Raw genomic sequence first — 144,179 nt, forward strand, 5'->3', positions numbered from 1 at the left:
TTATGCCATGTAATTGAGCTCATAGAATTTCCTTTTAAGTATCGAATATATTATGCGACCAAAATCCAAAGTGATTCTTATGAACAAACAGCACATAGCTAAACTGGAAAATTATTCTGGGACCTCACACTGTTACAAAGTTTTCCCTTCCACAGAAGCAGAATCTTCTTCCCCAGAACATCCTTCTTTATTCCTTATGAGATCTCTTAGTGCAGCTCAAAGCATGCTTGGTCCTCTGAGAAATGTCTGAGTAAACACAGCAGTCATTTGTCTTGGGTAGTGGCTTTCTTCCTTGCTAAACCTAATCAGTTCTTTTAGCTCTTCTTTATGTGAGATGTGGATAATGCATACGTGCATATAAAAGATACATTTACAAAAATGTGTGCACCGTGTGGTTTAGCAGGGGATGCTCTCTGCATGGCTATGCGAGTACGTGATGCGTTGATAAATCATGCACACGAGTCCTTGTGGGGCGGGCCCTGGTCAGTGCAACGGGAACACACTGCGTAGCTGACCGGTGCAACACAAGCAGCCTGAACAGTACAAGCCTGAACCGCGTGGCTCCGCTTCTACACAGATTCTTCTCGATAAAACTTACCCTGACTGCACCTGCCTCTCCTGCCTCTTCTTCCACCTCCACCTCTTCCACAGTGAATATATTTTCTCTTCCTTATGATTTTCTTAGTAACATTTTTTTTTTAGAAATGAGTTATTGCTCTGTTGCCCAGGCTGGAGTGCAGTGGCACAGTCGTAGCTCACTGTAACCTCCGAACCCCTGTGCTCAAGCGATCCTCCCGCCTCAGTTTCCTGAGTAGCTGGGACCACAGGTGCACAACACTACACCAGGCTCTGATTTTCTTAATAATATTTTCTTTTCTCTAGCTTACTTTACTGTAAGAACACAGTACATAATGCATATAGCATACAAAATATGTGCTAATTGACTGTTTATGTCATTGGTTAGGCTTCCAGGCAACAGTAGGCTATTAGTAGTTAAATTCTGGGAGAGTCAAAAGTTATACGTGGACTTTCAACTGCATGGGGTCAGTACCCCCAACCTCCATGTTGTTCATGGGTCCACTGTACTGACACTGCCGGCCTCTCTTTTCCTTGGTGCACAGTCAGCATGCATGTCAATTGCAGTTTTAGTTTCTTTCTTTCTTTCTTTCTTTCTTTTCTTTTCTTTTTTTTTTTTTTTTTTGGAGACAGAGTCTCAGTCTATCACCCTGGGTAAACTGCAGTGGCATCATCACAGCTCACTGCAACCTCAAAATCCTGGGCTCAACGATCCTCCTCTCTGAGCCTCCCAAGTAGCTGGGGACTACAGGCATGTGCCACCATGCCTGGATAATTTTTTCTATTTTGGGTAAAGATGGGGTCTCGAACTCCTGACCTCAAGTGATCCTCCCATCTGGGTCTCCCAGAGTGCTAGGATTACAGGCATGAGCTACTACTCCTGGCCTGTAGTTTTACTTTCTCCTAAGCGTATTTCGTTGCTTCAGTGTTTTTGTCTTTGGATCAAATTTATTTATTGTTTTGGTCAGAATTTATGGACAATCTGCAAAGCAGTAGCCATAGGAGGGATTGCCATGCTCGCATTAGTCAGGGTCCCAGGGAAAGAGATGATGCACTCAAAGGGGTCGCCGAAAATACTTAAGTTGACAGACTATCTAGAAAAGCCAGGACAGGATTAAGGAGACCAACAACCTGTAGCAAAACCCCGGAGATAAGCGACAAGCAGAGGCCCTTATCACCTCTAAGCCTGTTGGGGACCGGGAGACGGGGACACTTACCAGAACTCAGGGCTCTGGCTGTGGAGAGGGGCTGCCGACAGAACCAGAGGCTCCAGAGGGGGAGCGAATGTCTCTGAGAGAGTGCACAGGCAGGAAAGCTCAGCCTCTCTCCACCCTGCTACGGACCAAGCCCAGCGAAAAGCAGAGATCTCAGAAGATGACAGGGGAAGAGGCTGGTTTTCTGGGCCACATAACAGGGTTGGTGGGCTCTGGAGGGACAAAGGAAAAATCCAGCTCTACACAAAAGGCAGGAAGAGAACGACAGGTTCCCAGAAGTCGGGGACTATGCACACGGCACCTTTCCATGACCATGTCCAGTGTCTCGTGCAGGGCTTGACACACACGTGCTCAACCAGGGTCTTAATGAACCCATGAATAGATTAGAAGTCAGATGCTCCTGAAATACAAGACGTTGCAACTAATAGGAGAGTACTCATGAATTCTGGCTTTTTTAGACAACCAACATGCCACATATTACTATTATTTAAAACGTCCTCTTCTAAAACAATATCTTTCTTTTATTAATCAACAAATATTAAAGGAGAATCTGATAAGTCTGGCTTTTCGGATCGTCCCTAACCTGTGCATGGAGGAATTGTCTTCAGAAGGGAGTTTCTGATGTCCTTAAGCACCTAAAATTTTTATAAGTAAATAAAAGAGCAAAGCTGTCCTGAAGAGAGAACCAAGGCTGCAAGGCGCAGCAGCAGGAGGCGGACTACGGTTCAAACCCTCACTCCACAGCCGGTGTTTCCAGGGGTGGGTCACCTGCTCTCCGAGTGCCTCAGTTTCTTCACCCATTCAATAGAGTATCGACTGGCTTAAAAAATATACAAAATAAAATAAAAATAGGAGTATTAACAGTACTACCTCTTAGACACTCCTTTCTAGCAACTGTCCTACCTTCATCAAATGCCATCATATTGCACAGTGCATGTTCCGATCAGTCAATAACTTCTATTGCTTCCGACAACTCAAAATCTCTTCCTTTAATCTGTCATTGTTTGTTCTCTCCAGCTGACCCCATGGCTTGGTTACTGGACTCTGCCTTACTGTCTAGCTCATACATTAATAAATGGGCACCTTAGCTCTGCTCTGCAGCTCTGGAGACCGTGCTTAGAGCAGGGCTGCCAGAGACGATGCAGACTTTCAAAATGTAAGTAAATACAGATGATGTTTAGATAAAATGCAAAGTAAAAAATTTGAATTTCAGACAGACAACCAATATTTTTTTAGTATAAGTATGTCACAAATATTGCACGACAACCCCAGATCGGAAGCCATCTTTCAAATCAACCTTGAGTTCTGAGGCGCTGAGAAGCACTGCTCAGCTCGTCCATTGCCACATTGTCCCTCTTTCCCTGGGGCCTGAGCACTGTCAGGGGCGACCCTATCTCGCTCTGGGGAGGAGCGTGCGGTGCGGCGGGATGAGCTCAGGGAGTGGACAGCTACCGGGCAGCCACGCGAGCCCAGGCAGCCCCAGCCAGTCCAGCAACCCAGCTCTTCTGGGAAGGAGGTTTAAACAAATACCCTCCACTGGGAAGAAAGAGATCACGGTGTCTGTGGGTTCTCAGTATTGGGTGTGTATGTAAAGCTGTATGAAATCGTGTGAAGAGATTAAAATTTTAATGACCACCCTTTGCACTCTAAGGATCTATCAAAATTCCGCCTTGAGCTTCCTGAGAGAGAAACTTCCTTTCCCGTCTCGTTGATAAACCGACACGGGTTCTGTTTGCTCTGTAAATGTATGAAAAAAGGGCTGGCCTTTCAGTTCCTGGTTTGGTAAGGACTGTTGAGAATCTGGAAGTCCTTGGACAGGCTAATGAAATGGAATTCTGAAGACACTACCCGGAATCTTATCAAATTCAAAGTGAACTATAAATTTTTATCACTTTTTGAAACCCAAGTGCAAGCCCAACTAACCTGGAGGTAGAATTGGGCCTGTCCACCTGGATCGGGAATGGAGGCAGAGGCTGCAACGTGTCCCACGAGTCCGGTGGGGCAGATCCTGGCTGACGTACGAAGACTCATTGTTTTCATCTTCATTATCCGTAGAAATACGCCCCAACTGACTGCAGAAAGGTAATCGAACTGATCAGCAAATTCATATTAAATAAGGCATCTGGAGAAGATATTTTTGACACTCAAAGTTGTGTTTAAAGTTTTGGGTTCTAATTCTTGTCATTTTATTTATTACTGTTAACTCTGCAGATAATAATTTTACCAGTTTTATTTCAAAATGTAGTCCATCTTTTTTCTTTTAGAGCAATCGCTCTCACTCCCTCTCAACCATATACTTTTCCTCTGTGCTTACTTTCTGAATGTTAATATGAGTGGACTGTCCAGGTCAACATTCTGGAGGCAGCGGTTATGAACTGTCCTTCTACAGCCAGACGTTGTCCTGACCTCTGTCACATATTCACGTGATTAGTCCAAAAGCCTGTCTCCCCCTTCTCCTCCCACCTGCTCCCCCCACTGTGACCAGGGCAAAATCCCTACATTCTCTAGGTAAGCTGAATGCGTGCCCTCTATTTTTGTAAGAATATAAGACAAGTTTCTACTCTACATGGACGATTGTTTCATTGCATACCTTCAAATCCCCTGGCTCTGCTATTTCTAGCCTTCGGTTGAACTTGGAAAAAGTAACTTAACCTCTTATGTTTTCTCACCTTTCAAATGTAGAAAATAAAAATTATCTCTGAAGTTGTCTTGAGGCTTAAAGAGAATCATTTTAAACACTGCTGAGCACGTGCTAGAGGCTGTGACAGAGTCATGGTCTTCACTACGGAGCTGTGAGCACGTGGAGCTCTCAGGTCTAAGACTCACTCAGTCAGGGGCGCCCTGTCTCCCTCTGGGGAGGAGCGTGCGGGGCGGCGGGACGAGCTCAGGGAGCGGACAGCTGCCGGGCAGCCACGCGAGCCGAGGCCACGCTCATCCAGGCAGCCCCAGCCAGTCACCGAGCAGGGCAGGGTACTCAGGCCTGGCTACTCCTGCCCACCGTAGGGCTGCCTTGAAGGGCAGCTGGCTCTGGAGCTTCCCCTTGGATTGATAGAGTGTCCCGTATGTGTCACCACCTGTGGTCACCCTATCCAGACTACTGTCTCCCCTTTATCTTCCCCACACGTTACTCCCACCACGAGCCTTCCATTCTCTTTACCCCATCTCGCTGTGTACTTCCTGGAGAACTGACACAGCGAGGACAAGTCCCCCATACACACCACGCTCAAATACAAGTTCACACAGTGATGGCGCCTGGTACACCTGGAAGGGAATAAAGATGGTAGGATTGGATCGGATTATAGTTGACCCGTGAACAACACAGGTCTGAACTGCAAGGAACCACTCACATGCAGATTTCCTTCCACCTCTGCCACCGCTGAGACAGCAAGATTCACCTTCCTCTTCTTCCTCCTCAGCCTGCTCAGTGTGAAGCCATGAGGATGCAGACCTTAGGATGATCCACTCCCACTGAATGAATACTAAACATATTTTCCCCTCCTTATGATTTTATTAATAACATTTTCTTTTCTCTAGCTTACTTAATTGTAAGAATACAGTATATAATACATATAACATGCAAAATAGTTAATCACCTATGTTATCAGTAAGGCTTCTAGTTAACAGTAGGCTATCAGTTGTTTTGGGGGCATCAAAAGTTACACATGAATTTCTGACTGTGTGTGGGGAGTGCTGGTGCCCCTACCCCTAGCATTGTTCAAGGGTCAACTGTACTGTTAACAAGCAAAGACCTATATGTATGTGGGGGGAGAGAGAGAGAGAGAGAGAGGGAAGGAGACAGAGAGAAAGAGAGAGAGAGACCCGAGAAGGAAGCAATGTGGAGAAAAGGAGGTACCCCTGCTCCAGAATTCACCCCTTGAGCTCCTTACTGAAGAGCTCAGAGTCTCAGCCGAAGCAGTAGAACTTCACCTGTTGACTGTATCCCATGCCCGGCTAGAACTCTAAAACTGTGTTGAGCTGAACTCCTGATCCCATACCTTAGCCAGCCCTGGGCCTCTGAATTCCCAGTATCTGGCGGGTTTTCAGAAGTCTGGTAACCATAGCAACTATTAGCATGAGAGATTTTCTTATCTAGAACTCCTGCCTGGTTCCTTACTTTGTCTTATTCTCACAGTTGTCCTTTAAGGAAGGATTTTTTTTTTTCATTGAGGAAACTATAGCCTAGAGAAGTTGAGTAACCTGTCCTAGTTCTACCGCAATTAAGTAGCAGAGCCATGAGTTTGAGATTTTTCTGTCTGACCTCTGACCACTCTTACACTGTGTCCCTTTAGGGAGACTGTACTAGCAAAGGTATTTAGACCCGAACTAAATCTCTGATGCACAAAAGAGCAGGAACAAGGTTTATCCTTTACAGTTAAACCCAAACCAGTCTGAAAGTGAGCAATTTCAATGCAAAACTGTTTTATAGTTTCAATCTTGTTGACAAAGTCACAGGCTGTAGGTGGCCTATCATTCGGTGACTCTGCACCTGCTCCCCCCTTTGTCAGCTCTGCCCATCGTCGGCTGCGTCCTGCGTGCCCCGTCTATGGATCACACGGGCAGAGAGTCTTCTGCTCTTGTAAACTTTTGGAGTCACAGATCTCCCAGCTCCCACATCCCTCTCGAAAGTATCTGCAGATGCAAGTCCAGCCAGAATCATCTCATGATTAACAGGCCAGTGGAGACTCTCTTTGTGTTGCTCATGTAGCCTGTTCAGCAGATTGTGCTAAAGGGTCACGAGCCACCTCCTGTGAGCTGCCCACTCTGCTGCCAGCCCCCAACCGTCACAAAATATTCTGCTTCTTACGGTCCATTTCTCCACGACCACAGGAAGCTCGAACTGAGCTGCGCCGCAGTTGCATAATTAGTTCAGCTCTTGGAAAACTGTGCTTCCTGAATGTTTTGCCAGCTCTATATGGAACTGAAACTGTGTTTTATTCTCAGCACAACCACAGCCTAATAGGTTACAAACCTTTAGGGATTGCAAATGTATGGGAGGGATTGCTCCCTCCGTCCCAGTAACTGCATTCTCCCCTGCTCAGGGCCTCTGTGAAGCAGGGTCCAGTGAAAGCTTAGCCTCGTGAGATGGAGCCTGACAAAATCCACCTGCCTAAAGTTCATCCTGTCTATCCAGAAACTAGCCTTGACTTCAATTTTCTTATACTACTGGAAATAAGGAAATGGGGTCTGATAAAATGTCCTATGTTTGTCAATTGTTTGTACAATATGATTGACACTTACCAGGGATAGACAGGCCATGGGGGACCTTGGCCCTGTGAGCCCTGGGGGCATTGGAGATGGGGAGGAGGGCTGGCAAGAGTTGCTTGTGACAAAGTCACTTCATGGAACATGGAAAGGAAGTCATTTCTCCTCCAGGGATCCTGGCAAAATGTGGAGTGAAGAGGAGAGGCCAGAAAGCTGTGTAAAGGTCTTCCAGGAACAACCTCCAAGACCCAAGTGCAGATGCTGGAGCCTCCCCTTGGCCTGATGGCATCTCCCGTGGCCACGGCCCACCTGCGCTAGGGCTCAGCGGGGTCCGGCTGTCTAGGGCCTCACCAACCCTGACTCTTCCCGGCTTCCCAAGACCTTGCACCAGACTTCAAGCCCGGGACATAGCCTTTTTGCTATAAAAGAAGGATCTTAATTTCCAAAGAAAGCACTTGAGGAACAGAAGAGCAGGTTTCTCCCCTATATAAGCAGAATAACTTTAAAACGGCACAAAAAGGAAGAATTTGAGAGAAATCATGGCAGACAGTCAGCAGGTTTTGCCTCTGGAATAAATACAAATGCCCTCATCTGTTTACACGAGTACCTGGGACCCGCCGGTGGTGGGTGGGGCTGACTGGCTGGCTACATCCTTCCGGAGGGTCTTCCCATACAGGAGAGTCTGGAAGACTAAAAACTGCATTGCCTGGAGTCCCCTGCAGCTAGCACTCTCTAAGTTCCTGGGATTTTAGAGGCAGTCGAAGCGGAAGCAGCTTTAAGACTGTGTGTTCCAGTGTTAATTCTCCCACTTTGAGGAGTTGAGAGGCAGTTTGGGAGGTGGCAGCAAACTCCTGATTTGGGGATTAAAGTTCTGGCTCCAATGGCTGCCTAAAAGTGAGTCCATTCTGCGAAGTGCTGAGAGACATTCCTGAAACCTTGGGCTGATACTCACCCCTCCAAACCTCCTAACGATTGTGTGAGCGTGTAACTCCCTGTATTCAATCCCTTTCCGAGTAACAGACATAAAGGTGGCTTCTGTTCCCTACTGATACAAATCCTTAGTCAGAGACCCATCTGGTCCAAGCTTCATCTTTCCTTACTTATTCTATTCTTACTTCTCAAATTGTTTTTGAGGTTCTCTTCTTATCCAGCTTCACATTTTATTTACCCCTGGAAAAAGCATACATTTGAGAGTTCAGTAGATCTTATTTTAGAATCTCACTCTCCCACTGATAATCCGCGTCACCGTGGGTAAAGTTTTTAGTCTCCAGCCTCTGTTTTCTGGTCTCTAAAACATGCCCAGGGGCACCTTTCCTGTCAGTCGGGGTGCAGCTCAGGAGAGAAGTCCTGGAGGCCCCTAGCAGGACAGAGGGTAGCAGTAAACCGGTCCTTCCCACAGTGAGCTCCACGGTCATCAGTTATCATTTCCAGTGTTGGAGACGGTCACTCCCCCACCAGGGATACGCAGCCCAAGCCCCTCTTCAGTAGTTGGGGTGAAAGAGAAGCTCGGTGTAGGGTCTTTCCTGTCCCCGTGTCCACGGGCTGGATGGCACACATCTCAGCACCCGCGTGATGTCCCCAGAGCTTCATGGTGACACAGCCTCTGCTCAGTGCCCTGCAAAGATGTGGACTCCTCACCCCTGGGGATCTGCTCTCTCAGGCCTCGTCTGAGTCTTGCTGGAGTCCACGTGTACGTTGTCCAGTTCGTTTCTTTTTCTTTTTCTCTCCTTATATGTCTCTCTCTCCTTCGCTCCCTCTTTCTCCATTTCTGCGTTTTCCCACTCCCCACGTCTGCTCATCGTTCTCTTTCTCCTACGGGGTGTCCGGCCCCTGCCCTGTTGCAGTGTCTGTCCCACTTCCTGTCATTCCTTCTTCCCAAGTTTGAATTGTCCGCTAACTCCGTGTGTTTCTGCCTCTCTCTTCCCTGTCTCTGTCCCCCTGCGCTTTCCCTGTCCCGGTCCCTCTTCCCCTGCTCTGCCGTCCCCTGAACTCGGCCTCCCTCAGCCTGCTGAGCTCCTTGCCTGCTCTGGGTCCCCCTCTGCTCCTGTCACTCCTTAACCCCCGCTCTCAGTCTGCAGCATCTCCCCGCGCGGGCGACTTCTGCTTCTGGCGGCCGCACCCTCCCCGTCCCCGCCCTTCCTCTCTGCTCGGCTCCCTCTTCTCCCTTTGCTTTTCTCCTGCTTCTGGCACCGGGTCTGTCCTTCACTCCATTGTTTCTCCAAGTGCACAGGCTCTGTCCCCTGCTGTGTGTCGCATTCTTCTCCCTCACAGGCGTTCTAGTTATCCCTCCCTTACTCTCTGTTTCTGTCCCCCACCCAGCCCAGCGCACATTCACGGGTGCGGATAAAAAAGATATTCGTTGCCTGGAAGAGCAGCTCAAGCACGCAAACACGCCTCAGCGAGCACAGCCGGTGGGATGTGATTTGTGCAGAAGAAACACAGAGGGTCGCCAGACAGGCGCAGGTCACTTCCGCCAGCACGAGAGCCGAGGGCCTGCCCGCGGTGGCGAGTGCCCTGGGGACAGCCAGGGGGCGAAGGGTTGGCCCCAGGGGTCACAGGAGGGGGAAGCGGAGAGAGGGGTGGGGTCTGCAGAATTCCAGGGTCAGGGAGGAGCCACACAAAACACTTGAACCCACCGACCTACCCACATGGTTGTGTGGGGTGAGGGGGAGGAAGGGCGTCACCGAAGGGCGTTAAGCAGGAAAGTGACAACACAGCGGATGTCTACCTGGACCTACTGCAGACAAGCAGGGGCGGGGCGTCGGGGGTGGCCCTGACTCATCGCGGAATGATTTTAACCCGGGATAAACGTGGATCTTAAGCAGAGCAAACAGGACTCAGAAAAACCCCACGTGACACCAGGGCCGAAGGGGTTTTAACACACGGGGCGGCTGCTGACCCCTGGTTGTGACTGACCGGGGTCCTGGGTGACCCGGAGATCACACACCTGATGGCTCAGCTCCGCCCTTGCTCTGCCGGGTGCCTGCCGCTCACCTCAGCCATGAACCTCTCCAGAGAAGGGGCGATAGGAAATCTGCAATCTTTGTCCCCAAGCTTCCCGTGGTATCTGGAATATAGTAAGGCTGCAACATGAAATAAAGCCATCTCCCCCAGCTCCTTTCCCTGTGGACAGACAGCCACTCGGAGCTTGTGGCCCCTGGGGACTCCGAGCCACACGCGCCTACAGGCTCACCGCTCCCTCCGCGTCTTGTCTCCAGGACTGTGGCCCGACAGGGCTTTTCCACATGCAGCTTCTCCATGTCCGGATCCTGCCCCGCAACACCCCCGGCATCTCCTCTCCACACCGTCGTCAGCGGGCGCTTTGAAGCAAAAAGCGCTTGAAATCATCAACTGACTTCCATCTTAGGAAATAACCAAAAATGTGGACAGAAATGACTACAGAACAGTGTTAGATCCAATATTCAATGTCAAATTTTGTGCTTTATGGTTCTGAGATATAAACCCCCAGCTCAAGAAAATTTCTAGTACCTAGCTAACTTGTGTGAATATTGTTGGGTGTAGGGACAGAAAAGGAAAGATTACATAAGAGTTAATATGCTTTGGCAGCAAGTAACAGAAAGTTTGTCTCAAAAGGGCTTAAGCGATAAAGGACTTTGTTGGCTCACGGAAGTGGAGATGCAGAAGTTTGGGCTTTGCGATTCTCGCACTCTGTCCTCCTCCTTTGGAGACCTTTATTCTTACAGATGCAGGGAGCTGCCAACTGAGACAATAGTCACGACAAGTGGGAGAGAAAGTCTCTTATCTAACTGTGAAATTAAACTCCCCTCTTCATTCTGATTGGAATCATTTAGTATATGCACTTGTCCCTGAACTAGGAACTGTCACCAGGGAAATGCCACACACTGATTGGCTTAAACCTGGGTTCCTAAAATAATTCCTAGCAGAAGAATGGAATTATCTGACTGGCTTAGGCTGGATCTGGAGTCAATTCCCAAAACCACATTGTTCCTGCTCTAAAGAGCAATGAGGAGACAGATGTTCACACACAAAGAGAACTGTGGAGACGCGTCTAGTCCCTCACTTGGATCAAAGTAGTGTGAAAGATTAAAAAATATTCACAAGACAAAAAGTTGAAACTGACATTTCAGTAGAAGTGAGAAGTCCAAGCCAGAAATCCTGAGGAGGTCCCTGAACTTCCCATAGGATGTAGGAAGAGAAGTTTGGAGTTGGTTTTATCAAAGTCACAAAGAGCAGGACAGAACGACCCAGCTTTATCTGGGTAACACACATAGAATAAGTAACAATGCCTAACAATAAGTAGGCGAGGGGGGGGACAGTGAGGAGGGGGTATAATTGCACAAAAGCAAATGCTGGGGTGAAAATGCTGAAATATAATAGTCTCTGCCATTGGATAAGGGAACTGTGATTATTTTTCTCCTTTCTAGTTTTCCCAATATTCTTCTAATGAGAATATATTAATTTTACGATTAGAAAGTATAAAAATAAATGGCTGTTAATGGTGGTTTCCAGATGTAACTTACTCTGAGACGTGCCATTCCCATGACCCATTCTTTACTCGCCATACACAAAACCCAAATGCACAGTAATAAATTTTCTGATACTTGTTATGCACTGAATTGTTAAGCTCTTGGGAGGCCTGGCAAGATAAAAGTCCCTAGTCAACAAGCACTCAAGGGCTGACACATCACGTGTTGAAACTGTGGCATATTTGTGGTTGAAGGCTATGCTTATGTTAAAAAGTTAATTGTTACTGAGTCAATAAGAGATAACTCTGGCTCCAGCAGAGAAACTGATTAAACTGGGAAGCCTCAGCAGAGCTCCCGCTGCAAGGAGAAGCACATTCTTGTCTCTAGGCGACTTTCCAGGAGCAGCAGGGTGAGTCCCTGGGAGACAAGAATTCTGTGCAGTGACCATCACATGCACACACAGCGGCATAATAAAATCTTTTCTTGATACAGATAAAAACCAACAAACTCTCGTGGCACAAACTCACTTTAATCAGCTTCATTATTTTCTCTGTTTTGTACTATTTAAATCATCTTCATTTCTCTTCTCTCCTTTCTTTTTTAATTTCTTTTCCACATTAACAGGGTTTGGATTAGCAAGGATTTCACTCACTGAACTGCCCGTGTGTCAGGAAGTGAGAGGTTTTGTATCCTCCTGGAAACCCTTTATTTGCGAGGGACTTGGCCTGCCACGCTCTTAGGCACCAGAGCTGCCTCTTCTTTCCTCGTCTCTGCGCGGACGCTGCTGACGGGCCGCTGGCCAGGAGGACATGGGCTCGCCCAGGTCGGGCCTCCAGACTCACGCCCAGCCCAGTGGTCTCAAGACATAACTTTCTTTATTGGAGTTTGGTGAGAACTATGAATTTCTTAACCTCGTATTGAATTTGGTTAAAATAAAAAATCCTAAGCCGGTAAAGGTCAACCAACAGTGAAGAGAATTTTGATTATCTTAAAATTATAGAGAAGAGACAGTAGAGATTTCTTGGTTTCAGCTCCCGGTGAGGTTGAAAAAATTCAAAGCCAGAGAAATTAAACTCATCCTCTAAATGTGCACAGCGGGTCCTGGCAAAGGCAGGGTGAGGATTCAGGGTTCCTGGGACCCTGGTGATGCCGGGCGGTCCTCTCGACTCTGCGCCATGCAGCCCCTCCTGGTGGCATTGCCAACACACGCTGCCCTAGAGCAACCACCCTTGCTGAAACCCCAGATGTGGGCATATCACAAATTGTATGCAAGAGAAAAGGAAATGTCTCAAAAGTATGGACAGACAGTGCATGTCAGAAGAACAATGGAAGTCAAAATCAGAGAGTGTCTTATGGGATCCTGGGGCACAACTGCCCAGGAAAATGCCTTTGGGGAGGGAGAGGGACAGAGTGGGGAAAGAAATCACATTCTGGGAACCCATTCTGGTGCTTTGGGAAGTGGCTCAGAGGAGCTGCGGTTCTGCTGGAACACCGCTGCTGAGGGCCACGCTGATAATCGTGATAAATTTAACACAAGGTTTTAAAAATGGCCTCCTGTACCCTGTGCTCTACATTGTTCCCATTGTCCAAATGCAGCCTGAATTCTGTTAATTTTGCTAGAAAAGCGAACAGGGGGAAACAACATAAGTCTGCCATCAAAGGGACATCCAGCCTCTAGCTCAGCCGGCTGCCTCTGTGCATGAGCAGGCACCATTCCCCTCAGTGTAAGCGCCCTCCCTCCCCAGCGCAGCAAGACCCAGCGGAGAGTCTAGGCGACATCTTGCCTCACCCTGTGCATAGTCAGACACTGGCAAAAATAGTGTAGGTTACTGCCACTACTGTACGTTTTACCACCAGCATCCCTGGCTGCTAAACCGGTTGTGTTCTCCACCTACACAATAGTGTACGTGCTCCACCTCTCTTTACCCAAAATAGACACGAGCAATGGACTGTGTCAGCCCTAACAGCCCCCACCTCCCGGTCTCACATTAATCTAGTCGGCAGGCCCCAAGCAAACCACCTCCCCGTGCTCATGCACCTGTGCAACGCCTTCCCCCACCCGCAAACATTGTCTCTGGGCTTGCTTTGCCCCACGGACATTACCAAGTGGGATGCAAACAGAGGCTTGGGAAGCCCTCGCACACCGGAGCTGTCTCTCTTGGCACACTCCCCGGTGAGGTCTGGCTAGTCTCCACGCTGCAAGGAAAGTCAGCCTAGACTGCTGAAGATGGGGGTGCACAGGCACGGAGCCCCAGACAGGGAGATCTAAAGGTGGAAGCCTACAAAGGGTCCCCCAGAGTCAGACTCCCCGCTGCACATCCCTCAACCACACACGTACACATGGGGCAAAAGAACTGCCTGGCAGAGCCTGGTCTACCCACAGGAGCACAAGAAGGAATAAATAGCTGCTGCTCGAAGCCACTACACGTTGGGGTGGCTTGTTATTCAGAAATAGGCAACTGAACCAGCACTAACCCCCTACTGGGGGTTGTAAGGGGCTCTTCTGTATCCTCTCCGTACAGGAGCAGAAAGGGAGAGGGGAAATTAAGGCTGAAAAAATATCCTCAAGGAGTAATGGTTCTGCCACCTCCTCAGGCAAAGTCCCTTAGCAAATTAGTCTCTTTGTTTCTCTCTCCACTATATAAGGATAATAGCAACCGATTCTATACATGCCCAGCATGTGTCGTGTGGGGTTAGAAGGGATGATGCATTCATTCATTCATTTATATCACAGCTTGGTTGAAAGAAGATTTAGGCAGGTTAGGGCAATGGATGAAATGTTTTTCATGCCCCATAAGCAAAGGTGGTTCATAAATTTCAGATAGTACAGTGTTTACCAAAATATTTTCTCCACCTATCAACTCGCTCTTTTCCCTAGTCTTCTCTACCAACATTTTCATAAGGAACATTTGTATTGTTTTACCTAAATAATTATTAGCCTAATTAATGATTGATCACCTTCAACTTTTTCCACTTTGAAATAGAAACACTTGGCTTTCAGCAGGACCTGATCAGTTTTGGGGGTGAAGGTCAGGCGATTTAGACAAGGGGCAAGGGTAAAGAAAGGGGGGCTGAATCGGAGATTTGGGCCAATTAACCATGTGGCCAGGCCGCAGTGGACTGTCTAACTTTGGGTAGGCACTTGGGCACACGGGCCCCACCATAAAAATTATTCAGGGTTGTCACAAAAGTAAGAACTACTCACATAATGACCCTGCTCTCATTCCCACCCCTTAGACTGAAATAAAGTGACAAAGAAGGTAGGTTTTTTATTTGTTCAAAGTTATGGGGTACATGAGAAATTTTGTGTCATGTACATAACATGTAATAGTCCAGTCAGGGTATTCAGGGTGTGTGTCATCCAAGGACAGTACACTTTTGTTGAGTACAGTCATCCTAATCTGCCATCAAACACTGAATTTATGCCTTCTATCTTACTTTACGTTAGTACCCTTTAACTCACTTCTCTTCATCCTTCCCCATCCCCCTCCAATGCTTGGAGTTTGTTATCTATTTTTCTACTCACTACCTCCAGGTATTCAAAATTTTTATCTCCCGCCTATAAGTGAGAACACATAATATTTGTCTTTTTGTGCCTGGCTTATTTCACTTAACATAATGACTTCCAGTTCCATCCATGTTGCTGCAAATGACATGATTTCCTTCTCTTTATGACTGAGTAGTATTGTGTTGTGTACACACACACCACATTTTCTCCATCCACTCATTCACTGATGGACACTGAGGTTGGTTCCATGTCCTTGCTGCTGTGAACAGCGCTGCAATAAGCGTGCGTGAGCAGGCGTCCCTATGACACATTGATTCCTTTTCCTGTGGGGAGGTACCCAGTAGTGACATTGCTGGATCAAATGATAATTCCATTTTTAGTTTTTTGAGAAATCTCCGTTGTGCTTTCCATAGTGGCTGTACTACTTTACATTCCCTCCACCAGTGTATACGGGTTTCCTTTACAAGGAGGTAAATTGTGTAGGTAAATTAAGCGCATTGAAAATCCACTTATCAGTGACTGTGTGTGGGTGTGTCTGGTTTTAGATCATTAATGTGCAATAATAACCCGTGTGCGGGCCTCCTGACTTTGTGCTCTGGCCTGACATTTCATTTCCGAATGACCATTGGGAGCCCAAGAGGATCCAAGAGAGGGGAGCGCACAGGAGAGGAGGATCAGAGTGGGAGGAAGAAGTTTGGAGACTCTGGATGACTTTGGGGGGAGGCGGTTCTGTTTGGTTTTTGGGGTTTTTTTTACCAATAACTTTTGATGAATAAATGAGTCAAGCCAATCTAACTATTGCAGTTGTTATTGCTGTGGTTGATGACATCACAGACATCACAGAGTTCTAAGCTCCTACCGAGCACCTCTCCAGACACGTGAGCAGATGCAAAATGGAGCCCTGGACTGGCCAGCTGGGTTTCGTATAGTCTAAGTCCATGACAAATTGGAGAGCAAATGACAGTCAGCCTTTCTGATCTTCATGGTAAGATGTCAGTTTTTCTATTTGCTCCTGAAGCACGTGACTCTTTTCCACCAGCTCCATAACAATTTGGTTCTTGTCTTGAAGCACAAACTATTATCCCGCATCTGTCAGAGAGATTGATGCACGGGATATCTCCAAACGTTTGTGTACTGAGGGATACACTAGAGTGTCCAGGTTCTATCTGTGCTTTAAGCTGGGACTGTAAGAACACACACCCTCAGGGGAAACTCTTCACAGTGACAACCAGCGCACGCCGAATGGCTGTTACACCTCCAGCTGACTGACAGGAAATGATTTTTTAAAAAAGCCATACGGAAAATGTTTCTCCATCTTGTGCAAAGGCAGGCATTTTTGGTACCCAAATTCAAGGCGAGAAAACAGAATCCCCCTGCAGAGATTCCAGAAAGCAACACAGCCCTGCTGACACTTTGATTTTAGTGCAGATTTCTCATCTCCAGAATATAAACCAATACATCTGCGGCTGGAGTCAGGCTCAGCAGTGGGATGGTGTGACCTCAAGGGCTCCAGGCTGCATGTCCCTTTCATGGGGGACATTCTTGTGCTTTGGACTCTCCAGAACCACAAGGTGAGGGTGTGGCCAGTGGGGGTCTGGGGAGGTGGGTGGTGCAAAGGGACAGTTCTGTGCATCATGTAGAATGTGCCCTAAGCCTGGGGAGTCCCCTTGGAAGAGTCCCCAGAATCAGGGAAAGGAGGCGGGGTGAGATGCTGCTCTTGTGAGAAGACAGAGGCTGCAGGGGGAGGGGCCAGGGTGAGCTGTGAGCAGAGAGTGGGATCCAGGGGTGACCTAGAGAGACGGGCTGCCATGCTGGGGCCAGGGAAGAGAATCACCTGTTGTTCAGCTCACATTCCCCTTCCTCCTCCTCCTCCCCCCTCCTAGGCCCAAACCCTCCCTGCCCATCCCCCTCTGGCTCCCCCTCCATCTCAGGATGCCACACGGGGGTGCTATGGTCAGAAGGCCCAGGTCCCCCCATTTCTTACGTTGAAATCCTAACCTGCAGTGTCATGGTAATATCAATAGAAGATGGGACCTTTAGGCAATGATTCGTTCCTAAGGGCAGAGCCCTCTTGAATGGGATGAGGGCCCACATAGAAGACCCCAGAGAGCTGCCTTCTAGCACGTGGGGACACAAAGAGAAAGGGCCATGGACGAATCAGGAAAGGGGTCCTCGTCAGACAGCGAGCCTGCTGGTGCCCCTTGGACCTGTCAGCCTCCGACCTGGGAGAGAACGAATTTCATTTGCTCATAAGCCCCCGGTTCATGGGTTTTGTCGCAGCAGCTGGAATAAGCTAGGACGGGGGTGACAGGGACTAGCACAATAGGCTCACGAGCACATTTTATTTTAAATAACTTTATTTGAGGTCAAAGAAAATATTTTAACATAAAATATTATGCTTTCTCTTTATGATAAATACAGGGTAAAATATGGGAAAGGGTACTGTACAGAAATAAATAGGGAAATTAAAATATTTATTCTGAATATTATCTATGTCAACTGTTATAGTTTTTTTTTTTTTTCAGGTAGAAATGGTACTTTTTCTGAAACACTTTTAGTTTTTTCATAGTTCCAGCAGTACTTGGTATCTGCAAAAAGAAAAAAAAATCCAGTGAGAGTCTGTGAGGTCCTGCTGGTGGCTGAGTCGGGAGGGGTGGCTGAGGCGGACGGACCCAGGGCCACACTGGGCTCCTGCAGGAGGCTGGGCTGAAGTGGACAGTGACAGCCACAGGGGAGAAGGAAACCTCCCTGAACTTAAGGTCACCCTGAGGGGCAGGATATAGGGACCCTGTCCCTGCCCAACCAGGACCTGGTTCTATCAGCCACTTTCTTCCCTTGTTTGCAGAAAAGTGATGGCTTTTCATGCCTCCTGGTGGGGGACATGCTCAGTGTCACCCACCAGACTCAGAGACAGACACTGCAGGGGGAGGGGCCCCTGGCAGAGTAACAGGCCCTCTTATACCCCCACGTCCCAGACTTCCAGGGAGGGGGGGGCGGCTGTGGGAAGAGCCCGGCTGTGAGAGCCAGCAGGGACCTCGGACTCCTCCACGTCCCGTCCCCCTTGGACTGACGAGGAGAGCGTGGTGCCGAAGGGCTGAGACTCCACTAAAGCCACGTGACCTGTTGCTGACAACCCTGGAACTAGAACCCCGGCCTGAGGCCCTTTCCACACTGTTTGGAAGGAGGAGAGAAAGGGTCCAATGGAGAAATGAACAAGCCACTGCAGGCTGTGGGTCACCCTGGCTGGGACAGGGATCAGGATTTAGAAACAGCAAAAGTATTTTCCTAGAGAGGGTCGGCAAAGAAAGGAAGGAGGAGAGATTCCAAATGGAATTGCACAGAGAGAGCAGGGACTCTTGCCTGGACTTGTGGAGGTAGAAACGGGAAGGAAATGGACAGAGAGCAGATGCTTAAGGACCCCATGGTCTATGAGGATTGATGTCCCGCCCTGTGCAACTACTTCTGCACTGACGTCACTTTAGGGTCCCTTCAGTGTCCTTCAGCTAATGTCGGCTCAAATGAGTCCACAGTGCCTGGACACTGAGTCCCTGCAAACGCCACCCTCGTCACACAGCCCTGCACCTCTGGGGCTGAACACAAAGCTGACAAGGCCACTGCAGGTCTCCTGCCTGGGACCAGGTTCTAAGTTACTTTTTGCCATGAGCAATAAATGTGCTCACTTTTAACTGTTCTCATTCAGAAGTTGGAGGGAGTCACAGCAGAGGCTGCTCCTAGGGAGCTACAGGTCGCCAAGGATGGAAAAGAAGGAAAACGCTTGAGTCCTGGCAGGCGCATTCCAGGGACCTGGCTGGCCTTGCAAAGTCAATGATCAACTTGACCATCGAGACCAGACGGAGGTTACAGCGGCTGTTGGAGGGAACACACGTGGCAGAGAAAGAGCAGCAGGAGAGGAGCTGTCCGCTTGCACAGAGAGCAGCAGGAGTGTGTGTGTGTGAGACCGCAGGTGGGGTTACCTCTGCACCCGCAGCTGCAGGCCTGAGAAACTGCACATGACTCTCCACTTGCTGAACAGCAACTTTCTCTCGCTCATCCTCGGTTTCAGGGCACTCGGGCCAGCGAGCAGGGGAGAGACCGTCTGGGCCAGTGCGGGGAGTCTTGGCTGGGCTCCTGGGAATCCAAGAACTAGAAGACAGACCAGAGGGAAGGGCAGAGGCTCAGATGATACAAGTTACCAGGACAGGGGTCTGGGATTCGCATCCTGTGAGCACTGGGCACTTCTCAGGAGCCCTCCCCATGGGGCCAGCCTGGGGCTCCTGACCTCTCGTGACTCTCGTCTCATCCTGGGTACCTGGGGCTTGTCACCTCTCAGATGACGGCATGGCCTGACAGAGGAGGCCCAGGCCACAGGCTCCAGGAGGAGATAGAGGGGACAGAGAGCAAGGAGGGGCAGGACAGGATGTGGGGCCTGGGAGGGCTGTGTTAAGACAGTCTGAGCAAAGTGGGTCCTTCTGAGAAGGAAACTGAGGACATGGCCCTGCCATGCCTGCAGGTGATGAACTAGAGGGGCAGTCACAGGGGAGACTGATTTGGACAGTTTCTAAAAAAAGGTTGTGCTTTGCTTCAAAAAGAAGATTAAAGAAACGGAATAAAACCTGGATATGTGAGGAAATTGACCTGTGGGCCCAGGATCAACACTGTTAAAAAAAATCCATGTGAAATCACTATGTAAGTGATAAATCACCGAAAGATATAAGGACTAGACATGACATGGTCACAGCTTTCATTGAACAATTGGGCCCCAAAGTCCTCTCCACCCCTGCACGGTGACAGCAACCCCAACATCAGAGCCTCCTGCTCCCCTGTCCTGCCCACCTGGGAGGAGCAGCCACTGGTGCCCAGAGTCAGCGCTGGCTGCGAGGATCCAGGGGTCGCAGGGGAGGCTCCATGTGGCAAAGCCACAGCCACGACCCCACTGCTGGTCCAGCTGGAGCTGCAGACAGTCAGTCACCAGGGCGCTTGGCTGCAGCTGTGTGTTTGCAGCTTGCACCTGTGACACGCAGGGGCTCAAGTCTCCACTTCAAGGCCCTTGGGGACAGGCCTCCTGCGTGGGAGTTGAAAGGAGAAGAGGCTTCAGTGGGAACAATCCTAGTGCTCTCTCTGCTACGTCCTCCCAGAACACCCATTTCTGATGTCCCTGTGGGTCAGTGAGACCACCCAGTGACTCTGGCAACACATTGAGTATATAAAGGAGATGTCACCAGTCAGGTGTGAGCCTGGGGAAGCAAAGATCCCAGGTGCCCAGGCTGGTGGAGACACGGCCAGGCACTGGGCAGATGGCAAAGCTCCCAGACCCACCTCCCCTCTGTTCAGAAAATTCTGCCCAAGCACCCGACAGGAACCAACGATGTCTCCAGGGTCAGCCTGCAGGGACATCACTCAGCCCAGGCAGAGGACTGAGCAGAGCGAGGCCACCTGGGACGCCAGTGAGACTGACCAGCTTTCTCATGGGAGGACTCACCCGCTCCATCCAGAACAGACTCGGCCTCAGGCTCGGCAGACAGGGAGGCGGCACTTCTGATCAGCTCTCGGCAGCCAGACAGGTCAGCACCACCAGGAGGGAAACCCTGCTCCGTCAGTGCCTGTGACAGCCCTGTGGTCCCTGCGTCCTCCTGCAGCTCACTGGGCACACTGGGGAGAGGAAGAACCAAAGATGAAGGCAGGAGGGGTGAGACCCCTGAGCACCCCGCGGGGCCTGATGGGAAGCACAAGGGGGGGTTCAATGGCGTGTGGCCTCCCTTCGCAAAGGAGGCAGGACACCCCCTCCTCGGCCTTGGGCACAGCTCGGCTGCCTTGGCCATGGGGGCGAGAAACAGAGACAGAGAGACAGAGAGAAAGAGAGAAAGAGACAGAGACCACATGGCAGTGCAAAGTGCACTGACAAGATGAGGAGCTAAGGAGGAAGAGACCCCAGATGCCCTGTCAGGTGCAGGCAGGACCCACAGCACACGGGGACCCATAACCTTGGGTCAACCCTGGGGACAGATGACGGTGAATTTCACATGCAGCAGTGCAGGGAACATGGGGCCTGAGGCCCTATAGACTCTCTGAGATCTTGTGTGTTCTAGGTCTGCTGTTCCAAACTTGTGCCATGGGGAGACTGTTTGCGAGGACATTCCTGTCAATGACCCAAGGCCACAGTGTGGACAGCAGACAGGCACACCCTGCTGGTCTCAGCCTCACGCAGTAGACCACGTGATCTATCCAAGGGCAAGACACTCTGAGACTGGTCAGTTCCCTTGGTCAGACTCACGCTACTAGGGCCACGAAGGAGACGGACCATGGGGGAGGTGACACCCTTGCTGCAAGGCTCTGCCACCTCCGGGGCAGTGAAGGCATCAGTACAACCAGTGGGCTGGGTTTGCCTCGAGTGTGAAATCTTGGTGACTTTGGCCTCACATTCTGTCCTTAGACACCACCCTGCCCTGGCATGTCGTACTCTTTCTTCTAGCCCCTGATAATTCATTGTCACCTGGAGGCCAGTGATTCTAGATCTTCTTCGTCTTCCTCCTCTTCATAGTTCTCTGCAAACAAATTGAGAAATGTCCAGACATTAAATAGTGCCATTCCCACCGTGACACACGCTGGGCCCATCTGTGCCTGGAGACAGATGACCCGTGTGACCTCGGACACCCTTAGAGAGCTGTGCCCATCTCGTCTGCAGACGTTGACGAAGTAGGGAGGGACCACGTATTGATCCATCTTGTAAAATGCCCCCAACATGGCGGATCATTGTCATGGTGAGCTCTGAACTTACTGGGAAAAGTTATATTTCGGTCTCAAGGTCACAGGACACTTGCACGGGTTTTTTCTGGATTTCTCCAGCTATGTGTCCCGTCTCTCTTGATATCAAGGACAACTCCACATGTGGCCATGACAGGTGTATTTCCTCTGGTATTCCGACACACCCTGGGCAAGGAGCAGTTGAATTAGAGTGGACAGAGAGATTGTGCCTGGAATCCAGGAACTACGGTACCATTTGCACAGACACAGGCAAGACACCAACCTACTGGGACAGTCACTGGTGCTTTTGTAACAATTATCAGACCCTGTAGGACAGGTCCCAAGTCCCAACATGAAAGAACGGGCTCGTGCAGACCCCTGCCGTGCATGGCCATCAGCGGTGGCTGAGAGTCGGTGACAGTTTCTGCAGTCTCCCCACTCTGCCTAGCTCTGTGGTGCCCACTGTGACCTTGTCGTTGTGTCCCCTGGGTAAGTGTTTGGCCTGGGATTTGGGAGTCACCTGGCTGCCTGACACCCCTGACGTCTGTGCCTAACGCTCAGGCGGCCACCCTCATCCACATCAGTGTGTTTCCAGAGTCTGCTGGCATCTCTCTACCTGGTGACAGGTGCAGGGCACAGAGAACGTGGAGGCTCCCTGGGAGGACACTGGGACTCATCTACTTTATACCAGACACACTCACCAGCTGGACCCGGGCAGGCGCAGTCGTCTCCTGCATCGGGCAGCAGGACAGCGGGAAGGGCAGCGGGACTCAGAGAGGTCCTGGCCACTGGAGAGGGTGACACGCTGCTCATGCAGTGAGGTCTGCTGGGTGGGATTCGCCTCCTCCTCCTCCCCGCTGAGCCTGGGGGTGCACAGGAGAGTAGGTTAAGCTGAGAGAGATCGGGCACCGCGGCATCCCCGGCTGGTCCTGATCAGGGGACACAGGCAGAGGTCCCAGAGGCGGCGAGGCCACCCCTGAAACAGGAAGACAGCCCTCCTCGGACTGCGGCTCAGGGCGGCTGCCGTGGGGTCTGAGGTAGTGGCAGGCGCTCAGTGCACCGGCCACAGGGCACAGTGATGAGGACAGACACCGCCCTCCCCTGCACGGGGCAATCAGGACACGCAGCGCAGCGACCCGCAGCACATGCCGCAGCTGCTGTGCGTTTGAGTCCCGCTCTCCCTGCCCAGCTGCAGGGAATAGACGCACCTGAGGCAGCGTGGCCTTTAGGAGATCTCGGGCCTTCTAGGCCTTGTTCTCTCAGTACTGGGAAATGATGTGACATTTTTCTTTTTCTTTCTTGTCTCCGTATACTACCTGCTGTGGAATCCCTGCCAACAACCTAAGGCCACCCTTGCAGAGAGAAGCTGCGCCTGTCCTCCTGGTCACCTCCCATGGGAGAGGGAGGTGGTCACCCTGAGTGCAGGGACACCTGAGACTGCTTAGCTCATCTGGGGTCACAGGACTCCAGCTTATTAAACTGGAGAAATTGGTGGGAAGTGGAAACCAGTGTAAGAACCACCAGGTCGGCAGACGCATCTTGCCAGGCAGGCCGGGTGAGGGGATCTAGGCTGCACCCTCTGCTGCTCCCTGGAGCGAGATCTCCAGGGGGTGCTGTGGCGCTCATAGCTCATGACTGTCACGCTCACCTGGTCTCCATGGGCTCTTGTCCTTCCTGTGTGTTGCTGTCACCTCGAGTTGCTGCAAATACAGTCAGACAGGACCAGTCACCACAGGTACTTGCCTCATGGTCAACACAAACCCAGGGGCCTGTGTAATGCATGGAGGAAAGTACTGCTGGTGGGAGATCAGTTTTCCCTGGAGAATATTCCAGAAGGCCTCAGGCTATGTCTTCTGAGAAGCGGCTAGGCTTCCTGTTCTGAGTCCCTGGGCAGACTGTCCCTGAATTGGTCCATTAGTGTCACACTGTCCTCTGTCCTGTGTCTGGGCAAACAATGAAACATATTTTCCCAGTGAACAGGAAGAGCCTGCCTAGTGGCTCTAGACATGTGGCTACAAGATGCCGTCTTTAGTCCATCAGCTGCTGTGGTTGCTATGGGTACAGATGGGATGATCCACTGAGATCAGATGGTGGGTGCAATCTCCATACCCTCAAATAGGAAAGATCTTTGCTGCTACTTAGAGAACAGGATACTTTTCATTCAAGGATACGGAGGGTGTCAAGGGCCCTGCCCTGTTTTCAGGGATAATTCCAGACTCATTCAAGAGGTGTTTGTATTCTGGTGGATAGACGGCCATTTATCAAGGACAGGTCAACATAGAGAAGAGAGAGACCATGGTCTAGAGTTGAGGAGTCAACACTATCTCCAAAGACATAGGCAAGAATATCCACCCAGTCAGACAGTCACTAATGCTCAGAGTACGCTGTTCGGATCAGCATTTAGAAAGGACATTGCAGGAGACAACAGACATCCCATCTGCAAAGAATGGACTCCTGCAGACACCTGTGTGCACATGCGTCAGTGGTGGCTGTGGTTTGTCACAATTTCTTCAGTCTCCCTACTCTGTGAGCCCTGTGTTCACCACCCTGAACCTGCCATGGAGCCCAGCAGGCACGGAGCCTACCCACAGGACAATGTGGAGTCGTTCCCTTATAACAGAGCACTCACTAGCTGCATCCAGTGCCCTGGAGACTCCCTGCTCATCAAACAGGATGGCACTGGTGCAGGGAGGCTGGTCGGTGTCACACAGGTCACGGTGACTGGCAGAAGTCAGGTGGCCTTCACCCAACTGGCTCTGCAGGACTCCATTCACCTTCTCCTCCTGCTCCACACTGCTCAACCTCGTGGGATAAAGAATAGGACCAAACCAAGAGGGACTGGACACCAGATCCAAGGCGGTGCTGATGACAGGCATGAAGGACTGGCCACAGAGTGCAAGGGGCTTTCATTTTGAAGAGAAAGAAAGCTATCCTGTTATGATAAAGGAAGAATGTGGGAGCCTCGAGGGCAGGAGTGAGAGAGGAGCAAGTGCTCTGTGCACTGGCCACGTAAGGAGATGGTGAGGAAGGGGACACTGTCCCCTTGGTACCGTGTTGGCAGGCAGCACACACAGAGAACCACGCAGTGGCTCAGCCTCCTGCGTGGACCGTGTTGACTGATCCCGCAGCAGCACAGTGGGCACAGGCTCCTGACAGTGTAGGTCAGGAGCTCTTGTGCCTTCTAGGACCCTGTCTAGCAATACGGTGACATGGTGCAAATATTTCAGTCTGCTCATATCCCCTGCTACGGAGTCACTTCCAACATTTGAAGGCCAACCACACAGAAAGCAGATGGGCATCTCATACTGAGTTCAGCCATGGGAGGGAGAACAGGTAGAATCTGTGATTGTAGAAATTCTTAAGACTGACTTTTTCTCCTAGTTAATGGGAAATGCTTTGAAGACAGTGAACAACCTTGTTAATGGAAGGAATTTTTCACTGGTTGTGAGAATGTCATCAAAGAACAAACAGTTTTCACGCACCTTTGCTGTGAAATTTGTGGCTACTTTGACACCTTGACCAGTGCAACTGGGCCCTCCCATATTTTACCCACCCTCCTCCAGGCCGTGCTTGCTCATTGCTACCTGGGGGCTGGTGGTTCTTCTTCCTTCTCCTCCTCCTGATCTTTGTGGTTTTCTGCATAGAAATTCAGAAATGTCCAGTCAGACATTGAGTAGCTCCACACTACCCCTACAAACACCAGCAGATATCTCTACATGTGGACCGTTTCTATGGTAAGAAAACCTAAGGCATAATTGACCAATTGCTGGAGTATGAGTCTGCAGAAATTTGAGAAATAAAACAATAGGCAGTTGCAGTCACAGAAGTGCCCAAACCCTCAGAAGTGTACTCCTACTGAGCATCACACTGGAAGGTCTAATTGTTTCAATAAGACAAAGAAAGGAAATAAAAGCTAATGTCTATATTAAAAAATCCCAAAGAATTAGCAATGAGGGCACCAACAAAATGCTTCTGGAATGAATAAGCCATTGGTAGCAAGGTTGCAGGATACAGAGCTAATATATGCAATCAATTGATGAGTTAAATATCAGCAATGAAGAGCTGGAATTTCAAATTAATACACAATGCGATTTAAGGTAGCTCAAAAAAGACATTCTTAATTATGAAGCTAATTACATATGTATAAGGTCCACTGAGGAGTGGGGAACCTTGGGGCCACATGTGTCTTTCCAGATCCTTGAGTGTGGCCTTTTGACTGAATGCAATTTTACAGAACAAATCCTTGGGATTGGTCACCTAGATTTGGGTCCTTGGACACAACACACAAAAGCAAAACCCATGAAAAAAGAATTGATAAGTTCAAGGCCACGGTGCATCAGGAGGAAGGACAGAGTGGGGACATTGGGACCTCCACCCTGAGTATTCTGTCCTCTGCTCCCGCTGGCCAGCCCTGATCCTGTCTTGGCCATAAATGTGACGTGCAAACCAGGACAGCTGGGTGAAGAGCCACATTGTGAGTGGAGTGTCTTGCGAGCTGGCACCTGGGAGCAGCTCAGAGTCCTGAGGGCCTGTGGCCACTCACCTGGGCTGAGCGTGTGGGCGAGGTGCTCTGCCAGCCTGCGCCCCTCTGCCAGGTGCTCACGGAGGTCCTGGCCCTGGCAGCTGTCAGGATTGTCCTGGAGGAGGATGGCCTGCAGGTGCTGCTTGAGGAGAAATGAGCCATCTCTCCCCTCTCACAACACCTGCCTCAATCGGGTCAGCTCTCGGGCCTGCTGGTCAATGAGCCTGTTGGCTTCCCTATGGTGGGAACAAAAGCAAATATGAAAAGGCACAGTTGACAATAGAGTATATGCACAGTAGCAGACAGTTCTGTGAAGGTGTCCCCAGGAAGCCTTCCAAGTGCAATTCTAGCACGTATTTGGTGACCTGCTTGTGGCAAAGAGAGAGAAGAATGTGCAGGGAAAGCCTCCCGTGCGTCACAGAGTGTCCCTGTGAGATCCTTGATGCTCCCTTCCTGTTTCCTTCTGTAGAGGAGCCAGGTGTCTTCCTGAATCGGCTTCACAACGGTGTCCCTCAGTCCCTCACTGTGGCCAAGGCCTTTTCCACGTGAAGACACACCCAGCACGTTCTGCTGAGACTGGACACGCAGCCACAGGAAGCAATGTGCCAGCTCCAGCTGGGGCCAGTTGAAAGCATGAAAGACAGAGGATAACCAGGCCAAGGGGACAATGTTCTTTGGGTAACAGTCTCAGAAGCCACATTCAGTCAGGGTGAGTGTGATTCAGAGTGAATGGGACGATGACTGCACAACACTGTAAAGTTTTAATTGTATGTCTGTGACGGGTCCAAGTGCAGTGTTGTTACAGGGATATATCGCACAGTGTGGAGTCAGGGCTTTTAGTGTTTCCATCACCTGAATGCGCAGTGTGACTACACTCAATGCTGCTGAGTTGTCACTGTCCTTTGGTTACCTTTATGTTACGTGACTTTCACCCTAACAACTTCTTGTTTGGAAGGAGAAAACCTGGCTCTGAGTCACAGTTGTGGGCCAGAATACATCCTTAGTTTTGTTTTCATCTTGTTTTATTAATATCTGTGAAAAACATGCCGGCCTCGTGCATTCCTGCCATTGCCCTGGCAAGGTGGGCTCTTAGATGTCCCAGCTGAGCTGCCCACATCAGAGACTCACACGTCCCCCTGTCTGCCCCACACACAGCAGCCTTACCTGAGCTCGTCCTCCAGGGTCGGCATCTCTGCCCACTCCTCCTCCCAGAAGTCCAGCCTCACCCCCAGCACGGACTCCAGGACATCCCTGAACTTGCCACACTCTGAGAAAGATACACACGCTGGCCTCAGTGGGAAGCTGTGGCCACTGCCCACAGGGGAGGTGGCAGGGTCCCTCCAAGGGACCAAAGTGTCCGCAGTCCCAGGTCTTATGTGGGGATTTCTACACCTTTAATTCTCACCCTCCCGTCTCCATGGCATTGAGAATTCCTATTGCAAGATGAGGAAGGAGAAGCTGAAAGGCACATAAAGGTACTTGGCAAAAATCGAATTGGGATTTAGGACAGTCAGAGTTCTCTCCCCCAAGGTCTGACTCTGATCACGGGCCTCGTGACCAAGCTGCAGCCTGTGACGGAAATCACTGAACTGGGCACGATGCAGTGACACCTGCACAGCTAGGAAGGCCCTGAGGACCCCACGATTTGTGGGTCCCTCGTGCTGGGAATGCAAAGAGTGCACCAGCCTCTCACAGGTGGAAATCGCATCCGGATGCGCCTGTGGGAGACATCAGGCGTTAGACCACGAGGACCCGAGAGAAAATTCCCACACACTAGTGAGGCTCGGGTCACACTGGAAGTGAGAGACCTGCGAGCTCACAGTGGCTCCTCTTGTCAGGCTCTGCTGTAAAAGCGACACAGGAATTAATGAATGTATCATTGCAACTCCAATTAATAGGTGATACAATAGCACCATGTAAACAGAGGAGGAAACTGAGGCACACCATAGACAAACAACTTGCATTGGTGCCCGGAGACATTCCCAGGGTCCCTGCTGTACACGTGGTCTTCAGCCTTCTTCCATGTTCTTCCTCTTCACAGTATTTCACATGCTTATGTTATGATTAGATGGAAAGGTGTTAATAAAACACAGTTTGTCCTTTCCCAGAACTCATCTCTTCACCTCCATAACAGGCTTCAATTTTTAATCTTCTCTTTAATTCCTTTTGATTAAAAATAATCCTCTCATTTATTGGAAAATAATTTGGAGGAAAAGGATGCAAGCTCAGCCTCAGAGTTGCGAGGTTCCTTCCAATCCTGCTGCTGTGCGCGTGCCCTGCTCCCAGGACCCCTCAGTCGCTCAGGCTTCTCTTTCTGGGCAGGACAAGGGCTGGCAGTGGCCAGGCGCACTGGGGTGGGGGTGGGGGCCCATCCCACACACTGCTTTGCTTGTCACAGGGGCTGCTGCTGTCCTCCTCATCCCTTGTTCACACGTGGGCCAACATCTGCTAGATCAGGCCATCATGGTCCACGTGCACCTGCTGGCTGTCCTGTGTCCCTGAAGGTTCCCCAGCTCAGGGGACACACAGAGGTGGGAAAGTGTCCCTGACATAACCAGAAGCACCATCTACCTTCCAGCTAAGTTTCAAATCACTTTCTTGGACTCAAAGTAGAACTGGTGTCCCAGGATGCAGAGCTTCTCTCCCACCAGGGTCAGCCCCCTGGACAGGGTCACTAAGGATTGTCACAACTGCCATTAGGAGCACGCTCCTCTGGAAGCTCCTCTGAAGCAGGGGCTGTGTCCATCCCAACCTTCCCCAGGGGGCAGCTCAGTGCTTTCCTGTTGGGCCTCACCACAATTGAACGGAAGCTCATCAGTCCCAGAAATTACAACCACAGTGACGTTATGTGACTGCAGGATTTTGTGCAGTACACAGGCTCCTAAGAAAAACAGGTGTAGCTTGTGCCCAAATCACAGGCACTTCCTTGGAAGCTGCAGAAATAAATAACTGACATTTTACCTCATGCCCCACCCTACTCCTCACCTGGAATCATGGCCAAACTCTGTGTGCCTCAGTTTCTCCATCCTCAGAAAAACAGGGTTAAAATACCCCCTTTTCCCTTCTTGGGAATATAGCAGGATGAAATTTATTTTGATAAAGGGAAGAGAAGCACCAAGTCTAGAAACTTTATTTCCTCAGAGAGAATACACACAACCATCTGTCACTGAACATGGTGAACCTACAGAACTTACTGTATTTCCGCAGCTGGTTGGCCAGGGAGAAAGCAGTTGATTCGGAAATGTCCAGTTTCTCCCTGAGGTCCAGAACCTGCTGTTTAGCCTCCACCAGCTGGGAGCGCAGTTCCCTGTTTTGTTCCCAGATGTCCATCTGTGCCCTCTGCCTGGACAGAGAGCAGAGGGACCCTGCCATGCTGGCCGCTGTGGCAGGAGAGGCACAGCCTGGGACTGGGGAGAAGAAACCCAAACACACGGTGGGTGAACAACAAATCAAATCCAATAGGTTTCATCAGGACTGAGGGAGGACCAACACTGGACTTCTTCACTTACTATTGGAAAAACGTGATCCACACCCCACAGCACTCAACAGTCCTTCACTTTGTAGTCAATCAGGCTCAGGACGCCGGAGCTCAGAGCTGAAGTCACTGACTATAGCTCAGAGCCCAAGAAAAGTGAGCCAGTGGAGCTCAGCGAGCCACGTAATGGTCTTCAGTCGCCATAACAGAATTCTGTGCGGGTGCACGGAATGTTAGGAGCCCTGCCCCCCAGGTGCCTGGGCCATGCCGATGCACAAGCCAGGTGGTCTGGCCTAAAGGGGACACCACTGATGGGGACACCCCCTGAGCAGCCATGCTCCAGAGTGGTGTAGACACGTGCTCATGCCACAGACCCCTTCATTTCTCAGTAAATCTCAGCACGTTTCCTCTTGTCCATTCCCATGTCTGTACGGAAATATCTAGGTAGGAACAGTTTCCCCCCCAGTTTTATTTCCTTCATGGTTGTGTAGTCACCCAACCATTTCTTTACCATGAAAACAGATCTTACGACTTTTCCTAAATTAAATAACGTCAAACTTTTGCGATGTAAAAATGTAAATCTCTCGTGACTTTCTTCTCTGCATCTTCTCCCATCCCTCCAAATCCATTAGAAAGTATAGAACAAAATTCTGTCCTGTCTGAGTGTCCCTGCTGCATTCCAGGGTTACGTTGGCTTCAGTCGTCTCACAGGGGGCTGTGTCTCTCCTTGTACCTGCGTCACGTGTGACCTCCCACCACCTATGTCCTCCCGTGTGTGGGGTGCTTTGGGTTGTTACTTCCTCTCACTGAACATTAAACTTCATATTTGCTGCTAATGGATTTCTTTCTACTTCCTTGTGTTCCCTTTCCCAGCCATCAGTGATTAAACTAGTTCATGTGCAGGTGCTTGAATACATGACGTGACCATCTCTATTGAAAAGACTTGTCAACCTCATGGCAGGTTTTACATTTTTGGTCATTTCATTCACATGCTGCACAGGACAAGGATCCAGAGCACCTTTATGAAACCTTGTTCTGTAGCTCTGTGTGTTGACCTGAAACGGTTGAGCTGTGGTTGTGTTCCACTAACTGAACATGGGAAGGTCAAGGTCATGACTCTGGCTGGGGTGATGAGCCTCCATGGTGCCCACATGCAATGTGGTTTAGGGACACAGCAGGTGAGGCTGAGCTGAGAGGGACAGGCAGGCAGGGGAGAGGGACCCCTGCGCCACCTCCTCACATTCTTGGCTTCCAGTCCCACCCAGGTCTGGTGAGCCTGACACCTGGGAGACGCCCTGTGGCCCAGGTCTCTGCAGTTCACCTGCTGGACCTGCCTGAGTTGAGGGAGGAACTCATGTCATCGTGGGCCCCGAGCGTTCATGTCAGAGTGAAGGAAGGAGGACTGCTCGGCCACGTTTGACAGTGTCTCCCTCCACCCTAAAACACCCCCACACTACACTGTGGATGATGTCAGTTATGAGATGTATGTTAAGCCCCAGTGGCCACTGGGTCCCCATTTCAACCAAACACAGTTTTTGAAAAGATAATATTTCTGTTTCTCTAAGCAGCTCACTCACAGCTCCACAGCAGGCAGCCAGTTCATGTGCTGTATTGTGGCCACTGTGCTAAGTTCCATCTGCTTCCTGCTGTGTCATCCCCAGGAGACCCATGTCATTCCTTGGCCGTAGAAGCAGAGCCATTTTCCCAGCTTATTTGCTGCATTAAAGACCTTCTGATCTGGTGTACAGGGCCACCATTTGGGGCAAGTGGAGAGTGTTTTTGCTCCTGAAGTCACCAGGTGCTGCGAGATGCAGTCAGGTGTCTCCCACCACAGGACACTGGACCCGGCTCATCCGTGTGTTCCGCAAAGCGTCACTTTCTGAGCAGGTTCTTGACCTTTGTAGAGACCCGTTGCCTGACCAGACATCGTGCAAGGATTTCCAGTCCGTCACTGCGCTGCTTCTCTTCTTGCTGCTACAATCTAGATATGATCTGTGACGTACACACATGGAGAGGAGCCATGCTGAGGATGTGTGACAGTCAACTGTGACAAAGGAAGCTTGGACCCTCCCTGCAGGACGTTCTCCACATGGTGTGGGCATGAGTCAGGAGGAGGTGCATAAAGCCCAGGGCCGTCACTGCTCCTCATCATCCTCTTCCTCATCAGCAGGGGAGCAAGGGGGTGAGCTGTTGATTCCCCACCTACACACACCTCTGGCTGAATTCAGAGCAGACAACTCTCAGCTCCTTTCAGTGGGGACCGGAGCTCCTGTCCTCTGCCCCCCAGTGTGATGAGCACAGGACACTACCCACAGGGATCAGGAACTGCCCTCGCTGAGCTCAACTGACTTAGCTCAGCGTCCCTAGGTGAGCACAGATGTCGGATTTTTCACACAGGGACAGGGTGGACAGACAGTGAAACAAGGGTGTGGGACATTTCTGTGTCTCTGAGCACAAGAGTCACGATGTTCCCCGAGCCTGTGAATGCAGAAAGCCAGTCCAGCCCCAGTCCCTGCGTGTTCCCTGCAAACACGGAAGCAGCTTTATTCCCTCCACACTCGTTCTTTACTGCGAGATCTGAGAGTAAATTATGAGCTACTGAAATTCTAAAAATAGAGTCATCGTTTAATTAATTTTGATGTGATGGGAGATTAGGAAGGTATGGAAACATGTAATTACCCACAAGAACAGGGACCAGCGTCACCTTCCTGGCAGACATGGACTTAAGGGTCCCACTGAACTGGCCTCATGGTGTCTCCAGGTGGCCATGACGGAGTCAGCAGTTCCCCCTGGAGACCTTGGCTCTGTTGACCTTGACACGACCTGGAGGCAGATGCTGGTGGTGTCCCGGGAGGTCAGGAGTGTTGTCACCCAGGGCCCACCAGCTGTTGGAAACAAACAGAAGGGGGACCAGGACAGCCACTGAGGTCACCCCCACACCCCATGGGACCCTCCCTCACCGTGACCACACTTGCCACAATGCATGGCCTACCGGTCTGAGAGCTCCGTGGATGCCGGGACACAGTTTCACCAACTCCGTGTTCACGGTTCCCACTCAGGCCCGGCACCAGGGGGCTCCCCGCAGTGGTCCTCAGTGACTGAATAAAAGTGGTTTCTGACTCCAGCACCCCGTCTACACTCCTTCCCTGAGTGTTCTGTGAGAGACACCCTCCTTCCTGCCAGGGAGCTGCACGTCTCCTTCTGTAGAGAGACCCCTGCCCTACAGTATCAGAACTCAGGGACAGTCCCCTGTGGGGGTCTGGTGACACCGGGACTGCTCTCAGGAATTCCCTTCCTGTTCACTGCGTCATGGGGATGACGTGTCTGTGACCTCTCCGCCCGTTCCCTGGGCTGCCACCAGACCTTTCTCAACTGAAAGGCACAGAGAATAGCCAAGTGTCACTACTTCATGTGCAAGGGTCCCCTGTCCCCGGGTCACTGGCCTAGAGCAGCATGTCCACCCTTCTCCTGCTCAGCCCACCCTGACCTGGAGGGCGTCCACTGCCAGGGCAGCCCCAAGGACGAGGCTGCTGGAGCTGGGCAGGGTCTCACGGTCACTTCTTCCTCCTCTTGGGGTTGGTGCTTCCCTCAGTGTGAACCAGCTCTGAGTCCAGCCTGTGGGTGTCCTTGGCCAGGTGCCTAGGACCCCAGTGCCCTGAGCTCCTCTCCCATCCCCACTGCTCTGTCCAGGCTGGCCCTGGAGGGTTTGGGTGATGACAGGCGTCTCTCAGTGACTCCTAATCTCTAAACCCAATTTGTCCTCATTCTCACCCTGTGTGTGTCCACCTGCACCACCGTTCCCGTGTCCTTGTTTCGGTCATTCTCATCCCCCAACCTGCCGGCTCCCCTTCCTCCATCTGCTCCCTCAGTTCTGAGTTCTCAGGGTGTGGCCTCAGCTCAGGGCCCTGCAGGAGATAGTCACAGTAGGGACCAAGGTCAGGTCTCCACTGCGGGTCGCAGGGCACCTTTACCACAGCTCTGCCCACAGAGACTCAGAGCAAACCCGGCAGGAAGGTCCCTGGGAGAGGTGCAGTTGGAACCTTCACTTCCTGATGGGGAAACTGAGGCCCAGAAGGACTAAGAGATTCTCCCCAGCTCCCTCACCCCTTGCTGGCAGCAGGGCCACCTCACAAGCCTGGGCCTCAGCTTCCCTGTCCAAAGCACCGAGCTCTACCACCAGGAACTCACATCTCTGTTTCTGGGATTTGGGATCCAACATGGCTATTTCCACTGTTAAAACATCTCAGATGTCTCCATCCTGGGACATATCTTTTATCACAGTTCTATAGTTCTTAGCCCTATATTTTGTTCTTTAAGAAGAGGGTCTTGCTGTGTCGTCCAGGCTGGCGTGCAGGGCCATGAACACAGCTCACAGCAGCCCCAGACTCCTGGGCTCAAGGGATCCTCCTGCATCAGCTTCCTGAGTAGCCATGACAACGGGTGCCCACCAGTACCCAGAGCTCATTTATTATTATTATTGTTAATATTATTTGTAGAAATGCTGTGGTATTATGTTGCCCAGGCTGGTCTTGAACTCTTGGCCTCAAGTGATCTGTCTCCTAGACCTCCCAAAGTGCTGAAATTACAGGCTGGATCCACTATGCCTGATCCAGTTCTATTATTTATACTCAGTTTTCAATCAATGACTGGTCTCAGGTGACAAAGAAACACAAAGGATAAATTATATGTAACAGAATCACAAAAGAAGTATATTAGGTGATTATCTATAATCTCTTCAGTAGGAAGATGATCTTCAGCAGACCAGGGACTCTGTCCGCCCTGGTGATGACAGGTCTCCAGTGTCCCCACAAGCACCTGCTACGGTAAACAGTCAGTACTAATCAAGTGAATCATTCCCCGTCACTAAGAGTCATTCACTTTTACCAAAGACCTCTCATCCCAACCACCGTCCCAGCCAAATTCCATCCTGGGTCAGTGCAGAAGCAACAGCAGCACAGCCTCGGCTCAGCAGATCTGAGATTCAAATGCACCTTCTCGCAGGCCAGGGATGCTTCAAAGGAGAATTTCTCTACCCTCTTTGAGGCTATAATCCTCATGTGGAAAATAGGGCAGCAGTCACCACTAGGGTTTGGGATGGTTAAATAGAATAACATGAATCTGAAAGGCATCCCGGACTTTACTAGACACAGAGCTAAAGAACATGCATGTGAGTCACTGGGACACTTGTTAAAACATCTCTGGAGATAAGGCCCAGGAATCTATTTCAGAGAAATATCCCTAGAGATTCTCACGTAAGAAAAAAGGCCACCATTAAATGCACATCCTGGGAAAAGGTCCCCAGAACTCTGATAGCCACAGGAACAACTCAGCTAGAGCAGACCACGTCCATGTCCATGGTGGCCTTCCTTTGGGAACTGTCCCCTTTTCCACATAAGGTGTCCCACCTGGTAGGGGACACAAGTGGGAACCCCACTTCCCCAGCCTGGCTTTTAGCTCCTCCATTCTCCTTTAGGTTTCTCCCTCTGATTTAATTGCTGGGGAACCTCAGCTCTCATGTGGGTCATTGTTTTAGAAACATCCCTCTGATTTTCTCCCCCTTGGAGATAGCCCAGGCAGAGATTGGTTCTGGTTCTCTGCAGTCCTGGACTTTCCCTTAAACCATCCAGGTGAGGTGAAAGCAGTCAGGACTGGCAGAAGTCAGCTCAGCACAGAGGACCCCGAGGAGCCTGAGACCACGAGGGCAGCCCCCACGGGAGACAGTGGGAACCATGCCATGGTCAGTGTGAGACCAATTTGGGTGGGAAGCATGTCCCAAGCCATTGAGGGAAGGTGCTGTCGTGAGGAGGAAGAGGAAGAAGCAATGAGTGTGAGAAGAAAGAGAAAAGTAATGATTCCAATGAAGATGAAATATGTGCAGAGCCAAGAGCCCAGAGGCAAAGCCCCACGTCACAGAGGATTCATCCAGGCTTTGACCTCAATCAAGCACTCACACAACTATTGATGCTGTTTAATTATAGCCATCCTAGTGGTGTGGACTGGGGTCTCATTGTTGGGTTCTTCCACGTTTCCCTTATATCTAATGCTGTTGACCATCTACCATGTGCTTCTTTGCAATTCATGTATCTTGTTTGGAGAAATGTCTATATAATTCCTTTGCCCATTTTAGTTGGATGTTTGTGTTTCTGTACTTGAATTATAAGAGTTCATTATATTTTCTGGGTATAAAATCCTTAATAGGTTTATCATTTGCCAGTATTTTCTGCTATCCCATGAGCTGTCTTTACAATCTCTTGTGAGTGTCTTTTGAGACAGGAAAGTTTTTAATTTTGTTGGCGCCCCATTTATCTGTTTTTTTCTTTCTTCTTTTACTGCTAAAGCTTTTGGTGACATGTTTACAAAACTGTCAAATCCAAGGTCATAAAGATTTCCCCCTACATTTTCTTCTAAGACCTTTAGTTTTAGTTCTTAAATTTAATTATTTTATCCATAGAGTTAATTTTTAATATTTTGTTTGGTTAAGATCCACCTTGACTCATTGATTGATAATTTTACATGTCTACATGTGTAAAGAGATCTTCCAGTCAGTGGGATAAACTTATATTTGTTTCTTCTACGAAGTTTTCATTATTTCCAAATGATTTAAAGCATAATAGCAAGTAAACATTTTTTAAAAAATTCTCTAAGACAGTAGAAGTCATTCTGAATGCTAACCTGTAAAAAAAGTATTGAAGTGGAACAATGGCATTGTCATAAGCAGTCCCACACTGCCCTCTGGTGGCTGCATGAGAAAATGGCAAGAAGCCGAGGGGCTCCCTGGTTCTGCTGGCAAAAGGGGAAGACACTCAAACTTAGATACCCCCAAGTGTTCTGTGTCACCTTCCTGAGAGCTCACACTGTGTCAGACTCTCATCATCACCGCCTGGATTCCCCAGTGTCCTCCCGACTGGGACCCTGATGCTGCCACCTCCACACTGTCAGTCCCTCACCGGGCTCAGCCCCCAGAGTCCTCTCACCACGTCCTGCTCTGCCTCCAAGACCTTCCTCTCCACGGCCCACGACACGACGCACGTCACCCCCCCCACCTTGTGGTCCTGCTCACTGTGGCCCAACATTCTCACCCAACATCACTTCCCCCCAAATTGTCCTTGTGCAGATCGTCCCCTGGGGTCAGGCTGTCCCCCCCAGCCCTGCACCAGGGACCTTCCAGCATCCAGGTCTTTGTGCACAGGCTCCTCCCTCGGCCTGGTGGCCCCCATAGTGACTGAAGGCACAGTTTGCCACCGCGAACCGTCACTCCAGTGGGACACTCACTAAGAGCTGGTGAGAGTTCCTGCTGGGCTCCTGGGGAAACATCTCCCCCCGACACGCCTGTCTGTGGAAGGAACTGTGAAGCCCAGGGACGAGCGTCGCACACTCGGCAGGACTGAAGGGCACTGAGGCAGGAATCTCCCCCAGGACCCAGCACGTCACCTGGTCCCTTCTCTACTGTCCCTGGAGGTGAACTCACTCCCTCCCCACCTGCCTTTCCCTCCCTGCATCGTGGTGGTCTGGAACCTTCCTGGGAATGTGGCCAACTCCTGACGCCCTGAAGGCTCCTTCACGTTTTTACTTATTTAGCCTCATGATTGTCACAAAGCTCATCTCCCCTCGGCTCCCTTAGGTCATTCAAATATTTGAGCTGGGCGTCACCACACTATGGTGTCGAATGTCAAGGGTGATCATTGTCAGGTTTCTCCTGTGTCCAGCCGTGTGGCCCTCACGGATTCCGGACCCTCCTCCATAGACTGTTAGACAGGTGTCCCTAACCCACCCTTGCCCCGGGGAGTCTTGTCCTCCCACGGGGACGTTCCATTTGCACCACTGCAGACGCAGACCGAGGGGCTGTCCACGCAGCCTGGTCTTGCTGGTGGCCCTGAGCTGCGTGGACCCTCTTCCCGCCCTCCCCTGAATGGCTGCAGAGCCAGGTCTCCCCAGCCTGGTCCCACAGCGGACGGTTACAGCACGGCTGGGCATGTGGCACGTTCCTGCTGCTGCCCAGAGCCTCCTCCCTCCGGGCGGAGCCTGCGCAACCCACGCTGCGGAGACGGAGATGCTGTCCCAGCACAGGGCGAGGGACAGCATCCATCACACTCCCGACTTCCGTGCCTGGTGTTGCATGGCTACGTGGAGAAAATCCTTGCTAAAACATCCACATGTCATTTAGGTGACATTCGTGCTGTGTCTGCCGGGGCTCTCCCTGCAGGGGGAGGGTGGGCGGGGCAGACCGCCTGTGCCACCGCTGCCGGGCCCGGCTGGGCACTGCACACACACACGGTTCACACTATCGCAGGGAGGCCACGCAGGAGGTGGCCTTCTGTGATTGTGACCCCACTGCAGAGGAGAACTGGCCTCTCCTGGCCCGTGATTAGTGATGCCTGGCAGGGCCGTCCCCTCCCACACTCAGCTCCCTTCTGAGACCTGTGTCTGAGCATCTCCCGTCCTCCTCACGGGAGCCCAGGCCTGGCGGGGTGGTTGTGCGACTGAGCCTGGAGCTTTCCAAGGGCCCCAGGACAGCCAAGGTGAGAGCAGAGACCCTGGGGACAGGGCGGGAGAGACAAGGACCTTGGAGCCCCTGGTTGATTGCCAATGGGTCTCATGGAGCTGCAGCTCCACCTGCAGAGTGGAGGCCCCGCCCAGGACATGCAGGGGACATGAGATGCCACTCACAGGGGAGACTCAGGCAGACCCTGCTGTGCACATGCTGCAGGGGCTGGGACCTGCCTGTGCATCTGCGGCCTGCACAGGGCAGTGGGGGCCAGGCTGGCAGAGACACGGCCAGGTGCTGGGAAGACGGCAAAGCTCTCAGACCCACCTCCCCTCTGTGCAGGAAACTCTGCCCAAGCACCTGACGGGAACCAACAGGGTCTCCTGAGTCAGCCTGCAGGGACATTGCTCAGCCCAGGCAGAGGACTGAGCACAGTGAGGCCACCTGGGATGCCAGTGAGACTGACCAGCTTCATCACGGGAGGACTCACCTGCTCCATCCAGAACAGACTGGACCTCAGGCTCGGCAGACAGGGAGGCGGCGCTTCTGATCGGCTCTCGGCAGCCAGACAGGTCAGCACCACCAGGAGGGAAACCCTGCTCCGTCAGTGCCTGTGACAGCCCTGCAGTCCCTGCATCCTCCTGCAGCTCACTGGGCCCACTGGGGAGAGGAAGAACCAAAGATGAAGGCAGGAGGGGTGAGACCCCTGAGCACCCCGTGGGGCCTGATGGGAAGCACAAGGGGGGGTCCAATGGCGTGTGGCCTCCCTTCGCAAAGGAGGCAGGACACCCCCTCCTCTGCTTTGGGCACAGCTCGGCTGCCTTGGCCATGGGGGTGACAGACAGAGAGAGACAAAGACAGAGAGAGAGACAGAGGTCACAGGGCAGTGCAAAGTGCACTGACAAGTGAGGAGCTAAGGAGGAAGAGATCCCCCCAGACGCCCTGTCAGGTGCAGGCAGGACACACAGCACACAGGGACCCATAACCCTGGGTCACCCCACGGCCCCAGGCAGCTCTTCAATGGATCCTGCAACATGTTTGCTGAATGTGCAGCAGCTTTTCTGAAATGTCTGCAAAGGTAGGTTTATATCTGGGGCATCGTGTGCCTAGTTGCTGTGCCTTCTTGACATGAACTTTCTTTTGTCTAGTTACGTTTCTTCCTGTGGAGACCCTGCCAGCAGGCTGGGCCGCAATGAAGACGGCAGGGACGCCTCCTCCCTGTTTTTTTTTTTTTTTTTTGAGGCAGAGTCTCGCTCTGTTGCCGGGCTAGAGTGCCGTGGCGTCAGCCTAGCTCACAGCGACCTCAAACTCCTGGGACTACAGGCATGCGCCATCATGCCCTGCTAATCTTTTTTTCTCTATATTTTTAGTTGTTCAGCTAATTTCTATTTTTTTTTTTTTTTTTAGTAGAGACGGGGTCTCGCTCTTCCTCAGGCCGGTCTCGAACTCCTGAGCTCAAATGATCCTCCCGCCTTGGCCTCCCAGAGTGCTGGGATTACAGGCATGAGCCACCACGCCCGGCCCCTGTTGAGCTTTAATCAGTCATTTTTTACTCGCATTACTCAAAAATGCCTTAACTGATATCCTGGCCCCTAGCCTTATCCTCCCTTCAATCTGTCCTCAACATAACCACCTGCTACATGACTGATGTCAAGTCACAACCTGACCACGTCACTCACCAGCTGACCCCACCCCGCCACTGAAGTGATTCTCAGTCTTGGCCGAGCATTAGAATCACAGGAGAGAACATGTAAAAAGCCTGATGCTTAAACCACACTTCAGCCCAGTGAAGTTGGCGTCCCTAGAGGTGGGGCCTGGGATTACAGTTTCCCATGCATCCCAGCGACTCTAGCACCCAGCCAGCACTGAGAATCCGTAACCTACAGGAAAAAGTTCCAGATCCTCGATTAGGGCCACTGGCTGGCTCCTGCCTTTCTTCAACCTTCTCTCCTGCCACTCCCTCCCCCTCACTCCCTTGCTGGCTCACTCTTACTTATACTTTGAAAGTTTGAGCTCAGCCATCACCTCCTCCTGGAGGCCCCCCGAGACACTGGGTGGGGCAGGCCCCGCTTCTCTGTTATGCCAGGGACCTGTGCATCTCTCAATCGCTGCATCAGCCTCACAGGATTATCATTATCTTTTGATTGTCTCCCTTGAAAGATGGTTTCTTGAGGGCAAGAATTGTGATTAATTTTTGTATCCTAGCACTTGGCAAAGAATAGGCACTCAGATATTTGAATGATTAAAAAGTGAATACCCAAATATGTTCGGTAATATTTAAATAAAAACTCTAGTAAGGGACAACTACATAGTATTTCATCAGTTGCCCACATTAGAGTTATTTCAAGTTATTTTTACCAAAGCAACAAATATAACAACGAGGCATGTTACAATCGAGGCATGCTCAGTTAGCTTCAGAAATAAAATGACTCCTGACTGCACAGCTCCATGATGCCCCATCTGCAACTGCCAACATTCCAGGATGCGCTCATCATGCCGTTACATGTGGCCCAGGCCCAACAGAACCGGCATGTTGCTGACAGAGAGTGGACAAAGGCCTGTTCCTCCTCCTTTAAGCGAAGGAGCCCAGGGAGACTGTGGCTCTAAGGGCAAACACTGGCTGAAACCTTGACTGCCCCCCCCAGTCGAGCTGGTCTCCCGTCCCTTTCATCGCTGTGGAAACCATCCTGGCCAGAGGGCAGCTTTCACCGCAGCCACGGGATGTGACCTGCAAACCCGTAAGTGGCGGTTTTAGGTTGGCAGGTGCAGAGAGAATATTCTTTGACCAAATTGCTCCTGAAAATATTAAAAGGTGATATTACTGAGCTAGAGAGTAAAAACACGCAGATGAAAAGTTTATTAATGGAAAGGCTTTTACCTTATTCAATTTTGTTAAGTATTTTTCTTGCACACTGTACAAAAGCCTCTTCCACATTCTCTCATCAGCGTACTTGTCTCCAAAAACATCAGCTCTGAAATTGATATCAAACAAAATACAACACCACATTTAGAAGATGAATCATAATTTTCACTTACTAGGAGCCCATTTAGCATTCTTAGAACAGCAGACAAAATATGACATAAAACTATGTAATTCTGTAAATACAAAATCAATATGTGTCAGTTATGTTTTTTAAAATGTTAGAAGCATTCTAACTTTTTCTGAAAAGCAGCTGCCATCTTGTGTTAGCACTTAATCCACTGGAGAGACGGAAGGAGCAACGAGGCTTCTGCAGCCGGCACGACTGCCCAGCGGGAGAAGGCACCGGCCGCACGGCTCTGCCAAAAGCAGCAATTTCCTTCTTCAAACAATCTGTATGTTACCACAAGTACAATCTACACGTCTTTGTACTTTCTAGGGGACTGTATCACAATTTGTCACTCTGCCCGTGGAAAGGCCTATAGGAATGAGCGCTCCTTTTACCTAGCAGAGGGACTGCCAGTCCTCAGACAGGCCTGTTTCGCTGCTGTCCAGGCAAACCACGACCTCTCCAGCCTCTTGTGTCCTCACTTGTAAAGATGTGGACATTTCAGTCACATGAAAATTCCTTTTGTGCTTTTAACATTCTTAGCTTCTGTATTTCTAAACAGATCTTTGAAAACTGTCATGATTCTGGCTTATGTGTTTCTCTCATGTTTATTTTCTTAGCAAGAAACTAGTCAGTTTCCAAGAATGTAATACAGTAGTCCTAGAATCCCATCAAACACCGATATTAGGATATTGTAGTTCTTGATTGGTTCTAAAACTTAAAGTTATTTAAAATGTCTGAATTTTGGCCAGGCACAGTGGCTCACACCTGTAATCCTAGCACTCTGGGAGGCCGAGGTGGGAGGATTGCTTGAGCTCAGGAGTTCAAAACCAGCCTGAGCAAGAGTGAGACCCCGTCTCTACTAAAAATAGAAAGAAATTAAGCTGAACAACTAAAAATAGAAACAAAAAACTAGCCAGGTGTGGTGGCGCATGCCTGTAGTCCCAGCTACTCAGGAGGCTGAGGCAGAAAGATTGCTTGAGCCCAGGAGTTTGAGGTTGTAGTGAGCTATGATTACGCCACTGCACTCCAGCCCGGGCAACAGAGAGAGACGTGTGTGTGTGTGTGTGTGTGTGTGTGTGTGTGTGTGTGTGTGTGTGTGTGTGTGTGTGTGTGTGTGTGTGTGTGTGTGTGTGTGTGTGTGTGTGTGTGTGTGTGTGTGTGTGTGTGTGTGTGTGTGTGTGTGTGTGTGTGTGTGTGTGTGTGTGTGTGTGTGTGTGTGTGTGTGTGTGTGTGTGTGTGTGTGTGTGTGTGTGTGTGTGTGTGTGTCCATTGCCCCCCCGCATATATATAAATAAATTTCACTTTAACCCAAGATCTCTAATATTCAAAGATCTAATACTAAAAAGTCATATGAATGTTAATAGATTTGCTTTTATCATCATAGTAACTTTTGTAGGCAGAATGCAATATACTGAAAATACACTAAATAAGTCTAAATTTATAGTAAAAACAATCTCAAATTCTACATTTCCTAAATATAACCTTGAAACTCCAATAGATGTTTTAAACTCAAAGAAATGTTGTTACCCCCCAAATTTGCCATTTGAAAAACAGTAAGAGATAAAAGGTCACTTGCCATTTTCTTGAGCAAATCTGGAGGCTTCTATGAACGTAACTTCGCGATCTGCATCCAGGTCCTTCTTGTTTCCACAGAGGATGATCACAATGTTCTGACTCGCTAGCGTTCTGGCATCTGTTAACCAATTAGTAAGCGCATTGTAGGTTTCTCGGCTGCGTAATATAAGATTGTGAAAATAATACATGCATTTTATAAAGCTAGCAACTCTTTCTAGTCATTCTCACTACTCACACTGCTTTTCAACGTTTTCAGGTAATGGCAACAACACCTTTAAGGTAACTCACATAACCTGAATGCACCAAGTACATGACACACTCCCAGGGTCTCTTTCATTTTGTTTCCAGAAAAATGAGACAATAAGCCAGAGAGTTTGTTGTTTTTTGTTTGCTCAAGCAAAAGGAAACAGAATTTCCTTCCTTTTTTTTATGAATATCTGTTGAGCTCTTAGTATGTGCCAGGCACAGTCCAGACATTGACTGGTGAGCAAGATGACAGCTGATGGCTGCCACCGAGTCAACCCTGCAACGTGCTGGCAGGGTTGTTTTGTAGGAATTTATCACACTGACGCTTTATAAGGACTCTGTGATGGACTGCTATTTCCCCCCCTTTTCCATGAGAAACCTGAGGCCCAGAGAGATTAATTAAGTTGCCTAAAGTCACACAGCAGCCAGTGGTAAAGCCAGGACCTTGCTGACTCCAGGACCCACTCTCAAACCTGCTGTTTCCAGCTCTCATGTGTCTAAGGACAAATTTCTGACCATGACACTTTGATACCCTGATTGATGACTTCACATCTGAGCCTCTCACCGGGCAAGCGCAGCGCGGGCTGGGCCGGGAGCTGCCTGCCTTCTCGCAGAGCACCCAGCTCTGAGGACACAGCCTGGAGCAGGGAAGCAGCCGGGTGATGTCTCCTCACTGAACTGGTTCCCTCCTGGAAGGAACCCCTGATGATACCGTTTAGACGACACCTTTCTAGGTCTGTGCTGGCAAACACTGAGGTCAGGGTTATCTGACGGGATTTCTTCAGGGCAGGAATGTTCTCTAACCTGCACTGTCCAACACAGAAGGCACCAGCCACACGTGGACCCTGAGCACTTGAAACGTGGCCAGTGCAACTGAGGAACTAAATTTTTTACTTTATTTAATTTCATTTAAATTGCCATAGGTAGCTAATAGCTACAATATAAATGTTTCACGTTAACTTAATTTAAACCTCCAATAACCTCACGAGGATGACATGATTATTATCACCTTCATCTACGGACCAGGGAACCAAGGTCCAGGCGGCTGAAGCACCTGTTACCAGCTGGTAACGGGACCAGGACTGGAACCCAGGCAATCTCCACCCAGAGTAACTCACTTCTAAGAACTCACCACACAGAAAGCTTCGTGAACCTTGAGGAAAGTGTCCAGGCATCATGTTAAGAAATGTAATGAAACATGAAAAATTGCTTTATCTACCTAAAACCTTGTAAACATGTTTCTCTACGTGGTAAAGTAGTGGTGGGGGCTCGTTCCAAGACCTCTCAGATCCAGATGGAAGTAAGGGGCTTCCTGGGTGACGGCCGCACCGCCTGCCCCGGGCACCTGGGTGACGGCTGCACCGCCTGCCCCGGGCACCTGGGTGACGGCCTCACCGCCTGCCCGACACCTGGGTGACAGCCTCACTGCCTGCCCGGGCACCCACAGCACACGGCACACACGGCACACAGGGCGCCTTGCCAGGGCCGGGCTGCAGACGCGGTGCTGGGCGGCCTCCTCTACCCTGGGAGCTGGCATCACCTGGTGATGTCGCAGACAAGGAGCACCCCGGCTGCGCCTCTGTAGTAATTTCTTGTCACGGACCTGGAAGAGTGACACTGGCTTTACTTCCAACCAGCTGAGACCCTCACTACTAAATACCATCTTCCCACAAAAACACCCACGTTTGCTTTGTGAACCACAACACAGGGCAGACGTTGTTCTAATATAGAAACGTTTGAAAGACACTGAACACACGTGTGGGGAGCTGTGCTGTCTGAAACCAGGTCACAGGAACGACAGGAGGTGGGGAGGCCGGCCTGGGACAGGAGGACGCTCTCTCAGGGCCAAAGCAGCCACGAGTGGACCTCGCCCTGAGACTCCTGAGGAGGGCGAGGCATCTGCAGGCAGAAGAGCCACCGCCAAGCCCAGGCGGGCTCCCCAGAGTCCCCTCCGCCTCTTCTAGGGAACAGGGATGTCCTCAGATGGGAACCGCCTCGTCTCCTGGCCAGGATCCACAGTCACCGCTGCCCATCACCAGACAGGAGACCGAGCCCCGGCCCCGTGCCCTGCGCACACTCGTGGAACTGTTCTCTCTCAGTAACACGCTTTCTCCCCGCATTACCCATCTCTCCCCCTTTGCTGTATCTTTTTCCTATCAGCAAAATAGAGGTGGCCCTGGCACCTACCATCCTAAAACACCAACCAAAAACATGCTGGCGGTCCTGTCGGCGACTCTCCCTCCGGCCGCCCGCAGTCCTCAGCCCTGCCTCCGCCGCCTTCTCTGCTGCGCCCGCCCTGGGTGGGTCTCTGACACTCTCCGCAGCAGCCTGCCGAGGTCCCCCAGCTCCGTGTGCCCAAAACTAGTGGGCACTCCTGTCCTCGTCCACCCCGCCTTTGCGGCTCGCCATCTCCGGGTCTCGCACCTGCCGGCCACCGCCACCCCAGCGCCGGACCCTCTCAATCTGCCCTGTGGGGACTGCAGCTCCACTGCGTGGGTCCTGGCCTCTCTTTCCTGGTGACATTCGACTCCAATTTTGTCTCCAGCTCAGACTGCTTCACTAAGACCCCACTGATGCCCCCACACGGCCATGAGACTGCCTGATAAACACGGCAGACTTCACATTTACAAGACAGAATTCCTTTTGGTCCCTCCCTCCAGGCCCATGCTGGCCTAGGAAGGGGCATCACTGCCCGCCCAGGCTCCACAGCAAATCACCCCCACGTTTATCCTCGACTCCTTTTTGTCCACCTCCACGTTCGATCTCCGGCCAAGTCCCATCCCTCACACCCCACACATCCTGCTCCAGGCACGCCTTCCCCTGTCACCTGCACCCTCCGCACCCAACCACCGCCAGGCCTCTGCCCCCACGCTGCGGTCGCCTGGCAGCTACCCCGCTGCCTCGCGGGCCTTAGTCCTTCTCCAGGGCAGCCCAAGTCCTCAAAGCCAGCCCTGTGCTCAGGCTGTCCCCCCGCCCACTGTGCCAGGCCACCGGAGACTTAACCTTCCTTGGTGAGTCACTTCACTTTTTCTGGTTAGCAAAGAACTTGCGTTCTGCTTAGCACAGTAACCGAAGTGTTTAGGAGAACACCAACTCCCTCTCCCTTTCACTCCACTGCCGAGCCCAGCCCTCACCCACGATCCTGACTCACCACCACCAAGCCCCACTGTGGCCCAGCTCGTTGTGTGGCCTGGAACATCCTGCTCCGTAGTCCTGGCTCCCTTGTTCGCTCCTCCTTTTCCAGATCAAACACTCCCTAACCTTGGCTACCTTCCCTCCCCACATTAAGCTCCAATAGTCTGTTTCTTTCCTGACATTTGGCCCAGCCCTGTCACTCTGGGACAGTGTCTGGCTCTGCTGCCCAGGCTAGAATGCAGTGGGTTCACTGCAACCTCAAATTCCTGGGTTCAAGTGATCCTTCTGCCTCAGCCTCCTAAGAAGCTGGGATTACAGGTGCATGCCATCACACCTGGCTAATATTTTTTTTATTTTTTGTAGGGGATGGGGGTGGGCTCTTGCTATGATGTTCAGGCTGTTCTTGAACTCCTGACCTCAAGCAATCCTCCTGCCTTGGCCTCCCAAAGTGCTGAGATTTCAGGCATAAGCCACTGAGCCCTGCCTGTTTCTTAAGAACTATATTCATCATCACTCAGAGGTGAACCCTATTCAACTTCTCATGATATTCAGATGGTTACAGGCAATTGAACTCAAAGAATAGTGCTGTTAGGATTATGTCAGCAGGATGAATGGATAAACAAAATGTGGTATATCCACACAACAGAGTATTATTCAGCCCTAAAAAGGAAAGAAATTCTGACACATGCTACAACATGGATGAACCCTGAAGACACTGTGCTAAGTGAAATAAGCCAGTCACAAAAGGACAAATACTTAAATGAGAGTCAAACTCACAGAGACACAAAGAAGAACTGTGGTTGCCAGGAGCAGGAGGAGGGAGAGTGGAAAACTGCTGCCTAATGGGGATGAGCAGCAGTTTGGAAGATGAAAAAGCTCTAGAGGTGGATGGTGGTGACATCTGTACAACAATGTGACTGTACTTAATGCCAATGAACTGTACACATAAAATGTATATTTTATGTTACCTATATTTTGCCATAATAAAAATAAACAAACAAATAAATAATGCATGCCAGGCTTAATCATTTACATTGAGTACTTTTACAACCCAAGAAATTGAAGGGAAAATGGTCAAGCTCGTCAGACTAACAAGAATATTGGAATTTCTTTTTTTTTTTTTTTTTGAGACAGAGTCTCGCTCTGTTGCCCAGCTAGAGTGAGTGCCGTGGTGTCAGCCTAGGTCACAGCAACCTCAAACTCCTGGGCTTAAGCGACCCTCCTGCCTCAGCCTCCTGAGTAGCTGGGACTACAGGCATGTGCCACCATGCCTGGCTAATTTTTTTCTATATATATATTTTTAGCTGTCCAGATAATTTCTTTCTATTTTTAGTATAGATGGGGTTCTAGCTCTTGCTCAGGCTGGTCTCGAACTCCTGACCTCAAGCGATCCTCCCGCCTCAGCCTCCCAGAGTGTTAGGATTACAGGCGTGAGGCACTGTGCCCAGCCCAAATATTGGAATTTCTGAGTTTTGTTCAAGACCCTCTTCTATTTAAGAAATAAAGCCCAATACATTGTATAAGTTGTAAAGAGAAGAAGAAAACCAGGTCAAGAAGCTGGCAACATGTAGGCAATAGCATGTCTTAAGAGAGAAAAAGAACAATGTATAACACAGTTTAAAGATTCAAATGTTTCTGTACATAGGTACACAGAAAAATGAATTTCACAAATCCGTGTAATCCTGGAACTTAAACTATTCATATAGCTAAGCATGGACTTTAAGAAATATTTGTTCCAGGCCAGGTGTGGTGGCTCATGCCTGTAATCCTAGCACTCTGGGAGGCTGAGGTGGGAGGATCACTTGAGCTCAAGAGTTGGAGACCAGCCTGAGCAAGAGTGAGACCCCATCTCTACTAAAAATAGAAAAAATAAGCCAAGTGTCCTGGTGTAAGCCTGTAGTCCCAGCTTCCTGGGAGGCTGAGGCAGGAGATTTCTTAAGCCCAGGAGTTTGAGGTTGCTGTGAGCTAGGCTGATGCTACAGCACTCTAGCCTGGGTGACAGAGCAAGACTCTGTCTCATAAAAAAAAAAATCATCATTTTCTGCTATGGTAATTTTGCTTAAATATACTCTATTATTATTACTATCCAGCTTGCATCATAGTCTCAACTAGCCAAAGGGTAATATATCTATTGAACTGTACCTTGCTGGACAAAAGATATATAATTACCATATTTACAAATATGTCATGGAGCTCAGGCGGTGATGCGGGCACTGGGCAGTGATGGTTGGCTGCTGCAAATACAGATGGAGCTTTGCTGGCTCTTCCTCCAGCCAATCACCTCCTGCTGTGTAGCCTGGTTAGTGACAGGCCACATTCCAGTACCAGTCCATGGCCCAGGGGATGGAGACTGCAGTTGTAGCTCAAATGTTACACATTATATGTTTGTATCAAAATATCACATGTATCCCATAAATATGTGCAACTGCTTATTATATATCCATAATAATTAAAAATAAAAACTAATAAGCAAACAAAAAGATAATTATTTAGAGTAAATATAAAATCTTTTGGTTTGAAAACCTTTTGGGATCAAATATTAATACATAAAAATGCTAGATAAAGTATATCATACTTTAAAAATGCATAGCTGAGCTTTTAGGAAATCTTCAGACGCTTAGAACAGAGAAGAAACTGAAAAAAGCAATGAGGGCCTTGGGTGGGGGGCTGCTAGACTGAGATTGGCTTTAGTGTCTGTTTGGGATGGGACAAGAGCTGGTGTCCACGTGACAGAGAGAGTACGGAACTGAATCTGAGTTTTCTTCAGGGTTAGGCCAGAAGTGAAAGGGTGAGATGAAAAACAAAAGCACACTCACTAGCTCAGGCAGGCAAGGAATCTTCCCTGACTCTGCCTGCTCTCTCAGCAGAATGGGATAAACATTCCCCTTTGAAAATTAATTATGGGCTGGTACCACAAGTAGGCTTGGGATTCAAATTTAAATAACCATGTGGACAATGAACCCCCAAGTTAGGAAATTAGCAAAAATAAAGGTGGCTCTAGAAAGGAGTATCACTGAGATGCCCAGAAGAAGCAAACGCAGATCACTCTGGAAGGACATATCCTCACCCAACACACACAATCCCCACTCGCACCGCTGCTTCAAAAATAAACGTAAGACCACAAAACACTCAAGGAAACAAGCCACCAGGAGTGAATCAGCCAGACTATACTTTAGTCCTTCAAGATTTCAATAAAAGAACAACTCGATAGGCTGGGTGTGCTGGTTCACACCTGTAATGCCAGCAATTTCAGAGGCTGAGGCAGGAGGGTCGCTTGAGGCCGGGAGTTTGAGACCAGCCTGGGCAACACAGCAAGACCTTGTTCTACAAAAAATAAAAAAAATTAGCTAGGCACAGTGGTGCACACTTGTAGACTCGCACCTGTAGACCCAGCTACTGGGGAGCCTGAGGCAGGAGGACTGCTCGAGACCAGAAGTTTGGGGATGCAGTGAGCTACGATAGTGGCACCACACTTCAGCTTGGGAGACAAAGACCTTGTCTCAAAACAAAGCAAAACACACAAAAAAGAACAACCTGATAAAGTATCTTCAATATGATCAATACCATAAAAAAGGAAGTGAATCCTAAAAAAAAAAGAATAGGATGTCTTGAAAGAATTAATAGATTTCTATTAATAGAATCTAGAATATCTACAAATAAAAATTACAGTAATTAAAATTACTCAATGGATATGTTAGAAAGCAAAGTGGGCAAGACTGAAGAGAGAAGTAGTGAATTAGAATAGAAACTGGAGGAAATTACCAGGCACCAGTATAGAGAGTTCAAGATAGAACATATGATAGAGAACTTAAGAGATGGGGAGGATTGAAGGAAAGGGTCTAAAAGGCATTTTGGAATTAAAAAAAGAAATAGGAGAATGGGGGTAGAGAGACAACATTAAAAGAATTAATGGGTGAAAATTTTATAGAATGAAAATTAAAGGATTGTTAGAATAAAAAATAACATTGAATCATGTGAATAAATAAGAATCCATACATAAATACGTAATTGTGAAACTGCAGACCAAAGACAAAGGCTGTAAAAGCAATTAAAAAAAAAAAAGGAAAAATTCCCCACAAAGAAACTCGGTGTCTAGACTCCAAAGGTCAGAAGCAATGGGGTCCTATATGCACAGGCTGGGGGATGGGGGGCATGAAAACAACCTAATGTACCATTTGATGTACAAAAACTACCCTTAAAGCCAAGGTGGACTTCTGCTTCCAGGACGATGGATAAGTAGTTTTCCCTGTTTCACTCATTAAGTACAACTAAAAACCCTAGATACTATATATGTGTGTGTGTTTATATATTATAGAGAGTTGAAGACAGAACATGTGAAAGAGAGCATAAGAGATGTGGCGGATTGCACATATACATAAAAAGATGACGCTGCATGGGAGAGAGAAAAAGGCAGACGGGCCAGGGACTTCACAGCCTGAGGGATGCTATGGTGGTGAGTTCCCTGGGTTTTCCTTTTGCCTCATATATCTCAGACTTGAAGGAGAACAAGCTGGTAACTGAGAAATGCCAATGGGTACAGATGAAAAAAGTCCCAACAAAAGCCTGCTCCCTCTAGAAGCTACAGGACCAGGAAAGGGGCAGCTGAACAAGAGAGAAAACTCTTACACAATAACCACTCTCCTCTACCCAAGCATCACAGCAAAAACTATGGCCCACACCAGTAAAGGCCAAATGGGGAGCCTAAACTTCCACCCTGGCAAGGCTAACAAGGCACACCAACACCCCCACAGAGGGGGTGTCAGAGAAGACCAAGTAGGGTGCTGGGGCTTTCTGCTGACTGGGTAGTGAGCTCTTCTGCCCCTGCTACTGTGTCAGGGGAGACCACGGGGAAGGGCACTAGAACATGTTCATCCCCACCCAGCAGTAACAAGAATCCCTCTCACCTGTCAGTGGAGGCCGAGTGAGGAATCTGGACTTCTACCCCCACCTGCTGGTGATGAGGTAGTACCCAAGAAAGGAAGCCAATTAAAAGAGCTAAAAAAGATCCAAGTCTTGTAATGTAATACAAAAATGTCCACGTTTCAGTTGAAAATCCCTTATTATACCAAGAACTAGGAAGATCTGAAAATGAAAGAAAAAAGATAATCAAGAGATTCCAACATCAAGTTGACAGAAATGTTAGAATTACCTGACAAAGATTTTTCCTCACAGTTGATCAAGAGAAAATAATTATAGCTACTTATGTGTAGTGTAGTAGCAGCTGCAGCAGCAGCAAGAGTAGGAGTAATTGTAATATTTCAATTTTAAATTTTTTACAAAAAATTATGTGGTTCCAACCTGGTCTCCAAAGTCCTCTGGGAATTTCCACAAAACCACAGGATCTGTAAATAATTGACACACATCCTTAAACAGAGGCAAAAGAACACATTTAAAGCAACAGTCCTGGTTAAATACTCTTAAAATTGTCAAAGCTACTTTAATTATAATTTTTAAATTTCTCTTGAGACATTTACAGTTGATGAGGTTCACTTCTTTTCCTTGATTGAGTTAAATATGTTGAACTTTTAAGGGTTTTAATGACCTTTGGAATACAACAAATGAAATTAGTAACTTAGGCCATCAAAAACCATTACTGTATTTCTTTTAGCAACTCACTTTTTTATTTACATGTCATAAAGATTCTGAACTTTGAATTTTCAATTTTAACTATGCTTACAAAAATATTGGTTTTAATTTGAAAAGAAAATTTTAAATGTGGTAAACATGTAATCACATACATTATAGCCCTCAGGGACTAGTCTAAAATATACAGCTTAAATTTCCATTTAAAATCCCCAATAAAAATTTACAAAAATTGTAATAATGTTTGCTTCATATTGGCTTTAAGAGTCCTAGACTTTGCAGTAATAGGTGAGTTGGCAGGCAGGTATAAGGCAGCTTATTTAAAATACAGTTGGTATTTGCAGGACAGTTCAGAGAAATTTTTCTAATATAGCTAGTAATTTGGTAATTTATATAAATCAATATTGCTTTATAAATATTCACATCAGCTTTTTGTTTTCTTTATTTCTCACAATACTTCTCTTCTGTTTAGCATAAGAAAGTGAAGTTTTAGTTGTAATAATCACTAATAAATATGTTGGTCATACACTTATTTTTTAATTTTGTCAAAAACTTCTGAATACTTTAAATGTCTCTTAAAAGGATAGTGTTTAATAATAGATTATTACTTCTGACAAAAACCTTTGAAAGCCCAAGATAAAATATGAACAACAAGTACAACCTATATGACAGGGTTCGAACTCCACTCCAAGGAAAAGGCCCTGGTGGACCAAAGATCCACACTCCAGGTACTCAACCAATGGAAATCTACAGTTTATTTCTACTACTCCATATTGCTTTTTAAGAAATATTATTTAAGGATGTATAATTTCAAAAGTTTTAATTCCAAACTTTAATAAATGTCTAGCAACATTTTTAGCATGAGCTACTTCCTCCTGTGTTTTTATTTAACAGAATATTTTTCAAATATTTTAACTTAAAAAAAAGCATGCTTTCTAGAATTAAACTTTTTACTTATTAAGGAGTAAAAAGTTCCCATATAAGTTAACATAAATAAATCATTTAAAACATCTTATATGAAAATAATGTATTACAAACTTATAAAGGTAATATTAAATGATTATGTCCTCATGTAAAACAAAATGTTTCCATTTCTAAAATAAATTTGAAATGCATTATTCATCACCATAAAATACTCAAACATTAATGTCCTGTGGATAACTATGTTCCCAGTTGGAAAAAATATACATATGTGGCAATTTTAGCAAAATGGTAGATGCTAAGATCTAAATCTCATAAGACAAAAGTATATGATGGAATCTCCATCAAATAGGAAACAAAAGTTACTACCTTGATAAATTACTACAATAACTAATAGCCACGTAAACAAATCATAATGCAGAAATGTTACATAATGTTCTCATAAACAATGGAATTAAGAGGTTTCACTGTGAATATTTCAAACAACCCTTCTAAACAACTCAACTTTGTAGTTCTCATTTGAGAAAATGTTTGTGACAAGTTTCTTACACGTTGCTGTGCAGCCCTTACCGTCTGCCTGTACTGTTTGCAGCATTTACCTAAGTGTGTTTTCCTGTCTCGCTTTTCCTCATCTCTTACTCCACCAGTTTTTTCTGTACATTCTGCTTTTCCACACAGGGAAAACAAGTAAATACATGAAAATAGCATCTACTGGTTTCATCACGAAGTGGAAAATATCCTTTTCTTCTCATTAAATGAATTTTATCCTTCAGCACTCAAAACTTTATTATAATCATGTGCATCCATATTTTGAGATGGATTAACTTGGTTCCTGCCTATGTGATTAGATTTAGAGCACATTTGATGCATCTTTGTGGCAACTTTTCAGAAGTACTGCAAAGGAAGAAACAAAAGAGCTCTGAAAAAAATAATCCGATTCTACAACTTTATGCACAAAGACCGAATTTTCTGTTCCCTGAGGATTACTTTCCAGATACTCAATCTGATCTGGCAATATTAGGTCAATTTTATGCTGATTTTATGAGTGAAAGGATGAGAACCGCTGGTGGGAATAATCGCTGCCAGTGATGACTGATACACACTGCGTTTCCTTCTTGCTAACGTCTACTAGTAATTCAAAAGAGACTCCATATCTTAATTTAAAAAAAAACTTTGCCGCCAACAATCTAGAAACCAAGTAACGATAAAAATATATAACTTCATTTTGACATAAATATTTCTTATTTTAATAAGAAATGTTACAGTGTAGTAAAAAAAATACAAATTTTTATTAAATTAGTAAATTTGGAAGGTGAATATTTAAAGTATGATTTGTGTGCCACCATCACAAAGATTCCAAATCCATTAAGGGTTTTTTAAAATGTAAAGTAAGATAAATTCAGCAGTATATTCTTTTCTTTCCCAATCAGATATTTCACATTTTCTGGCCCTTAATTAAAAACAAAAGTTAAAATTACTTAGAATACTAATGTGATTCTACTTCACTATAAAATTATGCAGGAAGAAGTTTGTAATTTTCATAAGTGAATAATATTTATTTAATTCTGTAGAATTCAATGATGAAATATACAATATCTTTAAAATCACACATTTGTAAAATTGCAAATCAGAGACTACTTTTGAAAAGGTAGAATGTATCCTATTAGTGTTTTGCATGATTATAGCTTTCTGTACTTGATTTACCTACATTGTAGAATCAGAACTTTAGTGTGAGGAAATTAAAGTCAAAACAATGAGGAGTTTGTCTTAGCCATACAGCTAGCTAATGTCAGAGCCTGGAGCTTTCTTAATTGAGATGTAAAGAATACTTACTTTAAATAATTTCCAATAATTCATACATTTTTGTGGCACATTTAACTTAAGTTCAATTTATTTCATTGAAAAAGCTATGCGGTACTAAAGAAACGGGAAAAGTCCCTGCCGGGCACTGACCTACGACACCCATGGAAGAAACCTAGTTGTTCAAAGCATTGTCTCAGGCACGGTTATCAGGTAGAAACTCTTCAACTCAACTTGAAAAGTCACTGGCTTAATAATGTCAAAAAACACGACTAATGAAGGAATGAGGTCTTCTAAACATAAATGAGCAGAAATCATTAAAGAAAATGTGTGATTTTTGTTCTTTCACCTGTAGGGATACAGTGGTGAACAAAGCAGAGTCCTTACCACTCATAGAAAAGAGAAGCATCAAAACATATAATACAGTAAAATTTTATGGTACTAGCTGCATAGGATGCTGCAGGAGCACATAATAAGGAAATCTAACCTAATTTAGAGAGCCACTACAGGACTTCAGAAGGAAAGGACAGGAAAATTGACACTCAGGTTAGATAAGAAAATGATGATTTGTGCCATACAGTGGGCAAGGGAAAATGCTACTGAGTGGAGAACCAATATGCGTGAAGTCTTGGAGGTTACAAGAAAACAGAACACATTTTAGAAACTGAAAAAAAATCTAATATATCTAGAATGTAGATTGGGAGGGAGACAACGTCAAGAGATGAAGCCGGATTGGCAAGGAAAGCCACTGAAGCAGACATGGCACAAACCAGGTGAGGAAGAACCACCAGAAAGGTATGGTGAATGCAGCTGGAGTGTGTGTTGTCACGAAGTCAAGGGAACAGAGTGCATCTAAAAGAAATCCTCAAAAATGCTGCAAACATTGAAAAGTGACAACTGAAGAACTGCAACTGTATTTAAAGACATACAGCCACAGTCAGATGGGCTTCAATTAAAAGGCAGGAAGAAGGATGCAGATTTAAGATTATGGAAAGAGTGTGAGGAAAGAGAGACTGTATGGAGGCAATTTATTTAAGAAAGGCTATAAAAGGCAGAAGAAAGTAAAGGTGGGTAGAAAGGTTAAGTGTGACAGATTTGTTGTGTTTTAATTTCAGACGGGCACAGACTTGCACATGTTTAAAGGCTGACAGGAAGTGATGAGCTAGCAGAGCACCAGAGAAAGAAAGAGCCTAAGATCCCTGAGAACACAGCCAGGGCTGGAATCCTGGTCAGGACGGTGAGACGAGCCTTAGACAGAAGCTGGAGGACGTGTGCCATTGTTACAGGAAAAACAGAAGAGAAAGCCATAAATCTAAGTAAATCTGTTGTGGTACAAAAATAAGAGTTTTGTGTAAAAGTTGCTCATTTTTTTTGTTTAGTAGGAAGCTCTCTGCCACCAAAACATGCAAATACATTTTAAAACAGCTATTTTCAGTTGAAGGTATACTACATATATATGAAGACTGTAGGATTGAGAAATAAGATGAAATAAATAAATGGAAGCATAAGTAGAATTATGAAATTAGGCAGCTTAACTTCTGGTCTTCTACCTATGAGTAACACAATGCTTTCCGTCTGTGATCAGACGCAGGTATTGAAAAATAGCGAATCAACTTCCTTCTCCACTTCTCTAAGTTGATTTTAAAAGAACAGTGTCTCATCTGCTTATCCAAGTATCCTATGTAACTATCATTTTCTACATGTGCTAGTATATGAAAAAGCCTGAAAAGCACGAAGTTTAATAACTACAGTTAAAATTATAATTTTTATTACATCTGCAAAGTAGTTTTCAAACCCACTAATCATTGTAATTTTATATTCAGCCTGATTGCAAAAAAGGATTTCAGGAAGTATCTCAATCATTTAGGGCCACAAATGACCTTGGCGAAACCAGAAAGCCAGAGAACCAACACCATGCCATTTTTCCTTGCATGTACCCCAGCAAAACACAGATTTACAGCATTGATGGAAAAATATCACTCATTCTGACAAAGCAGTAATAAAAAAAACACAATATTACAGACTGCACAACATTACAAACGTTAAGACTACAAGCAATAGTGAAAACAAAAACAAATTCATTGCTGAAAAATCTTAAATTCAGACTAAAAATAATCTTGATAAAACATAATCAGATGTGTGTACAAATTATTTTAAAGCTAACATGTAGATGAGAATATAGAATTTTAGTATCCTTTTAAAGGTCTAGTTCAGCAGTTCTCAAACTTTAGCGTGCAACAGAAATGTCTACACATCCACACTGTTGAGTCCTACTCACAGAACTTCTGAGGCTGGTCTGAGAAAACGCATTTCTAACATGTTCCCAGGTGATACTGACACTACTCGTCTAAGCACCAGACTTTGAGAGCTAATAGCACAGATCATGTATCTCTCACAACGATTACCATTATGTGTCACATGTTAAGGAATTTAATACTTCCTGATTGTAAATATTCTTTCTAATATGGCAATAAATAATTAAAAATTCTCTTTATTACATATTTTTTTATTTGACAATAGGTAGATCTTCACAGGGCCAAGAAGAAACATCACCCAGAGCAATTACAGCAGGAAATATTTTTAGAAAGAAAAACACTACCAAAATGTTTTTAAAACCCTTTCTGTGCTAGTAAGTCTACTAATAGGATAATTCTACTTCCATATCCCAAAGAAAAGAATTTTATTTCAAAATTGAGTGTTTTATGACACTGGACCTATATAATTGATGGAGAACTTTAGTTATGTGAACATAAAGATATACTGGCTATTCATTTCCTCTATGTACGCCACATACAGACACATTGACAGTCCATATCTAAACAAGACAGACATCTGTCTGTACCTTTCCATGTCAGATACGTGAGGAAATATTTTTTGCTGTGGTTTCTTAGAATGCTTTGCTTTGTAGAATTTAAGCAATTAAGTTCCAATTTGAACAACAGAAGGGTAAATGCACAGTAGGTGTATCTGTGAATGTAAAAAAATTTAAGGCTTTTGTTTATTTTGTATTTTCACAAAAAGTTTCATTATATATGGATAGAATCTTAGAATTTTCTGAATGAGAAAGGACCTTAAAGGTACTTTTTACCACTCGGACTTAGGAAAGTTATATTTCATCCTGCGGTTCTGGAGCTAGTAACTATCGAAGCCAAGACTGGAATCCAGGTATCCCGGCTTCTAGCAGGACATCCTCTCTGAAACACGCCGCTGCACGTACAGCACCACACAAGTAAACCCAGTTTGCTCTGGTTGGTTACCTTTGACTTTAATGGTCATTCACTGGACACTAGTTTAAAGTACATTCACACTTAATTATCTACAAGAAGATATTTTCAGCAAAACAAGTATTTAAATTTTTTTTTGTAAAACAATGGCCTAAATCTTACAGACTTCCTCTGAACAATACTTGGAAATCTGTATGTGAAGAAACCTTGTAAAGAATATTAATAGTATTCAAATTAATATCCTCTCAATCTGGAATTAAAATAATTCTTCATATAATCATGTTAAGTTTGACTTACATGCACAAAAACCTTATAGAAATGAAAACATTATTTCAAGATCTTTTACTTTATAACCAGTTGCAAAAATAGAGATCACACTTCTATTTGTTGCTTTATATGATGTACACATTTAAAAGCAAGCAAATTTGGAAATTTGTCCATTTGTTCACCATCCTAAAAATGTACATAAGCAGTGATAGAAATAAAATCTAATGTAATGATCCCATTGTGATTATCTTCATTCTAAAGAGTCATCTGGAAAATCAAACTGCTTCTACTACTGTAAAATAATTTTGGTGCTTCTGAAATGCAAACCATAGAAACAACTTAATGGATAATTCTAGTCGTTCTAAATATTTCTCCCCAGAATAACCTAAAATTAGCATCACAACTCAAAATAAGGAAGCTCTTTTTGCTCATAGATTAGCAAATTCTAACTAAGGTAATGAAAATGAAACTTCTAAGAATCTCATATAATCCATACCGTGTTAGATATATCATTTTACTACTTCCACTCCTTTTAAATAAGACCTATTATAATAAAATGAAAACTCTCATCAATCACCTGATAGAGTAATTCCAAACTTAACCAAACAGGGCTAATGGGTGAGAATTGAATTGAAAACACCTTGACAAAGAAAGCAATTTCTTTTCTTGGCACTCCTCTGAAGCTGTGGGTGATCATGGTAATCAAACCAACAGTAAGGGGCCATCTGTCCCAAGGGCACTTCATGAGAGTTAAAAAAAAAAATCAACAACAAAAAAGGGAAAGAAATGCTGTTCCACAGATGTTCAATTTTGATTAATCTATGACAAGGAACTTCCAACTGAGAATCAATGTTTTGACATTTTTCAGATATCAATCATAAAAAGCCAACACTAAGTTTTTATAAGAACACAGGGGAAAAAGAAGTTAATAGGTTGCCTGCAGAAAGACGATCTGTCATACAAAACCTGATACACCTTTTAGTCAGCTAAGATGTGCATCCTATCCTAAAGCAATAGCTTTTATTATGATTCCCTTAAAGAGGAAGGAAGACAAGAGGCCATGTTTTAATTTAGCATGAGACAGTGTTTTTTAATAATTCTTCCTACAAGTATGTGATTAAACAAAAAGACAACATGTATTTTTATTCACAATATCCCTTATATTTAACTCTTTGAACTAAAACATTTTAAAGAAACACAGCCTTAGCGTGAAACTTCAGAAATGTAAAATTAACTGACCCTCTCATAAAACAGTTTCATTTTATTCATAACATTTAATTTTCATATTACACCAAAAAATAATTCTGTGTAGAAATGCAAACTTAGTGAAGGCTTTTCCCATTTGACATAAAGATAGTTTGAAGTGCAACAGACTCCTGGCACTCCTAGATATAACACACAGTTTCAATAATTTGGAAATAAGCTAAAATTTATGAGTAGAATCATACCTACTATTAAAATGACTCAAAGTTTACTAAGATGAAAATATTTGTAAGCTACATTAAGAATTACTAAAAATATTTTAAAATGAAAATACAATAAAACAAAATATTAAAGAACCAAATTAAGCCATGTGTCACATTTCTTTCAGAATACATCCAAGTTAGGATCAAATTAAATGTAGAATATACTTAAGACTCAACAAATAAATTCACTAAGAAATTTACTGTAAATGCAATAACTACTTATCTTTTTATCTACAAAGCCTAGGAATTGATTTTGTAATCCCAGAGAGATCTCATATCAGGCACAGGACAGAGGCAAATATAAATATCCTTTGGAAGAAGAAATACTCAACTCAGGTCTTGCCAAACATAAATTTGCAATTCAAAATTACTATAGAAAATCTAAACACCTGTGATTATAACCCATCAGAAACAGAATTAAAATATTTTGTTTTGCTCCTGCCTCAAAGGCTTTTGATATTAAAGTTATCTGAAACAACATATATAATAAAAATATCTAAAACGTTTAAAAAAGAAAATAAGGATTCCAAGTATGAGCAAACAATAAGAGATTTTTAAAGACAGATTTTGAAAACTAGAACTTCAAAAATATAATTTTTGAAATTAAAAGCTCAATGGATAGAATAAATAGCAAATCTTATAAAATTGAGAAGAGAAATAGTGAAATAAATCAGACACAAAAGATAGTAAACAGAATGAGGCACAAGGATAAAAACAGTGAGAAACCTAAAGGAAGTTAAGAAAAATGGGGACCAAAATAACAACACAGATCTATTTAGAGTTCTAAAAAATCAGACCAAAGAGAATGGAGTGTGTGTAATGGGGGAGGGAAGAAAATAATATTAGAAGAAATAAAGACTGATTTTTCCAAAACTGGCAAACAACATAAGCTTCAGATTCAGAAAGCACAACAAGCCCAAGCTAGAGCTCAAGAAAGACATTTGAGGCCTGATAACGAAGTTGCAAAGCACAAAATGATGTCGATAACTTTAAAAGTATCCTACAGAGAAAAGAGATAACTAGAAAAATAGACACGTTATTACACTGATAGCAGACTTCTCAATAGCAGCAATGGAAGCCAGAAGACAGTGGAATAATATATTCAAAACCTTTAAGAAAGTATCCTTGTCATTTAAAACCGTGTAAACAGAAATGTAGGCAAAATAAAGATATTTTCAGAAAGACAAAAACTAAAACATGCACCAAGAACAGATTCTCACTAAAGGAGTGTCTAAAGATTGTAACAGCAGGAAAAAAGAATAATTCTCCCTAAGGAAAGTGTAAAATGCAAGAAATCATATATTTCATGTATGCAGACCAATATATACAACAATGTTTATTGAAGCACTGTTTGTAATTGACAAAGTTTTAGAAATAACTTTAAATGTCCATCAATATGAAAATGGTTATATTATTATTATTCTATGACATACTATACAGCCCTGAAAAAGATTACAGTCTTGAAAAAATTACATTTGCTCATATGAAAAAAAATGTACAAAATACAGTATTAAATGAAAAAAGGAGACTAGATGAAGCCAGAAAGATAAGAGGAAACAAGGAGAACATAAAGAACCTTAAGAGTCATAAAGAAGAACTTGCCTTGAACTCTGGGAAAGGAAGCCACAGAACAGTTTGAGCAGAGAGGTAACATGGTCTCACATATTTCAACAGGATCACTCTGGCTTCTGTGTTGAGCATAAACTGAAAAGTGACAAAATAATGAGCCCAGGTATGAGGCTACTGAATAATTCAAATAATATTTTAAATGAACATCCTGGGAAAAGAACTTTCACCTTATAGATACTAGGACTAGAATTCAGACATATATTGACAATCTGTGGTGAAATAGCAGGGAAGACAGCAAATAATATAAGATTTATAAGATGATCCACCCTCCTGAGACAGAATTCATCCCAAGAGCAATAGAGGCCTATGAGTCAGAGGGAAACTCTCCCAGTGGATTACAGCGGGTGTTTATGAACCTGATCTAACTCAGGGACCTTGTCAGCAAGCGGGCACTGTGGAAAGTGTTTCATAGAATGACTAATGAGCTTTAGGTCTGCAGAACTTCAACACAGACCATGAGAAGCTGCCTCCCTACTCCGCAGGGACTGGACTCACAGTGCGGGCTGTGAAGGATCAAGTGGCGCTGAAAGTACAAAGGACCGGCAACACCATCACGAATGGCAGCCCAGGTGACAAGAGCAGTAGCAGTGACACAGGGTGCACTTCAAACAGTGCTCGAAGGTGATGGCACGCGTCCCTGCCAGCACCAGCCAGCGTCACCAGCATCATCCTGGTGGAGCACCAAGCAAGGTCTGGAGAGACGACTGCGTCAGTCATACGGAGACGACTGCAGGGACAGGCATGAGGCACAGCAGCTGAGGGAGACAAGCGATTCCTCCACCTGTGAGACGCCCCTGGGGGACCACGGACATAGGAACCAAAGTGAACACCTCAAACTGGACTAAGACCCAGAAGGCGCTCAGATAAAGGTCGTCAAGCTGCAACAACTGAGTCTGAATTTCAATGTGTCATCTCCACCCTCAAGTTAGAGACGCCTACGGACTTGTGGGCAACACTTTTAAAATATCTATGATAAAATTAAGAAACTTGTTAATGACAAAGTACAATGATAAGCAAAACAAGCATAACCCAGGTATTATATTTCAGGTCTCTCTTGCTATACTATGAAAGAAGTAGAGATGTGAACAAATATTTCACTGTTACTAATTAAGCATTTTTTTAATTCTAAAATCTTCCCTGATAGCATCTTCCTTAACTAATAATGAGTTTATACCATTAACCTTTGAGGTCAATATTATGATTGGTAAATATAACACTGATATTGGCAAAAAGAATCATTTCCTTGTAGGGACAGAAAGCTGTTAGTCTGAACATGCTTACCAATTATTAACTCCTAGAGTAATTTTCACTCATTTTTCTTAAAACACATAATATCAAGTTATTAGGAATTATATTAGAAAGACCTTGCTAGGTATTGAGAATAGAAAACAGTGATCTGGTTTTGAGGCCAACTAGACTGAATTCTACTTCTATAATACACAGACTGCAAGAGCAAACACAATTTCACACGGATTATTTGTCACGTGAGTTTACCTATGAAAATAACCACGTACTGGAGATTACAGGCTAGAGGGGTCACAAGAGGCCTTGTTCCCTCTCCCTGCGTGTCCGGCTCCTTCACATTACACCAAACTGGGTGTATCCATTTACACTCCGCACACACACTACCACGAACCTCCCAAGTTTCCCTCCTGCAGTGTCCAATAAATCTAATGGTTCAAAGTTCTTCCCAGTAGGATGGTCTGAGTGCAGTGGTATTTACAACTAATTGATCACAACCAGTTACAGATTCCTTTGTCCCTTCTCCACTCCCATGGCCTCACTTGACCAGTCTTAAAAAGTTCTTCCCAGTAGAACAGACACTGGAGACTCGGAGGGGCAGGGGGGTGGAAGGTGGGAGGTGGGAGAGGGGTGGGAGATGAGAAATTACCTAATGGGTACTAAGTACACTCACTAGGTGAAGGTGACATAAAAAGCCCAGACTTCACCACTATGCAATATGTCCATGTAACAAATCTGCACACGTACCCCACAAATCAATAAAAATTTTTTAAAAATACATAAAAATTCTTCCCCATGTCCAACTAAATCTCTCACAAGAGAACTTAACTCTTTTCTCTCTTGTTGAAAAGCTGGAACATCACCACATGTAATTTAAAACAAACCCAAAAGCTGTTACTGAAACTCTATTTCCCGTATCTCACAAATTATTTCCTCTACATAAATGTGGTGGTTCTCAACCCTTTCTGTTCATTAAATTGCCTAAGGAACATCATTTAAAAAAGAAAAAGGTGGCCTCTTTACCCTATCCCATACCATACTAAATGTCCTCAATTAATTTTTGTTTAAAACTCCCCAGGTGATTCTAATGTGTAGCGTTGGCTGGGAACAACTACCTCAATCTTTCTGGAAAAAAAAAAAAAATTTCAGCCTTTTTTCAAGCTTCAGGTGTTTCAAACTAGACTCAAAACTACAACATAATACATAATTCCACATGTAAAACATTAGTGTTTTTTATAGATGTTCATAAGCATAAAGCAAAATTTCGTATCTTAAGCCAAATTTTTCCAATGACTTCATTACACCATTCCCTTAGTGTCTAAACTGATCATACCCTTCTCACTCTACTAATGAAACCCAGGCACCAAAGCTGAAAATCTCAGAATCAGCCTTAACACACCTTCTTCATCCTCTACATCTAATCGGCTGCTAATTATGTTAGTTCTTCCTTTGAAATGTAGTTCTCATCCATTCCTCTTCTGTCATATTCTAACCCTACTCTAAATTCTTACTAACTAGTCTGGCTGACACTTAGCTCTTCTCATCCCACTGCCACTAAATTAATTCCTTAAAATAGTGTTGTCCTTTGTCTTGCTTTTTAGAAACAGGGTCTCGCTCTGTTGCCCAGGCTGAAGTGCACTGGCACAATCATAGCTAACTAGAGCCTTGAACTCCTGGGCTCAAGCCATCCTCCTGCCTTGGCCTCCCAGGGTGCTGAGATTATAGGTATGAGCCACCCCACACCCAGCCTAAAATAATGTTATTATGCCCCTGTTCAAAGAAAAATATTCAGTGGCTTCTCACTGCTTACACTGAGAAAACCCAATTCCTCAATCTATGTTGGTATTTAATACCTCAAGTAGAATATTCAAATTTTAACACAATAAATAACTCTACATATTAAGACCAGTCAATGTAGCAAACTTGGCACTTCTGACCCAATTCCATCCTACCTAAAATTTATTTCCCTCTACATTCCAATATAAATTTTCTATTCAATCCAGGCATCCAGTCTTTCACGTACATAAAATGACAAATTCCAAGGATTTACTCATACTTCAATACATGCTGTACCCCCTTCCTCAAATACTATGTTCACTTTTATCTGTATCTCCAAATTCTTTGCACTATTCTGGACCATTGCTGTGAGGCCTTCCCAAAACACTGCAACCTCACGGACGGTCTCACTTCCAGGCAATACATATCATCTAAGCCAGTTATTTTGAAATATGTTATACTGCCTTACACTTCTACTTAACTATTTTATATTTCCTCACTTAAATAAAGATCCTGAAGGCAGAAATCATGTTTATTATTTTTTCTGTATACTTCATAAAAGCAGTCTTTCCAATTTTTTTCATGGAATTTATTTTTCATTCCTTCCAGCCAATGGAAATATATAATGCATATAAAATTCTTCCCTATCATATCACTTTTTTCAGAGTAAATCTCATGACATTAATATACTTATATCAACGTGCTTAGTTTAAGTAGCTAGCCTACTTTAATATAAGTCTGATCAATTCTGATTTAAAGGCAATATAATGAATCAAATACTTGTTGATATCAAAGAGAGTCAAGTGTTCCACCCTTATATGTTTTCACTAAAGATAGCAAGCAAATGAACAGGGTAAAGCCATCACTAATTAAGAAAGCACCACGCTTCAAGAAATAAATGGTCAATTAAACAGTAATTACATAGAATAAATAGTAATTATGCAGAATTGTCCTTGGACATTGGCTGCTGATGTGTTTTAGTTAGCCTCCATAACGTTGAACACAAGTTCTCAAACTTTTTGGTCTCAGGAATTATTTTTACTCTTAAATATCACTGAGGTCATCAAAGAACTACTGTTTAGGTGAGTTACTGCAAATGATGTTTACTGTCCCAAGTACACACTTCATCAGTCATTGGAGCAATAACTTCATCCCAAAGCCTATAGAAAAGTCCACCACCTACTTGTGAAAATGGGAGTAAAAAAGGCTAATAACATATCAGGATTATCATGAAAATAGTTCTGACCTCACAGAACCCCCGAAGGACTCCAGAGGATCCCCACAGCCCCCCAGACTCCATGTGGAGAAGCACAGGCATAACACAAAGAATTTAGAAAACAGCATAAAATCATGTCTAAATGTCGCATAAGCTTTTAAAAAATTAAGATCTTCTTTAAAACCTATGAAAAAGTCAAGGTATAATTATTTATTTGTTACATAAATATATTCCCTCTTTATAGGTAGAAGGGAGAAAAAGATTTCAAGGTGAAATGCCTTTAGAGCACACAGGTGTACCCACACATATAGATGCAGGTGGTGTAAATCAGTGCAGTGAGCCTGCAGGAAACAACACAAGGATGCAGTAAAAAAGAGACTCCAGACCCCTTCTCAAGAAGGCAGCATCATCCAGCTCCAGCCACGTGGAAAGTGGGCCCAGTGTTGACAGACACTGTGATTTTTCAAGAAAAGCTAGAATTTTTATGAAAAAAAAATCACCTAATTTTATATTGGGAAAAATAAATAAACATTTCATGAATACCATGTGAGCCTACATACACACATTGCCTAGAACAGTGCCTGACACTTCGGAAGCCTTACGTCATTAACTGTCATCATATTCAGTACTGTCAGGCAAAAGGGGGAAAATGCTAAGACACAGATGCAGACATTTGGCCATGGTGAATGGAGATAATGCATGAGGCAAAATGACTGGCTGTTATTTTTTCTTTATCTTCACATAAATCTACCTCATTCCACCCCCAGGACCTTCCTAAGTCTGGTCACTTGTTTTACACCATCCTTGCGTACTTCTGTCTTAAGGAATGATTCCTTATCAAATTTTCATCAACTATTTATTAGCTGAAAACTTAGAGCGCTGCACAGTAGCTCACCGCCCACTCCGACCTAACGTGTACATTTCACGTGTTTCACCTCTTGTCTCTTTCCTTCAGCTCACTGCCACCTTCTACTTTCTACCCTTTTTCTTCGCCCTTACCTCTTTATCACTGGATAGCCAGCACAATCTCTAGCCTCTGTTTCTCCCCCTCTTTCTCCTTTTCTGTTTTTCAGAGTAAAAGTGAAACGAGGCAACCACGGGAACAAGCGCCTCATACTACCAAAGGGAGTCAGAGCAAGAGGAGAGTCATCACAAGATGACACCACAGCATCCTGCACCTTAGAACAGCCGCAAACAATACAACACAAGCAGCTGCTCACCCACGTCTACACGTGGTTACTCTCAGGAATAAGTTACATACACTAACACAGCCAAGCAAAGAGCCCAAGTGCAGAAAACCTTAATTATTGTTCAAGACTGATATCTGATTGACAGAAGGAGAAGCAATTGGTCCAGATCGATAGGTCCAAGCCAGCAGGTGACACAGGGATTAGCACCTTAACTTCCATCAGTTCTAAATGGATTATAACTAAATTCTCAGTATTGATAACTAATATCAATATAAGATCAGACAGAAATCTCCAAATTCTTTTTACACTAGAACTACAACCATTTCCTACCTGGACTTGTATACTATTTCATAACAACACTGACCACCTGAAGACCTGTATGTACTAACAGAATAGGCACCAAAATGCCACAGACCAAATAGGAGTCTTAATATGTACCAGAGACGTGCTCTACCCAACTTTTCTATTTCTGCAGCGATACACAATCATATTAAATAAGGAAACTGGGGAAAAATGAATAAAAAGGATCCAGATTTTATTCTCGTATAATGAAATAAATATTCATACCTTGACAAAAGTCCGTAATGCAGCTTTTTAATTAGGGAAAAAGAGCAAAAGTCAAACATTACATATCTATTGTTTCCTGCATTTATAGTGTGGTCTGCAACATATACTTTCCAAATTAAGAAGTTTAAATATATGTTTAAGTACTGTAAGTCAAAAGACACAGTTGGAAATACATATGTACTATCAGAACTCAAGTATCCATCACTGACAGTCATCTGCTTGACCTGTTTTCATAAACACAACACACAGACCTCGATGAGTGTTTCTCCTCCTGCTCTTCTACCTTACCCAACACTTTTCCCCTCTTACTGGCTTATTTTGCGGTCAGAGGTTAAACTGTTAACCCTTCACCTTCCAGGAAAGTTTTTTTTCCTCTCTTTATAATTTTTCACAGTGTGCAGCAGTCGGATTAGCTCCTCTCTTGGAGAACAAAAGCTGTGTCTTTTGTCTTCCTTGTTTGTGCCTGGAGCCCTACATCAGAGGAAGCTGCTCCTACTCAACACGCACAATGATGAGATTGTGAGGAAACGAAAGCCTGGCCTCTCGGTGTCTAGACTCTCACCCAACCAGCTAGCCAGAGAAAATCCTGTCAAGCACTCAGCTGAAAATTAACTAAGGTATCCTGTTGAGAACCTGATGAAGATGTTATGTGACCACACGGTAAAACTTTCCATTGTTGCACATAAAGATAAGAGAAAAACCTTTAGAACTCAATGCTTTAACAATCTTGGTCACCAATTCACACATGGGTCAGTAAATGTATTTTACTAACATACAACCCCTTCCTCTATACGCTCTCTTAAAATAATGCACAGGCTTATTTATGACATTCTAATCTCCTGCACTTAAAAATCTAACTAAAGGATACATTCAAAAATATTACAATAGACCATTTTTTATTTGCAGTTTTTATATTAGATATTTCTCATTAGAAAGTTTACTATTGTGTTTATCGCTGAAGGAACTGGTCAAAATGCAGAAGTCAAAAGAAAACTGTCATATCTTTTCACATCCCTTAATATTTATATATTTTACAAGTTTTTAATATTGAACAAAAGACAAATAGTAAACCAAAAGCAGATATTCAATTAAAGCTTTAAAACAGAAGTAAAGTCATACATAAAACAAATCATACTTATAAAAACTATTTGTAAATTTTTTTAACCTGTAAAATGTTAAACACATTAAACAAATTTAAATTTGGTCATATGATGTCAGTAGAAAAACAATTCCCTTAAGTATGTTAAGTTATGGGTGAGTTCATGAATATTTACAATGATTGTGGGAAGGACTACAGTTTTTAAAATATAACCTTATAATTCACATCCATGGAAACAACTAATGCTGAAAATTATTAAGTGAAAACTTATTATATATGATTATAATCATATTAAATAAGCTCATAGTGAAATCTGAAACAAAATGCACAAAAATAGATATTTTTATGTTATTGGTATAAAAAGAATCTTTTTCCTTTTTTCAAAATTGTCCATAATATTTAACATGAATAATGTAAAAAATAAACTGTGCAGAATAATCAGAATAGTTCAAAAGGCTACAATGGATAGGAATTCATGAGAGGTAAGAGTGCAACCACTGACTATAGTATTCAGAATTCAAGAATAAATCATGGGTTACATAGTTCATACAGTAATATAAATTGATTCCCCAAATTTTAGGAGAAATATAAACATGCCCTTTTTTAACCTATAATGATGATTAGCCTGACAACTTCAATAGGTCATGACCAACAAACTTCACAAAAGAAATAAATTTATTCTTATGAGGAAAAAAAAATCAATGCTTATACATAGCAGATGTCTGATTTGGAGAAGTATGTGCTATTCTTTTAAGAGTCACATGAAAATTGGCCGGGCGCGGTGGCTCTCACCTGTAATCCTAGCCCTCTGGGAGGCCGAGGCAGGTGGATTGCTCGAGGTCAGGAGTTCGAGACCAGTCTGAGCAAGACCCCGTCTCTACTAGAAATAGAAATAAATTATCTGGACAACTAAAAAAAAAAGTATATATAGAAAAAATTAGCTGGGCATGTTGGCACACGCCTGTAGTCCCAGCTACTTGGGAGGCTGAGGCAGTAGGATTGCTTAAGCCCAGGAGTTTGAGGTTGCTGTGAGCTAGGCTGATGCCACGGCACTCACTCTAGCCCGGGCAACAAAGTGAGACTCTGTCTCAAAAAAAAAAAGTCACATGAAAATCTAAGCCTGGCAAAGAACACCATTTAAATTGAGGACTTTGGAACAAAATGCATAAGCAATGACTGGCAGGAAATGTTAAATATTTCATTCCTACTTCTGTAGAAAAAAAATGTATACAAAATTTAACAAAATTAAAAGGAACATTTGATAAAACAGAAAAATATAAGAAAATAAATTTAGTTAAATCTATATATGTATAATAGTTAACAGAATGGTACAAAACCTAAGATTAAATAGATCTATCATGCCTATCATTAAATATCTTTTCTGTCCATGAATTATGCCTAAGTAAAATGATGGAAAAGAGACAACCAATTAACCATGACTCTTAAAAATCAATATTGTATGTACGTTCAAGACATGAAGGAAACATTTACCAATGGTAATTTCTAGAATATGGGATTAGGCATGATTTATATTTTCTTGTATATGCATGTCTTTATTTTCCAAATTTCCATCAGTAAGTATGCATATATACTCATAAATATACTATATATTAATACATCCATCAGCATTAGACTACTATCATAGTTAATAGAAAAATTAATTATTTTATAGAGTAATTTAACTTTGGAAACAAGAATGCTTTATAACAAAACATTCTTATTTGAAAGTACTTCTGTATAGTCACTTCCTCCAACAAACCAAAAATCAAGAATTTCAATGCTTCCTTTAAAAATTTAAATTTGATCTGGCTTATGATAAAATATATTAACTTTCCAACTTCTAAAAATTTAAGAAAGCTTAATGTTAGAAATAAATCATTCTGAGAATAAATGAAGCACAAGGGAAGAAAAGGAAGAAGAAAATATGGGAGAAACATAACGGAAGGCTACAAAAGAGAATGCTATGGCATGATGGAGGCCAGTCAAGGTTTTTCCTGTAAGAACTAATTTTTAGCTAATATGTGACACTTTTATGAAGCTTGTTCACAGTTTTAAGTGCTTTTCTACTACAAATGTAACTGGCCATTTTTGGCCAGCTGAGCTAGAATTAGCATAAAGAGTAACTCCATTCCCACCATTCTTCCCTGCTGTCTCTTTTTAAATCCATTGATACGTACAGCAGCTTAAGTTTAGAAATTAGATAAGTAAGGGTTTGCATCAGAGGTGAAGGATGAAATACAAAAGGAAGAACAAAAAACAAGTTTGGGCCAATAACGTGTCCAAGCTGCTTGGACTGGGGTGAGCTCCTAAAATCATACAAGATGCCGATTCAGTACAGGCATGAGTGGCCAAATGATGGTTGATCTACTTAAATGTTTTTTCCCTTTTCCCTCAGCACTTGGTCATAAAGTTAAAGATGACATTTTCCAATCTCCCTTATACCTAAGTAGTATCACTGTGTGACTAAGTTCTTAGCAAGGAAAGTGACGTATCAAATTTTCCCCTACCTTGCCTAAGAAATTTCTTCCCTTAAGTATTTCTCTTGCCTGTCCTGTGGCTTAAACTTGGACACAGTTAGTGACCCAGCTTTGAATGCAGATGAAAATAACAGTCTAAGGGCTGGGTATAGTGGCTCACATCTAGCACTTTGGGAGGCCAAGACAGGAAGAGTGGTTGAGGCCAGGAGTTCGAGATGAGCCTGAGCATGCATGAGACCTCATCTCTACAAAAAACAGAAAAATTACCCGGGCGTGGTAGCACGCACCTGTAGTCCCAGCTACTCAGGAGGCTGAGGCACGAGGATCACTTGAGCCCAGGAGTTTGAGGTTGCAGTGAGCTATGATGATGCCACTGCACTTTAGCCTGGGCGACAGAGCAAGACCCTGTCTCAAAAAAAAATAAAAATAAAAATAAGTACTGACAGTTAAATAGGAATATTCCAATAACTTTTTAAATAATTTCTGCACTTTATCCATTTAAGATTTAGCGATAAAACAGAAAATTGAGAAAACATTACATAAACACTCAATTCAACATAAAATTTTACTTTTACTCTTACAGATAGCATTACTTTTAGGGCACAAAAAGTTGTAACTTGTTAGACACTAAAATATTAGTTATCATACTACTTAAGTCCTTCTTCAAAAGAAGAAAGGTTACTGGTTTTTGCATGGGTGAGTTTAGCTTTTAAAAAAAATCTTTAGAATTTTGTGCCAATTAGCCATATAGAATGTATTAATCGCAACCTAGAGAAACCAAAATTGCTTACTTTAATCATTTATTATATTTCAAATTTTACTAAGCTGGATAAACTTAAAATACACATGAAGATGTTTCTAAAAACTAGTGATTTAAACAGTAACAGCAGAAAGACAGTAATAAAAGCATGGCAGGAATAGAAGATACAAACTGGAATGACCAGTTCATGAACAGTAGGAACCGGTGAAGGGAGGAAGGAGGGAGTAAACCACTCACAAGTCTTTATGAAAAGGTAACAACCTCTTTTACTCGTGCATAGATTGAATGTTATATAAGGCAGACTGATCCATCTTTCAAGATCACTTTAGCATGAATTTAAAGTTATGGAAAATCCACATTTTCCAAATGAATTTAGCCTATTTTACCAACAACATCAGGTGAGCATTATTCCACACACCTTAGGTAATGCTATGATTATTTTCAAGATTAATTCATAACAAATACACTACAGAATAGATTTAAACTGGAACTGAAAAAATAATATATCCATTTGAGTACCCATTCTGCAAAGAGGACTTCATTGGGCCTGGAAAGAATGCAAATGGACAAACTTTACTCCATGTAGGACAACACAAAATAACTTCTTTAATCAGAGAATGTTCCCTGCAACTTAGGATCACTCTCTGCCCGTGGACATACCTGACAACAGCAGCAGTTCAAATAGGCCAGAGGTGCAGCAGGCAGGGCTGGTGGAGCCAGAAATGTGGTGACTTCCTACCTAAAATTAGCTGTGCCCATTTCACCACAGCTGGGTGGGGCTCCTCTATTTTAAGGTGTACAGCTCTAAACTGCTTAAGAGAAGATAATTGCTGGCTGGTTTCTGGAGATAAGAGTGTCAGTAAACTTTCCACCAAGGCTTTAGGATAGCCCACTAGTCTCCACAAAACCCCACACTTAACCATCATGCTATCCAGGATCTGAGTGCACTACAAGGAAGGTCCTACACTGGAGATATCCATGAAGATGCACCATGCAAAGAAATATTAGAAGAATAAGCAAGGAGACATTCTTCATTCTTGTCTGCTACCCATGCCCACACACACACATGCACATGTACAATATAGCAAATGTGGGGGGAAATTATAACAATCATGATATTAAAGTACTATACTCTCATATTTTCAGGAAATCATACAGAACTGACAACTGAAACCCTTCCAAGTAATGTGACGCCATTGTTTCTCTCTCTCTGAAAGTGCTATGCCACTGAAGTAAATCCAGCCCAAGGGGCTACTCAGTCTACATTCTGCATTCCAGAAACATTAGAAGGGAATTGGTGAAGCTTCCGTTGATACTGGCAGAGAATCTGCCTTAATGTTTTTAAAAAGATGCTAAATTTTCAAACACAAATGAAAGAAAATGAAAAGACAAACCCTTTCCCAAAACTAACAGTAACTTTATCAATGAATCATGGTAAAGTTGAGTTGTAAGTTATATGGGCTTAACACACACCTGAAATTCAAGCTGCACAGATAACATTCATGATTTCTATATCCCCAAGGCAAAGACCTAGCATCTATGTTACTACCAGAAACCTGAGACACTCAATGCAGAATACACATTTAGTACTATTATTTTCTGATACTATCATGTTCCAGTACTCCACAATGTTAACACTTGCTTTGACAGACTCAATCAGTTATTTGAAGAATTTACAGAACACACATACCTTCATTTTCAGAGCCATGACATTTCACTTTCAATACCAAGTCAAAGGTTCTTTCTGGATTGGCCCTAAAAAAAAAAAAAAAAACTTTGTTATATTTATTTCCTATAACAAATAAGCATCTCCATAAAGCTTGTATTTTCTTAATTCTAAGACTAATCTTGTTCTTACCTCTACATATTAAATGTAACTATATGACTACAGTATAGCAGAAATAACAATGAAAATGTTTCTCAGATTAGAAATTTAAGATTACTGATATTTAGGAGCTGAGATCTGAGACTTGGGGCAAAGCATTTAACCTCTGAGACTATTTTCTTACCTTAAAAAAAAAAATAAAGTGCCTTGTCCACTTCACAGAATAATTGTATTACAAGTCAAATAATATATGGGCAATTACATTATAAATCAAGTGCTGTATAAATGCAAATCATCGCTTTTATCTTATTGCATCCAAAATTGGAAGGCCAGTGTGTCCCTAAGTGTTTTTAGATCCTGCCAATGGAGCTTAACACAAGCTCTCAGCCTTTCTTCCAAGGACTTGCAATCTGAGTGTAAATGACGAATACCTGGCTCCACCTGCCACGTTCTATTGATAGATCACCATAGGACATTTGTAAAGGTCCACGAATGGGATACTTTGCATATACTTTCCTTGAGATGTATTTACGGTACTTAGGCATGTTTAAAGTAGCAAACTATTCAGAGACTCGAAAGATAACAAAAAAAGACTTCTTTCATACCAATTATCATTGGGGAAACTGGACATCAGCCCCCAGATTAAATTTTCCCGCTACAAACTGTAAGGCTGATTTGCATCAGTCAGAACTTACTGTTTTTACTAACTTGCCACACGTTTAACCTATTCATTGGTTAAATTTCAAATTGTAAATTGAAATCTATTAAGACACTTTTTTTTCAAAACAGAGTTCTGTTTTATCTCTCTTTCCATCAGAGGGTAAAAAAATAGGCCTAGTCTGATACCACAAGTCCAAAGTGTTACCATCTTTCAGTTATTCCTGCTGACGAGACTTTAGTGTCTCTGTATTACACATTGGCTGTTTTTAACACGTACCTCCTTCAAGAAAATAAAGCCAGCTCTGACTTCTAAATAAATACTGATTTTTAGAAAATTTTTGTTACAAGACATGATCTAGAAACATAGAAAGTGACAAGCCATATAAATTAATTCACAGATACACATTTCCTCAGCCCTCCCACCATTAACCGGTTTCAGTGGGAAAAAATCTCAACTCTGATTCCTTCTGCAGCCTCCCGGGTGGACTTACTCCCCCTTTCCACCAGCTGTCAAACAATGAAAACAGTTCCAAATGACACAATTTTCCTATTTGCCTAATGCCCTTTAGTACCTCTCTTAGGGGTAAAAGTTAAACATTGGTTCAGTCATGCTTCTGTGAGATCCGAAAGGCCGTTCCCAGTGACGGGAACACACGACGCTGACGGGGCGCGGGCGGCGGGAGGCGGCGGGGAGGGGGATTCTCCCCGGAGTTTCAGGAGGGAAATGCGCAGCTCACGCCTCCGAGACACCTAGAAACAAAGTCACCATCGTCATTAAACCGCTTTTTACCCAATCTCCTGAGGTAACATAGCCACTGACGGATACTGTAGCGCACACACAAAGTGCCCTCTAGTCGCGTGGCATTTGCGGGCACCCTGCAGACCCGGCGCCTCGTCCACAAACGCCAGAGGCCAAGTTAACGAGAAGAAACTGCAGAAGGAACAGCCGAGACACACTGGTCAATGCAAGTCAGAAAGACTCGGTGACCTGGATGCTCAGAAAGCGCTTCAAATAGCGACCGCTCCACCTCAACGCTCCTCCCTCCCGGAGCCTCACAGGGCAGCGACCGTCCCGCCGGACACACCCGGGACAGGCCGGTCCCCTCAGCGGGCGGCGCCGCGGCCGCCCCTCCCCCCCGACGCGGCGACACCGGCGCTCCCACCGCCGCGCCCGGGCAGCGCCGACCCGCCGGCCTGGAAGCCGCCGCCCCGGGCGCCGGGGTCGCGCCGCCGGGCAGGGGGCTCCTCACGGCCGCGGCGGTGGCGGTGGCGGCGGGCCCACGCCCGCCCCCCACCCCCCAAAGCCTCCGCGACAGCAGCGGCGTGGCCGGCCCCTCTCCGCCGCCCCCGCAGCCGGCCTCGCAGTTCCTGCGCCGGCGCCGCGGCACCTTCCGCAAACCAGGAAGTCGCGGGCGGGCGAGGGGCGCGCGGGGACGCCCGGCGGCTGCACCTGGGCGGCGGCTGCGGCCCGAGCCGCGGGGAGGCGGGGCGGGGTCCCAGCGCCCGGGCGGCCGAGGGCCACGTGCCCCCTGCGACCGAGCCGCACCGCCAGGGCGCCCCGCGTCCTCAGCACGGGACCAGCCCTGCTGTCCCAGGACAGCCGGAGCTCCAGGGCCTCGCGGCTCCAACCGCCCCACACCAAGTCCCCGGAAAAGTCCCGGGACTCGCAGCGTCCCCACCACGCGCCCACGGACCGGGTCCTCCCGTGTCAGATGCGAAGTCCCAGCTCGCGCCGCTGCTCGGCTCCTCCTCGCTCCCGCGGGCCGCGGCTCTGCGGCCCCAGAGACGCGGCGCCTGCTCGGCAGGGACAGGGCTGCGCCTGTGGGCGACGGACGTCACACCCCGCACACCGCGCTCGCCACGCAGTCAGACGCCACGCACCACACACCGCACACATGACACTCATACACCACACAGTCACACACCCCGCACACCGCACTCACCACACAGTCACACGCCACACACCACACACATGACACTCATACACCACACATCACACACACCACACACCACACTCATGCACCACGCACATGACACTCATACACCACACACTACACACCGCACACATGACACTCACCACACACCAGTCACACACCCCGCACACCGCACTCACCACACAGTCACATGCCACACACCACACACATGACACTCATACACCACACACTACACACCCCGCACACTGCACTCGCCAGTCACACATCACACACCACACACACCACACACATGACACTCATACACCACACATCACACACACCACACACCACACTCATACACCATGTTTTTTATGAACTCGTTATCCTGTTCCATAAGCAAATCAAATCAAAATACAATGAACTGGATAAAAAAATATAGTAATGCACGTAATAGACACAGAGCATAATAGTTAAATGGCTTCTAAAAATCAGTCTAAAGGAGTAAAAGATACAAATAGACATTTCATAAAAAGATATATAAGATCTTAAACAAATGAAAAGTTACTTAACCTCTTAATGTGGGAATGAAAATTAAAAAAAAACACTGAGCTACCAATTTTTACCTATGAGATTGGCAAAAATCCAAATGTTAACATCACACTCTGTTGGCAAGAATATATTGTTGCTGAGAAAGTAAATTTGTATGTTCTTTAAAGAAAACTGTTTGGAAATACCTGTCAAAATTACAAACACACAGCCTTTCACCTAGCAGTTTTTCTTCCAGGAGTTTATAATAAAGTTAAAATTTTACATATTTATATTTAAAAGACCTATGTATAAAATTTTTTGTTGCAACCCTGCATGGAACTGCAAATAATGCAAACATATATAAAGAATCATCAATAAGTTACCAGCTAAATACATTTTCAGAACTCACTTAATGAATGACTGTGCAGTTCCCCCAAACAGTGAGAATACTCTTTATGTACCCTTACAGAGTTTTCTTTAGATACATTGTTAAATGTCTCCCTGAAGGACATTTGCGAATGTGTGGGGAACATTTTTGGTGTGGTATCTGGGGAGAGAGGGAGGGACTGATACTAGTATCTAATGGGTAGAAGCCAGGATGCTACTGAACATTCTATTAATATGATATGCAGGACAGCTCCCTGCAGCATAGAATTGTCCAGCCCAAAATGTTCACAGTGCTAAGGTTGAGAAACTCTGCTTTAGAACGATGATCACAAACTGATTGTATCATATACCCATTGGGCCAAGGGTTAGGGAGGGCTAGAAACTCCTCACTGTATTCCATTTCCTAATTGTTGAATTATGTTCCTATATGTACATACACTATTCATGCAAAAATAAATAAGTAGCATTATCACCTACTATTTTTTTAAAGTCATTGTTGAATCTCTTTACAAAGAAGTCTTTTAGGAGGTGTAAAGAATAATCTTTGATTTGACTTGTTTGTTTTGTTTCTTCCCTATGGCTCCTTGTTCTTTTGAAAAGCTCAAGACATCTATTTATACACGAGTTGTTTCAACATGGAAGAAGTGTTCTTTCCTGGAAAGGTCCTCCAAACAATAGAGTAAAATAGGGGCGTGGAATTTTGATGTATTGTATCTGACCAAACAGGCTTTGGTCCCAGCAAACACTGGAGAGAATTGTAACCTAAATTACTAGAAGTTATACACGTGTAAGCCAATGTTTTCTCAGGGCCAAGGACAAACATTCTTATAAAAGGAACTGATAGCATAGAGGTGCCTTTTACTGCTGACACTGGTGACTTTCTCTAAGGACCTCTAAAGATTTCCCTGGAATCATTTCATAAATTTACTGTACATTTTCATTATTAGTGGTTCCTGTTCTGTTTCCCCACTGGATGTTAATATTAACAGAAAGGCTGTAGAATGTATTTACCATTAAATCTCTACTATCCTTCTTAGTTACTACTGCGCCAAAACTGCTTTGCCAAGATAGAGCATTCACTGGGTCCTTGAATGTGCCACAAGCCAAAGTCATTGTGATCAAGGTGGGGCTTTGCCCAGAGTGTTCCTCATGGCTTTGCCTGGCAGAGTCATTTCAGGAGTCTGTGCTCTATACTTCCTCTTTCATTTTAGTATGGGCTCTTTCTCTAATAATCTTTTCCTCTTCATTTCAGGGTTTTCTTTGAAATTTCAGTTATTGTCCCTCCCTGTCTCCAAACAGTGACATCAGCAAGGAGCTACCTGTATTATCATGGACAGGGTGAGAATAAATACCAATTACCCCCAATCTACGACCATTCACTGTGCAAGCAAGTAGCCCCATACGTTATCATTAATCTTTGTTTTTCCTTAAACTAGTATGTGAATTGTACAGTTAGAAAATTTAGGGAGTGAATCTTCACCTTCCAAAAATATCAGCTTTTTAAAAGAACCATTGTAAGATTCCTTCACATAGTTATGAGCTTTCAGCCTAACACATATAAAAATGAATCAATTCCTAATATTTGGCTTCCACCAAGACGATGTATCTTGAAGCTGACAATCAGCTTTGTTCCTTCCCTAAATTCAGGAAACCTGGAAAAAGCAGCACACTCTCAATAAGAACAAAAATTTAATGCACCCTGAAAACCCATAAGAACACTGGTCTTTAGAATTAACTGACCTTCTGTCAAGAAATAAATTCATCAAGAAATATAAGCAAGCTGTCATTTGTAAAGACCATACGTACTTTGAGAGTTTTTGTTTTCCAATTTGCAATGTTTAGCAGTGCCAAACCATGCATGCAAATTTTTATCCAAATTTGTGATTTTGTGATTTTTGCTTCTACACCGGCATCTCTTTATTCCCTTGCCCTTCCAAGAATATACGTGCCTTCCCAGAGCACAAGTAGGTCAATGATACCCCAGTTTAGTTGGGAGAAATTGATATCTTTAGATACGTGAAAACCAACTCTTTGGCTGCTGTGAAACGAGTTTAACGGGCATGATTTGCAGGCATTACAAAATTTTGTCCTTACTGTGAAACTGAACAGAGGTAACATTGCTGGTGAAAGTTGGTGCTTTGTAAAGTAGCGTCTTCACTTTCTCAGCATCTCCAAAATGCATTTTATTGATGCCACATAGGATTTGGGCTTTTGCAAGCTGAGGGTACGTTGTGAGTCTATATAGTAGGATTCCTATTTTTGGCTGGCACTATGGGTGTTCCTAGCTATAATGTCACATTTCAGAATTTTTGTTATTTTCAACACATTCATAATTGTTTTGAAAATCATGGAATGTCTCTTGAATTTATTGAAGGGTTTGCTAATCCACATGCCAGACATTATAAATGTGCCTCAGAAATCAGGGATGGCCAGGAGAGGCCTGGAGCCAAGCCCCAGAATTCTTGGCCTTGAGGTTTGAACGTGCTCATGTATGGACCCCCAGGAGCCCTTTGATTTGCGTGTTCCCATCTCTGTGCTTGTGCACGTGTGCCATGACGTGCGCAATTAATTTGGGAACCACTTCTTTGAGCATATAGTAAACTCTTAGATAAGTATGGTCTGATGAATGGATTTAAGAGAATTTTAGTGCTCATTTTCTTTTTATTTATATAAATTTATGGGGCACAAGTGCAATTTTGTTACATGTGTAGATTGCTTTAGGGTATTGTATTTTCTCATCATCCACCCTCCTCCTCCCCCACCTTCCGAGTCTCCATTGTCTGTCATTCATTGTTCATTGTTTATACTATTCATTTCCTTAAAATATTAGCCTATGTAGTCTCTTAGCCCAAAAAGAAGTAAGAATCTATGCTATGGCTTATCCTAGCATCACTAATATAATTCCAATCTAGAGGGCCAGGAAGTCTGTGAGATAAACCTTCCAAATAAATAAGATTACATGAAGGATCATCTCTATAATTTGTAGGACTCAGTGACAACCAAAAGTGTGGGTCTCTTTGCACAAAATTTACTAAGAATTTCAAGATGACCCAACAATGGATTGTGTCAATTTTTAAATATTATTTAGTTTACAGTTTTCCTTAGATACTTAAAATGATGCAATAGGAAAGGAAATTGTTAAACTATAAAAAGGTAAAGGGAAGTGATTGTGATATATTAGGAAAAAAGCAAGAAACTTCTAGTCAGAAAGTTATAAGTTTGAATCCTGGCTCTTAATAGTGGTGGAAGCTCAGTTTTCTTATCTGAGAAATGGGACTTCATTTTTTTGACAAATATTTATTGACAAACCTACTTATTCTGGAAGATTTATATTATTTAATCCTCACCATAACATCATGAGCAGGTGGTATTCTTTTCCCCAATTAATATATCAGAAAATCCTGGCACAAAGAGGTTTAAAAACTTGCTAACGTGTTCATTAGTATAATAGTAAGTATCTGAAACGGGGCTAGAGCCCAGGTGATCTAGCTCCAGGGCTCACACTCAAAATCACCCTGCCTGACTACCATCTTCTAATATATGTTATTAATGCATCATTGCATTGTAGAATAATAATAATAACAAAAATTAAAACCCACAATTCAGGCTCAGAATCAAGGCTCTGTTACTATACGATGACTCTTTTGGCACTTAGAGTTTTCTAGGTCTCTGACATTACAACCCCGGAACTTTCTCATAATTGGGCAATAATACAAACCAGGAGATAGGTAATTATTTCTGTTGTTGTTTAAATCTAGACAACTGATTACAAGAAGCAACAAATCAAACAATACTCTTTTGGAGAGACACCATATATGGCATTATACTTACTGGAATTCCTTATGAAAGGAGTTTTCTTCCCAGATGGCCCCAAATGTGGTTTTACGGTTTCCTCATAAATGCTCTTCTGATTATCACCAATCAAAAAAAGAAAAAAAAAAAAGAAAAAGAGACCAATGAAATCACCAAGGAAGCTATGGAAGGTACGTAAGGTTAGAGAATAACAGATTACAAATAAAATCGCCAACATCCATTTAATGCTTCATTTTGATAAAGAGAAATCAGACTGGATTTTCATTATCAAATCTATTAATGAATTATATAGTTACTCATAACTGTGAATTTGCAGATTTGATCTAAGACTATTTTGCAGTTCCTACAGAATTGCTATTAGAAGTCAGGGTTAAGCCAGGCACAGTGGCACATGCCTATAGTCCCAGCTACTCAAGGAGGTCTGGGGGGAGGACCACTTAAGTCCAAGAGTTCAAGGCTAACCTGGGCAACATAGCAAGACCCCATCTCTTAGGGGAAAAATAGGGGTGGAGAGAGCTCAATGACCTTGATTGCAAACCAAACTTCTCAGAAGTCCATGGAGCATACGGGGGGTGGGGGGTGGCATGGGGTGGCGGACTGCATGGGAGATCTACCATAAAGGCTTAGATCTTTCACATTAGAAAAATCCATGAGTTCAATGACTGAGATCTAGAAACCTTTAGGAGCCAGAGGAGTCATCATCTAGTAATTTAGCATCAACTCTGTGGTTTAGTGGTGGTCTTTTCATGTTCAAGAAGGGGAATTGTTCAAACAATATATTTGTTTTGAAATATTTCCAGGACCAATGCAAACACCAAGTGGGCTGCCCAGAAACCACACATTGTTTCCTTCAGACAAAAGATAATGATGCACTAACGAGTTTTACCCTTTATTGCCCTCTCTGGAACACAGCCTCAGGAAGAAAGCCCACAAAACCAAATTGTTAGTCCCAAAATTTACAATATTTTCCAATGATCCCTACCCCTTTTTCCTTAAGTGCTAGTACTGTGTTAAGTATTTGTGTTGTTTAACTCATAAATTCCAACCTCATGTAATCTCAAAAGTGCCCTCCCAGAGAGAGAAAGGAAATGAGTGAATGAGGAAAAAATAATAAAAGCCTCACTGATACAGGGTACTTCCAGGAGACTTACAGCACTTCTGAGATGTTATCTAATTCTGATGTATTTCGGCCTCATTAACAGGGAGGACAGTAACAGATTAATATTTTAAACCATGGAGAGGGATAGTGAGGCAAAAAGGTGCTGGACTAACACGGCCATTTAATAACAATCATTTAGTAAAATACTCAAGACTGTGAGTGGAGGAAGTTATGATCCAATTGATTAGACTGGGGAGAATATGATATGTTTGAGGACTTATAGGATTCGTTGGAATCATCTGTTGTTGTTTCATTGAAAAACAAGATTAACAGCACAACTGCAGGACTTGCGCTGAAATAATCCACACCCCTTCCCTAACCTCACCGTCTGCTCCCCTCCCCCTTCCTGCTACCCTTTCAGTCTGCAGCAAAATTTCCAAAAAAGTGTCGCTTATAGTTACTGAGTTACTGTTCCTACTTCCATGCCTCTTGTTCTCTCCTCATCCTCGTTGAGAATGGCTTCCTTGTTGAACATCACTGAAGTCACTCTTGATAAGTCCACCGTGACCTCCGTGTTGCTAGATCCCTCAGCCATTTTGTCTCTCCGCCTACTTGATCTCAATCACATTCCAAACAGCTGCCCAGTCTTTCCTGTAACACCTTCTTCTCTTGGCTTATGTGACACCACTCCCTCCCCGTTTAACCTATTCATTTCTGGCTGTTTCTTCTCATTCTTCTCTTCTGGTTCCTCCTTCTCTGTGTGACTCTTTAAGGTTGGAGGGCCCCAGAGCTGTGTCCTTAGCTCTCATTCTTCTCCAGTTCTGTCTAAATATGTTCATCTGCATCCCTAACTTTAAACATTGTTGCTCACCCGATGTTTACATCTCGCTCTCACCTCAACTTTAGACTTATATTCAACAACTTACCTGAGTTTTCCACTTGGATATCTGATAGACATCTCAAACTTAATGTGGCCAAAATTAAATCCTTGATTTCTACCCCAAACTCCCTGTTCCTCTAGTCTTTCTTACTTCAAAAACTTTGCTTCACTCTCACATCTAATGGAATATTCATCCTGTTCTTTTATCCCTGAAAAGTGTCCTAAAGGCATTTTCCTCTCTTCTTCCCCACTGTTCTCACCCTAGCCCAATCCACCATGACTTTTCATTTATAGATTATTCCAATAGCCTCCTAAATGGTCTTCCACTTCCATTCTCACCAGTATACCTTCCTTTCTCTGTAAAGCAGTAACTGTTCTAAGTTTTCGAGACATAAAATTAGATCATGTCAATTTGCTACTTTAAACCCTGTAATGGCTTCTCACTAAACATACAATAGAATTCAATAGAATTCAAACACTTTATCATAGCTCAGTGGGCCATTCATGAACTGGTCTCCATCTGCCTCATTCTCATCTCTTGGTACTGTCCTGCTAGTCCACTAGGCTCTAGCCACATTGGCCTTTGTCTTCTAAGGGCTGGACAAGTTTGTCCCCATCCCGGTTCATCCCTATGCTACCTGTTCCCTCTTCCAAGAAATCATCCCTTCTTGCTATTGGGGTCTCAGGTTGTATCCTCCTCCTTAGAAAGGTGCCCCCAACCTCTCAATCTAATGACTTCCTAGCCCAAATCATTGTCTCTCCCATTATCTTGTTTTATGTTCTTCATAGTACTTCCTGCTACCTGAAAATATCTTACTTTTATGTCATTTACGATTTTATTATCTGTATACCATTATTAGAATGTAACTTCTAGGAAAGGTGGGGCCATCTCTGCTGTATTCCTAGTGCCTGCAACATACCTGGCACATGGTAGGTTCACAATAAGTATTTGTTGAGAACGAATTAATTTATGTCTAGTTGGAAGTGCTGAAGTGGAGTACTTTAAAATGGAGAGCTCAGGAACAGTGATTGGGAATATAGAGAATATTAAATGTCTACTAATATGAGGGCATTAACTTTTCAAATTTTAAGGGAAATTTTTAACAAATTCCTACCAATAAACTGAACTATGAATGTGTGTTACATGAAAATTTTATATGGAATGATTTTTAAGACTTTTTTATATATAGTGCTTAAAACATGTAGGATCTCAGATGTTATATTGCTTTTATCATTTTTCTTTAAAATCAATGTCTCAGGGAAGTAAAAATGTATTTCATTTAGTGGAGAGCAAATTGTATTGAATTATTAAAGTCTTATCATTAAAGTTCTCTGCCTATGTGTCATGTAACAGAAAGCTCATGTACAAAAACCCAGAATTATTGTGAGGGCTTGTTAAAAACCAGATTGCTGGGCTCCAAAGCACCCTATCTCCTTCTCAGAGTTTCTAATTCAGTAGGTCTGGGTAGTGGAGTAGGAGGGAGGGTGCAAACATTTGCATTTCCTCCCAGGTGATGTTGATGCTATTAGTCAGGGAACCTCCCTTTGGGAAACTCTGATCAAGATTAATAGCAGCTGTGAAAGGAGGAAAAGGGCCTTAGTAGTAGGAAAACAGGTGTAGTTATTACCTCCAGAATTATTCTACTACCTTGTTCCTAAGTTATCCAAACAAATCATTTCTTTACATTTTATAATTTTGTATTAATATTGAAGGATATTATCCTATTTGATGCTAAGACATTTCCCTAACTAGTAGGTATCTATTTCACACACCGTCAGAGGTTTTCATCCTAATGCTCTATTCACATGTGTTCTTCATTCTGCACCAGCAAATTCTTCTCTGTATTTATGTTGAGAAGAACCAACCTCACATAACCTTCCTTTGCCTCTCACTGTTCCCTTGTATTGAAACAGCAACTGGGTCTTCAGCAAAAATCTATTATGCTTAAAAACCATTTGCCTGAGCAAAGATCACCATGAAATGGTTGGATAGGTGTCCTGAGAAGATGGAAAGCTGATCAATGCTCTTTTCTCTGCCGCTGCTCAACTTCCGTCTGGTTTGCTGGCTCCTCCGCCGGGTCAGGAGTTTTGAAGTGTCGGTTTCCACACTCATTCTTATTAGGGGCTGCAGCGGCTTCCTCATCCGTCTTTCCCTGGACCACGGACACTTGATTTCCCAAACAGATACAGTCGCCCCTAAGGATCCAAGGGCAATTGGTTCCAGGACCCCCTGCAGATACCAAAATCCACAGATGCTCAAGTCTCTAATATAAAATGGCGTACATTTGCATAAAACCTGTGTACATCCTTCTGTATACTCTGTCATCTCTATATCACTTATAATACCTAATACAAGGTAAAGGCCACGTAAATAGTTGTTATATTGTATTTTTTGCATTATTTTTATTGTTGTATTATTTTTTATTGTTTAGCATTTTTCCCCAAATATTTTTGATAAGCCATTGGTTGAATCCACTGACATAGAACCCATGGATATAAAGGGCCAACTATACTCAAACTGACTAAATATTAGAGTTCAAAGGTCTCTTGGTGACAAACTAATTCTACTTCTAGTTACCTATCTTATTGCAATAATGTAAAATGAACATGTACACAAGTTTCATAGCAGTATTCCTTATAAAATTGAAGATTAGAAGCAACCTAAGGAAAAGAATAGTTAAGTACTCTGAACACACATATGTGTTACATTGTATAGTCATTGAAAGTTGTTTATATTTCTCATTAATGTTTTCTGATTTCTCTCCAAATGTTCTACAAATAGCAACAGAAATTTTGTAACAAAATTGAAATTATTTTAAGGAAAACAGATTAAGTTTTTTTAAAAGAAAAGCAAATTCACTTGGATCATACTATAGTGCCACTTTCCACCCAATGCAGATGTCTCTTTTTTCTCTCCTTGAAGAATAATCACAAAACCTTCATTGACATATTTTCTCAGAGATAATGAGCCTAATAGGCTATGAATCAATCCATGCACTTTTTTGTTTATGAGAATAATGTTTGATTTTTGTTGATTTAGACTTAACCACGAACTGAATTCACTCATCAAATAGTTTTAAATCAAGTAGAATTTTTTTAAATCTCCATTTCAAATAATTCCTCTGCTAATTCATTTCTTTTAATTGAGGTGAAATTCACACAACATAAAATTAACCATTTTAAGGGCACAATTCAGTGGCCTTCAGTACCTTCACAAAGTTTTGCAACTACCAGTTCTATCTAGTTCCAAAACATTTTTATTGCCCCCTAAAAGCAACCGTGTACTCATTAAAATGAGTCATTGCCCCTTCCTCCCTCCACCCCCAGCCCCTGCCAACTACCAATCTGCAATGTCTCTGTGGAGTTATGCATTCTGGATACGGTTCATCTTCTGTGTGTGTGTGTGTATATGTGTATGTGTGTGTGTGTGTGTGTGTGTTTTAAATTTATTTGATTTTATGTTTAAATTTTTAAAATTTCTTTTAAGTTTCAGAATATTATGGGGGTACACACACTTTGGTTATGTATATTGCCTTTGCATTGCCCAAGTCAGAGCTACAAGCATGCCCATCCCCCAGAAAGCATGCACTGCACCCATTAAGTGTGATTTACCCATCCCCTCCTCACCCCTCCCACCTGCCTGACACCTGATGAATGTTACTTCCGTATGTGCCCATAAATGTTGATCAATTGGTGCCAATTTAATGGTGAGTACATGTGGGGCTTGTTTTTCCATTTTTGTGATACTTCACTTAGAAGAATCTCCTCCAGCTCCATCCATGATAATAGAGTAGGTAGTTCATCATTTTTTATGGCTGAGTAGTACTCCATGGTATACATAGACCACATTTTATTAATCCACTCATGTATTGGTGGGCACTTGGATTGTTTCCACATCTTTGCAATTGTGAATTGTGCAGCTATAAACATTTAGGTGTAGATGTCTTCATTATAGAATGTAAATACCAGTAGTGGGATTGTTGGATTAAATAGTATTAATAGTTCTACTTTTGTTTTTTTGAGGTGTCTCCATATTGCTTTCCACAGAGGTTGCACTAGTTTGCTGTCCCACCAGCAGTGTATGAGTGTTCCTATCTCCCTGTATCCAGGCCAACATTTGTTGTTTTGGGACTTTTTGATAAAAGTCATTCTCATTGGAGTTAAGTGATATCTCATTGTGGTTTTGATTTGCATTTCCCTGATGATTAGAGATGTTAAGCAATTTTTCATATGTTTGTTGGCCATTAGTCTGTCTTCTTTTGAATAGTTTCTGTTTATGTCCTTTGCCCACTTTTTAATCCCAAGATATGAAATCATCCTCATATAGCAGTCTGACCTTTGACAAAGCAGACAAAAACATACATTGGGGAAAAGAATCCCTATTCAATAAATGGTGCTGGGAAAACTGGATAGCCACATGTAGAAGACTGAAACAGGATCTTACCTCTCACAAAAATCAACTCATGATCGATAGCAAGCTTAAACCTAAGACATGAAACCACAAAGAATTTTAGAAGAAAATATTGGAAACACTCTTTTATATATCGGCCTACACAAAGAATGTATGAACAAGACCCCAAAGACAATCACAGCAACAACAAAAATAACTAAGTGCGACCTGATCAAATTAAAAAGCTTCTGCACAGCCAAGGAAAGAAACAATCATTAAAGCAAATAGACAACCTACATAATGGGAGAAAATATTTCCATGCTACACATCCAATAAAGGGCTGATAACTAGAATCTGTATAAAAGTCAGGAAAATTAACCATTCGCCTTTTAAAGGGCTATAGTTGTTATTTTTAAAAATTCACATATTGGGTAAGAATACTTCTCCCTGCCTGTCTGTTCGTTGGCCCTAGCTTGGCTCTGGAGTAGCCCAGGGGGGCTTAACTGTGGCTTCCACATGACAGCCCTTCAAATATTTGGCTGCAACTCTGAGGAATCGTGGTCCCTTGACACTGCATCCTTCCCATCCCCGGGACTTCCACCAAATACATATAATTTTCTTTATGTCGAACATGCAGAATTCCTTCTATGACCCCTTCCGCCATAATAGATACTGCCTGTAGATTCTCTTCAACTTTTCAACCTCCTGCTCAATGCACATTGACTGAAAGAGATCCAAACTTCGTGGAAAATTGGAAAGGAGAGGGTGCAAAGAGGTCATGAGAATCAAATGAGCAGGTTCCTGGGCAGACTTATCACTGCACAGAAGTGAATGTCAACCTTCGCTATGGCTGAGTCGCAGTGAGCTGGGGCCCTCTCCCTGCAATGCCGTCCACAGAGCTCGGAAGCCACAGCGTGCAGGCTTGGGAAGAAAGGCATCCTAAGTGGAAACACACGTCACAATTACTTGCAAATCATCTCCCTCACATCTTCCTGTCACAAATCATTAATGAAGTCCTCTACGCTAAACATGGGAAAACTGCTCAAAGAAAGGAGAGACATCAGATCTAAATTTCAATTAACGTTAACGCTGATTGCTACATATGACTGCATTAGTCTCTGGTCCTTATTAATGAGGATATAATTAATGAAGTGTGCCCTGGGCAATGGACCAGAGCCTAGATAATTATATTCTAGACAAATAATTTAGGCTTTGTTTTTTAGAGTATGGGGTGCTTGCTAAACATGTCATTTCTCATGTTCCAGCTCAGATCTTGAGTATCTGAATTTCCACGGTGTGTGGACCTGGGTTCTGCATTTTTAACAAGTTCCCAGGTGTGTCTTGTCTATAAGGAAGGTTGAGGTCCGCTTATATTAATAAAAGAAAAAGAAAGCCTTTATTGAATTTGTGTTGCATACAAATAATAGATATTATTACTAGAACTCGCTCTATGGGAAAATGTGCCAATCCTTGTGCAGTTAGGCTGATCCAAGGAAAGACCTAAACGGAGTTATAAAAGGCAGAATGGACACCCAACATTACGAGCACATGTGCACTCAGTAAATATTTGCTGGATGAATGGTACACTTAAATTTGCTTTATTTCCCAAATAAAAGGCAAAGGAATGATTCCTCTAATCTCCCAGGCTTTCCCCTTCTCAAATATAGCTTCTGTCATTTCTCTGAAACATTAGATATTCTTTCATTTATTCAATAACTATTTATTGGTCATCTACTATGTGCTGGGGTCTGTGCTGAGTTCCAGGGAAATGGTGATGAACAAAACAGACTTGGTCTCTACCCTGATGGAATTTTCCATCACAGAGGAGTAGTAAGTTAGGTATTTTGGGAAAAGATTAATTATCTGACAAACAAGGGAAATCTTGGAAAAAGTAGAGGGAGCCTCAAACCCAGGTACCAGCTTGGTACGTGCCTCATTACGTTTAGCTTTTCAGGGTATTTTGGGCTCCTGATGTTGAAGTTCAGAAAATACATTTTATCCTCTCCTCATGATTCCGTTTACTTCACTCAGCAGATCCTTAAATATTTGGAAGGCTAGATGAATTACAGTTTATCAGCAATGGTTTAAAGCATAACAAACAGGATTTAGTACACAGTATCTTCACTTCTCCCTCACTGTCTTCTTGTTCCCACTCACCCCCACCCAGGGGAGATTCTTCCCCCAAGGTGACTCCTATCCATGCAGTAAAGACTTTTCTGTCTTTACCCCACCTGCCTTCTTCCAGCCTTTGCTGTTCCTGCTTTTCCTTGTCTGCCTTTGTCAGTTTCCTTTCCTTTCTCCCTTGAGAAGCTGGTGGTCCTCAGAGTTTCACTCACACACTTTTCTTACCCAAACGCTGAGTGATCTTATTACCCCACACAGCTGTCTCCGAGACGTCTTTCTTTCCTTGTGCCATAGAAACTGCCTGTCCCCAACAACCAGCTCTTCCTCTGATCTTCCCTAAGCTGGTGAAAACCAGCCCCAGACCCGTCACCCAGTTGCCTGAAGCAGGTACCTAGATTTCTCCCCATTCCACATCCTGTGTCCATTCAATTATTTCAACACATTAAAGCCCAAATATCTAAAATGTTGCATCCATTTCTATTCCCACCACCCCTTAGCTCAGACCCACACCATTTCTTTCATGGGTTACTCAAAGAGCAATTAACTATTTTCCTATAATCAGGGTTATTGTCCCTTTCTGTTTATTTATGAATGAAATCAACGTCTTATTCCTCTTTGTATCTCAACCCCCAGGAAAATGCATGGAACATGTAGAATGAATGAATGAATGGGTCGATTCATGCACACAACTTTAATAAAACTGCTGCCTGTTACAGGCCCATAAATGGAGAATGGTTTTGGTATTGGTTTTCATTTTTAATATGTTTTCAACACTTTTTCTTCACTTTTTCCATAACTCCATATCCACTGGCATGTTTTAAGTCTCCTGATTTTCTCTGATTATGTTTGTTTTCCTTGGTCGAGAGCCTTGAATTTGCCCTCTAATTTGTCTGAATTCTACATCAGTTGTCAATAGGAGTTAACTTGAAAAAAGTAGGGTGCATAAGACTTAACAGCAACCAAAGCAGACTTCTTGTTTCAATTAAATTACTTAATATGGGTCTTTCCAGTCCTCTATGGACCCATTAGCCAACAGAGTGTTTTGAAAAACTGTCAGGAAAGAGAGGTTGCAGAATTCAAGAAGTGAGTGGTGATTAAGAGAGGAATGAAGCCTGAGGTCTTTCTTCATAACATTTACACGTGGACATAAAATTTTTATGTATCAGAGAACTCAAGAGTGACTTATTCTTCTTGTACAGCATCATTAATGCAATCCTCATGCTTGCAAATAATAATATAATATAATAATGTACTCTAATATACTTCAGTGGACTGTTCTGCAAACATTTTTAATTCTAAATCTATGACCTCTCACAAACTTTTCAATTGACATCTAAAATTTGCAGTGGATATATTATTTAAAAAATATTGCAAACTGGATGTTTTAAAATAAAATGGTGACAACATTTTTTAATGTTTCCAGAGGAATCTAAATACCATGGCTATTTTATGCCCACTGCTGTACATTTAAAAAAAATGTAGAAATACTCCTTTAAAGGAAATTTTACATTGTATCTTTTTCTCCTTAAATTCATATTTCACACTAGTTCCAACCACAGAAGTTTTTCCTAGTAGGTTTTGTACTGGAAAGTCTTTTATTTCTCCTCATTCTTTACTATGACAAAAAGTGTGCATGTAAATTTTAATTTGAATTCTGTGGCCAGCTTTATGTGTTTCCTGGGATTGATTACTCATTAGAGTGAACAACAGTATTTGATCAAAATAGCATAAGTGGATGTCACAAAGCTGATAAATAATTATTAAACACAAAAAAGGTAAATTTCAATTATTTTCCTCTCTTAAAAAGATGCCTCGGCTGGGCGCGGTGGCTCACGCCTGTAATCCTAGCACTCTGGGAGGCCAAGGTGGGTGGATCACTCAAGGTCAGGAGTTTGAGACCAGCCTGAGCAAGAGTGAGACCCCGTCTCTACTAAAAATAGAAAGAAATTATCTGGCCAACTAAAACATATATAGAAAAAAAAAATTAGCCGGGCATGATGGCGCATGCCTGTAGTCCCAGCTACCCGGGAGGCTGAGGCAGTAGGATTGCTTAAGCCCAGGAGTTTGAGGTTGCTGTGAGCTAGGCTGATGCCACGGCACTCACTCTAGCCCGGGCAACAGAGTGAGACTCTGTCTCAAAAAAAAAAAAAAAAAAAAGATGCCTCATGAATGGAGATATTTTATTGTTATTTATGCTTTCATAGAGGAATACTACTTATTCCTAGAAAGAGGCAGGGTTCAGCAGAAATTCTTTACTCTCTGTGTGTATATGATTATATAATATACATAGTGTATTTTATTAATATATTATATTTTATATACATTAATATATAATTACATATGTAATATATACTAAGGAGATGTATTCACATAAGTAAATTGTAATGAAATGTGCTGTCTTTTTTCTTTCTTTCTTTCTTTGATTTTTTAGGACAGGGTCTCACTCTGTCTTCCACACTGGATGCACTGGTGTGATAATGCTCACTGCAACCTCAAACACCTGGGCTGAAACAAGCCTTCTGCCTCAGCCTCCCCAATACTTAGGACTACAGGTGTGTGTCATCACACCTGACCTTTTTTTTTTTTTTTTTTTTTTTTTTTTCAGTTTTTTGTAGAGACAGGGGTCTCACTATGTTGCCAGGCTGGTCTTGAACTCCTGGCCTCAAGCGATCCTCCCACCTTGGCTTTCCAAAGCACTGGGATTATAGCCATAGAAATGTGTTTTCCTAAGAGCAATGTCTTGATTTCTTAAAATCCTTCAAACTTACATGTGAAAAATCACATATAGATCATTGATGAGATATCACCTGTGAATGTAATTAGATTCTTTTTCAATTTTGATTTAAAGCAAATTATTAGAAATGACTAGCAAAAAGATTTATTTGTCATTTACTTTTTAGTGAGGGTAACAATGCTTAGAATTGTCCCTTTGCTTTGCACCCTAAAGCCTTTGTCGTATCTCAGGCTGTACACCCCCATAAGAGTGGGTGGGATGGCAGCTGCCCCTCTCTTTTGTAAAGCGAAAGAAGAGAACATGAACGAGGCAGGAAAGGAGAACCTGTTTGTCCCATGGTGGGCACCTTCCCTAGCTGATCTCTTGGAAGCGAAGGAACACACAGAGGTTGAGGGTTTATACACTGATTCCTCTAATACTACACTTGAACACACACTCCTTGGAAAGCCTGTCTGTAACCCCCAGGGTTAGATGTATGCTAGTTTGAAGACCATTTACCACAGAGAATTGCTGGCCTAGTTAAGATGAGAGATAGGAAAGAGTATTGAGTTGGTGGTTGAAGAAATAAAGAGGAGCAGACAACCTGGGGAAGAGAAGGAAGATAAGGACCTGCAAAAATTATTGTTGCTGAATCATATGCAATGGTTCATTTGATTTTTTCAAATATTCCATTTTTAATCCTTATGTTTACTTCGGATTTTGAGCCTAGATGTGTATTAAATCATTATGATGAAAGGCTCACACCTACTGAAAGTATCACACCTACTGAAAAGTTAACCCAGTTTTAAGCTCTTATTGATAGTTTTTAAAAATAAAAAAAAAATCACATCTCTGCCAGTGTAGGTAAAACATATTCAATCATCCAGTCTTTCATTCATTCATACCTTAATAAACATTCAAAACTAGGCCAGGCACGGTGGCTCACGCCTGTAATCCTAGCACTCTGGGAGGCCGAGGCAGGAGGCTCACTCAAGGTCAGGAGTTCGAGACCAGCCTGAGCAAGAGCGAGACCCCGTCTCTACTAAAAATAGAAAGAAATTAACCAGACAACTAAAAAATATATAGAAAAAATTAGCCAGGCATGGTGGCACATGCCTGTAGTCCCAGCTACTTGGGAGGCTGAGGCAGGAGGATCGCTTGAGCCCAGGAGTTTGAGGTTGCCGTGAGCTAGGCTGATGCCACGGCACTCTAGCCCCGGCAACAGAGCAAGACTGTGTCTCAAAAAAATAAAAATAAAAAAATAAACGTTCAAAACTATTCTCTAGACCCACCATAAATCACTTTAAACAAAGATTGAATACCGGTGTCTTCCAATTTCTGACACCACAGTAGGGAGCAAACACAGCTCCCTATGTGGAGCTACATGGAGCTACATGGCTCCCAGTGGCTACACGGCGTCCACTGGCTACAGCAAGGCAGTCAGGTATGTCGATGGCAAAAGTGAGGGGCAGAGGAAACATGCAGGTTTCACAAAGGAAACAGCATTGGAATGAAACCTAAATGACTAACAGTGGTCAGAGAAACATTTCAGGCAGGGGTCAGATGTGGTGGCTCATGCCTGTAATCCTAGCACTCTGAGAGGCTGAGGCAAGAGGATCACTGGGGGTCAGGAGTTCGAGACCAGCCTGAGCAAGAGTGAGACCCTGTCTATACTACAAAAAAAAAAAAATAGAAAAAAATTAGCCAGGTATGGTGGTGTGTGCCTGTAGTTCCAGCTACTCTGGAGGCTGAGGCAGGAGGATCACTTCAGCCCAGTATTTTGAGGTTGCTGTGAGCTATGACGACACCACCACTCTAGCCCAGGTGACAGAGGGAGACTCTGTCTCCAAAAAAAAAAAAAAAAATGAGGCAGGGAAGACAATGAGGTCTTGTTGATGGATTTAATATGTTAGAAGATAAGCTAGGATACTCTCCAGTAACTCAACAAAAGTGCTTTAAATACTAATGAGTTTAACTCACAAACATGAAGTCCAAGGGTAAGCAGTTCCAGGAATGCTTAGTTCAATGGCTTAAAAACATACTCAAGAACTCAGTTGCTTTCCATTTGGGGTCTACCCTGCAAAGATTTGACTTTCATCCCATGTGCCCACCCTTATGGAGGCTGCCATAGCCTCAGTCATCCAATCCTTGCATAAACACAATCCTTGCATAAACACAATCAAAACCAGAACAGCCATTTCTCCTGGTGTGTCTCTTCTTGTCGGGGAATAAAACCCTTTCCCAGGAGACTGGATCTTACATCACAGTTGCATTATTGCCCATGCCTGAATCAATCACTTACAAGAAGAGTAGGATGATCAATTGGGTTGGACCAACCAACTTTCAACTGCATTGTGTGTAGAAAAGTCTATGAAGAACTTGAAACTCAATACCTGGACAAAATTGTGGTTCTGTTGGAAAGGAAAAATGGGATATTGACTCTCAGGTAGTAAATTAACAGAGTCTGCCTGAACTCTCAGCTCTCTGGCTTAGGTGAAAGGATAAATGTTGTACTCTTCATTGAGACAGGATCCATCAGAGGAGGAGCAGATGTGTGGGAAATTATGGCGAGATTTGGAACATACAGAATTTGGGGTGCCTGCGGGACATTTGGGGAATGTTTGCTAGGCAGTTGAGTATAGGGTCTGGGAGTCATGAGCAGAGTGCTGGTAGGTGAAGTCATAGGCATGAATAGAATTCTTGGTAGAAATACCAGCAATGAGAAGACAGGGTTATGAGAAATCCTTGAGGAAGATTCATCTTTAAGAGGAGAACAGAGAAAGAAAAATCAAGAAAAGAGGTTGAAAGACTGAGATTGAAAGAGGAAAAAGATATTTTCTCTTGAATTCTAGAGGAAGAACAAAGGGATGACAGTGCATAGTTTTGTCAGACTTTATTATGGGCTTTGCCACCATGCCTATGAACTGTCACACAATGAGAATAATGAAGTAGCCGGAAGTAAGAGTGAACAGGAAAAATTGATGGAGTACATGGGCAGAATGTTTTTGATTTTGCACAAATCATTCAGACAGGCCTCACTATTTTGTCTATTATATATACATAGACAGAAAATCTATTCTCTGCTCCCAGGAAAGGGGAAGCCTGCTATCATAGCTTTCCTTGAACACACAGTGCTGTTCTAGAAAGGTGGAGGAAGGGGACTGGAGAGTGCAGAATCCCTGCAGTATCATTGGTGACTTGGGCAACAGTCTAAAATCTTTATTTGAAAAAAAGTTAGGTGCTGCCTAATGGCTGCAGAGAACAATGTCAGCGGCTATAAAATCTTTAATGGGTGGCTCATAATTTCTTCCTTCCCTTCAAATAAAACTCATGGTTCTTTTTGCTCAGAGAGTTCTTGGATTATGACTTGATTTCAGTGCCACATTCCTCATGACAGCAACACAAGACAGCGGGTGGCAAGTGCCATTAACACCATTTTACATGGGGGAACCCAGAGAAGCCTGGGAGTGAGTCACATAGGGTCACGGCATGGCCAGCTCAGGGCCCAGAAACCATGTTCTCCCTCCAATTCCCCAGTGGATGTGACCTAGAGAGAAACAACCTATATGTGGGTAAACCCACAGCTTTCAAAGACCTTTCCCATCCATTTCCTTATTTAATTTAAGGCTTTGCCACAATCTTGCCACAGTGTTATATTTCCTATCTTGAACTTATCCCAACCATTCCTTCAAAGACTTAGAACTTCGATTATAAATTCCCTAATGATACACTGGCTATCCAGAGTCAAAGTAAATAATGATAATATCATTTCTTCTTTGGAAATGGAAAACGTTCTTTAAAAAAATAATAATAATATAATTTTTCCAGATGAAATGAAGCTTCTCCTGGAACAAAATGATAGTCAATGTTCCATTCAGAAAATGCCACTTGGAAAAGTCAATGAATCCATTTGGATTTCAAACTTCTGAGTCATTTGGGATCCCCTGATCTCTCTGCTTTGAAATTGTGAGCCACTTCCTATTCTTTTTATGACAGTTCAGAAGATTTACTGTTAGAACTTCTTGTTTTTCCTTTCCTAATATTTTAATTTCTCTCATTCAGAATAAGTTGCAATCATTCTTTTTCAGTCACAAGATGGCTGCATTTGAGCTTAATATACAACCCCATGTAATCAGAGAGACGCGAATTAAAATAACCATAAGATGCCATTTCAAATGTTTCAGGTAGGCAAAGAGTAATAAATCTGGTAACACCGAGTGTTAGAGGTATGTGCTGTAGCAGGGACTCACGTGTTACCCAGGGCAGAGGAGGCTGGTACAAGCACTCGGAAAGCAACTTGACAAAACTTAGTCAAGCTCAAGTGATACAGATCCTATGACCCGGCATTTCCACTTCTTGGTGTTTCCTCTAGAATAACTCTTAACAGATGGACATAAATAAACACATACAGAAATATTCAGTGCAGGCCTATTAGCAATAGTGAAAAAGTAGAAGGAACCCAACTGTTCCTCAGGAAGATGAATGGATTGACTGTGTTTCATATTCAGCAGTGGACAGTAGAGACTCCTACAAATATCCATGTGCAGATGATCTCAAACACATTCTTTTTGGATAGAAAAGTTGCAAAAGGGCCGGGCGCGGTGGCTCAAGCCTGTAATCCTAGCACTTGGGAGGCCGAGGCGGGCGGATTGTGTGAGCTCAGGAGTTCGAGACCAGCCTGAGCAAGAGCGAGACCCCGTCTCTACTAAAAAAATAGAAAGAAATTATATGGACAGCTAAAAATATATATATAGAAAAAAATTAGCCGGGCATGATGGCACATGCCTGTAGTCCCAGCAACTCGGGAGGCTGAGGCAGTAGGATCGCTTAAGCCCAGGAGTTTGAGGTTGCTGTGAGCGAGGCTGACGCCACGACACTGACTCTAGCCTGGGCAACAGAGTGACACTCTGTCTCAAAAAAAAAAAAAAAAAAAAAGAAAAGTTGCAAAAGAAGAGTGTGGTACTGTTTAGGAAAAAATGAATTACACACATACAAACAGACTCTCATACACAAAACGTACACACTGAAAACATCAACAGGGATGATATAGACTGACTTTAGGATGCTGGTCATGTCACGGAGGGTATGAGAAGTGATGAGAACAGAATGATATTTTAACAGTCTCTATATTATTTTTTTGCAAAATTGAAAGATTGAAAAATAAAAATGAGAACTATCAACACTGTTTTCATCTTGCTGTTGAGTACATAGGGTGTGTTATATTCTCTGTCTTGCTCTACATTTGAAATATTTCATAGTTATACATGTTAAAATTGAAAGCTCCTGTTCTGGCAAAAGAGCCCAGCAGTAAAGGGAAGGTGATGACTAAATCAGATAGAAAAAGTCTGGAGCAGGACTTGGCACTGGTTTTCTGTAAATGGACAGAAAGTCCATATTTTAGACTGCAGGTGTTAGGTCACTGTCTCCACTACTCACCCACTCTGCTTTTGAGACAAGGCAGCCTTGGACAAAACATAAATGAAGGGGTGTGGCTATGTTCCAATACAGCTTTATTTACAAAAACAGACCTCAGGTTGGGTTTGATCCATGGGCCATGGTTTGCCTCAGTTTACGGTTTCTAGAGGTAACTGGTTTCAGCAGACAAGCCATCTTAGGCTACAAGGGTGATGCTGGGGCCAGGGAACATCCGGATCTTTTTCTAGAGAGTTATTTGGGCAGATAGAACATTACTGTCCCAGTCTAAGAACCCAAATCATCAATGCAGTATCTTTAGTAGCGGAGGCTGTGGCAGTATTAGAACTCGTAAAAATAATCTCTGAAGTTTAACATTGTTGGGGATTTTGCTTTGGAGGTTTCTGTTTGAGTCTTTCTTCACTTTGGTGGTGACAGCAAGTTTATGCCAGGTGTGCCTATCAATATTCAGCCCTGGGAGCCTCCCTTCAACCTTCCAAGGATGCCCGGGAATTCTTAGGTCACAGAAAATGTCTCAGCCCCATCCCGATCCCCATTCCTGCATAGCCCCGTACTGCCTTGACCTGACTTCTACAACTCAGTAAGGTCACCCTGGGAGGGAGCTCATCAGCTTAGCTGTACCCTTGGCCTTTGGTCACTTGCGTTCACCTGTCAGGAAGGATGACTCAGCACTGCTGTAGCCTTTCCTAGAAATCAGGAAACTGTATTGCTCAAGCTCCTGTTGGCAGAACCCTCTTCAGGTCTTGACACTTCTAAGAAGGGCTGATAGAAGGGCCCTGGGATGCTTTAGCTGCCTAGATACTCGACTGCTTTGGCCTCTGCAGCCCCTGTTCTGGTATCTACCATGGCCAGGCCCAAGGGCGTTCACTTAAGAGAAAAACACTTCCACCGCCTCTCTCTCTGCACCACCAGCTTTGGCCAACCCAGTCTGCTCAGGCCATCAGCATTCACAGTCCTGACACCCCTTGCCAAGTGACAACATCGCCAGGCCAGAAGGATGGTTCATAAAACCAACAGCATTTATTTATGAGTTTCTTCTGCTAGAAGCCAACTACAAGATGTGAGAGTAAAATGAAGTATCCTCATGCTGTCGTTCCTGGCAGTTGTCACAACATTCTTGAGAAGTTAATTGTACGCCAACCATTTTTCTGAGTAGCAAAGTGATTCAGGACAGAGCAGGATGCTAAAGTACTAAATTCAGGTCCTGGAGGGGCCCGGTGATGTATGCACACAGGGACAGTTGGTGAACTGGAGACAGAGGCATGCACGTTTGTTCTCTCCCCCAGGAACCCTACGCCACCAAGGGCCGGCAGAGGAGGAGCCGTTGGCTTCATTGCTTTAACGCCCTGAAGAAAAGAGGCTGCAGCCTCATAGACACCAGGGCAGAACGCCTCTGGCCTGTTTGCCTGTTTGGACACTGAGATGCCACGTTACTGCTGCTGGGTGTGAAGGAGGAAAGAAAGGAGACACAGGAAAGGATAGAAGAGCCTGAGGTGGTCCCAGTCATCTAGATTTCAGCAGCCTCTCTTCCCTTTCCTGAAAATTGGAGGTTTGCTTTTCTTCTTAGGTTCCTGGGAGACACAACTTTTAAAGGTGATGCTTTGAAAAGTTTGAAAGCATTCAAAGGACGCATGTTGTTAAACCGCCGCATCTACTACTGTTGACTATAGGAGCTTTAGTCCCAAATGAGTCTGAGCACGTTCTCTCCGACGACGAGGCGGACCTGCTGAGTGGCCGCACGCATTTCTGAGCCCGTCCACCCTGCGTGAGAAGCTGTTCCTGGAACCAGGATTTGAGGACCCGGCTGACTCTGTCAATCTTTCCTGGCTGGGACTCGCAAACTCTTGGTTGTGTTTACCCAGGATGTTAATAATTTTGGAAATCATTAAAATGGAACCAAAATACTTTCTTTTTAAGAGGCTACTGAGATCACAAGTCATTCCGCAAATATAATAAGCTGTGTAAGCTGAGCGTGTCCAATACTCGACACTTGCCACGAGCCAGCTGGAAGCGTGGCCATTTTCATATGACACCTCGTGTGTGGAACTAAGGAGGAATGAGAAGAGCCTTCTAAAAACTAGGCCTTAAAAGTGCAATAATTGTGTTGGACAAACTGTTTTAAAAAAAAAAAAGAGAGAGAGAGAAAAAACTTTCTTTTTGTCCCCGCTCTCTGCTCTCAACTGCCCATTGTCATCTCTGTGACCTAACACCCGTGCTTTCGCCAGTGTCATCATCCTAAGGAATCCCATTAGGATTTTAAGGGACCCGCTTAGTTGTCACTTTCTATGCTCTTCCTGTTCCCTCTCCAGGCAGACCCAATGCTTTTGCTTTGCACCCTCACTGTCATTTGGGGTCACTGGTGTTCATCAAAGTTACCTGAGACAATTCTTAAAAATACGGATCTCAGATCTCACCCAACCTACTGATTCAGAATGCTTTGGGGTGGACCCTGGAGTCTGCATTCTAAAGCACCGCAGGCGATTCAGATGTTGTTGCTGGCAGGACCACGACTGTGCGAACCTAGGCCATTGCTGCTGTTTTTAGCCAAGAGGCAGCGGTGCTCACCCGCAGCTCAGATTCACAGCCAGGATGCCTGGATTTAAGTATTTTACATACTACTGGTTATATGATCTTGGCAATCTCTCATTGCCAAGATCGCATAACCAGTCCTCATCCATAAAATGCAGAAAACAGTAGAACCTACTTCATAGAACTCTGATAATTAAATAGGTTCATACAAGAAGGGAAGCTATCAGTGTCTGATGTGCTTTGAGAACTAATAAATATGTGCTACTAACATTAGCATGGATAAATTTATGACATTTATTAACAATTTGAGGAATTCAACATGCTTAATATTAAATTTAGTCATTCTCTATACTTTGGGCTGATTAATATAATATTATAACTAATATTCGCTATTATAACTATATAGTGACATATAGGGAGATTATTGTTGCATGTCCACTTTAGGGGGTGCATGTAAAAGGAATGGGAGTTTATTCAGCTCTGTAAGTGGTAAATACGCAGAGAGGGAGTGAATAAACATGAAGACGATGCTGATGACAACAGCTGTGTCGGGAGCTACAGCTGTGAGACGAGACGGTTGTCATCTCTGTTGCTGGGTAACTGCTAGTGTGCCTTGAGGCCACTCAAGAAACTACAAACATTGAAAGTGGGAATTAAACTTTCAAGTCCATCTTTCCCTTTAGTCAGACCTCGGTTTGCCTCCTACAAGACACATTTCAGACAGAGTAAGACTCATTGCTCTGCGATTCCCATCCCCGTTGAACTTGTGTGATAGTGTCCTAACACAAAGACTGAAAATATAATACATTCCTGTAAGCAAGCTTTGCATTGGCATCAGACAGTTTTAATGCAACCTGGAAAATGTCTCTGTTCACTACCAGGAATTGGTTTTCACTATGAGAATCTAATTTATGACTCATTTGAATGATTTGAATATCTGTGTGCAGATGTCCCATGCTAAATGTTATATATTATTTATAAGTCATGCTAAGCAGAGACGCAACAATTTTCCTAGTCTGTGTCCATTTCTAGCCTGAATACTGGTCTTTAAGAAACTTGCGAACCACACCCACCTTCCTTTTACTTTTTACTTATTAATTTTTCTAATCATATCCATGTCTAGTGGTTAATTTTGATGGCTCTGGAGGTAGATGCCTGGCTTTAAATCCTGGGCCATTGCTCAGTGGTCGTGTGACCTTGGGCAAATAACTCAACCTCTGTGGGCCTCAGTTTCCTTCATTATAGAGTAAGGATAATAATACCACCTCCCACTTCAGGCTGTTTTTAGGATCAAATGAAATATCTATCACCTAGAACATACTAAAACACAGTAAATGTTGGTTATTAACTATTATTGGTACTTCTGCAAACTGGCTCGAGCTATCTCTTGACAGCATTTGCTTTGCAATTCTGTGATTGTTCAACATGTGTGTGTTTCCTAACTGTATTATAAATTACTTGCTGACCATTTTGTCCCTCTCCTTGTCTTGGGGCATTATCTGGGTGCCATCAACAGCAGTACACAAATGTACTATTTAGTCACTTCTCGCCTCCACCTGCCGCTGGGCAACCAGTAGTCAGCCCCGCCCCGCCTGTCACCTCTCGAAATAAAACAACTCTACAGCACTAAAAGGAAAACCGCGGATCGCGCACTCCATCGTCCATCCCAACCAACCCCTCTGACTATTCTTCTCGTTGCAGGATGTTCGGAGGCTTCTCCTGTCCTTGTTCCTGGTGGCCGTGCTGGCGAGGGTGGCGGGAGCCCGGGAGAACCGGCCGGCGGGCGCCATCCCCTCTCCTTCCAAGGACGGCAGCAGCGACAACTCGGAGCGATGGCAGCACCGGATCAGGAGGTGCTGGCCTCCAGCCAGGAGGCCCTGGTGGTCACCGAGAGCAAGTACCTCAAGAGTGACTGGTGCAGGACGCAGCCACTGCGGCAGGCGGTGGCGAGCAGGGCTGGGGCAGCCGCCGTCCTCCCCCGCTCTGCCGGGCCAGGGCGACTCCTGCCACATCCCGCGGCACGTGGAGGAGGAGGAGGAGGAGGAGGAGGAGGAGGAGGAGTCCTTCCCGTCCTGCGCCTTCTGCCAGGCCCAGCGCGTCACCTCCGTCCTCGCGGAGCTGAGTGCCCCGGCCTGGACCCCCCCTTCCGACTCAGAAAACTCCAGAAGGTGAAGCAGCGCAGGTGCGTGCCCGTGAACCCGAGCGACTCGGCCAAGCAGTGAGCGTCCCCGAGGGCGCAGGCCGCTCTGCACGCGCCCCCGCCGCGGGTCGCGCCGCCCCCGTCCCCGTCCCCGTCCCTGTCCTCCGAGCCCACTCACGCGCTGCCTGGTGTCCCCACCCCCGCAGCGGCAAGCACGTCTCTTGGGGCTGACGGTGTCCTTGTCCAGCACGTGGACCCACCGCAAGTGGAGCTTTGCCGATGTGTCCCTGACCGACCCCGGCCCCACCAGAGCCTCCGGAACCGGGTTGTGGATCAGGCCCGAAGGAAAAGGCTGGAAAACCACCGCCACCCGCCACCCAGCCGTCGGAGTGACCTTGCAGGTGATGCGCTGCCAGTCCGGCAGTGATGTTTCCACCGTGTGGAAAAGCGAGTAGTTCCCTGGCCTCCCCCGACACTCCGGCCCGCCCCCTCCCGCGGGCAGCGGAGGGCGAAGGATGCGTCACTCTGCTGAGCTGTCCCCAGACCTCTCCTGCGGGTCCCTGGACCTCTGGCTGGGCTGGGCGCGCTCCCTCTGTGATCCGGAGGCTGCCCTGGGCCTCCACTGTCACGCGGCTGTGGACAAGTCACATGAAGATGTCCATGGACAGGGGGTCTCTTCGCAAACCTGATACCAAGAAGACAACTTGAGCCACTTGGATCCCGAAGTGGCCTTCCCTGGGGACCTTGCTCACAGCAGGCCACACCCTCCCCCACCCTGAGCCACCATCACCCCTTCTTCTTCACTGTCCCCCCCAACCCCTTTGTGGACTGAAGACGAACTCTGGTGTGCATGCTATTACCGCTGCAGTTAGAATATTATCACACACAAAAGTCTCTGTATTAACGCTGGTTTTATAATTGACCTATATTGTAAAGAGCTGTTTAAAAAAAAAAGTATTATAGACCTATCCATATATTGTTTCACATGTTTTGCCTCTGGCTTTGCAGCACAATTCTGAGTAAGGAGAACAGCAGGTGATGATCTACCCAGAGATGTTTTTAACTCAGAAATAATGCCTGGTCAGCAGTTCACTGCCATGCACCTAGTTTAGATTGGGCAGGGAGATGGGAGGAATCGGATTTGACTTTGAATATTAGGTCACGGAAGCTACTAAAGCATTGCAGCACAATGTAGAAATCGGGTTGGGACAGATGGGTGTCGGGAGGGGAGTCGTTTTAACCCAAAACTCAAAAGCCTGCCCACGCGGGCTGAGAAGGCCTGCTATTTTCACTGCCATGACACTAAGCAAAAAAAAAAAAAAAAAAAAAATCCTGTTAAAAGAAAGAGATATTTAACAATATAAGGAGTCAGGTCACTTTGTGGTATAGGAGGAAGGGTGGACTATAATATGTAGAATAGCAATCTAGTTGAACTGTCCTGCAGAAAACAACTCTCTTCCTTTTCAAAGTATAGACTGTACCAAGGTCCCTTTCACTTTAATAAGGGATTGTTGAAGTTTCCGTGTTGTGGACTCTTGATATAAAAAAGTAGAGATAGTTTATTTTCCAGCAAAATGATACTTTCTTTGGGTCCCTTTGCTAAAATGTCCTAGGAAGGCTTCCCTGTGAGTAGTGTGTATGGAATCTGACTAATGTGACCGAGATGCCCCTGCTGGGAGTCAGCATGCTTTGCAAACTTTTCCCTGGTGTCTCCCTAGCCAAGGGGGCTCCTGCCAAGGGAGCGGTTCCCTAGTATGTGAGAGAGACCCTCTCCCAGCGTCTCTGGGGACTGAAGCTTCCTGACACTAGGCAGTGGCAGTAGATCTAGAGACACTCACCCAGAGAGCACGATTGGGCATGAGTGTGTTGGTGGATCTATTTCAGGTCTCTGCACTGCAAGGCTCTTTCCTGTCCCTTCTGTAACACCATGAGACCCGAGCAGCCTGTGCTGTTGGAAAGCGCTTGGCCTCGTAAATGGGTAAACACAGCCTGAAACAAGGAGGCAGAAATAAGAAATCTTGAAGGGCTGGAACCTGGGAATGGAGAGAAAAAGTAGAGAGGGTGTCCAAGGGCAGAACTGATTTTTGCATTTAGCGGAAAACCCCAAGTCAGACTCCGTGGCAGAATGCGCAGCAGGAGCACTGCGAGGGAGGCAGTGTGATCACGTGACACGTGATCAGACTGGAGGCTAAGGGGGTGCAGTAGGAGGGGAGTGGAGGGGAGTGTCTGCCCCAACTGCAAAGCCAGCCCCTATCATGTTACTAACACAGAACCCACCCAGATAGGGGGAAGACGAAGCTGAGAATTTGCAGAATGCAAACATGAGCACACTCTCTGTTAAACCCAGCCGTGGGTGTAGCAATGAGAGCAATATGGTATGCTGCAGTGTGAGGCTCCCTCTGGAGGCTGTTGTGTGGACAAAGTTTACCTTCTGATGGCTCAAATTGTATTTAATTGGTTTTTTTGTTCTCTTTATAAATGAAGAAAAGCTGTAAGTATAATGTAATTATTTTATAGGTATACTGTTAAATTATAGAACAAATAAAGGTACTTTAGGGTTATATGTGATCCCGGTGTTACGTGCCATGAAAGTGGAATTCTGAACTTGTTGCAATGAACAGTGAAGGAGCCCCGTGCGTTCAGAGCGCTTTTGTCTGACACAGTGAGTTCAAGCCCTAGCCAGCTGTCACCCCGTCTCCTTTGGGTGCCGGCATCTGCAATGAGAGTCAGAATCAGGCATCCAAGGAGCAGAGGTGGTGGGTGGGGCTCTCAAGCCTGGTCCTTGGGAGCCTCCAGGGCTCTTCCAGATCTCCCGCCGCCTGAAGACAGAATATTCTCGCTGTGCTCTCTGAATAAGGAACACTGAACAAGGAAGCCTTGAGAAATTCCTGCAAATAGACGTCTGCACTGTTACGCTCCTCTTCCGTTTAGCAGCCGGTGCACACCGCACCCGTCTCTTCAACAAGCCAGAATGTGTCCTCAGTTTTGTTCCTTTCCTCATTGACTTCTCACGGGTTTCAACATTTCTTAATTTAAGTACTTGTTAGTTTCACAATGTCTCCATTTTTCTACTAATTGACTTATCTGCCATTCAAGTAACTCAATTATCAATAAAAAATAAAAACCTTAAGAACATTGCATATGGTTGATTCCCTGTGTGGACTTCAAACGAATTAAATTCAACTTACTAATAAATAATTCATCTCAATTAGTAAATGGGACAGAATAGTCCACTTTGGGATTCTAATTCGCTTATTTTTCAAGTTGGCTGACTAACTTTTAATTTATAAAGTTGAGGAAAGTGAATTTTTGCTATTGCTCAAACAACATAGAATGTATGTATTCCTAGAAAGCTTACCTAATGATTAATCTAGCACCACTGATTATTAATGTCTGCATAGGAGATAGCAGTAAGACCAAATCATAAATAATGCAATTAAAACTTATTGATTATCATGTTATCTTCTGAATCCTACTTAATCTCCAACCTTGCTTCCCTCTCTGCCCAGTTCCACAGCCACTAGGCCTCATGCACAGCAGGCAGCCTATCCACTTGACCAAAAGCCAAATACAGGAAACCATGCAGTTTTTATTGTTGTCCTTTGTATTCATTTGTGTTTCTGGCTTCTCCAGTATTCAGTCTAGAATATGAGGCAAAACAAACAAAACCAGGGAACTTACTGCCGTATTGTTCCTTGAATCCTGAGTTTCCTACCTGGTCTGCATCCTTTTCTCCACCTTTTAGGATCTTCTTATGTTTGTTTTATATATGTATATATACAATGCCTAGAGATTTTAGTGGGAGGAATAGAGAAAATGTGTCTACTCCATCTTGCCCAGAATCAGAATACCCCTGAATCTTTATAAGTTTTATCAGCCACTTGCTAAGGTGTATAGAGTGTGCAATTGCCAAGACCTCCAACATACCCCATATCTCTCATCTGGTCTCATCTGATAATCATATGGTGAATCAGGGTAGTGTTTTACAGAATGTCCATAAAATCCAGGTCCCTCAGGTGTAAGAACTTACCTAGGCTGGGGCAAGACCGTAAACATAAACTTGTTCATCCCACGGGAATGCAGAGTGCATCTAGTTCTCCTTCCTATAGGTACGGCAAAAACCCTCACATTTTCCAGATCAAGTTCTGGAGGTTGTTTTAATCTGCTCTAACAAAAAGAACACATTGAATACTGTAGCTACAGTATCTCCTGCCATGTTCCATTTGATTTTTGTCAGAGCCAGCAAACTATGACAGGGGCTACAACAATATTAAAGTCTTTGAGAGTTTTGTTAATTTCCTCCATTCCTTCTGTAGTTCAGCATTGTTTTTCTGATTTACTCATTTTGCTGTGGTGAGGAGCAGCTTTGGAAGCTTCCACATGTTCCTCACTACTGCAGTATTTCTTACTTAACAACTCCAAGAGTCAATATGAGGGTTCTTCAAACTGCCAAGACTGTCCCTTCCAATCATGTATTTGGAAATCAGAAATCGGGGGAAGAATCACCAGGATGGTCCATGGACCGGTGAGCCCACTGAGAGCCAGACTTTAGCTAGGACTCTAGCAGCCCTGTGGGTCCCCAAATTAGCAGGGAGCCATGGTGGTTCACTGGGGCACCAGGTTATTAGTGTCAGTTCAGACCTGGTGTTCAGTAATTCTCAAAAGTCTTGAGTATTCTTTTCTCCAAAGCATATTGATCTGAATAAGTGGTCCTAAGTTCCCTGATTAAGGAGTGGGAAAATAATAAATTAATAGATTTGCCCTGTTATTGCAAGGTTGTAGGAATCACCCACTCCTTCAGCCAGTGGAATCCAAGTCTGATCTGGAAACTAGGCAAGAGATTGTGCTTTTTATTGACCTGCTGCCCTCTGCTTCTGCTTATCCGTTATTGGTTTCTTTTGACTGTGTAAATTAAGCAATACCCTTGTTGACCCCGTGTCTATCTTGTCTCCAGGAACACCATGTTCTGTTCACATCTCCAACAGTCCTTTCACTGGAAGCCATTACAGTCCTATCACGTTTTGCAACACCTGTGCTCACATTACTTCTGAAAGCTGAGCATCGCTACCTGGCTTATATTATTTTGAGATCTTGCTACTCTCGTGTCCATCAGGGAGCCTAGTTTTATAACAGCATCTCTTCCTACAGTTGTCCCTGGCCAACAGATGGCAGCACTACTGAGCTGCTCACTAATGCTGCTGCCCTTCTCAGGAGCACAGGCGTCATTGCTTTGGGAAACAGAGACTTTACTAGAACATAGTTGGCTAGTGGGGTTTTTTTGTTTTTGTTTTGTTTAGCTTTACATAGCAAATGCACTTTAGCATGCCCACTTCTCTGAGCCTTTGGATCCTTTTATCTACCATGCGTCATGAAAGTTTTGCATTTCTGTTTCATTGAGTGTAGATCATAGCATTTGTGGCCCTCCAAGAATCATCCTAGCAGCTTATTACCACCATCCCTGGGGGATGTGCCACAGTGATAATCACAGGAGAGTGCTCCCACGGTGATAAGTATCCCTTATCCAACTGAATGTCCTGCTCCCCTTCCTTGATCCTGCAGACCCAGGACACATTCTCCTGCTGCTTCTCCTGGCTCCTGCTGCAACTTCACTGTACACCCCCTCTCCTTCCTTAGCCCACCCCACACAGCCGCAGTAGAGGGAGAGCTTAACAACAGTCCTAAGTGGGTTCAAGGAAATTTGGGATTTTGGAGTCTCAAGTGCAACTACTTGGGTATTCCCTCCCAATTTCAGGGCTTCTACTCCTTCCCTATTAGGGTTCTAACCTTGGCACAGGAGACTTGCTGGAGATGAGAATCCAACTTTCTCTGAAACAGCACCCCTTTTATAACTGAGTCCTTCTCTGACTGCAGGAGACTAGGGCCTGACTAAATGCTGCCAAAGAGACCCTATCTGTGGCTTTCACGCTCCACCTGAATTGATGATTGATTAATTACCCTGAGTCTTTTATTATCTCTTCAACAAACCAGTGCCACTTGGAAATAGGTATCCAATCCCAAAGTCCTTATGCTCACTCTGTCCCTCATAATTTTAAAACACCAAAGATATTGCACCAGTCAGTGAGTCCTCCCCACCATCATCCCATCCTAGTTTAGCCCCGGGTGAAGTTTTAACATATACTGCGACAGCCTGCCAGGGGCTGGCCAGCGAGTGAGCCATCTCCACATCTGGTTGGAGTGTCCTTCCTCGGGCTGCTCCTGGACCTGCCTGTCTTAGACTGGTTTCCCAAACTCTGAGAAAGGGTTGTCAGCAGGTTTATGGGGGAATATTGCAGAACAGAGACCCATAAGGGTGTGAGGAAAACAGAATTGTGCAGCAGGAAAAACAATCTGGTCACAACTGAGGTCTTGTCTGATCTTATGGGGAGTTCTGGACCTGGATGGCATTTTAGAGTTGTCCCACATTGAAGCAACGGGGTCAGCCTTTGTAACCCACATCAGTCAGTCACTGCCCACAGGCCATCTCAGGAGGAGGCATGGATTTCCCTTCACTAAGGACAACTCCCGGTGAGGGATCCAGCCCTTATGTTCAGCGGGGCTCAGGGTGCAATGCAATGGGTGCATCAGGCCTAAAGAAGATGTCTGGGCACAGCACCATAATAGCCACCTTTCTGTGTGTGTTAGGGGTCAGGGGCCGGGGTGGAAATGGGAGGAAGGAGTAGACAGAGAGAGTAACGAATATGGAGGGCCTTGAAAGAGAAGCTGAGAAGTTCCACTTGATTGTGTAGGAAATAGAAAACCATTGACAGATCCGATCAGGGGTTACCCTAGCCCCAAAATGGAAGGTGATTGGACGGAGCAGAATCAGATCCAGATAGGCCAGCCCAGGGGCTCTCTTGCAAGGATGTAAGCTGAACATTAGGGCCAGACTAGGTAATAGCATTGGATCTGAAAGGAGGAGACAAATATGTGAAATATTTGCAGAATACGGTGACGAAAAAGACATGTTAGTGCAAGACATGGGGAACCCAATGTGAGTGAGGATCTGGTATCAGAAGATATTGTACTAATGTGGGTCTTCATAGATGTTGGGTCTGCAGTGATAGTGAAACAATATGAAAATCTTTTCCCTCATTTGAAGACATGGAACTGGAATTTGAGTGAGAAGCTAGTTCTAGAGAAACTGGTATAGGAGCAAAAAGATAGCAACTAAATCCATGAACATATATGACAATTCTAACAGAGAGGGAGAATAGAGGAATAGAGGGCAAAGTAACCTTAGAAAACACTCCTTTAAAAGAATAGGAAATTAACAATAATATATTATATAGTTTCAAATAGCTAGAAGGAGGCCACTGAATTCCCAACACAAGGAAATGCTAAATGTTTGAGATGATGGATATGTTAATTATCCTATCCTAATCCTGATCACTATACATCAGATGTGCTGTGACATCTGTGTACTCCATGAATATATACAATTATTATGTGTCAAATTTAAAACAAAATTAAATAATGGAAAGAAGAGGGAACATCAGAAGACATGAATAGCAGTCCTCAGGCCATGTCTGCCCACTGCATGACATAAAAGTGGGACCTTCCAATGCTTCATGTCACGGTCTTTCTCTTGCTGTACACAGTGCTTCTGAGCCTCCCCTCCTCCCCCCCGGGCGTCTCTGCTGCCACAGAGAATTTCAGCTCCTCCTCACCTCCCTAGTGGTGACCCGCCTTGCTCTGCTCTTTGGGCAATGCTACTTCTTTCTGATGAAGTACTGGTGGCCTGAATCCCACCCCTGACTCATTCCTGAAGGGAAAGAGCATGTTTAATCAACTAGGCACACATAAAGTCTCGAGCTACCACCTTCATCTGTCACATTCTGCTGCCAGGACCTTCTTCCTCTAACAAGACCATAGCTATTTAACAAGATGGAATTGCTCATTTATGGGAAGGAGGTCCTGGATACCAAATTATGAATGGGGTGTCTAATCAAAGCTGGAAACTTTACATTTTATGTTTGAAACTTTAGCAAAAATGGTTTGAGAGTTATCCAAATATTTACATCTGGAGTTTCTTGCTTTCTGTTTTTGTTTTTGCCATGATGTGTGCGTGTTTGTGTGTGTGTGTGTATATATAGATATATTTTAATTTTTGTTTTATTTGAAGAACCAAAGAATATACAATTTGTGTTACCATAGGCACCACACGTCTGATTTTCCATGTGCTGGAAGGCACTCTGTGGATGGAGTCTATTTCTAGCTCTATCCTGGAATTCTGTAAGCTAAATATTCAAATTTTTGATTCTCACTCCTTACTTGGAAAATATGAGCTTGCTAATTTATGAATATGCTGACAAATTACAGACATCACTTATAAAGCAAAATATGTGGACATAAAATAATTGCTGTGGGGCCATATTTAGATTGAGCCCATAACCATATCACTTGCTGGGACATGGTGTAAGTATATTGATGGGTTCTGACTCCACAAGCCTAAAACAAACAAATAATAATTCTTGCTGTTGATTAACCTGTAAAGTGTAAATTGGTCCTATGGTCCATTGCATGGATTAGAAAGTGATGTTAATCTCTAGAAAACCTTAGAATGTATGATAGGAGTATAGCTGTAAATCAGAAAGATTTATGTAGTCAATGAGGGTGATGTGGAGCAACTCCAAAATTGAGGTGAAAGGAAGTTTTGCATAAGTAGTACCATATGGGCCTATTGTGAAATACAAAGCCAAATGTTACTAAAATAATCAGACCACCATAGGAACAAATATGACCAGCGGCCTACAGACCACCCTGATTTTTTTTTTTCATTTTTAGATAAACATGGTTGGCTTGCCACCCTTCCTAAATAGCTCTGCACAGTGGTCTAGGGTGAGAATGTCCTGGTCTTCCTTGGGGAGGACATCTGATAGGGTTGCTACGGTAATGTGCTTAAGCATATTGTCTCCTTGGTTCAACAGAATTGACCAGACAGATGTCATATTTGATATTTAAAATGAGATAAATTCCCAAAAGTCAACTGGAACATATTTCTATATTGACTTATGTTTCACATTGTACAAAATCCAAAAGAATCAAAGGAAGTAATAGTGAAAAATTCTCTCTTCCCATGTCAAATTTTCCCACTTTCTCTTCTGCAGAAGCAACTGATACCAGTGACTGGTGAATGCCTCCAGAGATGGTCTAGTTTTGTTAATTTCTGGAAATTCAACACTCACATTGCCCCCATTTTTATCTATATGGGAGCTCACTATACCTACTGTTTTGCTTCTTGATTTTTTTTTCCATACAAAAATGACAAAGATACAAGCTTTTCCATGGATTCTATTCCCCTTAACAAAATGTTGTACATCTTCTATATCAGTAAAGTGCCCTTTACTCTTTCTCTTGTAAAGTCCAAATATTATTTCATTATTTAGACATTTCCAATATTTTGCTACTTGTTGTCACTTCCTAATATGTTTAATACATGGTTGGGCCAGTTCCTTTTTCAACTAGTCTTTTTCCCTCCAATTTTTCTGACTGTTCTTATTTATTTTTATGTAGGAACTTTGAAGTCAGCTTCTTTAGTTCTCACTCTCCTCAAAAAAAAAAAAAAAAAAACAGAAAAGAAAAGAAAAAACGTTCCGTTGGTATTTTTATTTGGATTGCATTAAATGTATACATTTGTTTAGGGAGTACTGACATTGTCAGTTCCTTTCTATCTCAATTATTTTCATATAGATCTTTATATTTCTTATGAAATTTATTCTGTGTTATTTATCTTTTTTGGTTGCTGTGTTCAATGGGGGTACTTTTCTAATCTTTCCACTGGATATTGTTTGTATACATGAAAGTTCTTGATTTCTGTATATTAATTTTTGGCCTAGTCAACTTACAACTTCTATTATTGTCTCCAACAGTTGTTTGGTTGATTATTTTCAATTTTCTGAGTAGATAGTCTAATAAATAGCAAATAAAAATTACTTTACCCTTTCCCTTTCAATTGTATACCTTTTTTTGTTTTCTCATCACCAGAACAGTGATAAATACCAATGGTGAAAGTAGACATCCTGGTCTTGGTCCTGATTTTTAATGGGATCACTTCTAATGCTTCCCCATTATGCCCCAGGTCAACTTTATCTTGAGGTATTTGATCATTTAAGGACGTATCCATATTATACAGACCTTTTCTTCAAAAGATACTTAAATGATTTTTTAGCATTCACAGGAAGTCATATAATTTTTCCCAACACATGTATATTTTCAAATGCATGTATGTTATCATATTCAAGGCCAAACACAAATGATCATCCTAGTCTTCCAGGATAATGCCCTCTGCTTCATGATCTTTCTGATGTTTGCTAACATCATGTTTAGTATTTTCACATTGCTATTTTTCAGTAAGTTGGCCGATAGTATTCTTTCTTGAATAATCTTTGTTGGTTTGGTAGCAGCATTATGTTCACCAGCTATATGAAGTTGTGTGTGTTGGGGAGAGAGTAGGGCTGTGTATGCAGCTATTAAATGTTTCATTATGAAGCAGGGTGGTGAGCACATCTGGCCTTGACTACTCTGATTCAGCCTCTCTTCCCTTACCCTAGTCTTATGGATAGACATCTTCCTGCAAATATGACTTGTCTGTCTGATTTCTCATGTAGGCAATCCTTTTGGCCTTAAAAATGTAATAAACCACATTCAGGGAAGTTTCTAATACCAATTGGTGTACCAGGTCCATTATTGCAAACATAGGAGTTTGAGATGTCACCTAAGGGTATGGCTTCACCTCGGAGAAGGAGACTCTGCCGGCTTTTTCTGAGACGTGTCTCCATGAGAATCCGAGTATCCTTTCTCTGCTTTCCCCCAACCCCCACATTTGGAAGATCTTCTATATATTTTGTGGTTTGGGTTTTCGATACCTCTCATTTTAATCAAAGATGAATCAAAGATGATGCATTTTTGTTCCTTGTTGCTTGGGAATGATTTCTGAGAGGAGAAGGGGTAAATGCCCCCTTTCTCACACTATTTTAAAACATTAAACCTCTTTCTATTGCTTTTGATTATATAACTAAGATGTGTTTTATGGGAACCAAAAATTTAAAAAAAAATGCAACCTCGAAAAGTCTGAGTTCGCTAATTGTCTGGGAAGTGGCGATGACAATGACAAGCTAGCGTAACTCGAGGAATGATTGCACAGGATTTTCAGAGCTTGTGAGTAACAATTCCTTTCTTCCCCCCAAATTCTTCCGTCCACCACCCACAATCACTTCTCTTTTTACCATACTTTGTTTTGCTTTGCTTTTCCTTAACTTTCTGGCCTTTAATTGGATTGATAAGGTTATTTTTTTTTAATTCCTTCTGTTTTATTTTTGTTCTTTTAATGAATAGCCCTAAAATTTTAATTTATATTTACTTTCATATTCTTGTAACAAAGCCTAAACATATTCTTTTATTTTTTTAATTTCAGCTCTTCATGGGGGTACAAAAGCTCAGGTTATATACACTGTCCGTGTCCCGCCCATCCCCCTGAGTCAGAGCCTCAAGCATGTCCATTCTCCAGACTGTGCCTGGCACTCACCATGTAGTCATACCTCCATCCCCTCCCCCCACCCCCCACCTCCCCAAGTCAGCACCTTCAAGCATGACCATTCCCCAGACGGTGCGCAACGCACTCATCATGTAGGCATACACCCATCCCCTCCCCCCACCCCACCCCCCGTCTCAGTCTGATATGCAATTGGTATCCTTCCCCGATGTGCAGGTAGGTGATGATCAGGGAAACCAATTTTCTGGTGAGTACATGTGATGCTTGTTTTTCCATTCTTTGGATACATCACTTAATATAGTGGGTTCCAGCTCTCTCCAGGAGAACCAAAGACATGTCATATCACCGTTATTTCTTATAGCTGCGTAATACTCCATTGTATACATATACCACAGTTTACTAATCCATTCATGGATTGATGGGCACTTGGGTTGTTTCCACATCTTTGTGATTGTGAATTGTGCTGCTATAAACATTCGGGTACAGGTGTCTTTGTTGTAGAATGACTTTTGTTCTTCTGGGTATATGCCCAATAATGGGAATGCTGGATCGAATGGTAGGTCTACTTGAATCTGTTTAAGGTATCTCCATAATGCTTTCCACAGGGGTTGCACTAGTTTGCATTCCCACCAGCAGTGTATGAGTGTTCCTGTCTCTTCGCATCCACGCCAACATGTGTTGTTTTGGGATTTTTTGATAAAGGCCATTCTCACCAGAGTTAAGTGGTATCTCATTGTGCTAAACATATTCTTTATCACTATCTTTTGTCTTCTTTTCTTCTTAACACTTAAAAGCTCACCTACTATGTATATGGAGGGCAACCAGAGTTCATCTGGGTACTGTATCAATTTATGGAGGTTTTCCAGGCATGGTAGCACCCACTTCCACTCTCGATAGCATTCTGGTTTGACTCTACTTAAATATCATATTTCCTGGTATTATTTTACATCATTGTTTGTTCACTTTTCATCTCTCCCATTAGAATGTAAATTCCACAAGGATGGGGTATTTTCTGTTTGTCCATCACTCCCAAAGCCTACAATAGTTCCTGGAGTGCATGAACATTTGTTGAATTGAATGAATGAAGGGAATAGGGCAAGCCTCTTAGCATGTTTGAATTATTCCCTGAATTTCTCTCACCCATGTTGTTATCTAAAATTTTAGTTCCCTGTGTAAACACAAAAATTGTAGTTGCCATTGTTTACAATCTAGAGTTGATTTATTTCATGAACTTCTTTGCTGTCTGTGATTTCTTATATCACAATCCTTCACTTGGCATCTATTTTCCTTGCTGACATGTGCCCTTAGCAGACTGTTCAGTAAGGTTTTGGGGTAGTAAACTGGTGTAGTTTTCATACGTCTGAAATTCTCTCTCTCCCCTCCCATATGAATGATACTTCAACTTGGTAGAATGGTCGATTCACTTTTTCCCTTCCACAATTTGAAGACACTACTATTTTCTAACATATATTGCTGCTGAAATAAAGCCTGCTTTGGGGTAACTAATTTTATTGTAGGTGATGTGTCCTTTCTTTCAGGACGTTTTGATATTTTGTGTTTTCCTAACTAGAGATTCACTTTGACCTTTGTAGGTGCAAATTTATTGATACTCATCTGGCCTGGCACTTGTCACACATGTTTAAACAGAGAGTATGTCTTTTTTCAATCCTAGAAAATTCTCAACATTGTTTCTTCAAGCTATTGTTATCTGGCTTCTCTACAATTTCCTTTAGTTTCTCCTTATGGGATGCCTCTTAAATTGGAGTCTCTCCATCTTTCCTGTATCTCTTTTAACTTCTCTAACACATTTAAAAATATTGTTTCTCTCTGCTGCACACTCTTCTTAAATTCCTTTAGTCCCATCTTCCAAATTGTTTTCTCTTAATTTGTATCCACCTAGAATTCATTTAGCTTATAATTTTTTCTATCTCAGTGAATTATATATTTCAAGTTTCTTTGTAGATACTAAATAGAATTATTAAATTATTTGAAGTTTGTGTTATTATTTGCATTTTTTGAAGGTGAATTCATTTTGCCATTTATTGGGTTGATTTTTTCTTTCTTCTTGATGTTTTTCTCCTGTGCTTTGGAGCTGTGTTTTGCAGAGTTGTTTTGAGAGGGTGCTCACACTCTTTTTCCTCTTCCCTCTCTATCTAGTAATTTTTCTATCATGTCCACCCATTCCTAGTCCAGAACCAGCCTTTTCTGGTGGCACTGAGCTCCTGCGTGGCAGTGACATTGGAGATATTGCAGATAGAGACTTGGGCCAAGAAGTCGGCTGGCCCAGGTTGGTCTGCTTTCTCCTGCCACCATACACGTGCTGGTCTGTGTTGGCCACATCATCTGGTATCCACTGCAGCTGTTTCCAGTTGACTCTCCCTGGTAGGTGAGAAGCCCCACATCTCTGGTAGGGAGCCTGGCTTGGCTTCCCTCTGCAGATGGGGCATGATTAGTTCTCCCTACCTTGCAGAGAGATCTCTGTTGCTTGTGCACTCTCACTCCCTTCCCCACCCCCTGCCCCATGCTGTATCTATACTTTTGAAAATATATTTTATTTTTCCATTTGGAAACAAAGGGAAAATTCCAATTTTAAACTCAAAGCATAAGGTTTCTCAAATGACAGAAATGTCTTCCTAGCTTGGAGCTACTAAAATGTCTTCATTAATTATAATTAATCTCAATGGAGTCTCTCCTTTCTACTTCCTTCCTTAACATTTCCCTTAGTCTTTACCACTACTCTTTTTCAGCGAAGGGACATTTTTCAGTCCTCAACTTGCTTGTGTCCTGAAGCATTTGGCATAGTCAACACTCCCATTTTGCCTTAACCCATAAACATGTATGAGTGTCTGTTTTGTGCAAGGAGCTGGGGAGACCAGTGTCAAGAGATGTCTTGGATGCAAGTGACTTCTAAACTCAGATGCAAGTATTAGTTAACCAGATAAAAAGGTTGGGAATGCATCGAGCTGAGGGAAAATGTGAGGAAAGGTGCATAGTTGAGAGAAAATAAGCCCAAAAAGTACTCCAGACAGGCTGGAAGCCTGGAATTCAAGACAGATTGAGTCAAGAGATGACACTCAAGATGTAAACAGACATCAGATCACTCAGGACTCTGCCAGCCACACCGGAGATTTTGGATAGTATCTTGAAGCTGTGTGCCTTGGTGTATATGGTCAGTAAAATGTTTCAAGTAGGAAATTCAGATGTGGTGTGTATTTTAGAAAAAAATTTGTTGGACAATTTTACTGTACGTAACCTAACTAGTATTTCTCTTAATAGTATAGAAACATCCATCTCCAGAGTTTCAGGGAAAAGTGATTGCATTATTCACTTACTGGAATTAATTTATCAGTACCTATGACAACACTTTAAAACATTTCCTCTCTCAGAGATTAGGACGGCAGGATAAGAAAACTGATTTGGAAGTCTGCCTTTCTTCACTCAGGGTAATGCATTTAAGATTGCTACAGCACTTTAGTGCTTTAATGCTCATCTAGTCTTCTAGATGCTTCCTAGCCAAGGAAATATATTCTAGCCATTTCTTCCTCTGCCCCACAAAAGCTCCTGAACTTCATCCGAGGAAGATATAAATACAAGATTTAAAAATGACAATAAAATAAAAAGAGTGGTTGAACATGTACTCACCATCAAATCAGTATTCTTCGATCAAAACTTTTGTGCACATATGGAAGTAACATTCATAGTGTGTCAGGCAGGTGGGAGGGGGCGCAGGGGATGGGTAAACTCACACCTAACGGGTGCGGTGCATGCTGTTTGGGGGATGGGCACGCTTGGGCAATTTATGTCACTAAAGTGTTAGTACCTCCATAATACTCTGAAATAAAAAGGAAAAAGAAAACAAAAAGAGTGGTTGAACAGTGGGTTGTTTCTTTTACAGTTTAAAATGTTCCTTCTTTGGACCTTTTAGAGTTGTTGACTCTGGGGTCCTCGGGAGAAAGACCCAGGATATGCTAACTTCTCTCCATAGAGGCCATAGCTTTACAGGCCTCATGCAGTGATAGGTTAGAGAGCTTCCAACTCAGTTAGTCTCAGCTGCAGGGATGAAGTGGGCAGGGTACACCTCAATCCCTTTGTACCCAACAACCTGCTGGTCTGTAAGATGTGTTATCTTAACTTCCACAAAGTGGCGATTCCTTTCGGTATTTGAAGAACTTGAGAAGGGGCTTAGAAGGCACTGCTTAAAGCCCAACCTCTTTGTTTTACTGCTGATTTGGTTCATGATCCATTGAGATTATTTAAGTACTAAATACTACGCTAGCAAGTGGTTATATGGGTGATCAAAACACACTTGCTCCCTGTCCTCAGGGAACTTGGAGTACAACTGGCCAAGGCCAAGACAGACAATGAACAAGACAATAAATAAACACATCATTACAAATTGTGATCAAGGCTTTGGAGGGTAAGAATGGATGCTCTAAGAAAGGGAATAACCTACTTTAATGAGGGTGGTCAGAGGAAGCCTCTTGGAGACCCTGATATTCATGTTAAGAAACGGAGGTGAGAAGGATTCATGCAAGCAAAACGTGTGACAAATATTTGGGCAGAGAAAAAAGTGGGAATCAAAGTTAGGAAGCCAAGTAGTTTATCGATAAGAGCAAATGGTAAGGTAGTTCTATGCCTCGGAATCTATTCCCCTATTTTCACAGCATCGAAGATCCTGGGTAGTCTCTTAATATTTTATATTTCCATTTATCACCTATTTTCAATATAACAGAATGGAATATTAATTATTTAATACCTTTTAAGGACTATCTGATCCTAGCAACTATTTATGTAGCTAGGGTGTGAGGCAAGCAATGGTATGGAGTATAGTAACAGAGGCGCACGAAATCACCCTGGGAGCACCTTCAGACTGAACAGGTGGGCTCCTCTTCCCGTAATCTCTGTGAGGTTCCATTTCCCCATTTGAAAAATAAATATAATAGCAGCTACACTACAAGATCATTGCAAGGCCATAGACAATGTATGCAAATGGCCTGGCGCATATTAGCTGCTCAATGAATGTGAAGCAGAGGAAATAAGAGCCAGTTACATAACCCAAATATTTCCAGGCCTCTTATAACCAAGGCACCCTGGAAATGCAGAAAGGCAGAATTGTTAATTCACCAAACCCAAAGGAAGCCTGCCGGGCGTGAGGAGCTGGACATTCTCAAGCTTTGTTGCTGAGTGTAAGGAACTGTCGCCTTGTCAGCAGAGACCCTCTACTGATGCCATCCTCAGATGAATGCCAAGGGGTAAGCATTGTTCTGATTGCTCCGGGATTTTCCTGCCTTTAAATGATGATTTCACTACCACAGCCTCAGAGAGGTGAGCTACGAAAGATCGTCCTGAGTCAGTGTACCCAGGACCCCTAACTACAAGATTCAAGCTGAGCTCCGCCTTGAGTCCACTGCAGGGGAGGAATGCTTATCTGAGAATCCCCAAATATAACAAAGGGAAACATACATCCATACTGGATACCCCAAATCTGACTATCTCTGGCACATTCCTCAAAATTCATTTTCTGGGCATGATCTAATAATAAAAATCCATAATTTTAGTGAATGGATAAACCAAATGTGGTATATCTGTGCAATGGGGTACTATTTCTCAATAAAAAGGGAATACTGATACATGCTGCCACATGGATAAACCTCAAAGACATTATGTGAAGTAAAAAAGGAAAAAGACAAAAAAAGACCCTATCTCCCTATCTTTTATGATTCCGTTTATATGAAATGCCCAGAAAAGGCAAATGAATAGAGACAGAGAGTGGACAAGGGGTGGCCCAGGGCGGGGGGTAGGAATGGAAAAGTGAGTGTAAATGGACATGAGTTTAGTTTGGGGGGCTGGGGTGGAAATAGTCTAAAATGAGATGGTGGTGATGGTTACGCAACTCTATAAATATACTAAAAATTACTAAATTAAAACAGGTGAATGTACGATTTGTACATTATATCTCCACAAAACCCTTTATTAAAAAGTATCATTTAAAAAATCAATAGTTCTCACTTTAAGCCTCAGCTCAGAGGCAGTGATTTCCTGATGGGAAATGGCCTAAATCCTGTCACTCTGCAGCATCAGTCTGTGTGTCCAAATCCAACTCACCTCTCCGGTCCAAAAGCAAAACCAAAGTGGTTCCAGGGATGAATGTTCCGAGGTCACGTAGGGCGCGGCAGCTCAGGAATGAGCTTGTCTCGCTGGGCAAGATGAGGAAGGAAAGGGCCTCTAGTCGGGATTTAATTGTCATGTTTTATTCACAGGAACTGGCCAGCTACTGTACACACTAGAAATTTCAAATATCCCTTGGCCCCAAAAACCTTAATTTTTCTTTTTCAAAAGAGATGAGCTAAAGAGAATAAAATGTTTTGTTTTTTGTTTTAAATCGCTAAGCTGCAAAAATGAACCAAAAATGTATTAACTGCCAGTGGGAGGGACAGGGAGCATCAGACACCTCAGTCTTCAGCAAGGAAGCTCTTCTTCATGAGTCTTTTACCCCCTTATCACTGGTCTGAAAGATACATTGGAAAGAAAATTGCAGAGCGGGAAACTCAATTCGAACCCAAGTTTTAACTGTTTTCTATTTCCCAATTCCATAATCAATGATTAATTCCTTTGCATATGTATAAATAGTCTGAGACAGGGAACATGTACTTAGGAGGAGCCAAAATCCACTCAGGGTCCAGGCAAAAGGGTTTTCATCCAAGGATATGGTACATATGTGCATGGAGCTCTGTGGACAGGAAACAAAGGACCCTGGGCTCTATCCCGTGACCCGGACATCAGCAGGCAGCTGCTTCCTCTGTCTCTGCTCTGTCTCTTGCCTCTACCTCTCTTTGTATCTGCCATGTCCTGCTTTCTCTGTTTACTAAACAGTGTGTCTATGGCCCAAAATGGCTGAGCAAGGCCAGGTTTACATGACTTTACACTCCGAGCACTCAGCAATGTCCGACTCATTCCAACTACAGACTGTGCCACCAATTTCTAGTTCCGCCCTGACCCAACCAGCTGTGGCCAGCATAGGAGGGTCACAGGGTCTGTCATGGTTACATGGGCCCACACTGGAAGGCAGAATGACAGCCCCCAAAGATGTCAGTGTCCTAATCCCCAGCACCTGTGAATATTAATAACTATGTTACACGGCAGTGGGGAATTTAGGTTGCTAATCAGCTGACCTTGAGATGGGGAGAGTGGCTTGGACAACCCAGGTGAGCTCAGTGTAATCACAAGGGTCCTTATAATTGAAAGGGAGGCAGAAGAGTCTGAGTAAAAGATGCAAAGACAGAAGCAGAAGGCAGGGCGCTATGAGAAAGGGGCCATGAGCCAAGGACTGTGGGTAGCCTGCCAAGGCTGGGAAAGGCAGGGAAACAAAGGCTCCCATGGAGCCTCCAGAAAGGACAGAGCCCTCCTGACACTCTGGTTTTAACACGTCTGACCTCCAGATCTGTAAGGCATGTTGTTTTAAATTTGTGGTAATTTATTACCACTAAATTTGTGGTAATTTATTACAGCAGCATTAGAAAACAAAAAGAATGAATGTCTATGTTGAATGGATTATCCTCAGAAGGACTTCAAATTTAGGCTTCCGGCCTTGCTCATTAGCAAACCTAGGAAAATGTCCCATTAAGAGACTACTGGGGGCTGGGCGTGGTGGCTCATGCCTGTGATCCTAGCACTCTGGGAGGCCAAGGTGGCAGGATCTCCTGAGCTCAAAAGTTCAAGACCAGCCTGAGCAAGAGCAAGACCTTGTCTCTATTAAAAATGGAAAAATCAGCCGGGTATCATGGCCTGTGCCTGTAGTTCCAGCTACTTAGAAGGCTGAGGCAGGAGGATCACTTAAACCCAGGAGTTTGGGGTTGCAGTGAGCTATGATGACACCACTGTACTCTAGCCAGGGTGACAGAGTGAGACTCTGTCTCAAAAAAAAAAAAAAAAAAAGGGACTATTGGGAAAAGGTGCTGGTATCTTGTTTTTTGTGTTGGGCATGAGAATCTTGATTGCAGTTGTGAATTTGCAGTATAGCTAACCAGACATCTATATAACATCATATACAGAGTAGTTCATCAATTTGAGGCATTTGAATGACAACAGAATAGATGGGGACTAAGGAATCAGAACCATATGTAGTTTATTTAACAATTAACTGAGAGAATAAATAACATATAGGCTTTGTTAAAGTTAATGCCCAATGTTTTATTATAAGTTTGGTCTACTCTACCTTGACATATGTAACTGTCTTTCTTAGTGAGTAAGCATCTTCTCAGCTTCAGGAAGATGCTAAATGTTTAGGAAAATCAAGACCATACGATTAATACTTTTATGTTAAAAAATATTCATAAATTTCTTTCTTATGTGTAAAATAAATTGTCTACTAGAACTTCAGCTTTGTAACTCTAAAATCAGAGATGGAGCAATTGATTTAGACTTGTGATTTTAAGATGAAATCTTCCTGACTTGGAACATTTATGTGAACTTAAATTTCACTGTATTTGTAAATTCAATTTATTACATTTATAAGAATTACTGAGTATTCAGGGAGGTTTTGTTTACTAGATCAAAATGCTTTTGAAGGAAATGGAATATATTAAATTTGCAAATGCAGTTTAAGGTTTAAAGGCATAAAGATTATAAATGAGGCCAGATTTAGCATTAATAACAGGCTCCCTAGAAGTGACAGTGAACAATTTCTCAAAATAGAATAAAAATGCTGTATCATATTAAGGACTTTAACACTTCAGGAAGAATTAGGATCTTTGAATTCGTGACTTTAATAAATTGAACATTAATTTTTCACAAATCTCAATAGACTTTTTGGTATATACAACATTGCCCCTGATACAATATAAAACATAACCCCTCATATTTAAATCCTCTTTTTCTAGAATTAATAAACCCTTCCTCCAATCTTTCAAAGTTTTTCTAGAATAGTATATATAAAAATTTACTTTTGCTTTTTTTGTATTTATTTCTCCTTTCTACCATCCAGTGAAATCCCAGACCGCAGGGACAACATCTTATTTGTATTCGCTTTTGTCATATCTGGCATGGTGCCTTGGCACACAGTAGGTGCTCGATACATGCTGACTGAACACAATACAAAGTATCAGGGAAAAGAGAGATAGTAGAGTGACAAAAAGTCTCAAATTTATACTTATTCACTATCAAGTTAGCTGGATCAAAGCAAATTGTCTCACGTGCATGTCCAAGATGATCTGAAACATGATTCCCATTTTGGTCAAGTCTCAAAATGCAAAACTCATGTAACAGTTTATCTCTGTTTTCCATCCATTCTTATGTCAGTTAAATTCCACAGGAGTTCCTATTGGTCCTTTCTTTTTTTTTAAGACAAAATAAGCTTTATTCATAAACATTACTTCATATAAAGTTAAAAACAAAGAGAGTGCCCGCTACGAAGGGATTATGAGAAGGTTCTTGGCCATTTCATTTAAAAGTTAGTTATCTTCTAAAATAGAAAATAGAATATGGTATAATTAGTCCCTGGTTCCTGAAAGCTACTAAGTAGCACATCTGATGCACAATCCTTAAGCAGCTACAGAAATTGATGTCAAATTCCAGAGTATACAAGGAGGACCAGATTTCTTCCCTCGTGGAAGAGAGGTCACAGCATCTGATGCACAAGTGAATGATCCAATGACCTATTTCAGCTTCCTCAGTCATCTTTCAGAATTAATCTCTTCACCCTCTTTTTTGTTTAGGCTTGTTGAAGTTTTCTTCGTTTTGTGTGCCAAATCAAATCTTATAGAATCCTCTTTTCTTTGGATTTTTCCTGCCTTACTCACCTGGATGGGGAAAGACAGATCACAGGTGTGTTGATTTGGTTGTTTGAGGTGGTTCATAAAACTACTTGATGTTAGTTTTACGTGGCAGAATATTCCCTGGGAGAATTGTTTCAATGCCATGTTGATAAATGCTGTAGAAAAATTCATAGGAATCTTCTAGCCCCTTGGTGACAGGGCATCCTTCACCAGGGTATGCATACGGTTTGTCAAATATAATTGCTTTCATCCTGACCTGGATCCAAGAGGGGTCACGTTGTACGTGAACTCTACGGATGGGGGAGGGAGAAGAGAATGAGATGTTCCAGCACCTGTAAGCCACTTTGTGATACCTTTCTGGCTTTTTGAAAGATTCCCCATCAAGGAAACAAGGAGAAACAGCCACCCTAAGGGGAGAAAGCTCTTGGTTTCATCAAACCCTGAGCCAAAGTCCACTCAGGAAACAGGAAGTTGTCTCTGTTGGTCCTTTAATGGCAGGTACTTTGTACTTCCCATCCTTGAGTAACGCTGATGCTTCCGAATTCATTGACACCAGATCTTGATTTCAAACATTAACTTTGTAAAATTAAAAGAATTTGGAAACAAAAACTTGAGCTTAAGGCCTGATTTTTGTCATAAGCCTAATATAATGACCATCTGTGCAGCCTAGGCTGATCACTTACCCTTTCTGAATATCCTTATCCTTGGCAGGGAAAGGAAATATCAATATCTTCCTTACTGCATTTCCATGTTTATAAAATGCAAAAATAATTTATAAACTTGCAAGAACTACACAGACAAAAGACATACATGCTGTATGCCCATGATGACTATTTCTCTCATTTGTCTTGACAGTACCATCTAGATCTTTCCTCTTTCAAGTGTGGTTTGTGGACCAACAGGACTGGTCTCACCTGGGAAATTGTTAAATATGCAGAATCTCAGTCCTCACCACCACAAAACTACTGAATCAGGGGCTGCATTTTAACAAGGTCCCACAGCATTGCACATTACAGTTTGAGAAAGAAGTACAGTCTACATAGAACTGAAGGTGTATTAATTTCTTATTGCCACTGAAATAAGTCAACACAAACTTAGTGCCTTAAAATGCACAAAGGTATTATCTTACAGTTCTAGAGATCAGAAGTCGTAAAATCAAGGTGTCACAGGGCTGTGTTCTTTCTTGGGGCTCTAGGGAAGAATTCGTGTCCTTACCTTTTCTGGATTCTAAAAGCCACCTGTAGTCCTTGGCTTGTGGTTCCTCCCTTCCTTCATTCTGACCACTGCTTTTGTCTTCAGATCTCCTTTTTTCACTCTGACTTTCCTGTCTCCATTTTCACTAATAAATACCCTTTTGATTGCATTCAGTCTGCCTAGATAAACCAAGATAATCTTCCCATCTCAAGATCCTTAAACTTTACTCATTTCTACAAAAGGGTCCATCATATAAAGTAACATGCTCACAGGTTCTGGGGATTAGATTATGGACATCTTTCAGGGCTATCATTCCATCTACCAAAGATACCATGTGACTAAACATAGCTCAATTTCTCAGAAACCCATTTCAAAATAATGACAGCTGAATGACATGCTCTCATTCATCCATTCACTGTATCTTTAGTATGCTGGGGTCTAATTGCTCTCCATAATTAATCTATGCTCTTTTTTTCATCACTGTCTTCCATTCACACCCCTTACAAAACTCTACTTTTAGTCTCAATAGGTAACTTAGCCTCCTACTTCACAGAGAAATTCACAAGCCACCAGGTAAGAATGTCCTCAACTTCTTGACATTCTCTTTTTTCCTCCTATTTATTTATTCAGCAAATATACATTCAGTGTCAAACTATGGACTGAGCACTGTTCTAAGTTTTCAGATAAAATGGTTCCAGTGGTCATGAAGTTGACATTCATTTGGGAAGAGATGAAAAGAGAAATAATGAGGAAAAGAGGGAAGGAAGTAGAGGAAGGGGAAATGTCAGACAGTAGAGCATGCCATGCTGAGAATCTATAATGGACTAGGTAGCTACTTAAGAGAGGGTGGTCAAAGAAGCTCCTCTGAAGAAATGACATTTATGGTAGGATGTGAACACAAGGAGGAGCCTGCTATGAGAAGGTAGATGGTAGCACTCAGTAGAGGGGCGTGGAGAGGGGATAGGGAAGCTGGTAGTCACTTACCATTGAGCAATTGCTGCAGAGGTGGTGGTTTGGTTGGCATCCTGGACTAGTTGCTGTAGAAGCTGTGGGTCAGAGTTCTACTGTCATATATGGTCTGGCCATTGCCTGCTTGTACATTACATCTCTCATAAAAATTTCTGATAACTTCAAAGACTGAGTAGCAAATCCCATTGCAAGTCAGGTTATTTTGACTTCTTTGCTTTCAACAGAATTGCAGGAAGGAATCTAGATCACTAAACATTTTTGAAGATAGGTCATTCTATGCTATTTTGGAATATATCCTAGAAGGAGTTAAGAGCATTAAATACAATTGCCTCAGTAAAACTCCCTGTAGTCCCTCCACTTATTATATGAACAAGATGTTTGGTTTTTTTTAAAAAGTACTTTAATAAAAAGAAAAATTTGAATAGAGTTGATGCTGAAACTTGTTTAATTTTATTAATATATAATATGTATCCACAGATACATAAATCACACCACCACTGTTAGAAACTCCAAATATACTGAGGGACTTATTAATATTTATTGTCCTTTTAGTGTGCTCTCTAGTCTTTCTCACCTCTGGGGATGCCATTAACATGGTCTGGAAAACTTTTCTGTTCCCCCTCCACCCTTATGTACTGTGCTAAGTCCCATCCCTCTTCAGACTGCAGATTAGAAGTCACTTCATCCAGGAGCTCATCCTGGACTTTTAATGAACAGCTCAAGTTCCTCCAAGTGTGTTCTCAGGACCCCTAATTTTGGCTTCAATTGCACCTACCACATGTTGGGCCCAGAAACCAATACTCCAAAATATGGTGCTTTGACATGCTCAACTGAAGAATAAACCTCAAGGTCTCTCTGACACCTGCACCCCACATCCCCCTACCCACCCACCTGAATCCCCTGTCTCTCAGTCTCTCCATCCTCCTTCTCTCCCAAAGCACAGGATGAAGTTGTTCTCTGAAGTTCCCTTCTCTGCTGAAAGTCCAGACCCACCAAAGAAGAAAATAATTAGCTCTAGTCCCTTTCCTGAGTTTTCATGAACCAAACTCATATTGCAGGAAGAAAGACTGAAGTCTGTCAACACCCTCCAGGACAGTTTTGTTTCCCTGTGGGTCTCAGGCCATTGTATGTTCTTCAAGCCCATTGAATCCTCCTAAAGATAATTTATTACTCCCCTAAAATCATCCACACTTCCCATCTCCCTTTTCCCTAAGATAAAGCTATCTGTACCCCATTGCATGGTGGAGTAATCACTCTAATTTCCCCCGTGCATGCTAATAAATGTGTCTGCCATTTCTCCTATTCATCTGCCTTTCATCAGTTGATTTTTAGCAAACCTTCAGAGGATAAAGGGGAAGTTTCCCATTAGCCCCCACACATATTTTATGGTACTTGTCCATTTGCTTGTGTGTCTCTATCCCACTAGATTTCAGTCCTCTGAAAACAAGACAGTGTCTCATTTACCATTGTATCTCTAGGACCCCACTCAGTGCCTGGCACGTAGTAGGTGTGTCTTCAATGCATTAACGTACCTCCCATTTGCATTGTACTAATGCCAAGTTGCCAAGAGTGGTTAATATACTCTATGGTTCCTGGCTTTAGCAATTCCACATAAGAATGTGGCAGGAAGACAAAAACATGAGAGAAAGAAAAGACGGAATGGTTAACTGTGACAATAAGTGGCACAGAGTGTACATGCAACAGAAATTTAGGTTGGGCACAGTGGCTCATGCCTGTAATTCCAGCACTTTGGGAGGCCGAGGTGAGAGGATCACTTGAGCCCAAGAGCTTGAGACCAGCCTGAGCAACATAGTGCAACTCCATCTCTATAAAAATAAAAAAAAAAAAAAGCTGGGTATGGTGGCATGTTCCTGTAGGTCTAGCTACTCGGGAGGCTGAGGTAGGAGGATCGCTTGAACCCAGGAGTTTAAGGCTGCAGTGACTATGATAGCTTGGGTGATAGAGCAAGACTCTGCCCCTAAAAAAAAGTGCAACAGAAGTTGAGAGAGAGGGGCCATGGTACTTGATGGAATGATTGGAGGACACCAAATGATGAGGACCTTGAACCTTCACATTTCCTCTTTGCTATTTTTACAGTTCAGGACAAAGGCCATCTTTATTTTTGAGCCCTTGGGCAAGGTGATGAATGATTTATTTAGTGTCAGTCTTTCCGAAGAGTGGAGCCATCAAGAAAAGAGGGAGTTGTCGCCTGCCCCATGACCTTCATTTGCAATGAGTCCATGGCTTATAATTTCTATTGATTACTATTATTTTTGTGCTTAGTTTATATCTGATCACAATTGATATACACAGGTACAGAATTCAAGATATTCAAAACCGCACAGAAGGCTTATTGCATCAAGTACATGACAAAGTGCCTCCAAAAGCTGGTTTGGTAATTGCTCTAGTTGAAAAATATATATTAATAACAGTATCTGCTTTCAAAATGGTTTAAAGGCTTACACTTTCATTCAAGTCATATACTGTACGGAGTGAAAGTGCTCAAGGATTCTAACAATGAGATATTCTTATGCCTAGCATAAAGACAGTTTTCGAAAACCTTTTAGTGTGTCAACCTGGCACTTTTATTAAAAATTTCAAAATTCCTGACAGCAGTGGTTACTAAAATACTACATCAAAGATGTAAGTTTCCCGTGTGTGAAGAATAATTTTAATTCTATCATCACTGTTCCATATGACTATCAGGCAATAGTATCATTTCTGCTCATATGTTTGCTTTATTTACTAAAAAGTTATGCATGTTTATTTAACATATATCGATGCAGATTTCCTGATTATTCCTATTTTTTAAAAAAAAAGTACCCAGAAAAAATTAAAGCACTAAACAAAACCTTTCAGGGAAGGAAAGCGAATTGCCATACACGGGCTGGAACAGCCCCGAGTGTAACACACAGACAGAAAACAGGGACACTCACAGCCTGGAAAGCTCTTCTGGGGACACGATTCAAGGCAGCGCAGTAAGGAGGTTTATGAATGTTCGTGGGAGGCAGTTCCGAGCCTAAAGGTCAATGAAAAACAAGGGACGGAGTTTGGGAGTGGGCGAGGGAGACAAAGGGTGCAGTCAGAAGATGGGCTTGGGCAGAGTAGCCAGAGAGCTGCGGGTGGGAGGGTGGAGGGTCAGGAATGTACCCAGATGCCAACTGAATCAGATCTATATAAAGCAGCAGGATGCCAAGAAAAGAATGCAAATAAAAATGTAGCCCCAAAACGGGTGAAATTTTTGGAGCAGGTGATCTCTGGCTAAAGAGGAAGAGGTAGAGGTGAACAGTGAGAGTGAAGTGGGGAATATGTCACAGTACTTGCAAAGCGTGACAAATGAAGTGTGCACACTGCTTTTGTAAGATAAACGCTGTATATTCTTTAGAGAAAGTAGCTATAGGGGTGAAGAGGAGCAGTCAACTGATTTATAATGCAGAAGAAAAATCACAAAGTTTGCAAAAGATAATCACAAGGATTATCTTTTAATGTCATTGATAGGTTGGATGAGATGGAGGGAGTTACTAACAATTGAAAATAAAGAATATCAAGAAAGAAAAAGAGTTTTGTACAGATGAATAGAAGAAACAAGGTACCACATGCTATGTAGTAAGTATATAAAAGTAGAGTATATAAAATGTAGAGTATATAAAATGTATGAAACCAAAACTATTACAATTATAATTATTTTGCATATCTGTGCAGCACACATTTAGGTTTAACAAATATAGTAGAGGAATATTAAATATATTTTGGCATCAAAACAAAAAAGGGCCTGTTAGAGGTAACTGAATGTGTCCTCCTATAAATCATAGCAGCGTAAACGAGCATCCTTCATAGCCTTAACTGAAGGATCATATGCAGATAACTCATATTCAAAATTTCAAATCCAGCTACCTGAGTGGATAAGCAGAGAAGTAAATATTAGTTTCTTCCCTCAATTTATTTGCCTATGCAGAATGAGACTGAAAATATTGAATATGTTTGCATTTTTCTACCATGCTTTATAAGGAAGTTAGTTTAAGATCCTAGGGATTGAAAAACAAATATTGACTGGCCACAGAGATATTCTTTGTTGGAAAATGTATGCTGTAATTTATAAACAAGTATCTGAAGTTGTTTGTTTGTTTTACAACGGATGTGAAAGCTTACACTCGGTTGATAAGAGTATAGGTGTCATTTTCTGGCATTCTAGTGTACTCATAATTTTGGCAAATTTTGTGAAAATTGTTCAAATGAAACAAACTTTAAAATAACAGACAGATTACGTGAATTCTTGCATGCATTTTTTGAGAGTGAGCTAAGTGTTTGAAGTCCCTTCAGCTAGCTCTCCTCACAGGAGCTTAGCAGTTGCTATCTTTGTGTTACAGATGCAGATGCTGAAGCAAAACTCATGGTTAATGACCTTATTCAAGGTCACTGAATAAATCAGTCCTAGGGCTAGACTTCTAACCACAGAGTCATTATATGCAGCCTGTCTCCTGGGCCATGTTGCCATTAATTGACACTTTAAATACTTTCAGTTTTCAAATCTGGTTTAAAAATTTAATGTGATGATACCAGAAAAATGGGATCACACCACACACACACACACACAATTTATTTTGCAGCATTGTTTAGTGCCAAGTAAAAACCTAGAAGCCTTCAGATCTCAGACAAATCCAGCCTGTAGAAATGTGTTATTTGGCCGACAGACTGTTGGAGTTTTGAAAACTTTGGTTTTATATTAGTTGACAACATTCAGAAATTAAGAATTTTGTGTAGAGTGACTATGAAGAGCAGCCTTGAATATTTTTCTTAATTTTATCTTTCCCAGAAACTTCCTAAAAAATTCAAATTTTTAAATTAAAAAATTACACTAAGACTTCAAAGCACAGCAAGAAAAACAAAAATAGACAAATGGGATTATATTAAAGAAAATGCTTCTGCACAGCAAAGGAAATGATCAACAGAGTGAAGAGAATGGAAGAAAATATTTGCAAACAATTCATCTGATAAGGGACTAGTAGCCAGAATATACAAGGAAATCAAACAACTCAACAGTAAAAAAATCCAAATAATCCCATTAAAAAGAGCAAAGGACCTGAATAGACATTTTTCCAAAGAAGACATTCAAATGGCCAACAAATAAATGAAAAAATGCTCCACATCAATAATAATCAGGTGTTGAGCCTAAGAATACTGAGTCATAGAAATGCCCCCTGTATTTCTGGAGATAAGATTTGATTTCAGAAGTCAAATAAGGCTTTGCCTTAAAGAAAAAAGAAATGTGTTAGTTCAAAAGCTGCCTTGTCTCAGGAGGGCGTCTCCTTGGTCAGTAAAAGCTGCACTTCAAAGAGACAGCTGTAAACTGGGCCTATGGTTCTCACCTGCTTTGAAAGACAAGACAGGCCTCTTCCTAGAGCCATGGGTTGCCAGAGCTGGCAAGGACCCCCGGAGATGAGAGCTGATCAGAGAGATATGCTAATGCCCACGCCGGGCCCAGAGGAGCCATGCGGTTAAAGTAATTAACACAAAGCACAGCTCATGTTGACTTCTGAGATCATCTCTGTCTCCAAGAACACAATCACCGGAGCCAAGATGTCTCTGTTTTTTTCTAAAGTAATAGCCTTATCAGAAAACTTAGAAGTTTGCCCCAAGAAGATTTTACAACTCATTGTTCCCCTAGTTAGAGTTAGTTGAAGGATCTGTAGTAGCCTTTTAGACGACTTTGACCCGAAAGCAAACTGCCTGTTAGTATGTAAATCCTGTTGCCCTTGGCAACGGGAGTTTGTATCTACCCTATATAACACCTGTGTGGATTTCCAGTTTGGGAGATATTTCTGGCGGGAGGAAATATCCCCATCCGGATACCCTCCCTTTATCTATTTTCATAAACCTTTACTTTATAAACTATATCTTTGGCTCTGTGTATTATTACTATTATTTCTGTTTCCTACTATTTTTTCATCCTTTGCGATGGCCCCTGCCTGAGAGACCTGATCGGAAGGGAAAACCTCTTTGCGGGGAGCGCAGCTAACTCCCCGCAAACTGGCGTGGTCAACTTAGAGACCTGATCGGAAGAGAAAACCTCCTTGCTGGGAGCGCAGCTGACTCCCCGCAAACTGGCGTGGTCAACTTAGAGACCTGACCCGAAGAAAGAGATAAAACCTCTTTGCGGGGAGCGTAGCTAACTCCCCGCAATCAGGGAAATGCAAATCAAAACCACAATGAGGTATCATCTCACCCTAGTTAAAATGACTATTATTAAAAAGACAAAAGATAACAAATGCTGGTGAGGATGCAGAGAAAAAGGAATTCTTATACACTGTTAATGGGAATGTAAATTTGTATAGCCATTATGGAAAACAGCATACAGGTTTCTCAAAAAATTAAAACTAGAACTACCATATGATCCAGGAATCCCACTACTGGATATTTATCCAAAAAAAAAAAAAAAGGAAATCAGGATACCAAAGTGAAACCTCCACACCCTCATGTTTATTGCAGCACTATTCACAATAGCTTAGGTATGGAATGAACCTACATATACATTAACAGATGAATGAATAAAGAAAAAATTGGTACATGTAAGATGAACTATTATTCGCCACAAAAATGAATGAGGCCAGGCATGGTGGCTCATGCCTGCAATCCAGTGTATTAGGAGCCAGAGGGGAGAGAATTGCTTGAGGCCAAGAGTTAGACACTTGACTGGACAACATAGCGAGACCTTGTCTCTATAATAAATAAATAAATAAAAACACCAAAAACCCCTTCTTTAAAAAAAAAAGAAAGAAATCCTATCATTCATGGCAACATGGATGAGATTGGAGGACATTATGTTAAGCGAAATAAGTCAGGCACAGAAAGATAAATATCACACATTCTTATTTATATGTAAGAGCTAAAAAAATTGATCTTATGGACGTAGAGAATAGAATTGTGGGTATTAGAGACTGGAAAGGGTAGGGAGAGGGGAAGATAGGGAGAGGTTGGTTAACAGATACAAAATTATGGCCAGTTAGAAGGAATGAGTTCCAGTGTTCTGCAGCAATGTAGGGTGAGTACGGCTAATTATAATTTAGTGCATATTTTCAAAAAACTAGAAGAGAGGATTTTGAATGTTCATAGCACAAAGTAATGATAAGTGTTTGAGGTGATGGATATCCTAATTTCCCTGATTTGATCACTACAGATTGTATACATGTATCGAAATATCACTCTCTGTCTTATAAATATGTACACTTATTATATGCCAATTAAAAATAAAAGGAAAACAATTAGATGTGTAAGACATAAAAAAGCAGTATTTAAATGAAACATAAAAGATATGAAAAAAAGTAGTCTAAAGAAGAAAAAGAGATGGCAACACAAAGAAAATTAGATGTTAGGGAGAAGGCCAGCTAATTACAAGAATTGGGAAATAAAAGTTCTTTAAATAAATCACAGATTATTAGAATCATAAGCAAAGAGGGGACAGAAATCTGTCATATTTTGAATGAAGGAACAAAGACCCAGTAAATGTAACAGCTTTCCAAAGTTAACAGGCCAAATTTTGATTTGTGATTCAGAAATAATGCTCAGTTCAATATCATCTCTCTATCCAGTTTACTGTAGCTGTTCCATCAAGCCTTAGATGAGATCACAGCCCAGGCTGAGAGTGTGACTGCAACCTCCTAAGAGATCTTGAGCCAGAGGCGCCCAGCTAAGATGCATTCAGATCACTGCCCCACAGAAACGGTGAGATAACACATGTCTATTGTATTAAGTCCTAAATTTTGGAGTAATTTGTTATACAAATTCATTTCTAGGAGTTTATCCCAAGAAAATCAGAAAATTATTCAAAGATGTATGTGAAGTGATAGCCATCAAAGATCATTATGGTATAGACAAGTTGGAAATAACATTAACATCCAAAAATTGTGGCTTATTTAAATAAACTAGTACAACCTCTGTGGAAAGCAATATGGAGATACCTCAAAGAGATACAAGTACTGGGCATCTACCCAAAAGAACAAAAGACATTCTATAAAAAAGACATCTGCACTAGAATGTTTACAGCAGCGCAATTCACAATTGCAAACATGTGGAAACAACCCAAGTGCCCATCAACACATAAGTGGATTAATAAAATGTAGTATATATATACCATGGAGTTCTACTCAGCCACAAAAAACAATGGTGATATAGCACCTCCTGTATTATCCTAGATAGAGCTGGAACCCATGCTACTAAGTGAAGTATCCCAAGAATGGAAAAACAAGCACCACATGTACTAATCATCAAATTAGTTTTAACTGATCAACACATAAATACACATATAGTCATAGCACTCATCAGGTGTTGGGCAAATTGGAGGGGGCAGGAGGGGGGGTATATACACACCTAATGGGTGCAGTGAGCACCATCTGGGGGATGGACACGCTTGAAGCTCTGACTCAGGTGGGGCAAGGGCAATATATGTAACCTAAACATTTGTACCCCCATAATATGTTGAAATAAAAAAGAAAAAAAAGAATTTAGATTAAATAAGAAAAAAAATGCAACTTAAAAAAAAAAAGAAAACCCTAAAGAATCCACCAAAGAATGATTAGAAATCATGAAAAAAATTAGTAAATTTGCAGGATACAAAATCAAAATATAAAAATCAGTTGAGTTTCTATACACTAACAATGAATTATCTGAAAAATGAACTAATAAAACTATCTCATTTACAGTGGCACCGTAAAGAATAAAATACTGAAGAATAAATTTTACAAAGGAGGTGAAATATCTGTACACTGAATATTATAAAACATTAACAACAAAGTTAAAGATACAAATAAATGGAAAGATACAACAGAATTATCATGCAATTGTATATTTCATGATACATTGACATAATTTATTTCTGTTCTTCATCCAGAAGAGCAGACCTTTCAAGCATCATCAGAGACAGGGTAGAATTCACCAGGCATGCTCATTTCCTAGAAACATATATTTTTTAGGCACTCTCACCTTAAAATTAATTGTTCAATGAAAACACCACTACTAATTTAGAGCTATATCAAGCTTTATTTGTCCGTGCCATTATTGCTTTATGAATAAAATCCTGTCATTAAGCTTTAGTTCCGTAGAATCTAATATTCTGAAAGGCCTACCTTCTAATGGTGAAGCTCTTTAATATTCATAAATCTCATACTCGCAATTGACCAAGAGGGAAGTGAGCCTCAGAGACCGTCTGGGTCCAGCCATTCTGGCGGGGGATGAAGGTCCTCTGAAGTCCCTGCTGGTGTCTGGGCGGGGCAGCAGAGCTGGCCTCCCGCTTTCAGTAATTGGTAAATAACATCACAGCGTGGGCTGCTCTGAGCCCAGCCCAGGTGGTGTCAGAGCACCGCTTCTCAGAGAGGAAGCAGGAGGCTAATCAGAACTGTCAGCGTAATTCCTCTCTGCTCAGTGTCAGAAAAGAAGACTTGTTTGTGTCAAATTATGGGGCTCAAGACATTTTATTTTGACATGGTTCACCAGAAACAAAGCTGAACCTGCCACTAGCTGAAAGGAACTCTCAAACCTTATGGAATTGCTCCATTCTGATCACTTCAGTTCAGTTCTGATTGGATTCACAGAGAACCTACTATTTAAAAACCATTGGCTGGGAATCTGAAGACACTAAGCAGAAAAAGAGCTTGTCTATTCTCTCAGGGTCGGTTGCTGAAGGGGTTGGTGACACTGGGCGAACCACACCCTGTCTCTGGGCCCTCACTGCCCCACCTGGGAAAAGCAAAGATGTGAGCAGTTGAATTCTTAACTTCGATTTGTGTCAAAAGGGATGTTTACAAGGAAATAAATTACAGAATTTTCTTAATCTAGGCATCCTTAGAATGCAGAATAGGTTTTACCTTAAGTTCCATATGTTTTTAAATGATAGTGTCATAAACATAAAAGAAAGGCATATATATGGCCACAATGTTTAAATTATTTTATTTCCATTGGTATTAGAATATTGTAGTCTCTGCTTTTGTCATTGAGTTTTCTTATTCCAAGAAGCAGGGCAATTAAATCATACAATTTCGAAGTAATTTTTCAGATATTGGAAATTATTTTCTAGCAAAACCACCATGAGATTACTTTTCTTCCTTACACATTTATAGACATCAGAGCCCCTATCCCCAGGTGAGGATGCTGGAAGAGGCGGGTGGAGAGGGGTTACCCTGGCTAGCGTGGGCCCCCATGGCCAGCACACTGGGGGTGTCTCCTAACTGGAGTTGGGGTGATGCTGCAGTCAAGGTCGAGTGCAGAACCAGGAGCGGGTGATGGCAGGTGGGCCAGAGCAGGGAGATCCAGTGGGCTGCCCAAGAGGTTCAGAGGTGTCCCCTGAGCCCTAGCGTGAAGACACACACAAGAGCATGACCAGAGAAGCCAAAGTAAGCAAGAGAAGTTAAAGCAGTGCAGGGATTCTGGGAGATACCTGGGACCAGGTACACCTGGGCTGGGGGACACCATGGGAAGCCAATCAGGTTTAAAGAGCCCAGCAACAGGTGTGTTGGCTCCCACCTGGGATCCCAGCACCTCGGGAAGCTGAGGTGAGGGAATCGCTTGAGGCCAGGAATTCACAACCAGCCTGGGCAACAGAGTGAGACCTCATCTCTACAAGAAAATAAGAAAAATTAGCAAGGTGTGCTGGTACACACCTATGGTCCTAACTACTCGGGAGGCTAAGGCAGGAGGATCACTTGAGCCCAGGAGTTCCAGGCTGCAGTGAGTTATGATCTTGCCACTGCACTGCAGCCTGGTCTACAGAACAAGACCCTGTCTCTAAAATAATAAATAAAAGGATTATAATATTTTAAAAATGAAGAGCCTGGCAGGTTAACAAGGAGCGTGCTTATGGTGACCTCATATCTGGGCTGTTCCAAGACAGTCCCAACTTCATATAGTGTTCAACACCCTGTCAGCTCTCGCATCCCAGGTGCATTCATTCACTGAGCAGTATTTGGCACCTCTGCTGTGCCCGGTGCTGGGCTGGGGCCTGTGACACAGTCAGAACCAAGGGGACACTCTGCCCTCGGCTTGCTGACTGTCTTACGTGGGGGACTAAGGATTATAATAGAGTGTGTAGTAAGCAGACTACTATGTAATTCTAAGGATAACCTTATCTTTCCCTCAGTATTGTTACAACTGCTTGCCATTATGCTGACTTGATGCTCTTTTAGGATATAAAGGATTTTAGCAAAGTTCCCCAGAGGAAAAAACCACCCAGTGCTTTGGGGATAGAAGATAATGTGTACCTGACCTTGGCTATGCTAATCACGAGACCTCCCACTTGGACAGATTTGCACTGACACCTCCTGCCAAACACCTGTAGTATGTCCTCCCCTGTTTCAGTTACTTTCTGTCTCACGTGCAGACCACTTGCGACCAAAAGATTCTTATCACAAAGAAGGAGTAATATTATATAGACACGTGTTTATAGATGGATGGATGGAGGTGGGGGGAAGGGTGGTGGGGTTGGACAAGTGTTTTACAAGTCTGTATGCGCCGCAAGGTGCATCTTCAGGTTTGTGGGTTGCCTTATATACATTTATTGTGTGAGATTTTCATTAGCTTCCTAGTTAAATTTGTAAACCTTCTGGAGCAATGCTCTAGTCATAAGCAGTCTACCCTCTCATGGCCGATTGAGAAAATGACATGCATGCATTGGGCTGTGCCCAGTGTGTGGTCCTTAGGTGCAGTGTGGCTATGGTCACTCCTGTGCAGGTGTCTTGGGGCACACGAGCCCACCTGCCTCTGGTGACACAGGAAGGAATGGGATTCCAGAGTCCTGTGTTATGCCAATACAAGCCTTTTGGAGGTTAAAAAAATTGAAAAGCCAACCACGCAGATGACAGAAGTCACATGAAGATAATGAAACAAAAATGAATGTGCAGAAAGCACTGGAAGTTTCTATTCAGGGCTGTGGGTCACAGTCCTGAGCACTGTGTTTCCCCCGCTCCATTCTTGCTGCACACCCTGACCCCGGCGGCTGGAGTCAGGCTCAGCAGTGGGACGGCGTGACCTCATGGGGTCCAGGCTGCATGTCCCTTTCATGGGGGAGATTCTTGTGCTTTGGACTCTCCAGAACCACAAGGTGAAGGTGTGGCCAGTGCAGGTCTGGGGAGGTGGGTGGTAAAGGGGACAGCTCTGTGCATCATGTAGAATGTGCCCTAAGCCTGGGGAGTCCCCGTGGAAGAGTCCCCAGAATCAGGGAAAGGAGGCGGGGTGAGATGCTGCTCTTGTGGGAAGACAGAGGCTGCAGGGGGAGGGACCAGGGTGAGCTGTGAGCAGAGAGTGGGATCCAGGCGTGACCTAGAGAGAGGGGCCGCCATGCAGGGGCCAGGGAAGAGAATCACCTGTTGTTCAGCTCACATTCCCCTTCCTCCTCCTCCTCTCCCCCTCCTATGCCCAAACCCTCCCTGCCCATTCCCCTCTGGCTCCCCCTCCATCTCAGGATGCCACACGGGGGTGCTATGGTCTGAAGGCCCAGATCCCCCCAATCTTATGTTGAAATCCTAACCTGCAGTGTCATGGTAATATCAATAGAAGATGGGACCTTTGGGAAATGATTCGTTCCTAAGGGCAGAGCCCTCTTGAATGGGACGAGGGCCCGCATAGAAGACCCCAGAGAGCTGCCTTCTAGCACGTGGGGACACAGAGAGAAAGGGCCATGGACTAATCAGGAAAGGGTCCTCGCCAGAGAACGAGCCTGCTGGTCCCCCTTGTACCTGTCAGCGTCCGACCTGGGAGAGAACGAATTTCTGTTGGTCATGAGCCCCCGGTTCATGCGGTTTTGTCACAGCAGCCGGAATGAGCTAGGACGGGGCCACAGGGACGGGCACGGTAGGCTCACAGGCACATTGTAATTTATTTTAAATAACTTTATTTTAGGCCAAAGAAAATGTTTTAACATAAAATATTATGCTTTCTCTTTATGATAAATATAGGGTAAAATATGGGAAAAGGTACTGTATAGAAATAAATAGGTAAATAAAAATATTTATTCTGAATTATATCCATGTCAACTGTTGTAGTCTTTTTTTTTCAAGTAGAAATGCTACTTTCTGTGAAACACCTTTAGTTTTTCATGGTTCCAGCAGTACTTGGTATCTGAAAAAAGAAAACAATCCAATGAGAGTCTGTCAATCCTGCTGGTGGCTGAGTCGGGAGGGGTGGCTGAGGGGGACGGACCCAGGGCCACACTGGGCTCCTGCAGGAGGCTGTGCTGAAGTGGACAGTGACAGCCACAGGGGAGAAGGAAACCTCCCTGAACTTAAGGTCACCCTGAGGGGCAGGATATAGGGACCCTGTCCCTGCCCTACCAGGACCTGGTTCTATCAGCCACTTTCCTCCTTTGTTTGCAGAAAAGCACGGCTATCCAGCCGTCTGCACCCGCAGGCTTGGAAGACAGTCTGGCACGACCCTTCCACGTGTGCCTTCCCGAGGGACAGCCTCCCCTGTTAGGCCGACCTGAGTGTACGGTCCTGAGCTCAGCTGCGGAGCACATGTGTGATCCCCTGTGGCAAGAGCTCCCCCTGCTAGGAACGCAGCTACTGCTGTGGCCCACCCGGTGGATCAGCCCCACCAGGGTGCCACGAGCTCCGGGGGGCTCACCCTGGGCCCAAGCCACAATCTTCCTCCCCGAACCTTTGCAATGGCCCCAACGGGCCTCCCCACGCCCTCTAACTACTGTGCAGTCTGTGCCCTTCACTGTAGCCAGAAAGACCTTCATTACTTCTAGAATATGAGCCTGCAAGGCCTGCGGCCCTCGCAGAATTTGCTCCACGACAACGCTGCCTTTCAGGGCTCATATTGTTCCCACATCAGGACTTTTGTATATGCTCCTTCCTCCTTCTGGAAGGTTCTTTACCTCCCTGCTCCCCCACAGTCAACTTCCCTGATCTTCCAGATTTCAGTTCAGCTTCATTTAAGGAAGATTTCTCCAACCCCCAGGCTAGGCCAGACCTCGGTGGATACCTTGTAGTTCTCCACAATGGTACATCATCGTAGCCCTAACCTGGATTTCACTGCTCACCTGGTCGACACCTGCCTCAGCCCCAGTGATCCCCAAGTGGCAGGGACCCCGGTGGTGTCCAGTTCGCAGGGGCCCTCGGGGGCTGACGGTGCTTACAAGTGTCTGTTCCCGGTCGTGGGTCCCGGGAGGGGAGGGCGTGAGGACACTCGGCATCTCTGCGTTTCGTTCCCCTTCTGCAGTAGACATGATGATACAAATGGTCTGTCCCTCATCATGGTTGTGAAATTTTAAACAGATAATAGTTAAAAGCATTTAAAACAATGCGTGAAACATGGTAAACGCTGTATAATTGATGATGAGAACAGTGATGACAATTGAATTCCCAATGGATTAAAGGCCTTCAGGTAAACAGTAAAACCATAAAGTTAACAGGAAAACTATATATAGCCTTGTTACCTAGGAATGAGGAAGGACTTCTGAAATCAAAGTTAAAAAGCACAAACCATAAGGCAAAAGAGGGAGAGACAGAGAGATTTAATTACTTAGGGGAAAAGTAAAAACTTCTGTTCAGCAAAGGGCACTATGGACAAAGCTAAGACACTGATGACAGATGGGGACATTATTTTTCTTCTAATGGCTAAAATTAACGAGGAGAGACTAATGTCTTCAACATGCAAAAGCTCCTATAAATTCAAAAAAACAAAAAGAAACAGGAACCCCCCCAAAACAGGTAAAAGAATTCTCAGAAATACCACCCACACGTGGCAGGTGTTGAGATCACCGGTTGCTGGCGCAGACAGACTACGCTGGTCCGCCGCGCACCTGCCACGCAGGCGGGAGGGGCGGTGGCAGCCAAGCCCCCCCTGCACGGGAGGATGAGACCCCCGCCAGCGGGGAGTCTGCCCGAGCGCCGTCCTGGGGCATCTCGGCACCTGGCCCGGTCCTGGCCCTGGGGGAGGGGCAAGGCGCTCCTTTGCCAGCCCCAGGGGAGTGACCAGGACAACCGCCTGAGACCCGCACAGCCACTCAGAACAGCAGACAAGGCGGCACCAAGCAACCTGGACCGGCGTCGCCACAGGCAAGGAGGGGATGAGTTCCCCGACAGGACACTGCCCAGGCCAGTTTTAAATGCCTGCAAACCCAGCGTATTTCACAGGACACACATGCAGGGTGAGACATGGCGGCCCATGGGACACACACATGCAGGATGAGGCGTGGCGGCCCATGGGACACACAGATGCAGGATGAGACGTGGCGGCCCACGGGACACACACATGCAGGGTGAGACGTGGCGGCCCACGGGACACACACATGCAGGGTGAGACGTGGCGGCCCACGGGACACACACATGCAGGGTGAGACGTGGCGGCCCACGGGACACACACATGCAGGGTGAGACGTGGCGGCCCACGGGACACACACATGCAGGGTGAGACGTGGCGGCCCACGGGACACACACATGCAGGGTGAGACGTGGCGGCCCATGGGACACACACATGCAGGGTGAGACGTGGCGGCCCACGGGAGGAGGGGGGTGGACAGGAGCCGGGAATTAAAGTGGGTCTTCCCGGGTTGTGAACCGTCAAAGTCTGAAGACTGAGTAACTCAACCCTGGGCCTCTGGAGTTAAAAGGAAAATAGAGCGGGGGTGGGGTGGGGTGGGGGGGTTATTGAATAAATAAATGTTCTCTAGAAAGTTCCATTGAATTCTGCTGAAGCATGTGGCGCTCTCAATGGTGAGCTGCTTCCTCCACGGGGTTACACCTCAGCACGGTGACCCTGAGTGTCCCCTCTGCCGTCCTCCTCGCTGTCACACAACAGCCCCAGTGTAAACGTCGCAGCGTCACCGCAGACACCCCCAGCACACGCCGCAGACAATGTCGCATGGCTCCTCCCGCGCCAGCCCCTCCTGCGACCCGCCAGGCCGTCCTCCACGCAGTCGCAGCGCGATTCGATTGTGTTACTCTCAGGCTTCAAACCTCTCCGCGTCTCCTGAATCCAGTGAAATCCTGGCACGGCAGGCCGGGCTCGCCACAGTGTGACACCTTCCTCTCCCTCCGGCCCCTCCCCCACCGCGCCCACCCAAACGCGGCCCCGCCGCCTCGCCACGCCTCGCCCTGCACCGCCGTTCCCCGCCATCCTCCGAGGATCAGCTCCAGCCTCCACCTCACACACCCCGGGTAGGGCTGACCCTGCTTGAGCCACCGCTGTGCCTTGTGCACACCTGAGCCTCCGACACCAGGTTATGTGCCCTCCCCACGGTTCCTGTGGCCCCTAGGTTTGCCCAGACTGTGGCACCGTGGGGTAACTGCTCGGGTACCCTCTGCTTCCCTTTTAGATGCAGGTGCCTTACAGAAAGAAGCAGGTCTCGCTAAAAATTAAAGTCCCGGACCCTCGCACAGTGCTGGGCACGGAGCAGGAGCCCCAGAGACATCTGCTGAATAGAGGAATGAGTGGATGAATCTCGCGTACCCGCCGGCAGTGACTTCCTACATCTCTGTCCCTCACGGGGCCCTGGAGAGCAGGCAGGGCCTGAGTCCCGCCTGCATCGCCGGTGTCTGGACGGAAGCCGGCCTTGCGCAGCAGGGAGAGGGCGCTGCACGCTGGCTATTCCGGTATCTGGACAACTCACGGCCCCTGTTTCTCTGAGACCCCAGCAGGAGCTGGGACAACCTACAGGAGGCCTGGAAGACTGGGGTGGTGGTGGGGGTGTCTTTGGAGCCCACACTCACTCCTCACACAGCTGACTCCAGGGTTCTCCCCGCTTCAGAGTTCAGACAGAGGAGCCGCCAACAGAAGCCAGGGCTCAGCCGGAGGCGTGCACGCCCAGCGTGCGTGTGTGTGTGTGTGTGTGTGTGTGTGTGTGTGTGTCCGCACATGCCAAGGAGGGGCTGTGGGCATCTGGGTGGTTGGAGAGGGGAGGGTCAGCGCAACAAACAGCACTGCAGGAGCCAGGAGAGAGCGCAGCGGCTGCAGGGTGACAGTCAGTGGGGATCAAAGGCTCAGCCTGCCTGGCTCAGGCTCTCCCCGGCCCCTCTGCGGACCCTGGCGTGGAGCCCTCCAGCTTGCCCTGTGGCCTCACAGTGACGCTCCTCCTCTTAAAAAAAAAAAAAAAAAGGGAAGGGAGGTGGCTAATCAAAAACAAACAAACTGCTTCTCCTCTTTCCTCAGCTCTCGGGAATCATCTCCAAGATTTAGAGATCTTTTTCTTCTAAAATCAAGGGGAACTCATTTTTCCTGACAGCCACCTTCTTGCTGCTGAAATGTATGGTCTGAATCCTTGTCTGCTGGCGGCTTTGCATGATCAGCTGAGAGCACCGAGCCCCGAGTCCCAGCCCTGGTCCACTGTGCCCCCGTTTTCCCACCTAGAAACAGGCAGCGCCTCCCTCCCGACAGAGCTCTCTGCGGTCACGGAGACGTCCCGCCCTGCGCCGTCCGTCAAGGCAGCGCCCACCACACGTGTCTTTGAAAGGTGGCTGCGCAACAGAGGACTTCATCTGTGATTAAGCTGGTTCATTAGTGTTTAATTAGCTGGACAGCACAGCTCTAAGACCTAAGGGGGATCTAACATCACAGCCCATTCTGACAAGGGCTCCACCATCTCTCCAGCTCTCGCAGGGACTTTTGCCACAGAGTGATAACTTGGGTTATTTATTTTATGTGGAGCCTTTAAATATAGGATGGGGGTCAGAAAGAGCAGTGTCAGAGAGACAGCTTCCTTCGAAGGTAAAAGACAAGACTAAAAACAATGCACTGAAGAGTCGCGCCTTGCCCCCACCCCCCTCCCCTCTGTCTTCCTGCAGAGGCAGCGCGGGTTGCAAGGTGAGGTCCAGGCAAGAGCAAAACTTTCATCTATCGCATTTACTTCCTTCTGCGTAGTCCTCCGTCTCAAACCCAACACCTCCCAGCCTGCCCCTTGGGATCTGTTCTGATAGCAGTGACTGTAGCTGTCGTGCTAGGACCGGTGACTCACAGCAGGAGCTTGGGGACCTCAGAGTTACCAGGACACAACTCAGGAGACCGGGGCACACCCGGTGCTCCAGCAGGCACAGGCACAAGAGCTGCAGGAAGTCCGGGTGCTTCGGCATCCTCAGGCCCTGAACATGCTGTCGGCTGAGTCCCACCCGCCCTGCCCAGGGCACGGTCTCTGTCCTGCAGTGCTGGCTTTTCTGCCCTTGGGCACATTTGCTGATTCTCCCAGTACAGGCCAATGTTCCTCTCCCCAGAGGCTTCCTGGCAGACTGGTTGGCCCTGCCTTCTCTTTTCTCTAAACTTTCCGTGCAGCCCCGGTCACAGGGTCACTCACAACCTGCAGTTCTGCACAGCTGTTGTCTCAAACACTTCTGTGCTGTCCCAGCCAGGCCAGAGCCTTCCTGTAAGCAAAGGCTGAGCAATCTATCTTTCTTTTCCAGCCGGCTGCACTCAGCTCAGACCTTGCCATACGCCACCTACTCCACTAGCACTTAATGACTGATTTATTCACCCAGAACCCCTTCAAGAACGCAGTCACACCGGCCACCCTGACCTTAGCAGTGCAGACAGCAAACTAACCTGACAGGGTTGGACCCCAATGACTCGATGCGGCTTTCTTTCTCGCTCCGACTACTTACTACTGACTGGAGCACCAGAACGTCCTGCCTAGCTCCCGGGACCCAGCTTCGGCTGACGCTGCAGGGTTCCTGCTCCGCAGGGCTTCCGCAGCCACACGGGGGATGGCCGGGGTGACCATCATAAACGCACGCGTGACAGCCGCCTGGTTAGTGTAAAGGGCAGGTTCGCGCCGCACAGGACTGGCCCGGTCACAGGGTCAGTCAGGGCAGCAGCCAGGACACACCTGTTCTTTTCCGCTACAGTAAAAATTCCTTTTCTCTCTGCACACATTTCTTTCCTTCCAATTTCCACAAGGTGGCTAGAGACCCTGCTGGCCAATCCTCAGACGTCTTGGGAACCCACAGGGAAGTGCTCTGATGGGCTTTT

The 144,179-nt window shown here is 44.1% G+C and overlaps 2 protein-coding genes, 2 long non-coding RNA genes and 1 pseudogene across 13 annotated transcripts in view; 2 read left to right on the plus strand and 3 right to left on the minus strand.

Moving 5' to 3' along the window:
- Window positions 1-4,498, plus strand: part of LOC123629902 — a 6,617-nt gene extending 2,119 nt beyond the window's left edge. Inside the window, exon 2 of the long non-coding RNA XR_006732369.1 lies at window positions 2,808-4,498. This is a non-coding gene — a long non-coding RNA (uncharacterized LOC123629902). The remainder of the gene's footprint in view (window positions 1-2,807) is intronic.
- Window positions 4,499-16,965: 12,467 nt separating this feature from the next.
- LOC123629888 lies at window positions 16,966-24,802 on the minus strand. The gene is made up of 7 exons (XM_045539240.1): window positions 24,319-24,802; window positions 23,338-23,389; window positions 22,391-22,552; window positions 21,439-21,490; window positions 20,428-20,597; window positions 18,923-19,091; window positions 16,966-17,170 (listed from the first exon to the last, which is right to left on the minus strand). Exons 1-7 carry the CDS (start codon window positions 24,352-24,354, stop codon window positions 16,966-16,968), a joined length of 846 nt encoding a protein of 281 aa, XP_045395196.1. The 5' UTR covers window positions 24,355-24,802.
- Window positions 24,803-26,242: 1,440 nt separating this feature from the next.
- Window positions 26,243-41,140, minus strand: LOC123629903 (putative neuroblastoma breakpoint family member 5). 6 transcript variants are annotated; one of them, XM_045539276.1, is made up of 7 exons: window positions 41,050-41,140; window positions 38,662-38,831; window positions 32,679-33,591; window positions 32,366-32,509; window positions 29,406-29,618; window positions 27,376-27,478; window positions 26,243-26,447 (listed from the first exon to the last, which is right to left on the minus strand). In XM_045539276.1, exons 4-7 carry the CDS (start codon window positions 32,403-32,405, stop codon window positions 26,384-26,386), a joined length of 420 nt encoding a protein of 139 aa, XP_045395232.1. In that variant the 5' UTR covers window positions 32,406-32,509; window positions 32,679-33,591; window positions 38,662-38,831; window positions 41,050-41,140; the 3' UTR covers window positions 26,243-26,383. The 6 variants fall into 6 exon arrangements, with proteins under 6 accessions (XP_045395232.1, XP_045395228.1, XP_045395231.1 ...); XM_045539272.1 differs by having other exon boundaries at window positions 32,366-32,571; XM_045539275.1 differs by having other exon boundaries at window positions 32,366-32,571; window positions 32,679-34,501.
- A 1,641-nt stretch (window positions 41,141-42,781) lies between these two features.
- Window positions 42,782-75,677, minus strand: LOC123629904. 5 transcript variants are annotated; one of them, XR_006732371.1, is made up of 5 exons: window positions 75,556-75,677; window positions 74,434-74,611; window positions 73,067-73,131; window positions 51,458-51,501; window positions 42,782-42,896 (listed from the first exon to the last, which is right to left on the minus strand). It is a non-coding gene; the product is annotated as an uncharacterized LOC123629904 (long non-coding RNA). The 5 variants fall into 5 exon arrangements; XR_006732373.1 differs by lacking the exon at window positions 75,556-75,677 and adding an exon at window positions 74,850-74,944; XR_006732372.1 differs by lacking the exon at window positions 75,556-75,677 and adding an exon at window positions 74,702-74,835.
- A 25,676-nt stretch (window positions 75,678-101,353) lies between these two features.
- LOC123629905 lies at window positions 101,354-101,892 on the plus strand (annotated as a pseudogene).
- The last annotated feature ends 42,287 nt before the right edge of the window (window positions 101,893-144,179 follow it).

This window comes from Lemur catta, unplaced genomic scaffold (genome assembly GCF_020740605.2).
Source record: "Lemur catta isolate mLemCat1 unplaced genomic scaffold, mLemCat1.pri scaffold_62_ctg1, whole genome shotgun sequence".
NCBI classification, from domain to species: Eukaryota; Metazoa; Chordata; class Mammalia; order Primates; family Lemuridae; genus Lemur; species Lemur catta.

Excerpts from the sequence above, each read along its gene's own strand:
- LOC123629888 (XM_045539240.1), bottom strand. The coding sequence starts at position 24,354 with ATGAGCAGGGAGTCTCCAGGGCACTGGATGCAGCTA. Across the intron at positions 21,491-22,390 it reads CGCCTGCCCGGGTCCAGCTG|AGAACTATGAAGAGGAGGAA; the intron begins GTGAGTGTGTCT and ends ATTTGTTTGCAG. Across the intron at positions 20,598-21,438 it reads CTAGAATCACTGGCCTCCAG|TGTGCCCAGTGAGCTGCAGG; the intron begins GTGACAATGAAT and ends TCCTCTCCCCAG.
- LOC123629903 (XM_045539273.1), bottom strand. The coding sequence starts at position 32,405 with ATGTCTGCCAGGAAGGTGACGCTGGTCCCTGTTCTTGTGG. Across the intron at positions 29,619-32,365 it reads GCTGGTCCCTGTTCTTGTGG|TCCCAGGCTGTGCCTCTCCT; the intron begins GTAATTACATGT and ends TCTTCTCCCCAG. Across the intron at positions 26,448-27,375 it reads ACCCTGGAGGACGAGCTCAG|GGAAGCCAACAGGCTCATTG; the intron begins GTAAGGCTGCTG and ends TTCCCACCATAG.